Source organism: Leucopleurus acutus, assembly GCF_964270905.1.
Source record: "Leucopleurus acutus genome assembly, chromosome: 3".
NCBI lineage: Eukaryota > Metazoa > Chordata > Mammalia > Artiodactyla > Delphinidae > Leucopleurus > Leucopleurus acutus.
Genome location: NC_139145.1, coordinates 58,771,013 through 58,886,026, shown reverse-complemented (window position 1 = coordinate 58,886,026; position 115,014 = coordinate 58,771,013). Strand labels below are relative to the sequence as shown.

The window sequence follows — 115,014 nt, the reverse complement described above, 5'->3', positions numbered from 1 at the left end:
TGGAGCATTTAATCCATTTACATTTAAGGTAATTATCGATATGTATGTTTGTAGTACCATTTTCTTAATTGTTTTGGGTTTCTTTTTGTGGGTCTTTTCCTTCTCTGTGTTTCCTGCCTAGAGAAATTCCTTTAGGATTTGTTGTAAAGCTGGTTTAGTGGCGTTGAATTCTCTTAACTTTTGCTTATCTGTAAAGGTTTTAATTTTTCCATCGAATCTGAATGAGATCCTTGCTGGGTAGAGTAATCTTGGTTGTAGGTTTTTCCCTTTCATCACTTTTAATATGTCCTGCCACTGCCTTCTGGCTTGCAGAGTTTCTAATGAAAAATCAGCTGCTAACCTTATGGGGATTCCCCTCCATGTTATTTGTTGCTTTTCCCTTGCTGCTTTTAATATTTTTTCTTTGTATTTAATTTTTGATAGTTTGATTAATATGTGTCTCGGTGTTTTTCTCTTTGGGTTTATCCTGTATGGTACTCTGTGTGCTTCCTATACTTGATTTACTATTTCCTTTCCCATGTTAGGGAAGGTTTTGATTGTAATCTCTTCAAATATTTTCTCAGACACTTTCTTTTTCTCTTCTTCTAGGACCCCTATAATTCAAATGTTGGTGCATTTAATGTTGTCCCAGAGGTCTCTGAGACTGTCCTCAATGCTTTTCATTCTTTTTTCTTTATTCTGCTCAGTCTGAAAGCTGAGGCTTCAGTTTCCCTTCTCTGCCACATATTTCCAATGATGGTGTCTGCATTCAGGACCAAGTAGGTAGACAGAATGATTTGTAAAAAGCAACAGAGATTTGATCCATGTTCTTGGGATCACAGATCCTTTCATTGCAGAGAAGTTTTCCCCTTCCTCAGAGTTTTGACACCTGTGGGTGAAGCAAGAAAGAGGGGGAAAAGAAAAAAAAAGATTTCCCCTACTGTCTCTGAGGTGTGGTCCTCTTAATTCTGGTTCCAAGACTAGAAAGAGAAAGATTCTAATGGAACTCTTTGTCTACAGCTGGTGTGCACTTCTGAGTTTCAGGCTGCCTTTGAGTCCAGGCTGGGCAGTATCAGAGGAGGAAAATGACAAACACTATTGATTCAGTGGAACTTCAGAGTTTTGGTATTTTCACAAATCTGCCTGCTACTATTAACTTTTCAGAAATCTAAGATAGCTACTCCATGCATTTTATATAGCATTTATAGTTTCATTCGGTGGGAGAATGCATCTGTACGAGGTGGAATGTGATTACTTCACCTTCCCTGGACCCAGAATTTCCTTTTAGTTTTTATGCAATAGCTTCCATCATAATCTGTCTTTTTAAAAAATATGATTTCTAAAAACTAGACAAATCAAATTATGTTGACAAAAATTTTGTGCAATCAAGACCACACTGAAAGTATCATATTTGAAATCAGATTTAATTTTATTAGGTTTGACAATACTATCATCAAGAAACATGAGTTGGGGACTTCCCTGGTTGTCCACTGGTTAAGAATCCACCTTCCAATGCAGGGGACGTGGGTTAAATCCCTGGTTGGGGAACTAAGACCCCACATGCTGCGGGGCAACTAAGCCCGCACATCACAACTACTGAGCTCTCATGCCGCAACTACAGAGCCCACGTGCTCTGGAGCCCACATGCCACAACTAGGGAGAAGCCCATGTGCTGCAAGGAAGAGCCCGTGCACCCACAATGAAACATCCCGTGTGCAGCAACTAAGACTCAATGCAGCCAAAAATAAATAGATATTAAAAGAAAAAAAAAGAAACATGAGTTGTATTTCATATGTGGAATTAGTGCCTAAGAAGCTTATCTAAGAATCTGGTCTGAGGTCTATTCATTTGGGCCTATGGATCCTAACCTCACAAAGAATAAGGAATGTTACTTACTGGCAGGCTGGAATTTAGCAAATTTTGGAAATCTAGAGGAAAGGAGAATTTACTCACATTTACTGGTGCTAAAGACAGAACTTGATTGAGATAAACATCTTGGTTTTGGTTTTCTAGCATTGGAATAGATGAGCAAGCAAGAGTAATAACAGCATCTCTGAAAGACAGAGGCTATTGGAAATGCAATCTTAGATTCCTTACGTAATGTCCAAACAGCAGTTAATTCTGTGGACCTAGTAGTTGCTCAGCGCAGTATGGCTCTGAATTTATTGACCATACAAAAAGACTTAATGTGTGTTAGTAAATACCCTTTGCTTTATCTATGCATATGGTCAAGCCATCATCACAACAAAACCTGCAATTGAACCACCTTTTAATGATGAACAGTATTTTAGAATTATTCATAATCACATGGAGGAATTAAGAAAAATATCCAAAACATGGTAACAAAGCAAAAAGATAACCTTTAAAAATAATTTTTGAGCACTTTCTATAAGGTTCCCTATTTTTTTTTTGTTTTGTTTTATTTTTTAAATTTTTATTTATTTATTTTTTGCGGTACACGGGCCTCTCACTGCTGTGGCCTCTCCCGTTGCGGAGCACAGGCTCCGGACGCGCAGGCTCAGCGGCCATGGCTCATGGGCCCAGCCGCTCCACGGCATGTGGGATCCTCCCGGACTGGGGCACGAACCCGCGCCCCCTACATCAGCAGGCGGACTCTCAACCACTGCGCCACCAGGGAAGCCCTGTTTTATTTTTTAATTAATTAACTTATTTGTTTTGGCTGCTCTGGGTCTTAGTTGTGGCATGCGAGATCGTCGTTGTGGCGTGGGGGATCTTTTTTTTTTAGTTGCGTAATGTGGGATCTTCTAGTTGCGGTATGCAGACTTCTTAGTTGTGCCATGCGGACTTCTTTTTTTTTTTTTAATCTTTTGGCCACACCACATGGCATGTGGGATCTTAGTTACTTGACCAGGGATCGAACCTACATCCCCTGCATTGCAGGTGCGGAGCCTTAACCACTGGACCACCAAGGAAGTCCCGATGCAGACTTCTTAGTTGCAGACTGCGGACTCCTAGTTACGGCATGCATGCGGAATCTGGTTCCCCGACCAGGGATCGAACCCAGGCCCCCTGGCTTTGGGAACATGGAGTCTTACTCACTGGACCATCAGGGAAGTCTCTAAGGTTTCCTATTTTGTATAGGGATGTTTGCACAGTTGATTAGGGCTCAGAATTTTTTCAGTTCTGCAAAACCAATTATTATATGATGATTTATTATCTGTCAAGCAGAGCAATTAATCACCAAAGTTTTTTTGGTCTTCGTGGACATTAACCAGTTTGGAATTTTTTTAAAAAAATTTATTTTATTTATTTATTTATTTTTGGCTGTGTTGGGTCTTCGTTGCTGTGCGTGGGCTTTCTCTAGTTGCGGCGAGCGGGGGCTACTCTTCATTGCAGTGTGCGGGCTTCTCATTGTAGTGGCTTCTCTCATTGTGGAGCACGGGCTCTAGGCGCGCAGGCTTCAGTAGTTGCGGCACATTGGCTCAGTAGTTGTGGCTCACGAGCTCTAGAGCACAGGCTCAGTAGTTGTGGCACACGAGCTTAGTTGCTCTGCAGCATGTGGTATCTTCCCGGACCAGGGCTCGAACCCGTGTCCCCTGCATTGGCAGGTGAATTCTCAACCACTGCGCCACCAGGGAAGCCCAACCAGTTGGAATTTAACTAGAAATCTTATTTTAGCGTTCTTCCCATCCCCTGATTATAAAATTCACACTTATCATATTATCTTTGGTTGGGTTTGTCATGTTATGGGTTCCATTATCAATGAGTTAAATAAAACTGACCAGCTTACTATCAGTTTGTATAAGAATTATGTTTTTAACATTTTGAGAATCATTATTTGACAAAATGCAGAAATTAACATCCTTATACTTGTATCCCTGTATGTACCTGTATAAGAATTTCTTTTATATATAATGCTGGAATAAAGCTGATGGCTCATAGAATATTTTATTCAATTTGATTAAGTAACTCCAGCTGATCTTTTTTTTTTAAAATAAATTTATTTATTTATTTATTTTTGGCTGCGTTGGGTCCTCGTTGCTGCGCACGGGCTTTTCTCTAGTTGGGGCGAGCAGGGGCTACTCCTCGTTGTGGTGCGCGGGCTTCTCACTGCAGTGGCTTCTCTTGTTACAGAGCATGGGCTCCAGGCGCACAGGCTTCAGTAGTTGTGGCACGCGGGCTCAGCAGTTGTGGCTTGCGGCCTCTAGAGCACAGGCTCAGTAGTTGTGGCGCGTGGGCTTAGTTGCCCTACAGCATGTGGGATCTTCCCGGACTAGGGCTCGAACCCATGTCCCCTGCATTGGCAGAAGGTCTCCCAACCACTGCGCCACCAGGGAAGCCCTCCAGCTGATCTTTATCAGAATGGCTGCATCAGACTCTCAATAGCAATTCCTGATGTTTCCTTTATCTCCACATTCTTTCTCATGTTGGTAATTACTAGATTTCATCTTTATGCCATTCTGGTAGACGTAAAGTGTTCTATCATTTTATATAAATTTTCATATCTGTGATTATTAATATTAATAAAGAGGATTACATGGGAAGATTGTATTTTATTTTACATATTTTCTTTGGATTTTTTTTGTTTTGGTCAGTTGTCTGTATCACCACTGCCATTCCTGTCTCTTCGTTGTTGCTTTCTTTTATTTTTTCAGATATTAGTTGCTTGTTTTTTCAGACATTGCAACTATATTCTCCTTAACTGTTGTCTGTTAACTTTGCCATGGTTTCTTCACTGGACAAAATTCTTCATTATTGTGTGTTCTAGGACTCGGTCCTTAGTTTTATTTTCTACTTTATCTATACTTATTCCTTTGGCAATATCATTTAGACTCATGATTTTTTAAATTTTAATTTATTTTTTATTGGAGTTGATTTACAATGCTGTGTTAATTTCTGCTGTACAGCAAAGTGATTCAATTATATGTATATATACATTCTTTAAGAAATTTATTTATTTATTTTTGGCTGCGCTGGGTCTTCATTGCTGTGTGCAGGCTTTCTCTATTTGCGGCCAGCAGGGGGGCTACTCTTCATTGCAGTACGCGGGCTTCTCATTGCGGTGGCTTCTTTTGTTGTGGAGCACAGGCTGTAGGTGCATAGGCTTCAGTAGTTGTGGCATGTGGGCTCAGTAGTTGTGGCTCATGGGCTCTAGAGTGCAGCCTCAGTAGTTGTGGCACATGGGCTTAGTTACTCCCTGGCATGTGAAATCTTCCTGGATCAAGGATTGAACCCATGTCCCCTGCATTGGCAGGTGGATTCTTAAGCACTCTGCCACCAGGGAAGTCCCTACATTCCTTTTTTTTTTTTTAATAAATTTATTTATTTATTTATTATTTATTTTTTTGCTGTGTTGGGTCTTTGTTGCGGTGTGAGGGCTTCTCATTGTGGCGGTTTCTCTTATTGTGGAGCACACGCTCTAGGCACACGGGTTTCAGTAGTTGTGGCACGTGGGCTCAGTAGTTGTGGCTCATGGCCTCTAGATCACAGACTCAGTAGTTGTGACACATGGGCTTAGCTGCTCCGTGGCATGTGCGATCTTCCTGGGCCAGGGCTCAAACCCGTGTCCCCTGCACTGGCAGGTGGATTCTTAACCACTGCACCACTAGGGAAGTCCCCCTACATTCTTTTCTTATATATTTTTTCCACTACAGTGTATCACAGGATATTGAATATAGTTCCCTGTGCTATACAGTAGGACCTTGTTGTTTAATCTATTCTACATATAATAGTTTGTAACTGCTAACCCCAAGCTCTCAATCCATCCCTCCCCGACTCCCCCTCCTCCTTGGATACCACAAGTCTGTTCTCTATGTCTGTGAGTCTGTTTCTGTTTCAAAGATAGGTTCATTTGTGTTATATTTTAGATTCTACATATAAGTGACATCATATGGTATTTGTCTTTCTGACTTACTTCACTTAGTAGGATAATCTCTAGGGCCAACCATGTTGCTGCAAATGGCATTATTTCATTATTTATGGCTGAGTAGTATTCCATTGTATATATGTACCATATCTTCTTTATCTGTTCATCTGTCGATGGACATTTAGGTTGTTTCCGTGTCTTGACTATGGTGAGTAGTGCTGCTATGAACATAGAGGTGCGTGTATCTTTTTGAATTATAGCTTTGTCTGGATATGTGTGTAAGAGTGGGATTGGTGGATAATATGGTAACTCTATTTTGTTTTTTAAGGAACCTCCATACTGTTCTCCATAGTGGCTATACCAACTTACATTCCCACCAACAATATAGGAGGGTTCCCTTTTGTCCACACCCTCTCCAGCATTTGTTATTTGTAGACCTTTTTTGAAAAATATTTATTTGGCTGCATTGGGTCTTAGTTGTGGCACACAGGCTCTTTGTTGCAGTGCGCCGGCTCCAGAGTACGCGGGCTGAGTTGTTGCCTCACGCAGTCTCTCTAGTTGTGGTGTGTGGGCTCTAGAGCATGTGAGCTTAGTTGCCCTGTGGCATGTGGGATCTTAATTCCCTGACCAGTGATCGAACCCACGTCCCCCACATTGGAAAGCGGATTCTTAACCACTGGACCACCAGGGAAGTCCCTTGTAGATCTTTTAATGATCTACCATTCTGACAGGTGTGAAGTGGTATCTCATTGTAGTTTTTATTTGCATTTCCCTAATAATCAGTGATGTTGAGCATCTTTTCTTGTGCCTGTTGGCTATCTGTATATGTTCTTTGGAGAAGTGTCTATTTAGGTCTTCTGGCCATTTTTCTATTAGGTTGTTTATCTTTTGTTGTTGTTGAGCTGTATGAGCTGTTTGTATATTTTAGAAATTAAGCCCTTGTTGGTTGCATCATTTGCAAATATTTTCTCCCAGTCTGTATGTTGTCTTTTCACTTGTTTATGGTTTCCTTTGCTGTACAAAAGCTTGTAAGTTTGATTAGTTCCCATTTGTTTATTTTTGCTTTTATTTCTATTGCCTTGGGAGACTGATCTAAGAAAACACTGGTATGATTTATTTCAGAGAATGTTTTGCCTATGTTCTCTTCTAGGAGTTTTATGGTATCATGTTTTATATTTAATTATTTAAGCCATTTTGAGTTTATTTTTATGTATGGTGTGAGGGTGTGTTCTAACTTCATTGATTTACATGAGACTGTCCCACTTTCCCAACATCACTTGCTGAAGAGACAGACTGCCTTTTCTCCACTGTATATTCTTTCCTACTTTGTCAAAGATTAATTGTCCATAGATGTGTGAGTTTATTCTTGGGCTCTCTGTTCTGTTCCATTGATCCATATGTCTGTTTTTGTGCCAATACCATCCTGTTTTGATTACTGTAGCTTTGTAATATTGTCTGAAGTCTGGGAGGGTTGTTCTCCTCCTGCCTTGTTCTTTTTCTTCAGGATTGCTTAGGCAATTCCAGGTCTTTTATGGTTCCATATAATATTTAGGATTATTTGTTCTAGTACTGTGAAAAATGTCATGGATAACTTGATAGGGATCACATTAAATCTGTAGATTGTTTGGGAAGTATGGCCATTTTACCAATTTTAATTCTTCCAATCCAAGAGCATAGGATATCTTTCCATTTCTTTGACTCATCTTCAGTTTCCTTTATTAATGTTTTATAGTTCTCAGTATATAAGTCTTTCACCTCCTTGGTGAGGTCTGTTCCTAAGGGTTTTTTTGTTTGTTTGTTTGTTTTTTGGATGCAATTTTAAAAGAGATTTTTTTTTACATTTCCTTTTGATATTTCATTGTTTGTGTAAAGAAATGCAACCAATTTCTGTATGTTAATCTTGTATCCTGCTACTTTGCTGAATTCATGTATCAGTTCTAATAGTTTTTGTGTGGAGTCTTTATTTTATTTCTTATTTTTTATAAATTTATTTATTTATTTATTTTTGGCTGTGTTGTGTCTTCGTTGTGCATGGTCTTCTTATTGTGGTAGCTTCTCTTATTGCAGAGTACGGGCTCTAGGCACACGGGCTACAGTAGTTGTGGCACACAGGCTCAGTAGTTTTGGCTCACGGGCTCTAGAGCGCAGGCTCAGTAGTTGTGGTGCATGGGCTTCGTTGCTCCACAGCATGTGGGATCTTCCCAGACCAGGGCTTGAACCTGTGTCCCCTGCATTTGCAGGCAGATTCTTAACCACTATGCCACCAGGGAAGTCCCTGTGTGGAGTCTTTAGGGCTTTCTATATATAGTATTATGTCATCTGCATATAATGACAATTTTACCCCTTCCCTTCCAATTTGAATACCTTTTATTTCTTTTTCTTGTCTGATTGCTGTGGCTAGGACTTCCAATATTAAGTTGAATAGATGTGGTGAGAATGGGAATCCTTGTCTTGTTCTAGATTTTTGTGGAAGGGCTTTTGGCTTTTCATCATTGAGTATTATGTTGGCTATAGGTTTGTCTTAAATAGTTTTTGCTATGTTGAGATATGTTCCCTCTATACCCACTTTGGTAAGAGTTTTTATCATGAATGGATGTTGAATTTTATCAAATGCTTTTTTTGCATGTATTGAAATGATCATTTGTTTTTTCTTTTGTTGATGTAGTGTATCACATTGATTTGCATATGTTGTACTATCCTTGTGACCCTGGGATGAATCCAACTTGGTCATGGTGTATGATCTTTTTTATGTGTTGTTGGCTTTGGTTTGCTAATATTTTGTTGAGAATTTTAACATCTATATTCATCAAAGATATTGGCCTGTAATTTTCTTTCTTGGTAGTGTCTTTGTCTGGTTTTGGTATCCAGGTGATGTTGGCTTCACAGAACATCTTTGTGAGTGTTCTCTCCACTTCAGTCTTTTGGAAGAGTTTGAGAAGGATTGGTATAAGTTATTCTTTGTATGTTTGGTAGAATTAGTCTGTAAAGCCATATGGTCCTGGACTTTTGTTTGTAGGGAGTTTTTAAATTACAGATTCCATTTCACTTCTAATGATCAGTCTGTTCAAATTATCTATTCCTTCTTGATTCATTTTTGGTGGGCTGCATATTTCTAGGAACTTGTCCATTTCTTCTAGGTTGTTGAATTTGTTGGTATATAATTCTTCATAGTATTCTCTTATGATTTTTTTTGTATTTCTGTGATATTGGTTGTTATTTCTTTTTCATTTCTTATTTTGTTTATTTGGGTCCTCTCTCTTTTCTTCTTGGTGAGCCTGGCCAGAGGTTTGTCAACTTTGTTTACCCTTTCAAAGAACCACCTCTTGGTTTTACTGATTTTTTCTATTGTTTTTTACTTTCTATTTTATTTATTTCCTCTCTGATCATTACTATTTTTTTTCCTTATGCTGACTTTAGGTTTTGTTTGTTCTTCTTTTTCTAATTCTTTTAAGAAGTAAATTTTCCATTTAACACTTTTGGACCATGGTTGTCCACAGGTAACTTACTTCTTTTAAGAAGTAAGAAGTAAGTTTTGGAGATTTTTCTTGTTTTTTGAGGAAGGCCTGTATCGCTATGAACTTTCCTCTAAGAACTGCTTTTGCTGCATCCCATAGATTTTGTATGATTGTGTTTTTATTGTTATTTGTCTCAAGGTATTTTAAAAATTTATTCTTTGATTTCATCATCAACACTTTGGCTTATTAGTAGCATGTTGTTTAGTCTCCATGTAATCTTTTTTTCTCACTTCTTTTTCTGTGGTTGATTTCTAGTTTATGCATTGTGGTCAGAAAAGACACTTGAAATAACTTCTATGCTCTTAAATTTATTGAGGCTTGTTGTGTGCCCTAGTATGTGGTCAATTCTAGAGAATGTTCCATGTGCACTTGAAAAGAATGAGTATTCTGGTTTTGGGGGGATGTAATGTCCTGAAAATATTAATATCAATTAAGTCTAACTGTTCTATTTATCATTTAGGATCTCTGTTGCCTTATTGATTTTCTGGCTAGAAGATCTGTCCATTGATGTGAGTGGGGTATTAAAGTCTCCTACTATTATTTTATTCCCATCCATTTCTCCCTTTATGTCTGTTAGTATTTGGGTGCTCCTATATTGGGTGCATATATGTTGGTGAGCATAATATCCTCTTCTTGTATTGATCCTTTTACCATTATATAGTGTCCTTTATCTTTCTTGATGGTCTTTGTTTTGAAATCTATTTTGTCTGATATAAGTACTGTGACCCCCATTTTCTTGTCATTTTTGTTTGCATGAAATATCTTTTTCCATCCCCTCACTTTCCATCTATGTGTGTCCTTTGCCCTAAAGTGGGTCTCTTTTAGGCAGCAGATTGTAGGCTCTTGTTTTTAATCCAATCTGCCAGTCTATGTCTTTTGATTGGAGTATTTAGTCCATTGGCATTTAAGGTAATTATTGATAGATATGTATTTATTGCCATTTTAAACCTTGTTTTCCAGTTGATTCTATATTTCTTCTTTGTTCCTTTCTTTTTCTTTTTGTGGTTTGATGCGTTCCTTTTATATTATGCTAGTGTTTTCTTCTTTTTGATTTTTGTGAATCTATTGTATGTTTTTGATTTGTGGTTACCCTGTTTTTCAAGTATGTTAACACTTTCCTATATCTGCTTTCCTTCGACTGATATTCATATAGGCTCAAACACATTCTAAAAAACAACTCCCATTTTGGAAATTTCCTGGCAGTCCAGTGGTTAAGGCTCTGCACTTTCACTGCTGAGGACATGGGTTCAATCCCTGGTCAGGGAACTAACATCCCACAAGCCACAGAGTGTGGCCAAAAAAAAAAAAAAAAAAAAAGGCATGTAAAAAAACTACACTTTCTGTGCTTCCCTGGTTGCTCAGTGGTTAATAATCTACCTGCCAATGCAGGGGACATGGGCTCAAGCCCTGGTCCAGGAAGATCCCACATGTCCCAGAGCAACTAAGCCTGTGTGCCACAACTACTGAGCCTGCACTCTAGAGCCTGTGAGCCACAAATACTGAAGCCTGCACACCTAGAGCCCATGCTCTGCAACAAGAGAAGCCACTGCAATGAGAAGCCTGCACACCACAACAAAGAGTAGCCCCCACTCACTGCAACTAAAGAAAGCCCGCATGCAGCAGCGAAGACCCAATGCAGCCAAAAATAAATAGAGAAATTTATTTTAAAAGCCCTACACTTTCTTACTCTCCTCCTCCACATTTTATGATTTTGATGTCCTCTTTTACATCTTCATGTTTATCCTTTTGCTATTCATTTTGGTTATCATTGTTTTCACAAGAAATTTTTTTTAATTTTTAATCTGTATACTGGCTTATTGAAGTGATTTATTTTCTAATTGTGATTTCCTCTTTCCTATAGCTTCTTGCTTCTTTTTCATTTAGAAAAGACCTTTCAGTATTTCTTTTAGGATAGGTTTAGTATTGCTTTTTTTTTTTTTTTTTCTTTTGCAGTATGCGGGCCTCTCACTGTTGTGGCTTCTCCCATTGTGGAGCACAGGCTCCGGACGCGCAGGCTCAGTGGCCATGGCTCACGGGCCTAGCCGCTCCGTTGCATGTGGGATCTTCCTGGACCGGGGCACGAACCCGTATCCCCTGCATCGGCAGGCGGACTCTCAACCACTGCCCCACCAGGGAAGCCCTAGTATTGCTTTTTTCTTTTAGTTTTTGCCTGTCTGAGAAATTCTTTATCCTCCTTCTATTCTAAATGATAATCTTGCTGGGTAGAGTATCCTAGGTTGCAGATTTTTCCCTTTCAGGACTTTGAATATATCTTGCCACTCCCTTCTGGCCTGCAACATTTCTGTAGAGAAATCAGCTGTTTGTCTTATGGGGGTTTCCTTGTAGTTAACTCTTTGTTTTTCTCTTGCTACCTTTAGAATCCTCTCTTTATCTTTAACTTTTGCCATTTTAATGATAATATGTCTTGGTGTAGGTATATTTAGGTGCACCTTGTTTGGGACCCTCTGTGCTTCCTGTACCTGGGTATCTGTTTCCTTCTTTAGGTTTGGAAAGTTCTCAGCCATAATTTCTTCAAATACATTTTTGATCCCCTTTTCTTTCTTATCCTTCTGGAATTCTTATTATGCATAGATTGGCATGCTTTATATTATCCCATAGGTCTCTTATATTGCTTTCATTTTTTTTTCCATTTGGCCTTCTGTCTGCTCTTCTGATTTGGTGATTTTTATTAGTCTGTCTTCCAAATCACTTATCCATTCTTCTGCATTATTCAATCTGCTTGCTATTCATTGCATTTAGCTCAGCTTTTGTCTTGGCAAATGAGCTTTCTAATTTTTCTTGGCTCCTCTTTATAGTTTCTAGTTCCTTCTTACAGTAATTTGCATTTCTATTGATAGCCTTTCTTAATCCATTCAGTATTTTCCTTATCTCCTTTTTGAGCTTGATGTCTATCAGAGTGAAGAGGTCTGTTTCACTGTTTGTTCTTCTAGTGCAGTTCTCTTGATCTTTTAACTGGAAGTGGTTCCTCTGCTTCTTCATTTTACTTATGTTTCTCTTACTCTGTGTGTTTAGGAGAAACAATTATCTACTGCGGGCTTGGAGGGCCATTTTTATGTCAGTGGATCCTTGTATAGCCTGTGTGGGTTTAATATTTTTGGTGCAATATTTGTATAGCCTGTGTGGGTTTAATATTTTTGGTGCATCTTTTTAGTATGGATGCCTGCTGCCTCTTTCCTCAGTGTGTCCTGGCTGTTATCCCCTTGGTACAGGGTATGACTGGTGTAGTGGTGACCATAGCCTACACTGTTTAGCAGGACTTCCTCTTTGCTCTGTGGTTTTCACAGCTCTGTCGAGGGCAGGGTTTGCTCCCTATTTGTTGGAGTAGAAGCCCCCAGATCTATTTCTGAGCTGTCTCTGAGCTGTGGTGCAAGGTAGGGAGGATTGGAGCACTCTCGCTGGGAGAGGAGCAACTGATTATTCCTCTGCCAGAGCTGTCCACTGGTGAGTGCACTCTGTTGTGTCACCTGTCAACTGTTGTGTGGGCTCACAAAGTACACTGTTGATGTCACTGCCCTTGGGCATCCTCAACCATGGGAATGCTGGCAATCTACCCTGGTGTCCCTCAAGCATTGTTTTCACAAGAGCACCAGTGCAGATCCACTGAAGTCATGTCCTAGGACTGCAGTAGTCATGTACCTGGACCCACCGTGGGAGGTGTGGAGGCAGCCCAAGTATCATGATTTTAAATGGTATTTATATGTCAACAGTTCTCTTATTTACAACTCCAGTCTATACATTTCTCTCAAACAAATATATACAACTGCCTACTAGACATTTCCCTGGAAATGACTGATAGACATCCATAACTTAATATATTTGGATTACACACTTGATTTTTCTCCCACAAATCTGCTCTTCTCACATTTTTCCCCATTTGGTTTGAAGATAACTCTGTCATCTTCATTGCTGAAGCAGTAAGTCATTCTTGGCTCATTTTCTTTCAGATCTTAGGCTAAAACTAATATACAAATTTTATTATAATAATTTTTTCATCAGCAGGTATGTATTGAGCACATACTATGTACTAGACACTCTTCTAGGTAGTGGATATAGAGTAGTCCTCCCTACCATCTGTGGGGTGTATGTTCCAAGACTCCCAGTGGATATCTTGAACCTCAGATAGTACCAAACCCTATATGTACGTTTTTTCCTATAATAATAGGCAGATACTATATAGAGCATACACTGGACAAAGGGATGATTTACATCCTGGGTGGGACAGAGTGGGTTGGCACAAGATTTCCTCCTGCTACTCAGAACGGTGCACAATTTAAAACTTAATGAATTATTTATTTCTGGAATTTTCCATTTAACATTTTCAGACCATGGTTGTCCACAGGTAACTGAAACTGCAGAAAGTGAAACCATGTTATCATAAACAGGAGACTACTGTATATTACTGAACAAAATAGACAAATAGCCCAACTCCTGAGAAACTTATATTATGAGGAGAGGCAAAAAAAAAATAAGAAAATAAGAAGTGAACTATATTTAAAAAGGTGAAAATAATATATGCTTTGGCATAAAGAAATAGTAGAACAGATTAAGAGGATAAAGAATATGTGAGGAATGGGAGGCACACATTGCAATATTAAATAGCTAAATAGGATAAGCATGGTAAGTCTCATTAGGAAGTTAAATATAAAAAGACTTGAAGCATGTGAGGGAGTTAGCTTAGTGATTTTCAGGAGGAAAACATTTCATGAAGAGGGAGAATCTAGAGCAAAAACCCTAAGGAAGATAGGTGCTTAGTGTCCTCAATGAACATTACAGAGGTTGGTGTAATTGAGAAAGAATGGTCAGAAGAGCAGTAGGAAATGAGGTCAGGGTGGTAATGGGAGAACCAGATACTTTGGGTTTTGTTAAGGTAAGACTTTGCCTTGTACTCTGAGTGAAATGGGAAGCTAAATCTTCCCTTTTTTTTTTTTTTTTTTTTTTTGTTTTGAGGTACGCGGGCCTCTCACTGTCGTGGCCTCTCCCGTTACGGAGCACAGGCTCCGGACGCGCAGGCTCAGTGGCCATGGCTCACGGGCCCAGCCGCTCCCTGGCATGTGGGATCCTCCCGGACCGGGACACGAACCCGTGTCCCCTGCATCGGCAGGCGGACTCTCAACCACTGCGCCACCAGGGAAGCCCTAAATCTTCTCTTTTTAGGACAGGAGTGACATGGCTAAGGTCCGTCTGGATGCCATGTTGAAAATATAATATAGGGAGGGAAGGGTAAAAGCAGGAAGATATGATAAGAATCTGTTTCAGTAATCCCAATGAGAAATTATGATTACTTTAACCAGGGTGGTAGTGGTCAAGAAAATAAAATAGTCAGATACTCAATATTTTTTCAACTGTTGAAAAATTTCAAAACTACAGAAAACTTGGAAGAAAAGACCAATGAATATTCATATATTTTCAACTTAGGTTCACTCATTGTTAACACTTGCCACATTCTCTCTCTCCATATCTATCTATCTATCCACCTCTCTATTGCTATACAGATATAGCAGAGAGAGAGAGAGAAATATTAAATGATTTTTACAATGTTACACAAATTTTACAAATATTAAACTATTTTATAGTTAATTAAAGACATAATAACAATTTTCTGCAAAACCTCACATACCTGACTCCTAAGAACAAAGGCATACTGTGATGGTTAATTTCACGTGTCAACTTGACTGGGCCATGAGGTGCCCAGATACTTCATTAAACATTATCCTAGGTATGACCGTGAGGGTATTTCTGGATTAGGTTAGCATTTGAATTGGTAGACTGAGTAAAGCAGATTGCCTTCCCCAACATGGGTGGGTCTCTACCAATCTGTTGAAGTCCTCAGTAGAACAAAAGGCTGAGCAAGAGCGAAATTACACTCTGCCTGATGACCTTTGATGTAGGAACATTGGTCTTCTGCTTTTGTACTGAGACTGGAACTCAACACCATCAGCAGCTCTCCTGGTTCTCAGACTTTCAGAATGCAGATCTTGGGAGATTGCAGCCTCCATAATCACAGGAGCCAACTCCTTGTTATTTTTTCTTTATTCTTCTGTTTAAAATTTAGATTAAGATTATCTAGTTTTCTTAAAAATCCAACTAAAATGTTGATGTCAATGAATTTTTAAAGATTTTTTTTTGATGTGGACCATTTTTTAAAGTCTTTATTGAATTTGTTACAATATTGCTTTTTTTTAATGTTTTGGTTCCTTGGCCATGAGGCATGTGGGATCCTGGCTCCCCAATCAGGATCGAATCCACACCCCCTGCACTGGAAGGCAAAGTCTTAACCACTGGACCACCAGGGAAGTCCCTGATGTCAATGATTTTTAATTCATGGATTAATTTGGGGAATTTTTATTTTATATTAATGAATGTCATCTAAGCATAGAATGTTTCTCTATAATTTTCTCTGTACTTTAATGGTGTATTATATTTTCTTCATGACATCTTGTATATTCTTAGCTAATTCCTAGATGCTTTTTAGCTTTTAAAAAATATTGTGAAAGATATAGTAAAATGTTTTCGGCTTATTGATAAGGTAGTGAAATACTTGAAAAAAATATTAGAGTCACTCCATCTGACTGGACTTCATTAACCAAAAATCATGGAGAAAATAAAGCAAGATGAGTACCAAATAAATAGAAGGAATTTAAGAAGAAATGGACAATAGGTATAAATGAGAGAGTAAAATAAGCAGTTAATCAAAATAAACTTAAAGCATAATTCTTATACAAACTACTGGAAAAACTAGATTCTAAACCTCTGCACTAGTGAGCCACAGACCTTACAACTCTCACCCAGCTTGTGTGGGAATGAGTTTCTTCATTTATAAAAAAGGGACTAAACTACATTATCTTCCAGGTCTCATTCAGCTCTGAGATTCTAAATAGAATTGCCTTGAACTGGATAATACTAATAACTTAAGTCTTTATTTTTCTTTTTTTCTTTTTGACACACCATGCGGCTTGTGGGATCTTAGTTCCCCAATTAGGGGCTGAACACACGTCCCTCAGCAGTGAAAGCACAGAGTACTAACCACTGGACAGCCAGGGAATTCCCCAATAACTTAAGTCTTAAAATCAAATCCAAAGCTTTAAAAATTCCTGTTTCTTTAAATTTTGTTAAGCAATAGAAGTGTAATCTTTACAAATAGCAGTACTTCTACTCTTTCAAGCAAAAGTTTTGCAGAATTCAATTTGAAAGTAAATCCAGGTCATTTCTCCAAAGTCAAACTGATGGTGGCTGTTGACCAAGAAAAACATTATGGAAATCCATCTGCTACAGTTCATGCAGGGGTCTCAGACTCACACTATTCCCTGATAGGGTGTAGAGTATCCTAAGTAACTGTGACTGACTGGAGTACCTACCTTTCATTTGGATTTTCCAGGACAAGGATACTGCCAGATGCAGTGAAATACTATTAATATTTTAAAGTTAAAAAAAAAATATTTTAAAGTTGATCTTGGTTATAGAATACTTGCTGATATTTGCCTTTTGCTTATGTTGGTTTTTCTAGGTAGATTATTTCATCAGTAGTAAAAAATGATAGTTTTATCTCTTCCTTTTTCTATCTTTTTTTTTCTTTATAATAATGCTGTAAAATTTCTATGTTAAGTGTAATTTCTGCTGTAGTTTTGTTTTTGTTTGTTTGTTTTGGCCACACCACGTGGCTTGTGGACTCTTAGTTCCCTGACCAGGGATTGAACCCATGCCCCCTGCAGTGGAAGTGCAGAGTCCTAACTACTGGACAACCAGGGAATTCCCTCCCGTAGGTTTTTAATATGTAATTTTTCCAGGTAAAGAAGTTTTCCTGGGACTTCCCTGGTGGCACAGTGGTTAAGAATCCACCTGCCAATGCAGGGGACATGGGTTCAGTCCCTGGTCTGGGAAGATCCCACATGCCACAGAGCAACTAAGCCCGTGCACCACAACTACTGAAGCCTGTGCACCTAGAGCCCCTGCTCCTCAACAAGAGAAGCCACCACAATGAGAAGCCTGTGCACTGCAACAAAGAGTAACTCCTGCTCACCACAACTAGAGAAAGCCCGTGTGCAGCAACAAAGACCCAGTGCAGCCCAAAATAAATAAATTAATTAATTAAAAAATAATAAATAAAAATAAATTTTTTTAAAATAAAAATAAATTTAAAAAGGATAATATTGGTCTTTCCTACAAATGACCTCCAAAAAAAAAAAAAGAAAAAGAAAAGAAATTTTCCTGAGTTATTTTTAATCAGAATTTAAAAATTTGAATTTGCTGAATGTTGTAATGGGTTGAATGGTAGCTCCCAAAAAAGATGTGTCCATGTCTTAATACCTGGACCCTCTGAATATTACCTTATTTTGAAAAAATAGTCTTTTTAGATATAATTAAATTAAATTAATGATCTGAAGATGAGAACATCCTGGGTTACTGAGGTGGACCCTAAATACAACAGCTAATTTCCTTATAAGAGATGGAAGAAAACACAGAGAAGGGGAGAGATCCATGTGAAGATGAGAGAGAGAGATTATAGTGATACAACCACCAGGAATGCTGACAGCCACCAGAAGAGGTAAGGAATGGATTCTCACCTAGAGTCTTTGGAGGGAGTGAAGCATTGGTAACACCTTGATATTATAATCTGGCCTCTAGAACTGTGAGAGATATATTTCTGTTGTTTTAAGTCATCAAGTTTGTGGTAATTTGTTACAGCAGCCCTAGGATATTAATACAAATGCTTTTCTACATTATTTGGTTTTTATCTTTTATTTATGTAATCAATGTTCAAGGCCAGAATCAAACAACTGCAGGTACTTTATTTTGGGAGGATAGTCATAAGAAAAATTACATGCTTAAAAGATTATTGGTAGGGTTTAAGTAGTAAGCTGCACAAAACTAACTAGTAAAACAGTTTCCTCTGAGAATTCCATTATACACCAGTCTAGTTCTGGAGCTTCCTCTATCACCGAATAGCCTTTGTGCCCAGAATTTTGGAGAGAAGACACTAAATAAGTGCTCCAGGAATTAGGGAATCAGTTTAAGAAGTAATACACTTGACCTTAAGACCTTTATTTTTAGAAATGACTGAAAGTGTGAGAGCTTAAGAGGTGCTGGGTAACTCAAAAGAAGTAGTTTACCCAAATCATTATCTACAAAAATGACCACATTGCCTCATTTTCTAACATATAACTCAGAAAATCTGTTTAAGCAATAACATAAATCCAACCTTTATCAAAATTGAGAGAAAACATGCTCTAATTAGAAATGATGTTATCAGAAAGAATGTAGAATGACCTTCAGTAGCGGATATCAGTTTACTCAACATCAGAGAGGTCACACTGGTGAAAAAAAACACAGTGAATGTAAGAAATGTGAGGAGATGTTTAAATTTAAGTCAGTATTTACCACACTGAAGAGAATTCATAGTGGTCAGAAACTTACATGTTAACAATGTGAGAAAGTCGTTATTTGTGCAGATAATATAGTCAATACCAGAGAATTCATATTGATGTAAAATCCTGTGAATATAAGGAATGTAGGAAGTTGTTTAGAACTAACTGAGTTCTTTTTGCAAACCAGAGAATTCATACTGGTGATAAGCTTTATGACTATTAGTAATGTGGGGAAGCCTTTTTTGTGTGCACACAAGTTACTTAATATCAATAATTTATACTGATGAAAAACCAATGAATGTAAGAAATGTGGAAGATGTTTAGACTTAATTCAGTCCTTACTATGTGTTAGAGAATTCATACTGGTGAGATGCTTTATGAATATTAAAAATGCAATAAGACCTTAACTGTGTGTTGACAATTTATCCATATCAGAGTATTCATACCGGTGAGAAATCATAAGAATATAAAGAATGTGGGAAGGCCTTTAGACATGATTGCATTCTTTCTTCAAGGCAGAGAATTCATACTGGTAATAAATTTTATGAATGTAAGGAGTGAAGGAAAGCATTTATGTGTGGATGAGTTACTCAACATCAGAGAATTCATACAGGAGAGAAATCACAGGAATATAAATAAGGTCTTTAGACTGAATTGAGTTTTTTTCTTCAAGGCAGAGAATTCATACTGATGATAATCATTATGAATGTAAGAAATGTGAGAAAGCCATGACTGTATTTGTACAAGTTACTTAATATCAGAGAATTCATATTGGTGAGATAACTGATTAATATAAGAAATGTGGAAAGACAACCCACAGGAGAAAATATTTGCAAATTATGCAACTGACAAGGGATTAATCTCCAAAATTTACAAACAGCTCATGCAGCTCAATGTAAAAACAAAACAACAAAAAAAGAAAAACCCAATCAAAAAATGGGCAGAAGGGGCTTCCCTGGTAGCGCAGCGGTTGAGAGTCCACCTGCTGATGCAGGGGACATGGGTTCGTGCCCCGGTCTGGGAAGATCCCACATGCTGCGGAGCGGCTGGGCTCGTGAGCCATGGCTGCTGAGCCTGCGCGTCCGGCGCCTGTGCTCTGCAATGGGAGAGGCCACAACAGTGAGAAGCCCGCGTACCGCAAAAAAAAAAAGAAAGAAAATGGCAGAAGGCCTAAATAGACATTTCTCCAAAGAAGACACACAGATGGTCAAGAGGCGCATGAAAAGATGCTCAGCATCGGTAATTATTAGAGAAATGCAAATCAACACTACAATGAGATACCACCTCACATCAGTCAGAATGGCTGTTATAAAAGTCTACAAACAATAAATGCTGGAGAGGGTGTGGAGAAAAGGGATCTCTCCTTCACTGTTGGTGGGAATGTAAATTGGTATAGCCATTATGGAGAACAGTATGGAGGGTTCCTTAAAAAACTAAAATAGAGCTACCATATGATCCAGCAATCCCACTCCTGGGCATATATCTGGAGAAAACCATGGTTCAAAAGGATACATGCACCCCAATGTTCATTTTAGCACTGTTTAGCCAAGACGTGGAAGTAACCTAAGTAACCTAAATGTCCATCGACAGATGAATGGATAAAGAAGATATGATACATATATACAGTGGAATATCACTTAGCCATTAAAAATAATGAAATAATGCGATTTGCAGCAAAATGGGTGCACCTGGAGATCATCATACTAAGTGAAGTAAGTCAGACAGAAAGACAAATATCATATGATATTGCTTATATGTGGAATCTAAAAAAAAATGATACAAATAAACCTATTTGCAAAGCATAAACAGACTTGGAAAACAAACTTATGGTTACCAAAGGGGAAAGGTGTTGGGGGAGGGATAAATTGAGAGTTTGGGATTGACATATACACACTACTATATTTAAAATAGATAACCAACAAGGACCTACTGTATAGCACAGGGCACTCTACTCAATATTCTATAATAACCTAAATGAGAAAATAATTTGAAAAAGAATAGATATGTGTATATGTGTAACTGAATCACTTTGCTCTACACCTGAAACTAACACAACATTGTAAATCAACTATACTCCAGTATAAAATAAAAATCTTTTAAAATGTGGGAAGATATTTAGACTTAATTCAGTCCTTACTATATGTTAGAGACTGCTGTGAAGCTTTATGACTATAAAATATTCCAAAAAAGCCTTTACTGTGTGTGAACAACTTAATCAACATCAGATAATTAATATTGGTTTTTAAAAATCCTATAAATTTAGTCAAAGTGGGAAAACCATTAGTATGCATCAGTAGGTTCCTTGATAATATTCATATTGGTAAGAAGCTCTTTGAGTGTAAGGAATGTGTGAAGGCTTTTAGATATAATTCAAACCTTAATATATGTTGGTGAATTTATACTTGTGTGAATTATTATGAATATATGGAATGTGAGAAAATGTTTAACAAAGGAAGACACCCTAATATGCAAAAGAGAATTCATAATGATGAAAATCCTATAAATATAAAATATTTGGAGAGGCCTTAAATAGTGGCTATCAGATCACTCAACTTCAGAGAATTCATACAGGGAAGAAACTCTATGAATTCAAGGTATGTGGGAAGACCTTTATTCATGTGAGAGATCTTAGTTTTCATCAAGTAATTCATGGGGGTAAGAACAAATTTTAGGAATTTAGGAAGAATTTTAGGCAACATTTACATCTTTCTCAGCTTGGGAGAATTCGTAATATAATTTAATTAACTAAGAAAGCCTTCACATTTTATATTTCTGTTTTTAGATAATCAGAATATCTATCCTAGAAAAAAATTGGAGACTGTATAAACTCTATATGCTAATTTAAGTTCATATGTCTCTAACTGGTACAGTTTTACCAGGTACAATTATAGTGCTTACTTTGGAGAACTTTTGATATAGACTAGATTGTACATTTTGAAGTACCTTAGAACACAAAGGAAATATTTCTACTTCCCAATGGAGTGCTTTATTTAGTTGCTGTAAGGAGCCTTCCGCCTTGAAATTGGACTTTAAAATTGCCTCACTAAATAATTACTTGGATAAAGCAAATTAAAATTATGGAAAGTTAGAAATACCTTATTTATAGATCCACAAAACCTCATTATACTCCCCTCCATATCTCTCCTACTCTTCCCTTACCCATCTTCCACTTCCAGGACCTTGTTCCTTGTTCATTGATTCCTTACTTTTACTCCTCCTCCTTTCCCTTAACTCACAAAACTACCTTAATGCATCTTAAATTTGATATTCCCACTTGGGAAAGGCTTCAACATGTAGTCATGTTTGGATCTCTGTGCCATTGTTTGGACTTCCTGTATCCCAAAATAAAAAGAGAAAAATGTCTATAAAGATGATCATGTGGTTTTTGTCTTTTATTGATATGAAGTATTACATTAATTGATTTTCAGATGATAAAACAACCTTGCATTACTGGGTTAAATCACCATTAGTCATAATGCTTTATCTTTTCAAAATTTTGCTGGATTCAATGTGCTAGTATTTTGTTGATATAGTCAACAATATATGTGTATTCATAAGAGATATTTGTTTGTAGGTTTTTTTTTCTTGTGGTGTCTTGTCTGGTTTTAGTATCAGTGGCCTCATAGAAAGCTGAGAAATATTCCATCTTTTTCTGTTCTTTGGAAGGCTTGGTGAAGAACCTTTTTAAAATGACTATCTGGTTCTGGGATTTTCCTTGTGGGAAGTTTTTTTTTTTTTTTTTCTAATTCAATCTCTTCACTTGTTATAGGTCTATTCAGATTTTTATATTTTTTCTAAACTCAATTTTGTTAGTTTCTATCTTTCCAGGAATTTTTCCATTTCATCTATATTATCTAATTTGTTGGCCCACACTTGTTCATAGTATAAACTTAGCATTCGTCTTATTTCTATAAGGTCAGTAGTAGTGTTCCTTCTCTCATTTCCAATTTTAGTTATTTGATTCTTTTCTCTCTCTTTCTTTCTTTTTGTCGGTCTAGTGAAAGGTTTGTCAATTTTATTGATCTTTTTAAAGAACTGTCCTTTTTTATTGATATTTATTTCATTCTTTTTCTGTACTCTAGTTCATCAGTATCTGTTGTAAGCATTATTATTTACTTCCTTCTGATTGATTTAGGTTTAGTTTGCTCTTCTTTTTTTCCTTCAGTGTCTTAAGGTGGAAGTTTAGTTTATTAATTTAAGATCATTCTTCTCTTTGAACTTACAGTTGTAAATTTCCCTCTAAGCACTTGTCTCCCATTAAGTTTTGGTATGTTGTGCTATATTTTCATTTACCTCAAACTATTTTTTAATTTTTCTTGATGTTTCTTCTTTTGCCAAGTGGTTATTTAGTAATGTATTGTTAATTTTTACATATTTTTTGCATTTCCTAAACTTCTTTCTGTTATTAATTTCTGATTTCCATTAAAGGGGAACATCCTTTAGTGAGTTAAATCTTTTTTAAATTTATTGAGGTTTGCTTTATGTCTCAACATAAAGGTTTGCTTTATGTCTCAACCTGGAGAGTGTTCCATGTGTATTTGAGAAGAGTGTATATTTTGCTGCTGTTGATGGAGTTCTCTGTAAAAGTCTGTTAGGTCTAGTTTGTATAGACTGTTGTTCAAGTCTTCTGTTTCCTTGTTGATTTTATGCATGGTTGTTTCATACAGGATTGATAGTGGAATACTGAAGTTTCTGACTATTGTGGAATTGTTTATTTCTGCAATCATTTCTGTCAGTCTTTGCTTTATGTGTTTGGGGGCTCTGTTGTTAGGTGGGTATATGTTTATAAGTTTTATAATTTAAAGATGCATTGACCCTTTTATCAACATAAAGTCACTCTTTTTTCTCTAGTATCATTTTTAGTTTAAAGTCTGTTTTGTCTGATATAAGTATAGCTACTCTAGCTTTTGTATGGTTACTGTTTGCTGTGTGTGGGTGTGGGTGTGGGTGTGTACGCATAATTTCCAATCCTTTATTTTCAGTCTTGTATTGAATCTTGATTCAATTTTTGAATCTAAATTATGTCTCCTGTAGACAGCACAGAATACGATTATGTTTTTAATCCATTATGCCAATATCTGCCTTTTGAATGGAGAATTTAATCCATGTACCTTTAGAATAATAGTATACTCATAAAGAAGAATTTATTTCTGCCATTTTTCTGTTGGTTTTATGTACGCTTTATAGCTTTTTTTTGTCCCTCATTTACTCCATTACCACCTTCTTTTGTGTTTAGGTGATTTTTTGTAATCACATGTATTGATTCCCTTTTCATTTCCTTTTGTGCTTTTCTATAGATATTATTTTTGTGATTACCATGGGGATTACATATACATCCTAAAGTTATAACAATCTCATTTGAATTGATACCAACTTAACTTCAATCACATACAAGAACTTTATTCCTATGCAGCTTCATCTCCCCATCTTTATGTTTGACATCACACATTACATTTTTATACATTGTGTGTCCAATAGCAGATTTAAATTATTTTTATGCATTTGTCTTCTAAATTATGTAGAAAACAAAAAGCAGACTTACTAATCAAAATTACAATAATATTGGCTTTTATATATGCCCATGTATTTACATTGCTGGAGATCTTTATACTATCATTCAGATTTAAGTTACTGTCTAGCATCCTTTGATTTGAACCCAAAGGACTCTCTTTAGCATTTCCTTAGGGCAGGTCTAGTGGTAATGAACTCCCTTGCTTTTGTTTATTTTGGAATGTCACTTTTGAAGGACATTTTTGCCGGATATGAAACTCTTGATTGACAAATTTTTCTTTCAGAATTGTAAATATATCATTCTACTGCCTTATGGCTTCCAAGTTTTCAGATAAAAAGCCAGTTGATAATTTTATTGACATCACTTGTACATGCCAAGTAATTTCTTTTTTGCTGCTTTCAAGATTCTCCCTTTGTCTTTTGACAGCTTGGTTATAATGTGTCTTAGTGTCAGTTTCTTTAGATTTATTCTACTTGGAGTTCCTTGAGTTTCTTGGATGTGTAGATACACGTCTCTCATCAAATTTGGGAAGTTTTTGACTACTATTTTTTCAAATAATCTTTCTACCCATTTCTCCTTCTCCTCTCATTTTTGGACTCCAATAATGCATATATTCTTATTCTTGATGGTGTCTCATAAGTCCCTTAGGCTCCCTTTACTTTTCTTCAATCTTTTTTCTTTCTGTTACTCAAACATTTCCATTGTCCTATATCTTCAAGTGTGCTGATTCTTTATTCTGCCTACTCATATCTGCTGTTGAACCCCTCTGGTGAATTTTTCACTTCAGTTACTGTATTTTTCAGCTTTTTTCCCCCATTCTCTCATCGAAGAGTATCTTGTTTTGTTTTGTTTTCAGTGTTTTGAATATTATAATTTTGCTATCAATATTTGTCTAGAGGTTTTTGTGTGAACATAAGTTTTCACTTCTCTGTGATAAATGCCCAGGAGTGCAATTTTAAGTCTATTTTTTTCCAAAAGAATCGGCCAATCTGTTTTCCAGAATGGCTGTCATATTCTGTATTCTCATCAGCCACATATGAATGATCTAGTTTTTCTGCATTCTTGCTAACATTTGATGTCAGAATTTTTTATTTTAGCCATTCTGGTAGATGTGTAATGATATCTCATTATAGTTTTAATTTGCATTTCCCCAAATGCTACTGGTGTTAAAAATATTTTCATATGTTTCTTTGACATTTGTATTTCTTCTTTGGTCAAATGTTTTCTTTTTCAATTAGATTAAATTTATTTAAAATATAATCTAACAATAAAGTACAATAAACTGATTTTAGCCTCTAGTTTTCCTCTCTGCCCAAAGTCCTACAACAATGTCCATAGGGATGAACTTTCCAGTGCTCCAGATCCCTGGATCCTTACCCTTTCATCAACAATGTCGAATTCAGTCACCCCCTCCCCTGGTCACATCTTAGATAGTCATCACCAAAAACTGCACTGTCTCTAAAATCTTGAGTTTAAACACCCTACTCTCTGTCCTCCACCCTTGTTCTACCTACATCGTTAAATCACAAATACCTATAGCCCCAAATTCTTCAGCTCTTGGGAGGTTGCCAAATTACTGGCCCTGTAACTTTCTGACTGCTTATTTCTTCCTCACTTCCCTGTCTAACCTGAAGTCCATAACTTCTCATTGTAATCATTCCCTTGCAAGTACTGCCAGCTCCCTGGTTCTCTCCTATTCTCTCTCCAGGGAAAGATCTCCCTCCAAAGCTTTATTTGGCCAGTAGCTTATGATCCTCTAGGACTTTGCCTGAGTATAAGTTCTTCTGGTGGCCTTTCTTGACCACCCTATGCAGAGTGCAGTCTGCTATCTCTACCTCAATTCCTCTCCCTTGCTTCTTTTATAGCACTCATGGCAACTTATAAACATTTTATTTGATATGTAATTTTTTCTCCCTGTCTCTTGCACTAGAACATAAATTCTATCAGGACAGGGACCCTGACTATCTTGTTCTCCCTCCATTCCCAGTACCTACCGTAATTCCTTGCACATATTAGAAACTCAACAAGCAACAGTTGTACAAAGGAATGATTATCAAATTTTCTAAGCCTATTAACAATGTACATTATTTCCAAGTGTCTGTCTGTGGAATGATTACAAAATTTGATAACATATAAGGACATAAATATACCTTAATTAATTCATTAATAGTGTTAATTATACAACCCACATTCTTTCACCACAATGTAATAAAATCAAATATATAATAATTGACTCTAACCCACTGGAAATCTAAAAAACTCTATTTTCAGTAACTCTTGGGGGAAAAAAAGAGAAAATGAAAGATTACAATTAAATTACAAACATTTTAGAAATTAAAGAACATTATATACCAAAATCAACTGCATGGATCCAAAACTATCTTCAGAAAAATGTATAGTCTTAAATGCTTTTGTTATTAAGCAAGAAAAATAATAAATTAACTATGTATTCATGGGGGAAAAGCTGAGAAAAAAAGCATTGAAATGAACAAACATAAATGAGAGTTAAATTAATCAAGGTAACCATAATATATTAGAGATAAAAGGGGAAAAAAGAAAATTATTTGAACATATCAATAAAATAGATTAACTTTTGTCAAGTGCACTGAAGGTAAAGGAGATAAAGCATAAACAAGTAGACATAAAATTGGGCACAAATGCACAGGGAGAAAATTAATTTAAGAGTCTTCTTGTAGCTAAACCTTCTTTTTGTTGCTTTCTCTAGATTTTTGCCTAGGAGCCAAGCTCGGCTGGAGAGAGCTGCACAAGAGTCCACCCAACTGTTTTTCATAAAGGCAAAGGTTGAACTTTAAAAGGACCTCCCCAGTGCCCCCCAAAATGGGGTAAGTTTCTCTGTCCTGCCCTCAATGACAAGGTTTTTACACTTTCCCTTTGGGCCTCCCCAACTCCCTGCCAGCTTCCTTACAGCAATAGCCTGACCTTTACCTTCTCAGAAAAAATTGCAGCCACATTACCCTTTAACATGAAATAAAATGAAAAATTATAATAAGCAAAAAATAACCAAAATTGACTCTAACTCCACAAGATCTTTGTCTGTGTCATTCATTCACACATCTCAAGCACCTAAGACAGGGCTTGGCTCAAAGCTATTGCTTTGATCTGGAGGTAAATTCATTTGAGGAGCAAGGTAAATTCATTTGAGGAGCAAGTGGATACCAGGTATGCATGTCCGCACCCATTTGAACTCATTCTCTCTGCACCCTCTTCTAATTCAGTGAAAGCAGTGATCCCTCTTCACAACCAAGACCAAGCCTTACCCCCATGCTTGAACGCCTGCCCCTCCCAGCTTCTCAGGGGTCTTACATTATCAGTTATCCTGTTTCTCTTATTCATAGTCTAAACCACACTCTTTCCAACAGCTTTTAAACATGCTTGAGAGTCTGTTCCACTGAAAACATAACTCTCCTTCAACCAACATCTCCCCTCCAGCTTGCATCTCCCTCCCTCCTGTGTGCTTCCTAGAATGCTTTTTTTTTTAACATCTTTATTGGAGTATAACTGCTTTACAATTGTGTGTTAGTTTCTGCTTTATAACAAAGTGAATCAGCTATACATATACATATATCCCCATATCTCCTCCCTCTTGTGTCTCCCTCCCACCCTCCCTATCCCACCCCTCTAGGTGATCACAAAGCACCCAGCTGATCTCCCTGTGCTATGTGGTTGCTTCCCACTAGCTACCTATTTTACATTTGGTAGTGTATACATGTTCATGCCACTCTCTCACTTCGTCCCAGCTTACCCTTCTCCCTCCTCGTGTCCTCAAGTCCATTCTTTATGTCTGCATCTTTATTCCTGTCCTGCCCCTAGGTTGTTCAGAACTTTTTTTTTTTTTTTTTAGATTCCATATATACGTGTTAGCATATGGTATTTGTTTTTCCCTTTCTGACTTACTTCACTCTGTATGACAGACTCTAGGTCCATCTACCTCACTACAAATAACTCAATTTCATTTCCTTTTATGGCTGAGTAATATTCCATTGTATATATGTGCCACATTTTCTTTATCCATTCATCTGTCAATGGACATTTAGGTTGTTTCCATGTCCTGGCTATTGTAAACAGAGCCGCAATGAACATTGTGGTACTTGAATCTTTTTGAATTATGGTTTTCTCAGGGTATATGCCCAGTAGTAGGATTGCTGGGTTGTAAGGTAGTTCTATTTTTAGTTTTATTTTTTTTTTCTTTTTTTTTTTTTTTTTGCGGTACTTGGGCCTCTCACTGCTGTGGCCTCTCCCGTTGCGGAGCACAGGCTCCGGACGCGCAGGCCCAGCGGCCATGGCTCACGGGCCCAGCCACTCCGCGGCATATGGGATCCTCCCGGACCGGGGCACGAACCCGCGTCCCTCACATCGGCAGGCGGACTCTCAACCACTGCGCCACCAGGGAAGCCCTATTTTTAGTTTTTTAAGGAACCTCCATACTGTTCTCCATAGTGGCTGTATCAATTTACATTTCCACCAACAGTGCAAGAGGGTTCCCTTTTCTCCACACCCTCTCCAGCAGGTGAAATATTTCTTCATGTCTTTTGCCCAGGTTCTAATTGGGCTGTTTGATTTTTTACTGTTGAGTTTTGATTATCCATTATAGATTCTAGATACAAGCTCTTTGTCAGTTATATGCTTGCAGACAATTTCTCCAAAATTTTAGCTTTTATTCTCATACTCTAAATATGGTATTTCACAGAGTAAAAGTTCTTAAATTTTGATGACGTCCAATTTATCAATTTTTTTTCTTTTACAGACTGTGCTTTTGGTGTCAAGTCTAAGAACTCTTTGCTTACCCTTAGATCCTAAAGATTTTCTCCTATATTTTTTTCTAAAACTTTTAGAGTTTTATGTTTTACTTTTAGGTTCATGATCCATTGAATTGATTTTAGTATAAGATATGAGACTTAGGCAGGGTTTTTTTGTTTGTTTGTTTTTCCTAACAAAGTCCAATTACTCTAACACTATTTGCTGGAAAAGCTATCTTTCCTGTATTTAATTGCTTTTGCAACTTTGTCAAAATTCAGTTAGTTTAGCATATTAACATGGGTCTATTTTTGGATTATTTATTTTGTTCCCTTGATCTACCTATTTATCTACCAATAACACAGTCTTGATTTCTGTAGCTGTATAATAATAAGATACACTGATTCCTTCTACTTTTTTATTGTTTTTTAAAATTGCTTTAAGTATTATAGTTCCTTTGTTATTCCATGTAATCTTGTCTGTATCTATAGAAAATCTTGTTGAGATTTTGGTAGGAATTTTGTTAAATCTATATGTTAATTCAGGGAAAATTGACATCTCTCCATGAAGTGTCGAGTTATCCAATTCATGAACACAGTAGGTCTCTCCACTTTAGATATTCTTCAATTTCTTTCATTAGTGTTTTGTAGTTTTCAGAATACACTTACACCTAAGTATCTTTTTTGAGCTAATGTAAATGGTATTGTATTTTAAATTTAATTTTGGTATGTATATTTTCATTGTTAGTATATGGAAATACATTCTTTTTTTTTTTTTTTTTTTTTTTTTTTTGCGGTACACGGGCCTCTCACTGTTGCGGCCTCTCCCGTTGCAGAGCACGCGCTCCGGACACGCAGGCTCAGCGGCCATGGCTCACAGGCCCAGCCGCTCCGCGGCATGTGGGATCTTCTGGGACTGGGACACAAACCCGTGTCCCCTGCATCGGCAGGCGGACTCTCAACCACTGCGCCACCAGGGAAGCCCAACACATTCATTTTTGTATGTTTATCTTGTTTTCTGTGACATTGCTGAATTCACTTTTCTAGGAGGTTTTTTTCTAGGAGGTTTTTTACTGCCCCTGTAAATAGGGACAGTTTTCTTTCTTTCTCATCTATATGCCTCTTATTTCCTTGTCTTGGTTTATGGCACAGAGTAGAACTTCCTTCACTATGCTGAAACAAATAAGAGTAGTGAGACCAGATATCTTTGCCTTGTTCCCAATCTGAGGTTGAAGGCATTCAGTCCTTCACAATTAAGTATAATGTTATTTATATGTTTGTCATGGATTCTCATTATCAAGTTGAGAAAGTTCTTATGGGTTTTGAGGAGAAGTGAGATGTAATTTTTATCTTTGTTCCTCTATAGGTAAAGTGTATTTTCCCTCTGGCTTCTTTCAGGATTTTTTTTTCAATTAAACTTTTTATTTTGAGATAATTGTACATTCAAATTCAGTTGTAAGAAATAATACAGAGAGATCCTGTGTACCTTTCACCCAGTTTCCCCTGATGGTAACGTAAAGCTGTAGTAAAATAACAGGATTTTATTTAATCTTTGATTTTCTATAGTTTGAAACTGATATACCAGGTGCAGATTTTTTGGTGTTTATTCTGCTTGGTGTTATCTGAGCTTCCTGGATCTGTGATTTGATGTCTAAAATTAATTTGGAGGAAATTCTCGGTCATTATTATTTCAAGTATTTCTTCTTTTCCTTTCTTTCTTTCTTCTGGTATTCCCACTATGAGTATGTTATACACCCCCCCCTTTTTTTTAATGCTATACTTTTTTTAAAGTTGTCCCCCAGTCCTTGGATTTTCTGTTCTGTTTTTTCAATTTTTGTTCTCTTTGCTTTTTGGTTTTTGAGGAATCTATTGATATATCCTCTAGCTCAGAGATTCTTTCCTCATCCATGTCCAATCTACTACTGAGCCCATCAAAGTCATCTTTCATTTCTGTTACATTTTCTTTTAAATGGGTTTTTTTTTTCAAAAATGGGGTCTAATATTTCTCTTTGTTTTTTTTTTTTTTTTTTTTTTTTTTGCGGTATGCGGGCCTCTCACTGTTGTGGCCTCTCCCGTTGCGGAGCACAGGCTCCGGACGCGCAGGCTCAATGGCCATGGCTCACGGGCCCAGCCGCTCCACGGCATGTGGAATCTTCCCAAACCGGGGCACGAACCCGTGTTCCCTGCATCGGCAGGCGGACTCTCAACGACTGCACCACCAGAGAAGCCCTCTCTTTGTTTTTTTTAACATCTTTATTGGAGTATAATTGCTTTACAACGGTGTGTTAGTTTCTGCTTTATAACAAAGTGAATCAGTTATACATATACATATGTTCCCATATCTCTTCCCTCTTGCGTCTCCCTCTCTCCCACTCTTTTTGGTTCTTTCTTAGGATTTCCATCTCTGTTTACATTGACCATCTCTTCTTTTCTTACATGCTATCTACTTTATCCATTGGATCCATTAGCATATTAATCATAGCTGATTTAAATTACCAGTCTGATAATTCCAAAATCCCTGTCAAGTCTGGTTCTGATATTTGCTCTGCTCTTCAAATTGTGGAGTTCCCCCCACACCTTTTGCTATGCCTCATAATTTTTGTTGATAGCTGGACATGATATACCAGGCAGAAGGAACTGCTATAAAAAGCCTAGTAATAATGAGGTGTTGAGGTGTGGGAAGAGGGGAAGCATTCTATAGTCCTATGGTTAGGTCTCAGTCTTTTACTGATATTACACTTCTGAACTATGAACTTCACAAGTGTTTCTCATTCCCCTCCACCCCATGTCAGACAGAATGGCTAGAATGCCCTGGAATTTGGTATTTTTCTTCTCCCTCACAGAAATCTAGAGCCTGCTGGAATTGGCTCTGATAATAAACCAACAATTAGTCTTCCATTAATTAGTTTCCCTGAGGGAAGGCCTTGTTAAGAAGAACAGAATACATTTCAAAATGGTTCATTTCCACCTCCCACTGCCAAAAGCATGAGGGGGATTTTTCTCTGATATTTACTGTGGGAATCTGGTCAGGCTCCTGGAGGTAAATTTCAAAATATTTTGAGCCGCCCTCATGACTGCTTCCCCCCCATCTACATTGAGCCTACAGCAATTTGTCTATTGCAGTTCAGATATTCCTGCTCCAGCTCTGGTTTCCACAGTGGCTTCTGCTCTTGGGTCTCTGTGCCAGTAAGTAATCTGTGACTTTCTGTATTTCCCTGTCTCTTTAATTTTGGGGGTAGTGGTTTGCCCTGTGTCCTCCCCTCTCTTACACAGCCAAGAAGAGTTGTTGATTTTTTTCAGTCTGCTCAGCTTTTTATTTGTTGGAGTGGTGATTTCAAATCCCCTTACATTCAGAACTAGAAACTGGAAGTTCTTGACAGTGTCTTTTGATGGAAAAAATTTTTACCTTTTATGAAGTCTAATTTGTCTGTTTTAAAAATTTTGTTGCCTGTACCATATCCAAGGAATCATCACCAAACCCAATGTCATGAAGCTTTTGCCCTATCTTCTTCTAAGAATTTTACAGTTTTAGGTCTTACATTTAGGTCTTGGATCTATTTGAGTTAATGTTTGTATGTAGTGTTAAGTAAGGGTATAACTTCATTCTTTTGCAGTGTGGATTTCCTGTTTTCCCAGCACCATTTGTTGAAAAGACTGTCTTTCCTCCCATTGAATAGTCTTCGCGCTTCTGTTGAAAATTGTCTGACCATATATGTAAGGATTTATTTCTGGGCTCTCTGTTCTATTCCATTGGTCTATATGTCTGTCTTTATGACAATACCACACTGTTTTGATTACTGTAGCTTTGTAGCAAGTTTTGAAATCAGGAAGTGTGAGTCCTCCAACTTTGTTCTTCTCTTTCAGGATTCTTTTGGCATTTAGGGTCACTTAAGATTCCATATACTGATTAACAAAAACTAAAGAAGGAAGCCCCATTTTGTCACTGCTGGAGAGAAGACAAAAATGATAAGGAGATAAATTATTTCAAATATGAAGGGGGAAAAAAGGCAATATTTTAAAGTAAAGTGAGAACGGTCGGAAAGGAGTAGTGCTTTTGTGATGCTGTTTTCAAGGAGAGGTGGCCAGGGAGGCCGGTGCCTGCTGCTCTCGATTCTGCTCTTCACAGCCTGGGGGGCTGGCAGTGGCCAGATCAACTACTCGGTCCCTGAAGAGGCCAAACATGGCACCTTCGTGGGCCGCATCGCTCAGGACCTGGGGCTGGAGCTGGCCGAGTTGGTGCCATACCTGTTCTGGGTGGCGTCCAAAAGCCACGAGGACTTTCTGGAGGTAAATCTGCAGAACGGCATTTTGTTTGTGAATTCTTGGATTGACCTGGAGGAGCTATGAGAACAGAACACGAAATATAGTATTCACCTGGAGGTGCTCGTGGACAGGCCGCTGCAGGTGTTGCATGTGGAAGTGGAGGTGAAGGACGTTAATGATAATCCACAGGTCTTTAGTTAGAGTGAGAGAACAAAGGCTATTTATTCCTGAATCTAGGCTGCTGGATTCACGTTTCCCGATAGAGGGCGCTGCTGATGCAGACATTGGTACCAACGCTTTTCTAACATACACTCCCAGCTCCAGTGATTATTTCTCTTTGGATGTACAGGCAAGTGATGAACTGAGTAAGTCACTTTCGCCTGAATTGAAGTCTGTGGATAGAGAAGATACACCAAAACTTCGTTTATTATTGACAGCCACTGATGGGAGCAAACCAGAACTAGAAGGTATAGTTCAGCTGCCGATCATGGTGCTCAACGTTAATGATAACGCCCCATGGTTTGCCCAGGCCGTGTACAGAGTACACTTATTAGATACGACTAATGTTCCAGCAACTGGAACATTAATGACCACATTAAATGCCTCTGACGCTGACAAAAGTGTAAATGGCGAAATTGTCTTTCTTTTGGCAATGGTGTTTCTCTTAACATAAACAACAAAAACAAAAATTCAAAATTGATTCCAGCTCAGGGGAAATTAGGCTAATTGGTTGACTGGATTATGAAGAAACGAAATCCTACGAAATTCAGGTAAAAACAGTTGATAAAGGAGGTCCTCCAATGTCAAATCACTGCAAGGTTTTAGTGAAAGTGCTGGATGTAAATGATAATGCTCCGGAACTGGCGGTCACATCCATCTTTGCCTTAAGAGAGGAGTCTCCACTCAGCACCGTCATCGCATTCATCTCCTTGTCTGACCGTGACTCTGGTGTCAATGGCTAGGTGACCTGCACCCTGAGGCCTCATGTCCCCTTCAAGCTGGTGTCCACCTTCAAGAATTACAATTCGGGGCTTCGCTGGTGGCGCAGTGGTTGAGAGTCCGCCTGCCGTTGCAGGGGACACGGGTTCATGCCCCCATCCTGGAGGATCCAACATGCCGCGGAGTGGCTGGTCCCGTGAGTCATGGCCGCTGAGCCTGCGCGTCCGGAGCCTGTGCTCCGCAACGGGAGAGGTCACAACAGTGAGAGGCCCGCGTACCGCAAAAAAAAAAAAAAAAGAATTACTATTCGCTGGTGCTGGACAACGCCCTGGATCGCGAGAACCTGGCGAACTATGAGGTGGTGGTGACCGCGAGGGACGGGGCTTGCCTTCCCTGTCGGTCACAGCCAGCGTGTCCGTGGAAGTGGCCGACGTGAACGACAACGCGCCCGTGTTCGCGCAGCCTGAGTACACGGTGTTGGTGAAGGAGAACAACCCGCCCGGCTGCCACATCTTCACGGTGTCGGCGCGGGACGCGGACGCGCAGGAGAACGCGCTGGTGTCCTACTCGCTGGTGGAGCGGCGGGTGGGCGAGCGAGCGCTGTCGAGCTACGTGTCGGTGCACGCGGAGAGCGGCAAGGTGTACGCGCTGCAGCCGCTGGACCACGAGGAGCTGGAGCTGCTGCAGTTCCAGGTGAGCGCGCGCGACGCGGGCGTGCCGCCTCTGGGCAGCAACGTGACGCTGCAGGTGTTCGTGCTGGACGAGAACGACAACGCGCCCGCGGTGCTGCTGCCCGGGCCGGGAGGCGGGGCGGGCGCGCTGAGTCAGCTGGTGGCTCGGTCGGTGGGCGCGGGCCACGTGGTGGCGAAGGTGCGCGCGGTGGACGGGGACTCGGGCTACAACGCGTGGCTGTCGTACGAGCTGCAGCCGGCGGTGGGTGGCGCGCGCAGCCCGTTCCGCGTGGGGTTGTACACGGGCGAGATCATTACGACGCGCGCCCTGAACGAGGCGGACGTGTCGCGCCATCGCCTGCTGGTGCTGGTGAAGGGCCACGGCGATCCGGCGCTGACGGCCACGGCCACCGTGCTGCTGTCGCTGGAGGACAGCAGCCAGGGGCCCAAGGCCTCGTCGCGGGTGTCCACCGGCGCCGCTGGCGCGGAGGCCGCTCTACTGGATATGAACGTGTACCTGATCATCCCCATCTGTGCGGTGTCCAGCCTGTTGGTGCTCACGCTGCTGCTGTACGCGGCGCTGCGGTGCTCGGCGCCGCCCAGCGAGGGCGCGTGCGGGCTCGGGAAGCCCACGCTAGTGTAATCCAGCACGGTGGGGAGCTGGTCTTACTCGCAGCAGAGGCGCCAGAGGGTGTTTTCTGGAGAGGGGCTGCCCAAGACCAACCTCATGGCCTTCAGCCCCGGTCTTTGTCCAGGTCTGAGCACGTCGGGAAGAAATGAACATCCAGAAACAAATTCAGTAATATAAGTTCAAATTCCAAGCTTTGGCTTTAGATTTTTTTTTTAAATTTTTACTTATCTAACCATCTTTTCAGATGTCACTTTAAAAGATATATTCCAAGTGTTCACTAAAATCTCAACAAATCTTACCATTTATTGTAGATATTTATTCTATTTCTTATAGCTGCATCTTGAATAGAACTTGGAATCAAACAACAAAAAAACTAATGTAGGAACAAATTGCCATATTCCTTGGATCAAATAGTAGGATACTTTTGAAAGAATACTGAAATATTAAGCAGTCTTGATCATATTTAACACAGAATCTTAACGTAGTCAAATACATTGTCATTTTCAAGTTTATTTGTAGCTTGGAATGAAATGTCAAGCCCTGGACAAAAATTTATAGGCAGATTTACAGAAATTATCTGCCTTCCCTTAAGGTTTTACGTTTCAAAGTGGGCAATTAAAAAAAATCATTTTAAATAAAAGTAATTTAAAAGATATTTGTACGGTGACATTTTAATTTTTATGTTAAAATATACAACTATTTTTTCTTTGCTTTTATGATCAGTATCCTGATGCCAACGACTTTGAGTTCTCCTGGTTCTAGAAACCTTAGCATGGAATGAATATTTTAGTATAGGATCTGGTTAGGAAACACTTAGCACCTTCCATTTACTCACAAATGTTCTAAGACACTTTATTTATTTATTTTTAAATTTATTTATTTAATTTATTTATTTTTGGTTGCGTTGGGTCTTCGTTGCTGCATGCGGGCTTTCTCTAGTTGAGGCGAGCGGGGGTTACTCTTTGTTGTGGTGCACGGGCTTTTCATTGCGGTGGCTTCTCTTGTTGCAGAGCACGGGCTGTAGGCATGCGGGCTTCAGTAGTTGTGGCACGTGGGCTCAGTAGTTGTGGCTCACGGACTGTAGAGTGTGGGCTCAGTAGTTGCGGCGAATGGGTTTAGTTGCTCCGTGGCATGTGGTATCTTCCTGGACTAGGGCTCGAACCCATGTCCCCTGCGTTTGCAGGCGGATTCTTAACCACTGCACCACCAGGGAAGCCCTAAGACACTTTATTTTTACTTCTCTCAACCTTTCCAATAACTTTGTGAAGTGCATACTTTAGTCTCACTTTGTGGATGAAAGTGCTGAGGCTTAGAAAATCTAAGTTCAGTATTTTTACTAAGTTTTCTCCAGATTTCCCAAGGATATCCAGAACTTGCTTGTTCTAATGGACTTCATTGCCTTTTATAAAATATTTAAGGTAGCTTACAATGGAAGATATTTACAAGAGCAATTTAAAAAAGTCTGTTTAAAAGCCAAAGTAAAAGATCAAGAGAAGTGTGGGAACAATTTATCAATCATAGGCTGAGTGCAAATCCTAATACTCACCTTCCTGGAAGTAAGTACAGAAGTATAAAAAAGAAGAATAAAAGGAAATTCTCTGTACCAACTCTTCAAGAGAGAAAAAACTCCTCTCTTCCTGCTGTAAATTCAGAGTTGATTACTGGGCATTATGTAAGGGTTTAGCAATATCCTTAACAGTATGTTTGATAGCAGTTTTGCAAAACCAGCTGAAACATATTTGTTATAAATATTATTATATATGCTAGTCATTAAGTCAAGAGCATAATATTAAATTTTATTTCCTGTTTAATTCTGAAACTACACAAGTATTAAATGAACACATTTTTGTTTGCAAACATTTAAATAAACATGCAGAAAAAGTCCCTTGAAAGTCACCTTGTGAAAGCATTCTATAAGAAATTAGTATAATTTAGTAGTTAAGTTTCTAGATATTTGAATTGATATAGTGCTGTTGCTTAGACTGTTTCAAGAAACAGGCAATGAGTATGTTTTTGTAACTTTTCAAATATTAATTATCATACCCAGGCTTTTGGCAAAAATCAGCAAATAATAATTATAATAATTTTAGATTTCACATTGCCAAGAAAAGTTGCCAGCTCCTTTAAATATGAGATAAACTTTGCAAGATTATAAAACTGGGCAAGATAAATTAAGGAGTCACAAAAATAATTTCTGTTCCCTAATTCACATTACCTATATCCCTATGTCCAGGCTTAGAAGTTTCTCTAGGGACACTGAATATATTTACTGATGGATCAGTACACAAGCACACATGGAGAGCCTACTACAAACTAAGTCCTGCTGTAGAAACTAGGGACCTAGCAAGAGTGAAACAAGATAGGAGAGGTCCTTGGCTTCAAGGGGACCACATTGTAACCTGTTTAAAATAACAATTGTGTTATGAAAATACTTACATTGGTATAATATTGCCTTTTCAGTTTTCTTTGTCTAAACAAGGTATCTATAAAGGAGGATCTCATTCTATTCATGACTTTTAAAAAATAGACAGTATAATGCTGACTGTTATTAGCAAGTTTTCTGGAAAAAAGCAGATGTGGACTTTCCCTCTTTATGTGATTTGCGCTCAGAAAATTATATGTAATTCTCATTGCTTCAACTAATGAAAATATAATCATTTAGATGGAAAATTCTCTGGAAAGGGGAACTAAAATGATCAAGAAATTAGGAGGGATAGAGGAAACTACATTTTAAGGCCAAACTGAAAAATCATAAACAGTATGGAGAACGTAAACATATATTTCTTTTATCAAGCCAAAAAAACTTGAGTTAGAGGTTGACATTTGAAGCTAGAATGGCACAACTTGTTTCTTCAAGAATTTATATAGGTTGAAAAATCAATTATCTAACAGTACTTCACTGAGAGGTTAATAATAAGATTTCTAATGGAATCGGACATCACTTGATAAATACCAATAGCCCTTTAAATTTGGCCTGAAGAGATTCAGGCATGCCTTCACACAGCTACACTGGGATCACTGTCAAAAAAAATTTTTAGATGATGCATTATGGATCTAAGAACAGACAAACATTTCTTTCTGTATTATGATTATTGTTGTAAAGGTTAAAATTTTCTGGGTTATTTGAAGGTATTAACTTGGAGGTGAATCTCAAATTTTAGTTAATGACTACTAAACCAATAAAAGGGGGTTTAAGGTTACAAAGTTTGAAAAGTGATTTTTTAGGGCTTCCCTGGTGGCGCAGTGGTTGAGAGCCCTCCTGTACTTCTAGGATGGAGGAAAAGATGATTGTGGAGTGGTGTTGTTACTTAATATTTATTTTTATATAAATATGAATGGATTTCCCATTGGTAGTTAATATTCTTGTGCCATTCAGAATCTTTGTGCCAACTTTCAATAGTTTTGTCTTCCTTTACAAGATTTCTTCCAGGAAATGTATTTCTTCCTCTTTTCTTCTTTATAAAGACGACCCAGTTGCCATATTTTTCTACTTTTCCACCATTCTTTGCTATCATTAATATATATTCATTGAACAATTTAGTAGTAATAAAAAATTGGACTAATATAAATTTATGGAAAATTTATTTTTTGGTACTTATTTCATGGTATGTTTACAATTCAAACTAGTCATTCATTTAGGAAATTTATTGACTTTAAAATTGTCAAATCCTCAAAAGGTGAAGTTATATTTGCTGAGATCTTATTACCAGGTTATAATCATTGTTATGCAATTGGATTAGTTTTGGTTAATATTAATTATCCATTAAACTTGGCAGCTTCACACCTTTGCTGTCCATCTGAAAAACTAGGCAAAATCATCATGCTGTTAATACTGAAAATAACAATGTTATTTTCATTTTTCTATGAAGGCTCCGAAAAACATCCCAATGGAAACAAAAACTATGATTGCTTTCAGTAAAATATTAGTAAAACGTATATTATTATCTTTTGATTATTCAATTTCAGTAATGAATTTCAGTTGCATGACTATGATTTTAGAAATTGCAATTTTATTATCAAATTACCTTGGTATGATGATACTAATGTAATTTCATTTGTAGGGGAATATTACGTTTACATTGCCTAAAGTACAAGAAAGAACACCTGAGAAGACTATTTCTTGATATGTTCCTTCTTTTTCAGAAAACTTCCTTTCTAAGATTAGAACTGTAATTCAGTTTTCTAGTATAACAATAAGTGATTAGAGAAGTTAGGTATCACTTCAAGTACCTTTGAGACTTGTGGTCAGTCAGGCATACAAATAGATGAGAATGAGAAATAGTTGTTTATTTTGGTAGCCACTATTAATATTTCTGTTCTCCCCCTTCTGGGAACACTGGAGGATTTCACTTCCCTGCTACCTTGAGCTGTGATTTTCTTTGATCAATGAAATGTGCGTGATGTATATCACTTCCAAGCAGAAGTAGATAATTGCCAGTGCAAGACTGTCTTCTGCTATCTTTTCCCGTTGCAGCATTTATGGAAGTACAGGTTGATGTTGAGATGCCATAAGATCAAAGCATTCTGGGATGCTGAGCCAGCATGTGGAGAAAAGCTGTCCTAGGCAGTCTTCCAAATCCACAGAGGACTTTGCAGAAGTCAGAAATAAAATTGTGTTTACTTTAGAGGTAAAATGGAAATAGTCAATATACAGCAACATGGTCCTTGGGTTCCATTGCCATTAAGCTAATATGAATAGAATACATTTTAAGAGGAGAGCATTACAACAGGTAATACAACTGATAGGAGAACATTATTATTCACCCTTGCACTAAGGTATCTAACCATTAAGTAGATGAGGTAACTTGGATTCCATGGAAAAAATTAATGTGTAGTGATTTATTTTTATATAAAAAGCAGGAGAAGAAAAATAATAAATGGAATTTTAAATGTTTTTGGCACCTCCTCTTCTTTTTTTGTTTTTCTTACCTAGCATCCATTTCCCCTTCTTGTTTTTTTCCTTCTGGGGCTTTGTTGTAGTTTTGTGAAAGACCTGAATGAGGATTTTTCAAGAATAAATGCTCAGACACATAAATCTTAAGGAATTGACAGTTTGCTTTGATAAGGGCAAAGGATATAATTGTAGCAATGGATAGTATATTAGTTTTGTAGTGCTGCTGCAACAAGTTACCACAAACTTGGGGGCTTGAAACAACAGAAATTTATTCTCTCACAGTTCTAGAGGCCAAAAGTTCAACAAGGTGTTGGCAGGTGATGTTCCTTCTGAAGACTCTAGGGGAGACTTCTTCCTTGCCTCTTCCAGTTTCTGGTGGCTCCTGGCATTCCTTGACTTGTGGCAGCATACCTCCAATTTCTGCCTCAGTCTTCACATTTCCTTCTTTCATGTGTCTCTGTGCATCTTCTCTTTTCCTGTCTCTTATAAGGACACCTGTCATTGGATTTTTGGCCCACCCAAATCTAGGATAATGCTAGGGTTAGGGTTACCTTATTTATATCTGTAAAGATCTCTATTCCAAATAAAGACACATTTTTAAGGTTCTGGGTGGATATATCTTTTGGGGGCTACTATTCTAACCACTACAGATACAAGCTTGGTGGTATTTGTTGAGCATAGCTTCTCAGTCTCTTTCCCCATGAGGGGAAATGTGCTTGGATTTCTGGCAATGGTACTCTATCTCTCTGAGGGAAGGGAGAGAGACATTCTAGGTCCTCAGAAACCCTGAATAACAGCAGAATGTGCCTCATACCTTCAGACATGTCATTCTCAAAATCTAGCAAAATTACTTTATAGGATTGCAAAAATTCCCTTAAGCGAGCCGTGTTTCCTAGAGCTAATATCTGGATTCTAGGCATAATTCCTTAATATGTCAACAGTAGCCAGAGTGGCCACTGATTATATAAAAACTATGGGGTGTTACTAATATGCAGTTGCATTGCAACTATGTAATGATATAATGGCCAGTCTGCAGCTATGTGCAGTTTAAGCTCCAGGAGAAATTGGGTACATGAGTTCTTGCACTGGTCTTCATGAGAACCAACCTCCTCATTTTCAGTCTACATAATTTAGGCATGCCTGATTTCATCTTCTGACTTCAAGGATGCATAAGCAACCAATGTCTGGCCAATGTGAGAACCATTGCAACTATTGACTAAAGAAAAGATACATCATCTAAACTGGGTCAAAGGAAGTGATATTCTAGGATTTTTGCTGGGGATATTAGGAAAAGGGCATTTTTTTTGCTGAGAGTCACTAAATGTGGCCTGAAAATAGGTAGCCTATTACTTTGGCCATTTTTGCTCTTCCTGAAACTGGTAAATAATTGACTATTTCCATGCATAAGACAATAAATGATGCTCTGCTTTTTTGCTTAAGTCAGTTTACTTGGGTTTCATTGTTAGAGTATGATTAATATAAGTATATACTTTATAGATGGTGTGAATAAGTATCTTAAGATATTGGACTAAAGGGAGAAATTAGCATTGGTTTTCAGTACTAGGAAAAGCTAGTTTTTCTTTAGCAGGGATTTTTCTTTTCTTTTACGGACACTATAAATCTTGCAGTTAATTTTGTTTTCCTCTTTGCTGAAAACAAAGTTTGTGACCTCCTTAGAGTAACTGAAAATAACTTTTATGCATTTTGAACACTGACCCACCCTCAATTAATTTTATTTTATTCCTATGTTATCTTGATCATATTTTCATATTTTTTGTGTATGAACGGGGCAGCTAAGAATTATTAAAATAAGATATTCTCAAATAATTAACACTAAAAAGAGGTCAATTATACTGTTCTTGAATGAAAATCCAAATGTAGAAAAGGGAACTTTCTTAATTAAGAATACATTATCCAAATGAGGAACAAATGAATTGTTAATTTACAAACATCTGTGAACAGTTCAGAAAACAAACTAAAAATGGAATATATAAATATATTTTCAATTTATAAAGTATAAAATAAATACCCTTTGATTCCTGTGTGTTTTATGTGAAGAAACCAAGAAAAAATTCTGTTATATTCAAAAGAACTGAAAGCAGGGTCTCAGAGATATTTTCACACCCATGCTCATAATAGCACTATTCACAATAGCTAAGAGGTGGAAGCAACCCTGATATCCATGGAGAGATGGATGAATGGATAAACAAACTGTGGTATATACATGCATCAGAATATTATTCAGCCTTAAAAAGTAAGGAAATCCATCACATGCTACAACATGGATGAACCTTGAGGACATTATGCTAAGTGAAATAACCCAGTTACAGACAAATACTGTAAGATTCCACTTATGTGAGGTACCTAGAGTAGTCAAATTCATAGAACCAGAAAGTAGAATGGTGGTTAGAGGGGTGTGGTGTGGTGGGAAAGGGGAGTTGTTTTCTAATGGGTATAGATATAGGTTCGTGTTTGCAAGATGAAAGTTCTCAAGATCTGTTTCACAACAATGTGAATATACTTAACATACTAAATTGTATACTTAAAAGTGGATGAGATGGTAAATTTTGTTATATGTTTTTAACACAATTAAAGGGGGGAATGATATAATTCAGAGTTTAAAATAAATATTTTCCCTAAATGAAAGCTATCAATAAACTTAGACTAGACAATTGTTTAATTTTAAATCTACAGAATAAATAGTAGAGCCTACATTTTGGCCACATGATGTCGCTGTCTACTACAGTGTATTCTGTAGGAAGAAAAATACCCAGGGCCCTCTTGTCACTCCAGAGAGACAGAACAATAAGAGAAGCAGCAGGACTTGAGCAGAGACTAGAGGACAATATTTAAAATTTTGCAAAATATGATATTCTAATTTGATCAACTCGCTGAGTATTGGTGATGGTGTCTTCTAAGAGTAGGGGCGGAGAGGTCGGGTGTCTGCTGCTCTCGCTTCTGCTCCTCGCTGCAGGGGAGGCCAGGAGCAGCCAGGTCCACTACTCCGTCCCCGAGGAGGCCAAACACGGCACCTTCGTGGGCCGCATCGCCCAGGACCTGGGGCTGGAGCTGGCGGAGCTGGTGCCGCGCCTGTTCCGGGTGGCGTCCAAAGGCCGCGGGGACCTTCTGGAGGTAAATCTGCAGAATGGCATTTTGTTTGTGAATTCTCGGATCGACCGGGAGGAGCTGTGCGGGCGGAGCGTGGAGTGCAGCATCCACCTGGAGGTGATCGTGGACCGGCCGCTGCAGGTGTTCCATGTGGAGGTGGAAATAAAGGATATTAATGACAATCCGCCAGTATTTCCAGTGACAGTAAAGACTATCCGGTTTCACGAATCGAGGCTGCTTGACTCGCGGTTTCCTCTAGAGGGGGCGTTTGATGCAGATGTCGGAGTAAATGCTCTTCTCTCCTACAAGCTCAGCTCCAGTGAGTTTTTCTTTCTAGATATACAGACAAATGATGAACTAAGCCAGTCTTTGTCTCTTGTGCTGAGGAAATCTCTGGACAGAGAGGAAACTGCCGAGATTAATTTGTTACTGGTGGCTACTGATAGGGGCAAACCTGAGCTCACAGGCACCGTTCAATTGCTTATTAAGGTATTAGATGTGAATGACAACGAACCTACTTTTGACCAATCAGTTTACAAAGTACAATTGTTAGAGAACATCGCAAAGGGATCCTTGGTGATTAAATTAAATTCTTCTGATGCAGATGAAGGATCAAACAGCGAGATTGTGTATTCATTTAGTAGTGATGTGTCCCCCAATATAAAGACCAAGTTCAAAATAGATCCCAGCTCAGGGGAAATCAGAACTAAGGGACAATTAGATTATGAGGAAGTGAAATCTTATGAGATTCAAGTCATTGCGTATGACAACGGGACTCCACCAATGTCTGGGCACTGTAAAATTTCAGTAAAACTTGTGGACATCAATGATAACACACCAGAAGTCTCAATCACGTCTCTTTCACTTCCCATCCGAGAGGATGCTCCGCTAGGAACAGTCATCGCCCTCATCACGGTGTCTGACCGCGACTCCGGTGCCAACGGGCAGGTGACCTGCACCCTGACCCCCCATGACTTCTTCAAACTGGTGTCCACGTTCAAGAATTACTATTCGCTGGTGCTGGACAGCGCCTTGGATCGCGAGAACCTGGCGAACTATGACGTGGTGGTAAAAGCACGGGACGCGGGCTCGCCTTCCCTGTCGGCCACAGCCAGCGTGTCCGTGGAGGTGGCCGACGTGAACGACAACGCGCCCGCGTTCGCGCAGCCCGAGTACACGGTGTTGGTGAAGGAGAACAACCCGCCCGGCTGCCACATCTTCACGGTGTCGGCGCGGGACGCGGACGCGCAGGAGAACGCGCTGGTGTCCTACTCGCTGGTGGAGCGGCGGGTGGGCGAGCGAGCGCTGTCGAGCTACGTGTCGGTGCACGCGGAGAGCGGCAAGGTGTACGCGCTGCAGCCGCTGGACCACGAGGAGCTGGAGCTGCTGCAGTTCCAGGTGAGCGCGCGCGACGCGGGCGTGCCGCCTCTGGGCAGCAACGTGACGCTGCAGGTGTTCGTGCTGGACGAGAACGACAACGCGCCCGCGCTGCTGCTGCCCGGGCCGGGCGGCGGGGCGGGAGCGCTGAGTCAGCTGGTGGCTCGGTCGGTGGGCGCGGGCCACGTGGTGGCGAAGGTGCGCGCGGTGGACGCGGACTCGGGCTACAACGCGTGGCTGTCGTACGAGCTGCAGCCGGCGGTGGGTGGCGCGCACAGCCCGTTCCGCGTGGGGCTGTACACGGGCGAGATCAGCACGACGCGCGCCCTGGACGAGGCGGACGCGTCGCGCCATCGCCTGCTGGTGCTGGTGAAGGACCACGGCGAGCCGGCGCTGACGGCCACGGCCACCGTGCTGCTGTCGCTGGAGGACAGCAGCCAGGCGCCCAAGGCCTCTTCGCGGGCGTCGACGGGCGCCGCTGGCGCGGAGGCCGCTCTAGTGGATGTGAACGTGTACCTGATCATCGCCATCTGCGCGGTGTCCAGCCTGTTTGTGCTCACGCTGCTGCTGTACACGGCGCTGCGGTGCTCGGCGCCGTCCAGCGAGGGCGCGTGCGGGCCCGGGAAGCCCACGCTGGTGTGCTCCAGCGCGGTGGGGAGCTGGTCTTACTCGCAGCAGAGGCGGCAGAGGGTGTGCTCTGGGGAGGGGCCGCCGAAGGCAGATCTCATGGCCTTCAGCCCCAGCTTACCTCAAGGTCCAGACTCAGCAGAAGAAAGGCAACAACTCTCGGAATCAGAACAGTTCGGAAAGGTGAGTCTTTTAATTTTTTTTTCTGTCGGCTCTAAAATTGTTCTATTTTCTTTGTTCTCTATGATTCTATTAATTTTTAAAATTAATTATTATTGGAGTACGGTTGTTTTACAACGTTGTGTTAGCCTCCACTGCACAACAAAATGAATCAGCCTTACACATTCTATTATTTTGATTCATAGCTCTGCTTTCATTTTGTATCATTGTCTTGTACAATATATGGTGTGAATTAGAAATCAATTTCTTGCATTGAGAAGAATTTAAATGCTTTTCTTATTTTTACATTTTGGATTTTCCTTAATTAAATCTTGCCATGAAAAATAGGATTAAAGTATTGAGAAAACACTTCAGCAAAATTTGAAAACTTAACATTACGTGTAAATATTTTTTCTCAAATTAAAAAATCACAATTGGAAAAAATTTAAAGAGGATGATTATGGAATACATATTTTCAATTTACACCATCCATTCTGTCAGAATATGTTGGGAATTTCCTAAATTATTCTTTTGATCAAGAATTCATTTATCGGGCTTCCCTGGTGCCGCAGTAGTTGAGAGTCCGCCTGCCTATGCAGGGGACACGGGTTCGTGCCCCGGTCCGGGAAGATCCCACATGCCGCGGAGCGGCTGGGCCCGTGAGCCATGGCCGCTGAGCCTGCGCGTCCGGAGCTTGTGCTCCGCAACGGGAGAGGCCACAACAGTGAGAGACCCGCGTACCGCAAAAAAAAAAAAAAAAAAAAAGAATTCATTTATCTTTATCTGTTTATTCAACAGTTAATATGTTAGTTTTTCTTTTCATGTATTTTAAAGCAGCCTGAACAGATTTTTAACGCCTAGCATCCAAAGTATATATCATAACTCATTACAACACACGACATCACTTAGAAATCATTGCTAATCTTAGGTATGTCTTTCAGTAGTAAAAAGATTTCACATTTGCAAAATCCTTAGAGTTTTAAGGCACAGTAGAGAGTTTATTGAGAAAAAATATCTCCCTCAATTTTGTTTAATTAAAAAAAATTTTTTTTAAAGTCACATTGTGGGGTGGCCAGGTGGTGGGACTTTTTCTTCATACAAGTGAAGAGTACTTTAACCCAGTCTTTATGTTAGTGGGGGTGCTTAGTCACGCTTAAAGTATATCACTGGACTAATGTATGCAGACCTCCCACTGTGCAGAGATTGACCACCTTCCTTTGGTACCACACACTATGCCCGTGATAACATTTTCCAAGACTGAGCTCACTTAATTTCACCTGGCAGCAACTATATTCCTAATGATGTTGGGAGTTTTTCCAAAAGGCAAAGACTGGCATTGAATGACTACATTTTCATTGGTAACTACTATGTTGGGTAATTAAAACACTAAACTTGATGAGTAAATAAGTAAATGTTACACTTGGAAGGGAAATTAAAAACACTTTTTTTTTTTCAACAAAAGGAAGATGTCTTGGGGTGAAATTACTGTCTTCTACTACTCTTTTGTCCTTACTTATTTGCTGGTTTATTTCCTCCCAAATGATGAATTGATGAATCATGAAATAACTTCCACTAAGTGATCTTAGCTTTAGCCATTTCACAGATAGGCCAGAATATCAATTTCTATCTGGGATCTGCTATTAAAGGAATTGAGGAGTTTGGTGGGGAAATACTGAACTTCATTTAAGGATAATCTGTTCCTGTGGGAAATATATTAGCGCCTTAGAGTTGATAAGCCTCAAAATACAGTGAATATATATTTCCTGGGAATCAGAAAAGTTCATCTGAGGCTTTACAGAGAAAAACAAATGGCTGAAGCTCTTTCTTGGGATGAGTCATCCCACCTAGAGTACTATAGCTACTCACCACCTTCTTGAGACTAGTGTACAGAAAGTGTGAATGGTCAGATGGAATCTGTCCTACTGGAAGTCTGGCTACTACATTTCTACTCTAGGTAAATGGTAAGATTTAAAATTATATCCAGGTGTGTCCATATCTCCAGGAGTCACAATACATCACTGTATAAATTCTTATTGATTTCTTTTTCCTTATTTACATTTTCTTGATTCAGTTGCCAAAAGAGATGTCTAAGTGAGAGTAGATATTATTCACTGATACCTTAACCACACATTAGCACAACTTTAAACTCATATAATTCCTTTAGTATTAACTTCATCTCATAATAATCATTATGGAATCTACTCTGTTATAAATTCCCTGTGCCATTCCAATTTGCAGATAGTATACTCTTAAATGTCATGAAATGTGAAGTATTACAGTAAGTTGTGAAAGCCGTCTCAATATGAAGTCCATGATATTTAAAAATTTTTAATTTTGTCTCTCATTTTAAAACTAGCTACTACCTTTCAAGATCCATCAAAGCACTAACTGGCATATTGATATCTTAATTATTTCCTAGATATACTCTTTTCCAAAATAATTCTTAAATGTTTACTTTTTAAAAAAAGATTTCTTGATGTGGACCATTTTAAAGTCTTTATTGAGTTTGTTACAATATTGCTTCTGTTTTTTATGTTTTTGGCGCCGAGGCATGTGGGATCTTAGCTCCCCGACCAGGGATCAAACCCACACCCCCTGCATTGGAAGTCTTAACCATTGGTCCACCAGGGAAACCCATTAAATGTTTACTTCTTTTTCATGAACTAGTACAAGAGAATCAATTAGAAATTATCTGTTTGATATCAACAAATATCATTAATGTAACTTACCTCTTTACTTATATTCTTGAGAAAGTTAATTTAAAATATTCACTTATTTATACATTAAAATTTAATTGATAATTTATTCTATTCTAAATGTGAATGATAAAATATGAGTAAGTTGCAATGCAGTCTTGCATTCAATGAGTACATGGAAAACCTGGTATGAAAACTTTTCTCCTAATATTTAAATCAAATTTTTGTTTGTTTGTTTTTGGCTGCACCCTTGGCAGTGGAAGCACGGAGTCCTAACCACTGGAGCACCAGGGAATTCCCTTAAAGCACACGTTTGATTTCATTTAAAAAGAGTCCGACTATAAGCAAAAATCTGGGCATTCTCTTACCTATCTAAATTCAACCTCTTCCCATGAATTTTCTTTGCTCAGCTTCCAAATGCTCAGAGAATGCATGCCTTTTACTAACTTTACAGAGACATTTAGTATATTTCATTGCCTAGTCTTACATGTGTTGAGTGAGTCATATTCCAAAGTTACTTTTCTCTCTTTAATAATTGGTTAAACACCAATTATTACAACTAACAGCTTTTTAACAAATTGGAATCCAGAAATTCATCCAGAGTGGAGATTATTAAAAACAGAATCATTTCATATTGTGAACATATTAAGATATACAGGTAAATTGAAATGTACAAGTGATGTGTAAATTTAAAAAACTAATATACTTTTCCTTGGTATGATGTGACTATAACAAATATCCAAACACACAGTGTTTTCATGCAACAAAAACCAAATTTACAGAATAACTGCACTGTAAAAGACTGACTTGTGGCATCTTTATGTAAACAGTTGAGACAGCTAACAAAGATGCAGTTGTTGGATAAAGGACACAGGAGTGGTTCGTAGACATTCTACAAAGTAAGAAACATATTTTATAAATTAACGATTGCCATAGTAATGTAGAAGTAAAATTTTCAATGTCTGTTGTTTTGATGGTTACAAATATCAAAGACCCGATTTTTCTGTAAAATGTAGACTTTGTGGCCAAGTGGTTAAAGTCATGAGTCTTGAATCATATTGAGAGCCTACTCAATGTCACCAGTTAATATTACTTTTAAGTTACTTAACCTGTATGCATTTCCACTTCACTGTTTGTAAAAAGTGAATCATATTAATACCTACCTCAGAGGGTTGTTGTGAGAATTTAATGGGCTAACCCTATTAAAACAAATGAAATAGTACTTGTCACATCGGAAATATTTCCAAAAGATGTCCACTACTGTTATAATAGTAATCACTATTTTACTATATGCCATGGATTGGCCTAATTTAAAGTCATGAATTAGCATAAAAGTTCTAAGGATATATTTTGATAAAATATGAAGACTTTGAGGGTGCTCGAAGGAAATTACAGGGGAAAAAAATGGGGGAAAGTTCAATGGAAGGAAAAAAAGGTAAATACATTTATTTAATACTTACACATTTAGCCACATGATGTCGCTGTCTACCGCAAGGTATTTCACCACAAAAGATATACAGCATTTATTACGTACTAAGATGCTGGTTTTCCTCACCATCTCTGAAATACGTGCACGGAATGATTAAGAAATGAAAAATAAGGAACTAGAAATATTTAAAAATTTTTGATCGATGCAAAAGCGACCCAATATTTGGAAAAACGCTTGCAATGGTATTTTTCTGGAGAGAAGGTCAGGGAGTCTGGCGACTACTGCTTTCGGTTCTGCACCTCCTATTCTGGGAGGCAGGGAGCGGCCAGGTCCATTACTCTGTCTCCGAGGAGGCCAAACACGGCACCTTCGTGGGCCGCATCGCCCAGGACCTGGGGCTGGAGCTGGCGGAGCTGGTGCCGCGCCTGTTCCGGGTGGCGTCCAAAGGCCGCGGGGACCTTCTGGAGGTAAATCTGCAGAATGGCGTTTTGTTTGTGAATTCTCGGATCGACCGGGAGGAGCTGTGCGGGCGGAGCGTGGAGTGCAGCATCCACCTGGAGGTGATCGTGGACCGGCCGCTGCAGGTGTTCCATGTGGAGGTGGAGGTGAAGGACATTAACGACAACCAGCCGGTTTTTCCAATGGCAGTAAAAAATTTGTTTATTTATGAATCCCGGCCGCCTGGTTCTCGGATTCCGCTAGAGGGCGCATCAGATGCAGATATCGGAGCTAATTCGCTATTGACCTACACTCTTAACTCCAATGAATATTTTACCTTGGATGTTAAAAGAAATTATGTGGAAATTAAATCCCTTGGACTTGTGCTGAAAAAACTTTTAGATCGAGAGGTCACTCCTGAGCATCACTTACTTATAACAGCAGTTGATGGTGGGAAACCAGTACTCACTGGTACTATTCAACTGAAGATCACCGTTGTAGATGTAAACGACAATGCCCCAGAGTTTGAGAGCACGATCTACAAAGTCAGATTATTTGAAAATGCACCAAACGGTACCCTAGTAGTGACTGTTAACGCCTCTGATTTGGATGAAGGGATAAATAAGGACATTGTGTATTCTTTCAATACAGACATGTCAGCAGATACTTTGTCGAAATTCCACATAGACCCTGTTAATGGATACATCAGTGTAAAGGGTAACATAGATTTCGAGTTCACTAAATTATATGAAATCCAGGTAGAAGCAACAGATAAAGGAAATCCCCCAATGGCAGATCACTGCACGGTTGTAGTGGAAATTTTGGACACCAACGATAATGTACCTGAGTTGGTTGTCAAATCACTCTCTTTACCTGTATTAGAAGATGCTCCACTAGGAACGGTAATCGCTCTGATCAGCGTTTCCGACGGCGATTCCGGTGCCAACGGGCAGGTGACCTGCACCCTGACTCATCATGTACCCTTCAAGCTGGTGTCCACCTTCAAGAATTACTATTCGCTGGTGCTGGACAGCGCCTTGGATCGCGAGAGTATGGCCAACTATGAGGTGGTGGTGACCGCGAGGGACGGGGGCTCGCCTTCCCTGTCGACAACGGCCAGCGTGTCCGTGGAGGTGGCCGACGTGAACGACAACGCGCCCGCGTTCGCGCAGCCCGAGTACACGGTGTTCGTGAAGGAGAACAACCCGCCCGGCTGCCACATCTTCACGGTGTCGGCGCGGGACGCGGACGCGCAGGAGAACGCGCTGGTGTCCTACTCGCTGGTGGAGCGGCGGGTGGGCGAGCGAGCGCTGTCGAGCTACGTGTCGGTGCACGCGGAGAGCGGCAAGGTGTACGCGCTGCAGCCGCTGGACCACGAGGAGCTGGAGCTGCTGCAGTTCCAGGTGAGCGCGCGCGACGCGGGCGTGCCGCCTCTGGGCAGCAACGTGACGCTGCAGGTGTTCGTGCTGGACGAGAACGACAACGCGCCCGCGCTGCTGCTGCCCGGGCCGGGCGGCGGGGCGGGCGCGTTGAGCCAGCTGGTGGCTCGGTCGGTGGGCGCGGGCCACGTGGTGGCGAAGGTGCGCGCGGTGGACGCGGACTCAGGCTACAACGCGTGGCTGTCGTACGAGCTGCAGCCGGCGGCGGGTGGCGCGCACAGCCCGTTCCGCGTGGGGCTGTACACGGGCGAGATCAGCACGACGCGCGCCCTGGACGAGGCGGACGCGCCGCACCATCGCCTGCTGGTGCTGGTGAAGGACCACGGCGAGCCGGCGCTGACGGCCACGGCCACCGTGCTGCTGTCGCTGGAGGACAGCGGCCAGGCGCCCAAGGCCTCTTCGCGGGCGTCGACCGGCGCCGCTGGAGCGGAGACGGCGTTAGTGGATGTGAACGTGTACCTGATCATCGCCATCTGTGCGGTGTCCAGCCTGTTTGTGCTCACGCTGCTGCTGTACACGGCGCTGCGGTGCTCGGCGCCGCCCAGCGAGGGCGCGTGCGGGCCCGGGAAGCCCACGCTGGTGTGCTCCAGCGCGGTGGGGAGCTGGTCTTACTCGCAGCAGAGGCGGCAGAGGGTGTGCTCTGGGGAGGGGCCGCCCAAGGCAGACCTCATGGCCTTCAGCCCCTGTCTTCCACCGGGCCCCATTAGTGGGGATAGAGAAGAGCAGACGGATGTGAAGGTTGATCTTCCTGCTAAGGTGAGTAACTTTTAAAAATCCTTTCAAAACTGTCTTTGTTTTTAATTCTCAACGTTACTACTCCTTTGGAAACATTTTAATAGTTAATTAGTCTTGTTGCTGTCAATAGAGTTTTCAAGGTATTGGTTTTGTGGTTAAAGTGTTTGAATTTCTTGTGACTAATGGCTTTGAACCGAATCAGCAATAAATGGTAAGACCCATACTTGCAGGTTTTAAAAAGTCGCTGTAGAATTATTTTATTGCTACAAATCTGGATAGGAACTAAATATATTTTCCAGGGTAAATTGAATTGATTAGAATATTTGACTTAAACTGTGGTATGCTAATACCTACACAATGCTTCAGTAACTTATGACACTTTTTATTGGAAATTCCTACTGGATGTTAGTCCAAATGTCACTGACACTCTTCCTTTTTATTATGCTTTTACATATTCAGTTTCAAGCATTAGATTATTAAGCCTGTTGTCTCCTATAGAGCCTCTTTTACTCACTTATCCATTTATCTGTATTCTCAGTTCCTTCTTTCTACTTGAACATGATTGTTTTAATTTTTGTGCTCACATTTGGCAATACTGTGTATTGTTGCTAGTTTTCCAATTGGGTAAAAAAAAAGTTAGAATAATAAATTTATTGCTTTTAGTATTGTATCATTTTCTCTCTTCTGTTTCTCACTACTTTTTATTAGTAAGCATTAAGAAATCAATAGGAAGTGAAATTTTAATACTCTCTTTAGTATATCATAATTTAGAAAATATTGCATTTGAAAGAATATTATTAATCTTGTTAAGAAATATTATTTTCTATCTGAACAGTGTAGAGAAAAATACTGTATACCTCATTTTAAAACTATTCAATTAACAAAACTTATTTATTATTAACCTCTTTTACATGCAGTATTAATGATGCTAATGTCCAAAAAATTCAATAAGTCAATGTTATTACTGGTGACCCTCCTCTGAATACCAACCTATTAATGTGTGTCATGTAGCAAGTACAAAGTTCCAAATAACTGGAAGTGAAATTATTTTCCATTCATTCCCCTATTTGGTATTTGGTCAGTTACCCTAGTAAATAGTTGGTCTCCCATTGAAGTTTCTTTGCCACTGGAAACCAAAGCTTAGGTATGTTAGTGACTGGAGAATGGGCAAGTATTCTAAACCATTAGAGACAAAAATGAAGATATCAACCTTGCTCCGGTGTATTCCATTCTAATTGTGTGGAATACTTTTCCACACAAGTTATGTACTACAACTTCCTACTTCCTTGTTCAAGTTTCCTTGGTGAAACCTGATTAATACTCAATTACATTGTGGGATAGGCCAACATATAAAATACATAATCCTCCTTTTTTCCACTTCCATTTCCTCTTTCTGGCACTGTCCTTTGTGGCCTCCTGTCCATCAAGTATGAGCCACAGCATGTCCAACCTCAGTTCACTATTTATTTTATTAGGTATCATTTTCATCCTATTGTGAATAATAGGGCCATCCAGAGTTCTTGTCTTCCAGGATGTGGGACTTCAGTCTTCAAATCCAGCTCCCCTCTTCAATTTCTTTTTTTTTTTAGTACAAATGGGCATATAGTTTTATTTTTGAAATAAATTTATTTATTTTTGGCTGCGTTGGGTGTTTGTTGCTGCGCACGGGCTTTCTCTAGTTGCGGCGAGTGGGGGCTACTCTTTGTTCCGGTGTGCAGGCTTCTTATTATGGTGGCTTCTCTTGTTGCAGAGCACGCTGTGCTCTAGACATGCGGGCTTCAGTAGTTGTGGCACGTGGGCTTCGTAGTTGTGGCTCACAGGCTCTAGAGCACAGCCTCAGTAGTTGTGGTGCACAGGCTTAGTTGCTCCCCGGACCAGGGCCCGAACCCGTGTCCCTGAATTGGCAGGCGGATTCTTAACCACTGTGCAACCAGGGAAGTCCTCCTCTTCAACTTCTTGACTAAATGATTCTCAGCTAATAAGACATTTTAAAGACTTTTGAGTTTTTCCCTTTAGAGATGTGTTGTCTTTATACCCGTTAAATAGTGAATAGCTCCCAAATAAATATCCTTTCTATTCTTTTGCATACCTCATCTATGCATTTAATTACTTGCAAAATAAAGTAAATGGACAGGGAGTCCTTTTCACTTCCTTTCAGTGTGTTTGATACTAATCCTTTTGCACAAATCTGCAGTTTGGGTACTGGAACAGTGAAACTACTTTGATTTATGTTTTAGTTCAGAAAAATGGTGGGGCAGTGTGGCTTTTCATAGAATGGGAGCCTAGAGCTATTTTCACTAGATTGATTTTTTTTTGTCTTAGACAACTATGGAGTAAGAGGTTTATGAACATAAAAGTCAAAGAAAGTTTTAAAATAGCTACCATCATGTCCTTCTATATTGTTTTGTGTGTGTCGGGAAAATATATTATGCTCTGTTATTTGGGAATTCTTTATTGACCATTAGAACTATTAATGTCTCAAAGATCATGATTGCCAAGAACTGGAATGAAAACTAAGCTAAAATCCAGGTTTTCAATATGGAAATTGAAATATACCTTAAGTAGAGCAATGTCTAAGGAAAATATTTTTGTATCTCTGGAAAATTATAGAGGTTGCTGAGATATCATATTTCTTAACTAGCTGCATGACCACCTTAATTTAATGCATTTTATTAAGCAGTTGAAGAAAACCAAACCATTCTATAGGGTAAATGTTCAGCAAATATTCAGTAAGTATTCTGAGCTATTAAACAATTATAACACAAATATTCTCTTTAAAAGTTTATATTTCAAAAATGGAGGATTAGACACACATACCCAAATACCTACAAAAGAGAAATTAATGTAATAAATGTCCCAAGTGATTTTATCTAGCTGCTATAGTATAAAAGAAAATGAAGATGCCTGCCCAATTGGCTTAATCATGAAAGTCTTTGTTGGTCAGGGAAGTTTTAACTTGTTATATAATGGGGGAAACTGCTTTGAGAAGAGTTTGGAAATGATGGATATTACTTAGGCAGGGAATGAAATGAGTATATCTGTTTCATGAAAAATGTTATTGGAAGCAGGAAATTGTCCACCTTGACTAAAATATATGAGTGCTGTAGGAGAGGATACAAGTTGAGACATATTAGATCCTGGAGAACAAGCAAGCGTTTATAAACTGTAAGAGACAAAATGAGAATACCCATCTTGCTCATGGGAGGTGAATAGGTTCCATTGAATAAAATTATCTGGAATACTTCCCAACACAAATTATATACCAAAACATCCTGCTTCCTTGTTAAAGCTTCCTTGTCCACAGCAAGGAAGACTTTCAATTAAGTGCTGATGGTCTTTGCTTCCTTTTTCAAACATTTTTGATATTCTCTTTCAATGACTTATTTTGGAGATCAGAGTTTTCCTAGAGCTTAATTCTCTGAAATCTTCAACACCGGGAATGTAAAATCCAATGATGAAGAGTGTGTCATCATTAATAACTACCTTTCATCACTTTCAGGAACACACACACACACAAAACCTGTCATGAATTTCCTAACCAACACTTTACCAATTGTATATTTGCAAAGTGCTATGTTAACTACAGTTCGGTCTCTGTAAATACTTAAAACTTCTATGAAAAAAGTATTTCCACTGAAGTGAAAGCTGCTCCTGTGGTGAAACTAAGGATCACAATAAATCAGTGGTGCAAAATGTGTATCTCAGTGGTGCAAAATGTGTACCCCAGTAGTACAAAATGAGATTCTATTCTCCAAAGGCGGAATGGATGAAAGAGTAATTAAGACTTAGAGTATGCATTTCCAGAATCTGTTACTTACGGTTTGGAGCCACATGATGTCGCTCTGTACCATAAAATTGATCCGATAGAGCGAGAAAGAAAGGAAAAAAATCCCTCCTATTCTTACTGTAAAGAAGCTGCATCCACCATCCAGATGCTGAAAAATGGAGGATGCAGTGGGACTGGACTGAACGGTCAGGAGATATCTCTTCATTTTGAAACAAGACTCCCTTCATGAGAACAAAGCACTGCGGGCTTGAGATGGAGTTTTCCTGGGGAATCGGCCAGGAATACCGGCGTTTGCTGCTCTCACTTCTGTTCCTTGCAACCTGGAAGGTCGGGAGCGGCCAGGTCCGCTACTCCGTCCCGGAGGAGGCCAAACATGGCACCTTCGTGGGCCGCATCGCCCAGGACCTGGGGCTGGAGCTGGCGGAGCTGGTGCCGCGTCTGTTCCGGGTGGCGTCCAAAGGCCGCGGGGACCTTCTGGAGGTAAACCTGCAGAATGGCATTTTGTTTGTGAATTCTCGGATCGACCGGGAGGAGCTGTGCGGGCGGAGCGCAGAGTGCAGCATCCACCTGGAGGTGATCGTGGACCGGCCGCTGCAGGTGTTCCACGTGGAGGTGGAGGTGAAGGACATAAACGACAATCCTCCTGTGTTCCCGGGAACACAAAAGAATCTGTTTATGGCTGAATCCAGGCCGCTTGACTCTCGGTTTCCACTAGAGGGCGCCTCCGATGCAGACATTGGGGCCAACGCTCTGCTGACTTACACACTGAGCCCCAGTGAGTATTTCTCGCTGGAAAAACCATCCTATGAAGAGCGAGTAAAACGTCTTGGGTTAGTATTAAGGAAACCTTTAGACAGAGAAGAAGCCCCGGAGATTTTTTTAGTGCTTACCGCCTCTGATGGCGGCAAACCTGAGCTAACTGGCACCGTTCAGTTACTCGTCAAAGTGCTGGACGCCAACGACAACGCCCCAGCTTTCGATAGAACACTCTATGAAGTGAAATTACTGGAAAATGTTCCTAATGGAACGTTGGTAATTAAACTTAACGCCTCAGATTTAGACGAAGGCTTGAATGGGAATATTACATATTCATTCTCAACTGATATTTTACCATATGTGAAATCCAAGTTCTACATAGATCCAATTACTGGAGAAATTATGGTAAAGGGATATATCGATTTTGAAGAAAGCAAATCCTATGAAATTCTTGTAGAGGGCATTGATAAGGGGCAGCCCCCACTTTCTGGCCATTGTACAGTTATGGTGGAAGTTGGCGACACCAACGATAATGTCCCAGTAATGGAATTCAAGTCCTTGTCCCTCCCAATTAGGGAAGACGCTCCACTGGGCACCGTCATCGCCTTGATAAGTGTGTCCGACCTCGACTCCAGTGTCAATGGGCAAGTGACTTGCACCCTGTCACCCAATGTTCCCTTCAGGCTGGTGTCCACCTTCAAGAATTACTATTCGCTGGTGCTGGACAGCGCCTTGGATCGCGAGAGTGTGGCGAACTATGAGGTGGGGGTGACCGCGAGGGACGGGGGCTCGCCTTCCCTGTCGGCCACAGCCAGCGTGTCCGTGGAGGTGGCCGACGTGAACGACAACGCGCCCGCGTTCGCGCACCCCGAGTACACGGTGTTCGTGAGGGAGAACAACCCGCCCGGCTGCCACATCTTCACGGTGTCGGCGCAGGACGCGGACGCGCAGGAGAACGCGCTGGTGTCCTACTCGCTGGTGGAGCGGCGGGTGGGCGAGCGAGCGCTGTCGAGCTACGTGTCGGTGCACGCGGAGAGCGGCAAGGTGTACGCGCTGCAGCCGCTGGACCACGAGGAGCTGGAGCTGCTGCAGTTCCAGGTGAGCGCGCGCGACGCGGGCGTGCCGCCTCTGGGCAGCAACGTGACGCTGCAGGTGTTCGTGCTGGACGAGAACGACAACGCGCCCGCGCTGTTGCTACCTGGGCCGGGCGGCGGGGCGGGCGCGCTGAGCCAGCTGGTGGCTCGGTCGGTGGGTGCGGGCCACGTGGTGGCGAAGGTGCGCGCGGTGGACGGGGACTCGGGCTACAACGCGTGGCTGTCGTACGAGCTGCAGCCGGTGGCGGGTGGCGCGCGCAGCCCGTTCCGCGTGGGGCTGTACACAGGCGAGATCAGCACGACGCGCGCCCTGGACGAGGCGGACGCGTCGCGCCATCGCCTGCTGGTGCTGGTGAAGGACCACGGCGAGCCGGCGCTAACGGCCACGGCCACCGTGCTGCTGTCGCTGGAGGACAGTGGCCAGGCGCCCAAGGCCTCTTCGCGGGCGTCGACGGGCGCCGCTGGCGCGGAGGCCGCTCTGGTGGATGTGAACGTGTACCTGATCATCGCCATCTGCGCGGTGTCCAGCCTGTTGGTGCTCACGCTGCTGCTGTACACGGCGCTGCGGTGCTCGGCGCCGCCCAGCGAGGGCGCGTGCGGGCCCGGGAAGCCCACGCTGGTGTGCTCCAGCGCGGTGGGGAGCTGGTCTTACTCGCAGCAGAGGCGGCAGAGGGTGTGCTCTGGGGAGGGGCCGCCCAAAGCAGATCTCATGGCCTTCAGCCCCAGTGTACCTGACTCTGGGGACAGAGAGGATCAGCAGCCAGCAACTGAGGATTCTCTTTCAAAGGTTAGTGTATAAATATCCTTTATTTACTCTGAAGTCTCATATTCTTTAATTTTAAAAAATTTATTTATTTATTTTTGGTTGCATTTGGTCTTCGTTTCTGCACGCGGGTTTTCTCTAGTTGCGGCTATCGGGGTCTACTCTTCGTTGCGGTGTGCGAGCTTCTCATTGCGGTGCCTCTTGTTGCGGAGCCCGGGCTCTAGGCACGCGGGCTTCAGTAGTTGTGGCACACGGGCTCAGTAGTTGTGGCGACTGGGCTGTAGAGCGCCGGCTCAGTAGTTGTGGCAACCGGGCTTACCTGCTCCGTGGCATGTGGGATCTTCCCGGACCAAGGCTCCAACCCGTGTTTGCCGCACTGGCAGGCGGATTCTTAACCACTGAGCCACCAGGGAAGTCCCTCATATTCTTTAATTCTATCAATTTCTTCTTAATTAAAAAAATTCTCAGAACCAAATTTCTCTGAATTAAATGTTTACTTCTTACATACCTTTTTAAACTAAAATCTTTTAGAATTACAGGACACTAAGGCAATACATGTTGTTTTGTTTTTATTCTTAATTATTCAATGCATATTATAACTAGTGTTATAAATTTTGTGGTTACTATCTTCACCTACTTGTTTTCAGTTGTAATCAGCTTTTAGAGAGCATTTTCTTGTTATTTGCTCATAATACACTGAAAAGTGCACAGAATGAATATTATAGCTCTATCAGCTACTTAGTAGTGAAAACTTCTATTACCTCCACTCCAGAAGCCACTAAAATGCACCTCCCAAATATCTTTCCCCTCTTTCTCTCCCAAATGTAGCCACAGTTTTAACTTTATAAATGATTTTGACCTGTTTCCTAAATTTTATCTGAATGGAATTGCACAAAATGTGTTATGTGTGTGCATGTGTTTGTGTGTTCTTCATATTTATCATTCACCATTGTATGGAATAATCCATATTGCCATATGTACTTGGAGTTCATTTCATTTATTATGTTCTCTGGTACTTTGTTTTATGAATAGGGTGTGAGTTATTTGCTCCACTCTTGGGAATTTTACATTATTTCTCTTTATGTCTATTTCACATATTTCTGCCATCAATATATTTGTAACATTTTCAATGTCCATGTACACACTTTTCTCTATTATTTAGCTAGGATCAAGATTAGTGGAACATAACCTATGTACGTATCTTCTTCTTTAATTGATAATGTCAATCAGTTTCACCAAATGCTTTTACCTGTTCACACTCATGCTAGCACTGTATGAATTCCTATTCTTCTTCATCTCCACAACTTGGCATTGTTAGTTTATTTATATTGTTGCCATTTTGCTGGATGTGTTTATGTTTCTTGATTTGTAATTGAGGTTGAACACCTTTTGGTGTTATTATTATTGGCCATTTTTAGATCCTATTTTGTGCAGTAGCTGTTCAAGTCTCCTACCTATTTTTCCTATGCTGTTGTATTCGTCTACTGATTTTTGAAATTTTTCATATACTGTATATAACCCCTTTCTTGATTTTGCACTCTTCTACACTGTGCCTTCTCTTTTAGTTCTTTTGTCCTTTGGTGAATAGAAATTTTTTATTTTAGTTAAGTTCAGCTTATCATTCTTTTCTTCTTGATCCTGTTCCATGAAGATAATTTCTTGTGGTTTTTGTTTAATTGGTCACATTACATATACAATCCATTTTGAATTTTTTGTCTTTGTTGGGACATAGGGATCAAGATTAATTTTCCCCAAGGATATTCAACTGAAGCAAGACCACTTGAAAAAGATGAGTTCCACATGTTTTATAAAACACTTTTCTGTTATATAACCATGGTCTTTTTGTTGTTATTGTTGTAATCTATTTGACTTTTTTTTCATTAATGTCATGTTGCCTCTTTCATTTCCACTTAAATTTGTATGTAAATTCCATAAAAACAACTCGGTGAGGTTTTGATTTGGACTGCATCGTATCTACTGAGAAATGTGAAACTAGTTGACATCTTTACAATAATGTCATTCGGTTCATGAGCATGCTCTATATATCTAAATAACCTGTAATGGTTCTTAATATTTTATAATTTTCTGTGTAGAGGTCCTATATATACATCTTTCATTAGATTTACTCTTAGATAATTGTCATTTGTGATCATTATAAATATCAACTTTGAGCTAAAAATCTTTTCTCTGTTTACTAATGATACGTATGAAAATATTTTTTATTTTTCTATTGATGTGTTATTCAGCTAACTTGCTAAGATAATTTATTAATTCTAATAATTTGTCTATAGGTGCTTTGTAGTTTTTGATATAGACAATCATTCTATCAGAAAATATTGAGAGTTGTATTTTTTCCTTTCCAATCCTTATATCTTTTATATCTTTAGTATGCTTTATGGGATTGGTAGGACCACTAGTACTCTGTTAAACCGAACTGGCAATAGTGGACATTCTTGTCTATTTATGAACTCTAAATGAAAGGTTTCAATAATTTATTATTAATTATGTTTGCTGTAGGTTTTTAAAAATTATTAAAAATTCCCTTCTATTCCTCCTCTTTTTTGTCTTCATTTGGATTAGTATATTATAATTATTTCATTTTCTCCTGAATTATCTTTTTAGTTATACATTCTTTTACTAATTTCTTTATTGATTTCCTGGATACTATAACAAGCATCATTGACTTGTTTAGTATAGATTAAACTAATACTTTTGCCACTTACAGACAATGCTAGGACCTTGAATAATAACTCCATTTACTTGCTCTCACTTTTCTTTTAATATTATGCCTTTCAATTATACATATACTCTAGGAACAGATTACATTATTATTGTTGTTTTATACAGTTACTTTTTTAAAAAATTAATTAATTAATTAATTTTTGGCTGTGTTGGGTCATCGTTGCTGCAGGCAGGCTTTCTCTAGTTGCGGCCAGCAGGGGCTACACTTCGTTATGTTGCGCGGGCTTTTCATTGCGGTGGCTTCTCTTGTTGTGGAGTGCAGGCTCTATGTGCCAGGGCTTCAGTAGTTGTGACGCATGGGCTTAGTTGCTCCGCGGCATGTGGGATCTTCCCGGACCAGGTCTTGAACCCGTGTCCCCTGTATTGGCAGGTGGATTCTTAACAACTGTGCCATCAGGGAAGTCCCTAAAGTTACTTTTTCTTGTTTCTTTCTGGGATATCTTTCCTTATGAATAAATTCTTTAATATTTCTTTTAGTGGTGGTAAAGAAATATTTAATCTATGGAATATGAGAAATATGCTTATTTTGCCAACACTTTTGAAGAATAGTTTTGCTGAATATTAAGTTCTGTGTTGTAAGTTATTTTTCCCTCCAGTGCTTTCAGATGACATTCCATAGTATTTTGAGAAGATGGCTGTCAAGTTTATTGTTCAGGTAGTGTAATCTTTTTTTCCCCCTCTAGCTGCTTTGTAAAATTTTTCTTTGTTTTTGATTTTCAATGGCTTTATTATATGCTCAATTTTAGTTTTCTTTGGTTTTATCTTGTTTGCAGTTTTTTTTTTCTAAATTTATTTATTTAATTTTGGCTGTGTTGGGTCTTCGTTTCTGTGTGAGGGCTTTCTCCAGTTGCGGCAAGCGGGGGCCACTCCTCATCGCGGTGCGCGGGCCTCTCACTATCGTAGCCTCTCTTGTTGCGGAGCACAGGCTCCAGACGCGCAGGCTCAGTAGTTGTGGCTCATGGGCCCAGTTGCTCCGTGGCATGTGGGATCCTCCCAGACCAGGGCTTGAACCCGTGTCCCCTGCATTGGCAGGCAGACTCTCAACCACAGCACCACCAGGGAAGCCCTCGTTTGCAGTTTTTAAAGCTTCTTGAATATGTGGCTTGATGTCTTTCATCAGTATAGGAAAATTCCAGCAATCTGTCTTCAAATATTGCTTCTGCCTCATGCTTTTCTCTCTTTCTCTTCTGTAACTCAAGGAATATGTGTGTTAAATCCTTTCACCTTAAAGTAATTATACCACAATAAAGATGTTAAAAAATATTTTCACCATATCTCTTATATCTACTATGCCCTCTCTATTTTTTAAACATCACTTTTGGTCTCTATTATATGCTGTATATTTTATTCTGACCAATCTTATACTTCAGCAAAATTCTCTTCTTATTATTAAATCATCAAATGAATCTAAACCTCAATTATGACTTTTTTTAGCTTTAGGATTGTAATTTCCATTTAAAAATAGATTACAATTTTCTGGTGAAATTATTTATTATGTATTTATTTCAATACCTTAATCACAGTTTATTTGTGATCCGTCATATCATTGTAATAATTGGATCATCTGTGTGTCTTTTTATTTATTTTTTCTCATGATTCTCTTTCTTCGTAAGCCTGATAATTTTGTATTGAGTTCTGGGTATTGTACATAAGAAGCTGTAGTTGTTCTAGATGTAATTATATTCCTCTAGGAATGGATAAAGAATTTATAAATATCTGACAGATATGAGTTTAGAACATTTATGGAAAAGTTTGAATTGAGATAAATATTTTATCCCTTTTTCTTTTTTGTCTACTACAATGATGTCTGTCATTACAAATCTTCTGAACATTTTATTTTTCTCTTTCCTACTGACACCCGAGTTCTATTTTGTACTCTCATACAAAGTAAATTTAGTGGAATAAAGATTCTGTACTTTATTTTAAACCCCTTTTCCTTCCTCCACTCCCCTTTCCTTGGTACATAAGAACCAAGCTTATTGAATTTATTACTCTTTAGTTACCCTCCTTTCTTCTTTCTTACCCTAGATACTTGCTAATGGTATAAGAATCTTGCATCTCACCAAGTTTCCACTCACTTGACCTAGGATTTTTTTTTTGGTGGGGGGGATATTTTTTAATTCAAACAGAAAGTCACTAAAATTATAATCATCTTCATCAGTTCACTCAGTCCCATGTAATTAATTCTTTTTCATCTTGATCTTTTACTAGCACTTTTATGAATTCATCAGTTTTCCATTAGAGTTCTGAAAATGCTTATTCATTCAGTTCAGCAGTACAGTCAGTTACCAGAAACCTGTACTTGTCAGAGTCTTTTCCATGAATTCCTTGAAGGTGAAACCCTTTTATAGGAACATTTTTGCGAAAGCATCAGAGTACACCCAGAACTGTCTGTAAAACACAAAAAACTTAAAAATAACCATGGTTAAAGATTTGATGAAAGTTCATAATAATGCAATCAACAAGGAAATTTAGTTATTTCTGAGATATACATTTTAAAGTAATAACTAGAATTATGACTTATAACATTATACCAGAACATATAAGCTTTTTAGAAATTTCATGTAATGTCTGAAACATTTATATTAACATATTTCCATACAAATAACCCAAAGAAAGTTTAGTATTAGTTGTTTTTTTGTTTGTCTGTTTTTTATACTGCAGGTTCTTATTAGTCATCAGTTTTATACACATCAGTGTATACATGTCAATCCCAATTGGCTAATTCAGCACACCAACATCCCCACCCCACTGTGGCTTCCCCCCTCGGTGTCCATACGTTTGCTCTCTACATCTGTGTCTCAACTTCTGCCCTGCAAACCGGTTCATCTGTACCATTTTTCTAGGTTCTACATACATGTGTTAATTACATGCGTTATTAAATACATGTGTTAATAACTAACGATATTAGTTTTTCTTTTTCTGACTTACTTCACTCTGTATGACAGTCTCTAGATCCATCCACGTCTCAACAAATGACCCAATTTCGTTCCTTCTTTATGGCTGAGTAATATTCCATTGTATATATGTACCACAACTCCTTTATCCATTCGTCTGTTGATGGGCATTTAAGTTGCTTCCATGACCTGGCTATTGTAAATAGTGCTGCAATGGACATTGGGGTGCATGCGTCTTTTTGAATTATGGTTTTCTGTGAGTATATGCCCAGTAGCGGGATTGCTGGATCATATGGTAATTCTATTTTTAGTTTTTTGAGGAACCTCCATACTGTTCTCCATAGTGGCTGTATCAATTTACATTCCCACCAATAGTGCAAGAGGGTTCCCTTTTCTCCACACCCTCTCCAGCATTTGTTGTTTGTAGATTTTCTGATGATGCCCATTCTAACTGGTGTGAAGTGATACCTCATTGTAGTTTTGATTTGCATTTCTCTAATAATTAGTGATGTTGAGCAGCTTTTCATGTGCTTCTCAGCCATCTGTATGTCTTCTTTGGAGAAATGTCTACTTAGGTCTTCTGCCCATTTTTGTATTGGGTTGTTTGTTTCTTTAATATTGAGCTGCATGAGCTGTTTATATATTTTGGAGATTAATCTTTTGTCCATTGATTCGTTTGTGAATAATTTCTCCCATTCTGAGGGTTGTCTTTTCATCTTGTTTATGATTTGCTTTGCTGTGCAAAAGCTTTGACGTTTCATTAGGTCCCATTTGTTTATTTTTGGTTTTATTTCCATTACTCTAGGAGGTGAATCAAAAAAGATCTTGCTGTGATTTATGTCAAAGAGTGTTCTTCCTATGTTTTCCTCTAAGAGTTTTATAGTGTCCAGTCTTACATTTAGGTCTCAAATCCATTTTGAGTTTATTTTTTGTGTATTGTGTTAGAGAGTGTTCTAATTTCATTCTTTTACATGTAGCTGTTCAGTTTTCCCAGCACCATTTATTGAAGAAACTGTCTTTTCTCCATTGTATATCCTTGCCTCCTTTGCCATAGATTAGTTGACCACAGATGGGTGGGTTTATCTCTGGGCTTTCTATCTTGTTCCATTGATCTATGTTTCTGTTTTTGTGCCAGTACCATATTGTCTTGATTACCGTAGCTTTGTAGTATAGTCTGAAGTCAGGGAGCCTGATTCCTCCAGCTCCGTTTTTTTCCCTCCAGACTGCTTTGGCTATTCGGGGTCTTTTGTGTCCCCATACAAATTTTAAGATGATTTGTTCTAGTTCCGTAAAAAATGCCACTGGTAATTTGATAGGGATTGCATTGAATCTGTAGATTGCTTTGGGTAGTATAGTCATTTTCACAATATTGATTCTTCCAATCCAAGAACATGGTATATCTCTCCATCTGTTGGTATCATCTTTAATTTCTTTCATCAGTGTCTTATAGTTTTCTGCATACAGGTCTTTTGTTTCCATAGATAGGTTTATTCCTAGGTATTTTATTCCTTTTGTTGCAGGAGTAAATGGGGGTGTTTCCATAATTTCTCTTTCAGATTTTTCATCATTAGTGTATAGGAATGCAAGAGATTTCTGTGCATTAATTTTGTATCTTCACCTAGGATTTTAAAACTGGATATGACCTAAGAGATTGTCACTTCCTCTCAATTTAATGATGACTAAATTGTGGCCTGGAGACAAAAATTTGCTTGAGGCCACATAAATATTAATGTGAATGCATAGAATAGAACGAAAAGTACTTGAATTTAGCTCCATTGTCACTTTCCATTATTAAATGAGCTCATCTGGGAATAATGAAGACAATAGGATTGTGAGTAAAAGCTATGCTTAATTTAACTTACTTATTCCCTCAGAGGTACTTTAAAATTACTCTCCGATTTTCTCAGAATGACTATATAATATAAACATTTTAGCACAATATTTTGTAGGGAGTTTGAACGATTATAAAAGTAATGTAAAGATATGTACCATATGCATACAGTGTGTGGTTCTAGGATAAATTATTTTCCACATATAATTAATTTTTTGTCAAATTTGATGCAAGTGCATAAACTGTTTATAATCTTTAAAAGATTGCTTCAACTTCACCTGTTATATCTCAACAGTGTGGTAGACCTATATAATTTTCTACACATAGCAGAGAAATATATATTATTAAAATTTTATTCTGGAGTTTTTTAGGAAATGAAAGATATCTAGACTCCAATGCAAAATTAAAATTTCTCATGTACTATCTTCCTGAATGATTTCCAGTAAATTAAGCAGAGGTACCTCAAAATACTATCTGTTTTCCTTAATCGAAATTCATTGTCAGGAAAGGAGTCTTAGTTCTGCAGTGGGCCTTATATATAACTGAAAAACTTCTAGAAACTATACAGTAATAAAGTAATCTATAATATTCTATTGAAAGAGTGGTTTGGAAAAAGATTTAAACGATCTTCTCTACCTATGGAGTCCTCTATGGAATTACAACTAGAGAGTCTATACTTGTTGAAAAAGTAACCTCCAAAAAAAGAATTGAGCCATGAAAGACAAATGCAGGTGATAATTTTAAAACACTATATAATCTAACAGATTTGAGGAGAGCTCAAATGTCAAGAGTCTGGTTTTCTTCTGTACATATTTACATGATAAAAATTACAAACAAAATATCATATGATACTATTGATGGCATTTTCTTCATTGAGTATATTTTTTAAAGTTTTAAATATTTACTGAAAATATTCTGTAAATTACTATGCATGTATTGTTAATACTACACCATCAGTTGGATTTTAAGCACTTAATATTTACTTTTCTCAAAAGTAAATTTATTTATCGTGGTTTTGTAGGTTCACATCAATCATGGTTCCATAATAGAAGGTGAATCAACATTAACTGATGATATTTTCAACTCACATATTATCGTTTTCTTTTTTATCGTTGTATATTAAAATATTTTAAAATTATCATTATCAGTAACTGTTAGGTGAGTTGTCTTGAAAACTGATTACTGTTTAACTTCTTTAGTGTTCGGATGTTCTGAATGCCAAGGAGAAAGTCATGATAATAATGATAGTAAAAATCTTTCAAAAACTAAAGAGAATGATAAACATGCTATTAAAGATTATATCAGAAACAAATTTAGTAACATTATCTTATGTCTTTAAATTATTGTTTTGAATACTGAGAAGCAAATTAATTTCAATTGACTTTGTATTTTCTATTAATCATTTCTTTTCAATCTAAACTTCCCCCTCCATCCCACCCCCATGCTGCCCGGCTTGTGGGATCTTAGTTCTGCAACCAGGGATTGAACCCAGGGCCACAGCAGTGAAAGTGCCAAGTCCTAACCACTGGACTGTCAGGGAAGTCCCAAAGCTAGTTTATATAGTACCATTTTTCCATATTTGTTTTATACATTGACGTAAAAATAATACTTGCAGTCATACCTATGACTTATACCAAAATTAAAGAAATGTATTTGAGGTTTATGCTTTACATGTAAAGCATCAAGTAATAGAATTATTGATCTTCTGGCCCCTATTTTATTCACAGGCAAGGAAGATTTTGTAACATTTAAGGAATTCTAGGGAGTATGTACATAAGTAGAATATTAAATTTTTTAAAAAATTTAAAATTTTTGGCTGCGTTGGGTCTTCATTGCTGTACGCGGGCTTTCTCTAGTTGCGGCGAGCAGGGGCTACTCTTCGTTGCGGTGCGTGGGCTTCTCATTGCAGTGGCCTCTCTTGTTGAAGAGCATGGGCTCTAGGCGCGCGGGCTTCAGTATTTGTTGCACACGGGCTCAGTAGTTGTGACTCGCAGGCTCTAGAGCGCAGGCTCAGTAATTGTGGTGCACGGGCTTAGTTGCTCCGCAGCATGTGGGATCTTCCTGGACCAGGGCTCGAACCCGTGTCTCCTGCATTGGCAGGCGGATTCTTAACCACTGCGCCACCAGGGAAGCCCCTAAATATTTTTTAAGTGGAAAAATTGGTCCATTTTATATTGGCCATATTTTTTAAGTGTAGTCCAAGTCCATACAGCAAATAAACTGGATAATTAAAAAGAGATGAAATTAGCACAGAGTTAACCTGGAAATAATACGATTTCTTTCCATGTTTTAATTTCTACTGGAACTCAAAAATTTTATGGAGTAGTGTATCTCACAAACAACATTAGGATTTTGATTTCTTTCATGAAAAATATATGTGCATTCACAATTGATCTCAGTTATGATTTATCAGTAATAGCAACTTGAAGAAATGGCTGTCTAGATGCATCTAATTTGCAAATAGTGCCATTTCCACATTACAGTTTTTGAGTTAACATTAAAAGTAAGTAGGTAATATAGAGAAAAATGAAAGAAATGGATTTTCAGTAATTTGAAAATCAGCCTTCGAAATGGATCTCAGACAAGAATGCTATTCAAATAGTTTTAGTTACTTTGAAAATAATATCAACAAAAGCCAATATTAAATACTGCAAATAGGAATATAAACTTGTTTTATGAGTAACGTAAAGACTAGTATACAAACATCGCATCAAAAAAGTAGAGAAAAAGTCAATAATTTTAGTAAGTAATATTTAAATATGGAAAGAAATGAAAAATCTAAAACTCTTAAAGTCAGGGATTATTCAAACCCTAAATAGAATAGACCAATACAAATCATTCTAGTAAAGATTGGGTGTCACAATTTCAATAGTATTGATTTTGCAATATTTTAATTAAAGTTGATATATTTTATTAAAATTTTAGTGATATGTTTGATTAGAGTCGGGAAAATAATACATAAGAGTCATTGAAATTGGGAAATATTTAACGAATGTAAGGTAAATAAAGCAGAACAAAGTAAAATACTCCCCTTTCATCCACATGATGGCTCTGGACACCGCAAGTTTTTTTGGTTTGTTTGTTTTTAGCAACAAAGGAATACAGAGAGCTTATTTTCCTTGGAAAGGAAAAAAGCCACTCCATTTTTTTTCACACTGCTGCTGAAGTTCAAAAGGTGAGCAAATACAAAATTATATCAAATTGGGAGTTGAGTTTCCAAAAGATATATGGTAGTGCAATAGACATTTGAATATTGCAACGAATTTGCGATGGTATATTCCCAGAGAAGAGGTGCGGGATCCCGGCGCCTGCTGCTCTCGCTTCTGCTCCTCGCAGCCTGGGAGGCGGGCAGTGGTCAGGTGCACTAGTCGGTCCCTGAGGAGGCCAAACAAGGCACCTTCGTGGGCCACATCGCCCAGGACTTGGGGCTGGAGCTGGCGGAGCTGGTGCCGCGTCTGTTCCGGGTGGCATCCAAAGGCCGTAGGGACCTTCTGGAGGTAAATCTGCAGAATGGTATTTTGTTTGTGAATTCTCAGATGGATCGGGAAGAGCTGTGCGGGCGGAGCGCGGAGTGCAGCATCCACCTGGAGGTGATCGTGGACCGGCCGCTGCAGGTGTTCCATGTGGAGGTGGAGGTGAAGGACATTAATGACAACCCCCCAAGGTTCTTGCGACAAAAACAAACACTATTTTAGAATCAAGAATAGCGGATTCGGGCTTCCCTGGTGGCGCAGTGGTTGAGAGTCCGCCTGCCGATGCAGGGGACACGGGTTCGTGCCCTGGTCCAGGAAGATACCACATGCCGCGGAGCGGCTGGGCCCGTGAGCCATGGCCGCTGAGCCTGCGCGTCCGGAGCCTGTGCTCCGCAACGGGAGAGGCCACAACAGTGAGAGGCCTGCGTACCGGAAAAAAAAAAAAAAAAAAGAATAGCGGATTCTAGGTTTCCGCTAGAGGGCGCATCTGATATGGATATCGGAAGAAACGCAGAACTGAGATACAAGTTACAAGCTAATGAATATTTTGACTTGGATGTTAAAACAAATGAAGAGGAAACAAACTTTTTAGAGCTAGTTTTGAAGAAACCAGTAGGTAGGGAAGAAACGCAAAAACATCGTTTATTGCTGATTGCAATTGATGGAAGAAAACCTGAACTAACAGGTACAGTTCAGTCATTGATCAATGTATTGGATGCGAATGATGATGCCTCGGAATTTGATAAATCAATTTATAATGTCAGAATACTGGAAAATGCACCGAACGGGATATTAGTTATTAAACTGAATGCCTCAGATGCAGGTGAGGGCATTAATAAGGAAATAGTGTACCTCTTTAGTAATCTTGTTCTTGACAACGTAACATCTAAATTTGCGATCAATCTAATAGTGGGGAAATAACAGTTCAGGGAAAGAAAATTGGATTATGAAGACTGTAATTTATATGAAATTAATATTGATGCCGTTGATAAAAGTCCATTCCCATTAACTGACACTGCAAAGTAATAGTGAAAATCCTGGATGAGAATGATAATAGCCCAGAGATGGTCATAACCTCCTTATCTCTGCCTGTGCAAGAGGACGCCCCACTGGGCACTGTCATCGCCCTGATCAGTCTGTCAGACCACGACTCCGGTGCCGATGGGCAGGTGACTTGCACCCTGATGCCTCATGTCCCCTTCAAGCTGGTGTGCACCTTCAAGAATTACTATTCATTGGTTCTACATAGCGCCTTGGATCGCGAGAGTATGGCGAACTATGAGGCGGTGGTGACCGCGAGGGACGGGGCTCGCCTTCCCTGTCGGCCACAGCCAGCCTGTCCGTGGAGGTGGCCGACGTAAACGACAACGCGCCCGCGTTCGCGCACCCCGAGTACACGGTGTTGGTGAAGAACAACCGGCCCGGCTGCCACATCTTCACGGTGTCGGCGCGGGACGCGGACGCTCAGGAGAACGCGCTGGTGTCCTACTCGCTGGTGGAGCGGCGGGTGGGCGAGCGAGCGCTGTCGAGCTACGTGTCGGTGCACGCGGAGAGCGGCAAGGTGTACGCGCTGCAGCCGCTGGACCACGAGGAGCTGGAGCTGCTGCAGTTCCAGGTGAACGCGCGCGACGCGGGCGTGCCGCCTCTGGGCAGCAACGTGACGCTGCAGGTGTTCGTGCTGGACGAGAACGACAACGCGCCCGCGCTGCTGCTATCCGGGCTGGGCGGCGGGGCGGGCGCGCTGAGCCAGCTGGTGGCGCGGTCGGTGGGCGCAGGCCACGTGGTGGCGAAGGTGCGCGCGGTGGACGCGGACTCGGGTTACAAGGCGTGGCTGTCGTACGAGCTGCAGCCGGCGGTGGGTGGCGCGCGCAGCCCGTTCCGCGTGGGGCTGTACACAGGCGAGATCAGCACGACGCGCGCCCTGGACGAGGCGGACGCGTCGCGCCAGCGCCTGCTGGTGCTGGTGAAGGACCACGGCGAGCCGGTGCTGACGGCCACGGCCACCGTGCTGCTGTCGCTGGAGGACAGCGGCCAGGCGCCCAAGGCCTCTTCGCGGGCGTCGACGGGCGCCGCTGGCGCGGAGGCCGCTCTGGTGGATGTGAACGTGTACCTGATCATCGCCATCTGCGCGGTGTCCAGCCTGTTGGTGTTCACGCTGCTGCTGTACACGGCGCTGCGGTGCTCGGCGCCGCCCAGCGAGGGCGCGTGCGGGCCCGGGAAGCCCACGCTGGTGTGCCCCAGCGCGGTGGGGAGCTGGTCTTACTCGCAGCAGAGGCACAGAGGGTGTGCTCTGGGGAAGGGCCGCCCAAGGAAGAGCTCATGGCCTTCAGCCCCAGCCTGCCTCAGGGTCCCATTTCTACGGACACCGTGAGTCTCAAAACTCTTACAGAAATTTTTCGTCATGTCTTTAATATGAAATATTTAATATTATCCTCCATCTTATCTTTTTATTTTAAATTATGGCTTTATAAGTAATTATTGTATCCTTTTAGATATAAATTCTCTTGGTACTAATTCATTTACTTATAGTTACGCTTAAAATTTACTTTGTTTGAGAAAATTGTTTTGCACTACAGTGTTTATTTCAGTAACAATCCCCTTTTTGTAAGGTTTTAAACGTTTGAGTTAATGGACTAGTTTTCTGTGGACCATAGAAAGTATTTGCAGACTGAAATTTTTAGTTGAACGTTTCAATTTTCAAATATTAGTGTTATAGTAAGATACTTGTAAGATACATACTTGGCATTATTATTTATTGTCAAAGCCCCATGTTGTAACTACATAGAAATATTTAACATCATGGTGTCAATTTGCCTTTTTTGTTCTCCATATACTATCCATTATTTGAGTATTTTTATTACACATATTGAATTAAGTTTTTCAGTAATATTTGTGCATTGAATGACTCTTTCAAGTCTGTTTAAATGGTTGGCCTTGGCATACTAATGGTGAATTTGATATTTATAATTAAAACTTTTTAGCTCTAGTGGCTTCATTTTATTGATTTTTGAATACAAAATACTTTTACATGATTTAAAATGTTTTAAAATGTTTCCATTCTACCTCCAATATCAAACCACTTAATATACCTGCTGAATATTTCAAACTTTCCAATTTCTTGGCCATTCTTCTAGAGAATTTTTCATATACTAATAAACTCCCATTTCCCATTTTAAGACATAATATTTGTGTTGATTTTCCTTCCCCCTTCATTTAATATAATTTGTCTATCATGATATATTACTTAAGGAGTTTTTTCATTCTTTTTTCCAGCCCATGTTGTCCCATTTTGCAGATATGTCATAATTCCCCACCTCTAACATCAACATTTAGTGGAACAATGATTAGTTTTTCTCTATCTTACTTTTTCTTTTCCAATACACAAATTATTATATTGGTGAGAAATAATCATGAATTCTCACAGTTGGGAAAATCTTAACATTTTTGAGTTAGAAAATGTTTGTATTTATTGTTGCCTTTTGTTTTTAGATTTTAGAAAACTGTACTATGATATAACCACCCCCCTGAGTTTGTTGTTTACGAATACCATTTTTACAACAAAGCCATACATTTTATCTACTATAGGCAAGAGTGCTCTCCATCTCAAATACAGAGAACTGTTTTCCTACACTTCTTTAAAAAACAATATGGGTTTAGCCAGGAATAGATATTCCACATTTCATATGACAAAATGTCAATTCCCCTTTTTATTGCTTTCCTATTTCTTGCATTGTCACATGTATTTAATTTTATAAGTACACTTGTATCATACTATTTAAACATTTCTAATACCTCATTACTTTGGGGGAGTCCTATAAATGGAGAGGGCATTCTCACCACTGTGTAAATTTGTAGGTAACAGTTGTCAGCTTTTTAAAAATCAAGTTAAATATATCAAGTTAATTTAGTTTTGAAATATAAACTTTTTATTTATAACTGAGAATTTTCTTTGCTGGGCGAGGAAGATGTTCACGGATTGACTAAACTTTTTTCTCACACAGTCTTCTCCCTTGACTAGATGAACTGTTTGAGTAAATAAATAAACAAAAATATAAGATGTTTCTTATAAGGAGACCAGTATTTTCCTTTTCCAATGAAAAGGAAATTGCATATATGATTTCAGTAACATTGTATAATTTTCTACTTGGAGCCAATAAATAGAATTATTGCAACTGTTCCAGTTAATTGGACTATATTACCAACCTTCTGGAAATTGCTAGGAACTTCAATAGAAAGACAGATTTGATACTTTAATTAACGAATTTAAAAGTTGATATCCAAAGAGATTCTTCACTTAGGGCAGCAATTTATGAAATACCTTAACCACTGTAGAGAACCTTCAACTAACAAGACTGTAGGCCAATATATCTTTTTTTTTTTTTTTTTTTTTTCCCTGTACGCGGGCCTCTCACCGTTGTGGCCTCTCCCGCTGCAGAGCACAGGCTCCGGACGGGCAGGCCCAGCGGCCGTGGCTCACGGGCCCAGCCTTTCCGCCGCATGTGGGATATTCCCGGACCGGGGCACGAACCCGTGTCCCCTGCAGCGGCAGGTGGACTCTCAACCACTGCACCACCAGGGAAGCCCCCAATATATCTTTTGTCAAGGCCTTTCTTCCTGTAAGCAAAGGAACCTTTTATTTGGGGGCTTATTATTGGTTGTCAAATGAACTCTTTGTTTACTCAAAATAAGTGTAATAGAAAGCGATAAGGACTACTACTTATCAGGATAGATCTAGGTTAGTTATTTTAAGATGTTGTCATGTAAGTTATGTAAAATGTTCTCATGTTGGGGGGTAATTTGTATTACAGTTGTCTGTGAGGATTTTACAAGTATATCAGAATTGTGCAGAAGGGTGAGTGTTGGCAAGTGTCCGTTTGAAAATTCTTTTTAATAACTTTCATTGTCTCCTTTTGAGAAAGAGTTTAATTACCTACAGTTGATGACATTAAGGATGAATTCATGGTAAGATGATATTTTGGCATGACTTTGATATGAGTGGAGCATTTTTACAGGTAAAGATGGAGGTGATTTTTAAAAAATTGAACAAAGGTATTGTGGAAGAAGGAAAGCAAGTGATCTATGTTGTCTGCAAAATAGAATATTGGAGAGTAGTTGAAAATAACACTGGAAATGTTGGGTTGTGATCATATCTCAGGTCACATAGAAGTGATTCTAACATCTTGGGATTTATTTGTTTAGTGCAATCCAATAAAAGCTGTACCCATGAAGATAAATATGGTGGTATGTGAAAAGACAGATGGACAGATGGACTATAGGCCAACTTTGAATAGGGCAGGTAAGGGAGTTGGAGTAATAAAAAATTGATATAGGTGACATGTAGAATGTTCATGCCATTAAATAAAAGGTGAATTTAAGGGTTTGAATTTGGGGGGTATTAATGATTTATCTTCATAATCTTTAAATTGTAATCAAATTATTTTCTACGAGTCATCAGCATGTATGGCTAAAAATGACAATTATAACCATTGAAAAGGGGGAGGAAGATGTGAGTTTGGGAATACCTTCAATAGAAGTCTTGTCTGAAATGTTGGAAGGGGATGAGAACACAAATAAAAGCATATAAGAGGTTGAGGTAGAAAGAAAAGGATAAGGTCATTTAGGAGCAGCAGAAGGATCAGAGCAGCAAAGCACAATAGGTAGAAATTCCACAAGATGGAGAAGTATAGTAGAAATTCCACAAGAAGGAAAATATTTTGAGGGGGAGGACTAATATAAGCTGCAGAGAAATTAAGAAATATTGTAAAGAATATGTGCTAAAATTTTCAGCCTCCATTATTAAATTAAAAAACATTATTAGGAGTAGTTGATGTTCACTCAACAAAGAAAGAATGGACTTTGATAATCTATAAGGTTTTTAAAATTTGGGTAAAACTTGCTAATTTAAAATTACACTCTTTTCTCAAAATATAATAGTATATTCTGTGACAGAAATACATGCACATGTTTCTTCTCTATGCAAATATGTAGGATAGTTTGCACTTCTAATTCCCAAGCCTGGTTCATATCACACTTAAGCTTTCTAAAATGGCTGATACAGTTTTTCCTTTATTGGGAGGAAAGTTGTTTCACTATGAGTATTTTGAACCCTTACCCTACTCTAAACTAATAAAAGAAAACAGACGAGATAAACTGACCCTTCAAATTACAAACATGAGGAGATTTACTATTAAAATAAGGCAAAACATATATATGTAATATAAATATCTATATCTTTAATTTCAAGAACTATAGCGTAGCTTCGTTGTGAAGTCATTACTTACCCTTTCGAGCCGCATGATGTCGCTGTCTACCGTGAAGTTACACTAGCTGTTATTGAAGTCCATTGCTCCCGTTACTGCATCCTTCCACGAGTGTTGAATGATGGCAGGCGCAGAAGAACTGAATTAACAGACTCGGGATCATACAATATTTCATCTTAATGCCTAGACAAGATTTCCTGATGGAACTAAACCAGCAAGTATTTGAAATGCTTATTACACCTGAAGGCCGACTGAGATCCCGGTGTTTGCTTCTCTCGCTTCTGCTCCTTGCAGCCTGGGAGGAGGGGAGCGGCCAGGTCCGCTACTCCGTCCCAGAGGAGGCCAAACACGGCACCTTCGTGGGCCTCATCGCCCAGGACCTGGGGCTGGAGCTGACGGAGCTGGTGCCGCGCCTGTTCCGGGTGGCGTCCAAAGGCCGCGGGGACCTTCTGGAGGTAAACCTGCAGAATGGCATTTTGTTTGTGAATTCTCGGATCGACCGGGAGGAGCTGTGCGGGCGGAGCGTGGAGTGCAGCATCCACCTGGAGGTGATCGTGAACCGGCCGCTGCAGGTGTTCCATGTGGAGGTGGAGGTGAAGGACATTAACGACAACCCGCCTGTGTTCCCGGTAAAGGAACAAAGAGTGTTGATTTACGAATCTAGGCTGCCAGATTCGTTGTTTCCACTAGAGGGCGCGTCGGATGCAGATGTGGGCTCAAATTCTGTCTTAACCTACAAGCTCAGTTCCAACGAAAACTTCGCGTTAGATGTGAAAACGAACAGTGATGACAGTACACAAATTGGGCTCGTGTTAAGGAAATCGTTGGACAGAGAGGAAGCGCCCGAACATAACTTATTCCTCATGGCCACTGACCAAGGCAAACCTGAGCTCACTGCCACTGTTCAGCTGCTGGTCACCGTACTGGATGTGAATGACAATGCTCCCAGTTTTGGACAGTCAGAGTATGAAGCAAAAATATTTGAAAACTCAGATAACGGAACAATAGTTATGAGACTGAATGCTTCTGATAGGGATGAAGGAGCTAATGGGGAGTTTTCATACTCTTTTAGTAGTCTTGTTCCATCCATGGTTAGCAACCAGTTTAGAATAGATCCAAATACTGGAGAAATAGTAATTCAAGGGAATTTAGATTTTGAAAATATAAATTTATACAAAATCCGTATTGATGCGACAGACAAAGGCCACCCACCCATGACTGGTCATTGCACCATCTTGGTGAAAGTTTTGGATAAAAATGATAATGTCCCTCAGATTGCACTGACTTCCTTATCCTTGCCTGTCCGAGAGGACGCTCATTTCGGCACTGTCATTGCCCTAATTAGCGTGTCCGATCTCGACTCAGGTGCCAACGGGCAGGTGACCTGCTCTCTGACGCCCCATGTTCCCTTCAAACTGGTGTCCACCTTCAAGAATTACTATTCATTGGTTCTGGACAGCGCCTTGGATCGCGAGAGTGTGTCGAACTATGAGGTGGTGGTGACTGCGAGGGACGGGGGCTCGCCTTCTCTGTCGGCCACAGCCAGCGTGTCCGTGGAGGTGGCCGACGTGAACGACAACGCGCCCGCGTTCGCGCACCCCGAGTACACGGTGTTCGTGAGGGAGAACAACCCGCCCGGCTGCCACATCTTCACGGTGTCGGCGCAGGACGCGGACGCGCAGGAGAACGCGCTGGTGTCCTACTCGCTGGTGGAGCGGCGGGTGGGCGAGCGAGCGCTGTCGAGCTACGTGTCGGTGCACGCGGAGAGCGGCAAGGTGTACGCGCTGCAGCCGCTGGACCACGAGGAGCTGGAGCTGCTGCAGTTCCAGGTGAGCGCGCGCGACGCGGGCGTGCCGCCTCTGGGCAGCAACGTGACGCTGCAGGTGTTCGTGCTGGACGAGAACGACAACGCGCCCGCGGTGCTGCTGCCCAGGCCGGGCGGCGGGGCGGGAGCGCTGAGTCAGCTGGTGGCTCGGTCGGTGGGCGCGGGCCACGTGGTGGCGAAGGTGCGCGCGGTGGACGCGGACTCGGGCTACAACGCGTGGCTGTCGTACGAGCTGCAGCCGGTGGCGGGTGGCGCGCACAGCCCGTTCCGCGTGGGGCTGTACACGGGCGAGATCAGCACGACGCGCGCCCTGGACGAGGCGGACGCGCCGCGCCATCGCCTGCTGGTGCTGGTGAAGGACCACGGCGAGCCGGTGCTGACGGCCACGGCCACCGTGCTGCTGTCGCTGGAGGACAGTGGCCAGGCGCCCAAGGCCTCTTCGCGGGCGTCGACGGGCGCCGCTGGCGCGGAGGCCGCTCTGGTGGATGTGAACGTGTACCTGATCATCGCCATCTGCGCGGTGTCCAGCCTGTTGGTGCTCACGCTGCTGCTGTACACGGCGCTGCGGTGCTCGGCGCCGCCCAGCGAGGGCGCGTGCGGGCCCGGGAAGCCCACGCTGGTGTGCTCCAGCGCGGTGGGGAGCTGGTCTTACTCGCAGCAGAGGCGGCAGAGGGTGTGCTCTGGGGAGGGGCCGCCCAAAGCAGATCTCATGGCCTTCAGCCCCAGCCTTCCAGCTTGTCCAGTAGTGGTGGATATGGGCGAGCTTCAGAATTTAAATGGTGATCGGCTTTCCAAAGTAAGTCTGAATTTTCATAATTACCAGTTAATATTTATTTTGAAATGTTATAATTGTTTTCCTTCGGTTTATATTTACACTCTCTTTTTTTGAAAAATTTGAATAATTTTACATTATATACGTCTCTTCCTTTTTGTCAGTCATTATGATCTCTTTGGTTTATTAATGTTGACTTAAAGTGGAAACAGACGTTATTAATATCATTCTACACCTGAAGATTTTTGTCTTGAAACTCAAAATTTCATTGGATACATTCATTTGTGATGCATTTAGAAATTTGCATTGGTAATATTTTTTTCTTATTAATGTTGTAGAGCTTTCATTACTTTCCATTTGAACTTCAGGAGGGTTATTTCACAGTTACTCATTTTTTAATAATATATTGACATTTCAACGTCACTTTATTACACTTTTATCCTTTCAGCTTCCTTCTTCCTTCCTTTCTTTCCTTCTTCCTTTTTTTTTTTTAATGCTTCTGTTTCACCAACACTTTCAAGTTATCCACTTTGTTTAAGGACCCTGTTCATCATATCTTAATCTAGATTCCTTTTGGGGCCTGGTGATTCCAAGAGTCCAAGAGTCTGTAGTGCTTATTTACTGTTGGCCTTCTAAACCATTTAGAGACAAAGTACATAGTATTAGTTATCAGACTGAATACTTCTGATTGGGTTGAAGAAGTGAATGGGGAAATTTCACACTCTTACAACTACCATGTGACACCCATGGTTATTGCTCAGCTTATCAGGGATTCAAATATCAGACAAATAGTAATTCAACAGAATGTGAACTTTGACCAAGTACATTCATGTAAAATCTGCATTGAACTCTCAAACACTGCAAATCACTTATTTATGTTTGATTTTTATTTGGTGGGTTCCTTTCATAGAACTATTTCTTCTAATTTAATGCTTTCATTATTCACTCTGTATTATGATTTAAACTCTTCACTGTTTCTTTACATGCAGGAAGCAGAGAATAGTGTTTATTGTTTTGAGTTTTGAAGCCATCCTTCCTTGCCTAAATTCCCCCTACCAATTTTGTTCTGTGCAGCCTTGCTTAACCTCTCATTTTTCAGTTTTCCACCTGTAAAGCTGGGATGATAAATAGTAATACCTATCACAGGTAAATGCTGAAGTACTTAGTAAGTTGATACTTATAAAGTGCTTATGATAGTATTAGCTAAATAGTAAGAGCTTGATCAATTTGGCTATTAATATTCTGAAGAGGAATAGGAAAATCTAAAATGTCAGAAGGTCATCATTATGGCTTCTATATTATTTTTATTTTATGTAAAGGCTATTTATGGCCTCCCTATAAATAATTAATTTAAGATGTATTTTAATTAATCCAAGATGTCTCTAACATTTTGAATGCCATTGAAGAAAATTTTGATCCATTTTTTCTATGTTGAAAATTGAATTAAGATTTTGGCAGTGGAAAAGCATTTTGGATTTTAAAAATACATTTAAGCTGCTGAGCCTTTGGTGCTTTGCTGAAGGTGATTTTAACTTTTTGTGTTGTCCATGTTTTCCTAGGAAGTATTAGACTACCTTAAACTGGAATGGCATATTTTCCTACATTTACAAGTTGTCCAGGGTCCATCAGAGGACTGAACTGGGGTTTGTGCTCCCCAATATTTTCATTTTCTATTTTTGAAATGGTGGAAACCATTGGTAGCGTTTCTGATTTTTAAAAATAAGTAAGCACACAATAGTTTTGTTTTGGTTTTTTTTTGGTGGCGTTGGGTTTTCGTTGCTGCACGCGGGCTTTCTCTAATTGAGGCGAACGGGGGCTACTCTTCATTGCAGTGCGCGGGCTTCTCACTGCGCGTGGCTTCTCTTGTTGCGGAGCACAGGCTCCAGGCGCGCGGGCTTCAGTAGTTGTGCACAGGCTTAGTTGCTCCGCGGAATGTGGAATCTTCCCGGACCAGGGCTTGAACCCGTGTACCCTGCATTGGCAGGCGGATTCTTAACCACTGCGCCACCAGGGAAGCCCCACACAATAGTTTTTAAACACATACTTAAAAGTGACAAATAGACTATTGTTGTATAATCAATAAAAAGTGTCATTTGTATAAATAGTGATATCTAACAACCATAAAAATAGTATGCTTTCTTAGGAAATAGAGAAGAACCATAGGCATCACTCTTGAGTAAACATTTAAAAAATATTCTAGGATGGTCTCTAAGAACATGATGCTGTGTCAAGAATGATTGAATTAACAAGAACCAGCCCCTGGCTTCAAGAAGTTTATAGAAGAATAAAGATATCTGTCATACATAAATATAACCATCTTAGAGGCAGAATATTATAAGAGATACAAGAGATGTAAATCACTGTGATTGTATTGAACAGAAATATCCACCTATTTCCCTTGTTGAAGGAGTCCTTCAAGAGTTTTGACATTTTAGTGGTTTTTAAATGGAAAAGTTTCCTTTGGGAGAATATTGAGTATAACCGGTATTCTTGGCAACAGAGGAACTTAAGTAAAGTACACAGAAAACCCCAAATGTGCCTGGACACAGGGAAGTCTGTTTTGGTTAAAACATATAGTTCCCATAGGAAAGAGTATGAGATAAAGCAGGAAAAGTAATATGAGAAAAATCTCTTGGGTAATTTGAGTACTTGACTAAGAAATTTTGACTCACCTCTCACATCATTTGACAGCTATCAAAAAGAGTGAATCCATAGGAATAAAAGGTGTTTTTCAGGAAGATGACTGCCAGGATTAAGAGAAGGATAAATGGAGTTGTGACAAGATGATGCAATAAGAAGCTATTGCAATAATTCAGGATAGCAGCATTATTTAAAACTCATTTAGGCAGATATTAAACTTGGAAAGCCATAGCATACAGACGTTAATTATTTTATTTGCAGTTGGGAAAATGGATGTGAAACATTAAAAAAAACTTCCTCTGTTAAGTAGAACTAAAAAGGATAAAACACCCCAAGCTTGATTAAAGGACTGCTTTAATTAAAGGACAGTTGAGTACCAACATTTAGCTGATGAAATAATCTAAATCATGTTGGAGATTGTAAAAACAGGTGGATATTCATAAAACATGAGGCTTAGAAAGAATGAAAGGAAAAAAGATATAAGAACCATGAAATCCTGAAACAGAACATGTAAATTCTGATGAAAAGAGAAATTCAGAATACTTCGTCCTCGCAAAATGAACTTAATACAAATTCTTCCTTTTCAAAGATACCACAAACCTTCCCTTATTGTACTTTCTTAAGACAAGTATATGAATTAGTTGCTAATATTTCTTGCTTCCTAAAAACAACTTTTCTAAGTTTTTCTTCCACTAGATTCTTGAGATCCTGGGTCCCTAGAGAGACCAGGAGTTTCCTTAACAGAAATCTAAGAAAATGGAACTTCCTGGACTCTGAAGAGATGATTTTAAAACTTAGGGTTGCTAACATAATTTTATTTGTCACTTGGATTGTTATCTTTATTTTAAAACTTTGTGGAAAAACATATTTTCAAGGCTTGAGAACTACAATTATGGTCACACTAAACATCCAGAAGTGAAATCTCCTAAGAATGCCTTCAGCCAGCATGAGAAATGTTGTCCTACACTTTAACAAGTATTTGTAGAAATTCAGAGATTGAAATAAAACTTTGCACCTTATTAATATAAAGTTGATTTTTGTAATTCGTACTTACTTTTTGGGCCACATGATGTCGCTCTTTACCATGAAATTCTCTTAATTCAAGACAAAACTAAGTCATCCCTTTTCACATCGGAAAGAGTCTCCACTCTGTTTCAGTACCCGGAGGTTGAACAATGGCGAGCCTATCAGGATAATAAAGAAGGGATAAGAAGATTCCTCTATGTTTTGCGACAAGTTACGCAGTTTAGAATGAAATACCAATAATTTGAAATGTACTCAAATCTAGGCGACTCGGGGAACCGGCATCTACTGCTATTTTTTATAATTCTCATAGCCTGGGAGACCGGGAGCGGCCAGGTCCACTACTGGGTCCCGGAGGAGGCCAAACACGGCACCTTCGTGGGCCGCATCGCCCAGGACCTGGGGCTGGAGCTGGCGGAGCTGGTGCCGCGCCTGTTCCGGGTGGCGTCCAAAGGCCGTGGGGACCTTCTGGAGGTAAATCTGCAGAATGGCATTTTATTTGTGAATTCTCGGATCGACCGGGAGGAGCTGTGCGGGCGGAGCGCGGAGTGCAGCATCCACCTGGAGGTGATCGTGGACCGGCCGCTGCAGGTGTTCCACGTGGAGGTGGAGGTGAAGGATATTAACGACAATCCTCCTGTGTTCCCCGGAACACAAAGGAATCTGTTTATCGCGGAATCCAGGCCGCTTGACTCTTGGTTTCCACTAGAGGGCGCCTCCGATGCAGATATCGGGGAGAACGCTCTGTTGACTTACAGGCTGAGCTCCAATGAGTATTTCTCTCTGGACGTACCAACCACCGACCAACAGGTAAAGCCTCTGGGACTTGTATTACGAAAACCTTTAGACAGGGAAGAATCTCCGGAACTTCATTTAGTGCTCACGGCCACTGACAGAGGCAAACCTGAGCTGACTGGCACAGTTCAGTTACTCGTCAAAGTGCTGGACGCCAATGACAACGCCCCAGCTTTCGACAGAACACTCTATGCGGTGAAATTACCAGAAAACGTTCCCAATGCAACGTTCGTAATTAAACTTAACGCCTCAGATTTAGACGAAGGCTTGAATGGGGATATTATTTACTCATTCTCTAGTGACGTTTCTCCAGATATAAAATTTAAGTTCTACATAGACTCCCTAAGTGGGAAGATTATAGCAATAGGACATATAGATTTTGAAGAAAGTAAAGCCTACAAAATTCCAGTAGAGGCGATTGATAAAGGCCTCCCACCCCTGGCTGGTCACTGTACAGTTCTTGTGGAAGTTTTGGACGCTAATGACAATGCTCCAGAGTTGACTGTCACTTCCCTGTCGCTTCCTATCTCAGAAGATGCTCAGCCCGGCACAGTTATCATCTTGATTAATGTGTCTGACCAAGATTCTGGTGCCAATGGGCGGGTGACCTGCTCATTAACGCCCCAGGTCCCCTTCAAACTGGTGTCCACCTTCAAGAATTACTATTCGCTGGTTCTGGACAGCGCCTTGGATCGCGAGACTGTGGCCAACTATGAGGTGGTGGTGACCGCACGGGACGCGGGCTCGCCTTCCCTGTCGGTAACAGCCACCGTGTCCGTGGAGGTGGCCGACGTGAACGACAACGCGCCCGTGTTCGCGCACCCCGAGTACACGGTGTTCGTGAGGGAGAACAACCCGCCCGGCTGCCACATTTTCACGGTGTCGGCGCGGGACGCGGACGCGCAGGAGAACGCGCTGGTGTCCTACTCGCTGGTGGAGCGGCGGGTGGGCGAGCGAGCGCTGTCGAGCTACGTGTCGGTGCACGCGGAGAGCGGCAAGGTGTACGCGCTGCAGCCGCTGGACCACGAGGAGCTGGAGCTGCTGCAGTTCCAGGTGAGCGCGCGCGACGCGGGCGTGCCGCCTCTGGGCAGCAACGTGACGCTGCAGGTGTTCGTGCTGGACGAGAACGACAACGCGCCCGCGGTGCTGCTGCCTAGGCTGGGCAGCGGGGCGGGAGCGCTGAGTCAGCTGGTGGCTCGGTCGGTGGGCGCGGGCCACGTGGTGGCGAAGGTGCGCGCGGTGGACGCGGACTCGGGCTACAACGCGTGGCTGTCGTACGAGCTGCAGCCGGTGGCGGGTGGCGCGCACAGCCCGTTCCGCGTGGGGCTGTACACGGGCGAGATCAGCACGACGCGCGCCCTGGACGAGGCGGACGCGCCGCGCCATCGCCTGCTGGTGCTGGTGAAGGACCACGGCGAGCCGGCGCTGACGGCCACGGCCACCGTGCTGCTGTCGCTGGAGGACAGCGGCCAGGCGCCCAAGGCCTCTTCGCGGGCGTCGACGGGCGCCGCTGGCGCGGAGGCCGCTCTGGTGGATGTGAACGTGTACCTGATCATCGCCATCTGCGCGGTGTCCAGCCTGTTGGTGCTCACGCTGCTGCTGTACACGGCGCTGCGGTGCTCGGCGCCGCCCAGCGAGGGCGCGTGCGGGCCCGGGAAGCCCACGCTGGTGTGCTCCAGCGCGGTGGGGAGCTGGTCTTACTCGCAGCAGAGGCGGCAGCGGGTGTGCTCTGCGGATGGGCCGCCCAAGGCAGATCTCATGGCCTTCAGCCCCAGCCTCCCTCCATTCTTAGGTTCAGAAAACGCGGGCAAACTGCAAGATGTTGATCATTGCACGGAGGTAGGTCCATTTAAACTGATATTAAAATATTTAAGACGAAATTTTATAATTTATAGTATTTCACATTTATTTTCCTTTTTATAATATATAGCACGTTTTCACACTTCAGTATACAAACGTTACTGTGGTTTAAAAATATTTAAAATTAATCGTTTTTTCCCCCAGATTTATTGCGATATATTTGGTGAATAGCATTGAGTATGTTTAAGGTATAAAACGTGATGATTTGATACATGTGTATATGGCGAATTTAATCGCTGTTTCTCAGTGCCATCAGACATTAACCATTCTCCATGTGTTGGGTTTCTATTCAAATTCAAATTTTTCTTGGATAAATTTCTTCTTACTGAATACGATTTTATTCTTTGTAATACCTAACTTTCTGAACCCTAACAACAACCTGTTTATATACATTCCTCCAAATAGCATTTATTTTTCATTGTATGTAGTTTTAACCTTACTTCATATACTATGTTTCGATAATATTTACATATTTTCTGGGGATTACTTTTACTTTAAGATCAGAGTCCATCCATTTTATTTTCTTCTCTCTTAGGGTCTGTTACATAGGTATAGAGAAACATATATTACTATATATACTACATGTATATAGTGTTTATTGGTATTTTAAGCAGTTTAGTAATAAAGTACAGAATAATAATTTCTCTTCAAAATTTGCATGTTTTCATTTTCTTACCAAATTTATTATAGACCAGATAAAAATAAAACCAAAAGTGAACAAATATTTAATATTCCTTTCAACAGAATATCAAATAGAGCATTGTACTATTTCAAGATATGTGCTTTATTATCAGATACTTTTTTAGTCATGTCAATAACATTTTTGGAGGATCTATGTATAGTAACTAATTTCTTTTAATCTGATAAAAATCTTCTTACTTCTAATGATTAATATTGAGGAAAATACTATCAGCCCTTTGTAGATGAGTTGGAATATTATGGAAAAATATTTCACATTTAAACATATTTTATATATGACTTAGAAAAATAATTTGATTAGAAAAACTATTAATTCCATTCTTGCTGTTCAAATGATTAATTTATAAATCTTTATTACACAGAATATGCAGGATGATTAGGACTCATTAATTCAAGTTAACATTTTTAGTTTTGTACAGTAAAACTTTGAGAGTCCAAGAATGTTTATTATTTTTTTTTAATCTTTTCATTTTTTTGTTCTTGTTTTTTTTAAATCTTTGCTTCTTGTAACTGTTTGACCTGGCTTGATGTTAGTTGGTCATAGATTTTGAGCATATTCCTTTGGAGAGAATGGTGGAACTTAATGGAATGGAATGAATGGTTTCTGGAACGCTCAATTCTTAATTTGTTATTAATATATTTCTTAATTTCTTTAACATTTATGACCAGCAATGTATGACATTTTATTTCCTTTGCTTACCTGTAAGTAACTTGAAACTAGTATTATTTTGTGGCTTATTTTATATTTCTCACAATACCTTCAGTGCCTAAATTTTATTTGGCTATTAAAAGCACATTACATGAAAGAAATAATTTTAATCCTTAATTTTAGTGGCTGTGTTGTTTTTGTTTTTGTTTTTTTTGCGGTACGCGGGCCTCTCACTGTTGTGGCCTCTCCCGTTGCGGAGCACAGGCTCCGCACGCGCAGGCTCAGAGGCCATGGCTCACCGGCCCAGCCGCTCCTCGGCATGTGGGATATTCCCGGACTGGGGCACGAACCCCTGTCCCCTCCATCCCCCTGCATCCCCCTGCATCCCCCTGCATCCCCCTGCATCCCCCTGCGTCGGCAGGCGGACTCTCAACCACTGCGCCACCAGGGCAGCCCCAATGGCTGTATATTTTAAAAATATGTTTATCTTTACTGTACTGTTTGAATCAAATGTGGAGTTTCTCCCTTGTGAAAGTGATGGTACACTTAGATTTTCTATTCTGTCTATGCCTACCTGATTCTTGGATATAACTTTAATTACTCAATTCTCTTAAATGTTTAATTGGTTTTTAAAAATTCCTTAATTAGAAATAAGACACTTAAAAATAAAAGAAACAAGACACTTTCCATCACCTACCATTTATTTGACACCTCTCATCATTTCGATAATTTTAGTTCTGGGTTCCTACAACTCTCTAATTGATATTCAAATTTCATTTTAGGGGTGTGCTTATCACAAAGATGGAGTCAAAATCTAATCTGTATTTTAACACTTTGCACTCTTCTATGTTAATGGTTTTATTTGTTTATCTTTAACTTTTTATTTTATATGGGTGTATATAGTTGATTAACAATTTTGTATTAGTTTCAGGTGAATGGTAATGATTTTAGCTATTAAATATTTCCTAAATTGAAAGGTACCAGAGCTCAGTTATTAAATACTGTGGATTCTGGAGCTTCCTGGATTAAAACTCCACCTCTTCCAGTTTTTGTTCATATAGCCTTTGATAAAGCATTTGTTATTTCAATTCCTTGGTTTCACATTCTATGCATGATGAATATAAATTCTATTGCATAGAATTTTTGTATAGAATTTTTGTATCAAGTAAGTTAATATTTATAAAGTTGCTTATAAAACATCTGTCAAATACTATGTGCATAACAAAATTTAGTTATTATTCAAAAGAGTTCAAGGAGTTAATAACTGGAAAAAGAAAAACTAAAATGTTAGAAAGTCATTATGGCCTTCTATATTACTCTTATTTTATGTAAAAGTTATCTTTTGTGAAGTTATTTTCAGGTTAACCTACAATGTGTCAATATTTTGAATTCTTTGTGATAGAATTAAAAAACTCATCTAAAAGTCAGTTTCACCAGTTTTGGGAAGTCCAATTACCATTGTGGATGTGGAAAAGCTTTTGGAATCTAGAAATTTATTTAGATAAAGTCTCCTCAAGGAAAGTTTAGACTATCTTGTGTTGACAGTGATGTCTTTTTTTCATACTTATAAGTTGCTTCAGATCATTTAGAGGTCTGAGTAGGTGTTTGAAATCTTTGTTCTTTTCCATTAATGGTGTTTTCCCTTCCTCAAAAATAAGTACACAGTATGTTTTGATGATGATTTAAAAGTTAGTAGTAGTTACTGCCTGTTAACCATGGAAGTAGAACATTTATATAGAAAGTGTTATAGAATAACTTTTAAAATATAGTCATCAGTCTTCATTAATCATTAGTAGGACCCTTAGGGGATTCCAAGACCATGTTAGCATGCCAGGGACCACTGAATTATCAAAACCCAGCCCCTGACATCAAAATGTTTGAGATAAAATAAATATATGGGTCATACAATGAAAGACAAGATATTATAACAGGCCCAAAAGCAAAGCTGGGGTTGAAAGAAAATCACTCCCTATTTGTCTTTCTGAAGGAACACTTGAAGAGGCATGGTGTTTTCAATGGTTTTTAAAAGGGCAAGTTACCCTGAGAGAATATTGAGAATAATGAATAATTCTGTGAAGGAGAAAATTAAGCAAACTTGAAGACACACAAAAGCCTCTATATGACTGGAAACACGGAATAGTCCACTGTGGTTAAAACATATGGTTCACGTAGAATAAAGTCAGAAAAAGTAATATGAAAATATCTCTTGATTCTGAGTACTAGACTAAGTAACTTTGAGTAGTAGATTAAAGAATTTGGATTCTTCAGAAGTAAATTGGGAACTATCAAAAGATCTTGAGCAAAAAAATTCAACACCGTGTTTCAGAAGACTGGATGGAAAGACAATCTAGGAAGCTACTGCAATAATGAAGGATAGCAGCAATTAGTTAAAAACGTTTCTTAGGCAGGTAGCTGTAAGAATATGAAAGAAAAGATAGATATACAGGAGCATTAATGGTACCATAAACTGATAATTTTGCCTTTACTCTTGAAAAGCACTAAAATCTAGATGTAATTAATCTACTTGCAGTTTAGAATGAGAGTAGTTCACAAATGAACTTTCCTTGTTAAATAGATACTAAGAAGGAAAAATCCCAAGCATAACTTTAAAAACAGAAATTGTCCTAAGTATTAAGGATGAACAATAATGAAATTAAAATGTATGTATTATGAAAAGACATAATGTAAACTATATTGGGAATTGTAAAAAGATATTCATAAGTATTAAGGCTTGGAAAAATGCAACTATATAGATATAGGAATGCAACACATTTCTGAAAAGAAATCACATTAATTCTAATAAAAAGAAAAATATAGACTAGTTTCTCCCTACAAAATATATTAAAGCAAATTCTTACTTATATTAAAATATTTTACATATATTCAATTCATAAAATTACTTAAGAAAATACTTCAATTTGTTGCTCAGTTTTCTAGATTTATTTTTTTTCAGACACGAGCAAGTTTCTTTTTCATCAGTAGATTTCTGGTCTCCTAGAGACCCTAGGAACAGTGAGTCATCGAATTCTTCTAGGCAGAATCCTAAGTCTAGGTATGTGGGAGATCCTGAATTACAGAACAAAAGAATTTTCCAGTTTAAAATCCCTGGTTGTTTAACTGATCATTTTAATTCTCACTTCATTTCTGTGATTATTTTTAAATTGTGTGGAGAGTTTAGTTTCCTCAGGTAACAGAAAGCCACAGTTTTGGTTTATACTAAACATTTAGCTGCACTTATTTCACATGAATGCTTCCAACAAGAGAAATGTCCTTCTCTATTTCATCAACGATTAAGAAAAAATTCAGAGAATGAAACAAAACTTTGCAGGATAATGGCGAAATGTTTATTCATAGAATATGTACTTACTTTTGGGGCCACGTGATGTCACTCTCGGCTGAGAAATTCTCTGATTCAAAGCCATCTTTTAGGCTTTGGAAAGACAGTTCGGTCTTTTATAGTCTCCTAGGGCAGAACAGTGACGAGCACAGCAGGATGGGACTGAAGGAATCAGAAGATTTCCCCTAGTTTTGAAAAATTTTTCGCTAACTATAAAAAAGATCGAGTATTTGAAATGTTGTACTCAAGTCGAGGCGACCAAGGGGACCGGGATCTACTGCTACTGTTTATCATTCTCACAGCCTGGGAGACCGGGAGCAGCCAGGTCCACTACTCAGTCCTGGAGGAGGCCAAACACGGCACCTTCGTGGGCCACATCGCCCAGGACCTAAGGCTGGAGCTGGCGGAGCTTGTGCCCCGCTTGTTCCAGTTGGATTCCAAAGGCCGCGGGGACCTTCTGGAGGTAAATCTGCAGAATGGCGTTTTGTTTGTGAATTCTCGGATCGACCGGGAGGAGCTGTGCGGGCGGAGCGCGGAGTGCAGCATCCACCTGGAGGTGATCGTGGACCGGCCGCTGCAGGTGTTCCACGTGGAGGTGGAGGTGAAGGATATTAACGACAATCCTCCTGTGTTCCCCGGAACACAAAGGAATCTGTTTATCGCGGAATCCAGGCCGCTTGACTCTCGGTTTCCACTAGAGGGCGCCTCCGATGCAGATATCGGGGAGAACGCTCTGTTGACTTACAGGCTGAGCTCCAATGAGTATTTCTCTCTGGACGTACCAACCACCGACCAACAGGTAAAGCCTCTGGGACTTGTATTACGAAAACCTTTAGACAGGGAAGAATCTCCGGAACTTCATTTAGTGCTCACGGCCACTGACAGAGGCAAACCTGAGCTGACTGGCACAGTTCAGTTACTCGTCAAAGTGCTGGACGCCAATGACAACGCCCCAGCTTTCGACAGAACACTCTATGCGGTGAAATTACCAGAAAACGTTCCCAATGCAACGTTCGTAATTAAACTTAACGCCTCAGATTTAGACGAAGGCTTGAATGGGGATATTATTTACTCATTCTCTAGTGACGTTTCTCCAGATATAAAATTTAAGTTCTACATAGACCCCCTAAGTGGGAAGATTATAGTAACAGGACATATAGATTTTGAAGAAAGTAAAGCCTACAAAATTCCAGTAGAGGCGATCGATAAAGGCCTCCCACCCCTGGCTGGTCACTGTACAGTTCTTGTGGAAGTTGTGGACACTAACGACTTTGCTCCAGAGTTGATTATCAAAACGCTCTGGCTCCCTGTCAAAGAGGACGCACAGCTGGGGACAATCATTGCCCTGATCAGCGTTATTGACCGAGACGAAGGTGCAAATGGACAGGTGACCTGTTCCGTGATGCCTCATGTGCCCTTCAAACTGGTGTCCACCTTCAAGAATTACTACTCGCTGGTGCTGGACAGCGCCCTGGACCGCGAGAGGGTGGCAAACTATGAAGTGGTGGTGACCGCGAGGGACGGGGGCTCGCCTTCGCTGTCGGCCACAGCCAGCGTGTCCGTGGAGGTGGCCGACGTGAACGACAACGTGCCCGCGTTCGCGCACCCCGAGTACACGGTGCTGGTGAAGGAGAACAACCCGCCCGGCTGCCACATCTTCACGGTGTCCGCTCGGGACGCGGACGCGCAGGAGAACGCGCTGGTGTCCTACTCGCTGGTGGAGCGGCGGGTGGGCGAGCGAGCGCTGTCGAGCTACGTGTCGGTGCACGCGGAGAGCGGCAAGGTGTACGCGCTGCAGCCGCTGGACCACGAGGAGCTGGAGCTGCTGCAGTTCCAGGTGAGCGCGCGCGACGCGGGCGTGCCGCCTCTGGGCAGCAACGTGACGCTGCAGGTGTTCGTGCTGGACGAGAACGACAACGCGCCCGCGCTCTTGCTGCCCGGGCCGGGCGGCGGGGCGGGAGCGCTGAGCCAGCTGGTGGCTCGGTCGGTGGGTGCGGGCCACGTGGTGGCGAAAGTGCGCGCGGTGGACGCGGACTCAGGCTACAACGCGTGGCTGTCGTACGAGCTGCAGCCGGCGGGTGGCGCGCGCAGCCCGTTCCGTGTGGGGCTGTACACGGGCGAGATCAGCACGACGCGCGCCCTGGACGAGGCGGACGCGCCGCGCCATCGCCTGCTGGTGCTGGTGAAGGACCACGGCGAGCCGGCGCTGACGGCCACGGCCACCGTGCTGCTGTCGCTGGAGGACAGCGGCCAGGCGCCCAAGGCCTCTTCGCGGGCGTCGACGGGCGCCGCTGGCGCGGAGGCCGCTCTGGTGGATGTGAACGTGTACCTGATCATCGCCATCTGCGCGGTGTCCAGCCTGTTGGTGCTCACGCTGCTGCTGTACGCGGCGGTGCGGTGCTCGGCGCCGCCCAGCGAGGGCGCGTGCGGGCCCGGGAAGCCCACGCTGGTGTGCTCCAGCGCGGTGGGGAGCTGGTCTTACTCGCAGCAGAGGCGGCAGCGGGTGTGCTCTGCGGATGGGCCGCCCAAGGCAGATCTCATGGCCTTCAGCCCCAGCCTACCTCCGTGTCCTGGATCTGTAGATGGAACTGGAGACCCACAAGCTTCTTTGGACTCCTCTGGGAAGGTGGGTTGCTCTAATATTTTGTTTTTTTATGTATTTATTCATTTAGTCTTGCAAAATATTTTAATTATCCTATAAGATACTTTAAAATAATTTTTATCCAATTTTTTCTAGTTCTGCCAGGATCTTTAATTTTATTTCCGGAAAGTGAACCTTAACTTTGTAACTGACTTTTGCTTCGACTTCTAGTTGAGAATTATTATAAACCATACACTGAACAGACATTTATTAGAGCTGAATCCATTTTATTTAAAACCTGTTGTGGGAGTCATATTGAATTCCTGATTAATTGCTGCCACCGACCTGAAAACTATTAGGTGAAAACAAATTTAGTCATTACACATTAACTGCAACACCACTCTATCAGATGATAATTTATTTCTAAAGTAAGCATGGTAGTTTAGTCTAATTATATTGTTTTTAAACAACCCCATAGCAGATAATATGCAGTCACTCTTACCTTGTCAACTTATAGTTTCCTACCTTTCTGGAGACACGGCGGTCAGCACTAGTTAGTGTCTGTAACTTCGATAAGCAACTTCCAATATACCTAGAAAACAGTTGCTTTACTTTAGGAATTTAATGTTGACAATAATTGTTTCAAATATAACTCTTATTCTCATTTGTTCAAAATATGTTTCTTTACATTGTCTGACAGTGTAGATCATAAGAAAATGTTGATTGAGAATCTTTTCTACGCATAGAAATTTTTTTGAAATTTATGTTTTATCTGATATTGAAGAAAATACTTCCTGAAAGGTACTTTCTTTCCTGAAGAAGACTTTCTCCTTTTATTGAAATTTTCTGTTAGTAATATAATGCTGGGGCATTAAAGATATACCCATATTTCACACTTTGAATTCTCTTGAAATTGTTGTCTGGAACTTGACCAGTTTACATGAGGATTTACTTTTTCTCTCAGTATTCCAAAAGACAGAAATCTGGAGATGAGATTGTGCACCTTTAAAGTCACTACAAGCTAAACTTACATTTCCTGGATTATGGTTTGCAGGTTTCAAATTGGTGGTTCTCCACACTCTATCTTTAGTCCAAGCGTTCGTTTTGTTTTTCTAATTTATATCTTAAAAACTTCCTTTATTCTTACATTGCATTTTTGTAATGTGTTTTATATTTCTACTCAGGGGTTTTATTTTATTTTTTATCATGTCAGGTATTTTACAAGGCATTTCTTAATTGAAAATTCAACAGAGCAAGTCAGAGTGGACTTGAGAATAGAGCCACAATGTAACCGGGCACATGCAAGTAAAAATCACTTAAATATTTCAGTACTTTGTTTCTCTCCAAACGACACATGTTTGGTTTATGCTACAAAGCAATCTATTTTTTCCCATTTTATTTCTTGCAAAACTTGAATATTCTCTGAACTCTTGTCATAAAACCTATGCCTGTTGGCACAACTCACCTTAAATCCAGACTTATACCTTCAAATACCTCTGTCCTTGTACTTTTTCAGGTTCCATATGCCACTTGTACTTGGGCCCAGGTATTTGATTATGTTATATGGATTAAGGGATGCTAGAAGTGTCATTTGCTTCCCCCTCAAAAAACTGCCACCGTTCCTCTAGTATCTTAGAACTAGTATTATTCATTAAGTACTTACTACATATTTTATAATTAAACATTTTACTCTTTATTATTGATGGCTGCATTGATATAATTGGTAATATAGTCCCTTATACTAATCTTTATTCTCTCCCAGAATATGGGCTATCATTGTATGCAAATTTTCAGAAGATCAGTGAACATCTTAGTAATGAATTTATCTTTTGCGTCATCCGGAAGCATGAGCACACTGGGATTCAGGAAATTCAGGATTAAAAACAGCTGGGAAGTCCAAAATAGAGAGGTGAGAGCTTGGAAGACACTTCATTGCTCAATTCAAGCCAGAATCATGAGACCAATAATGAAGCTCCCCTATGCCAGTCTGTTAACTGTAGTTTCTAGATGGGGCTAACTAAGTTATGACTCGATCTCAGACACTTTTGAGAGTGAAAGGGGCACTATACAAATGTATACAAGACCACAGACAAACATAGAGCATATTTCAGGCAAACTGGTTTTTATGGTCAGCCTATCCTCAGGCCTGACAATGCTAACTGCTTTAGCAATATCTGGGGTCCTTATTGAACATTCTGCTTCCCAGACACCACCTCAAGTTTCTGAAATAAGAGGTATTGGCAAATTTGCATTTTAACAAGCATTCCAGGTGATTCTTATCCAACTGAAGTTTTAGCGGCTATAGCCCTATTGAGTTGCTTGGCAAAGCAAGTTCCTATTATTTGACAGGATATAATTTAACTACACTACTTTTCATTCATTATTGGAGATTTGTAATCGGGCATTTATGTTATTACCTGGTTAAAAATGCTCATTAACAGCAATGGAATTTAGTTTATATCATTGCCTTGTGTTGAGATGATTAATCAATGATAAACTTATTTTTAGACTCCAGATAGTAGCTTACACTGAACATTGTTATTGTGGGTGGATAGATTAACTCATTACATTTTAATTCATGCTGTATAGGAAAAGTAACCCTTCAAATCAGAATATGAATAGACTTTGACCCTAAAATCATTCTAAAGGAGTAGAGAAGTATAAAAACAGAAGTTAGAAGCACACATACATTGATGAACCAAGTGACCCTCATTCCTGTAAATTTTCTTATTTATTCTATAAATGTTCTATTTTTCAGAGTTCAAAATTATTGATTTCTTTAAAAAAATAATTAAAGTAAGAAATTAATCTTTGGATAAGACAAAACCTCCCATCAGTAAGTTTTCCTTTTTTTTTTTTTTTTTTTTTGCGGTACGCGGGCCTCTCACTGTTGTGGCCTCTCCCGTTGCGGAGCACAGGCTCTGGACGCACAGGCTCAGCGGCCATGGCTCATGGGCCCAGCCGCTCCGTGGCATGTGGGATCCTCCCGGACTGGGGCACGAACCTGTGTCCCCTGCATCGGCAGGCGGACTCTCGACCGCTGCGCCACCAGGGAAGCCCAGTTTTCCTTTCTTTTGAAAAAGAGAAACTTCAACTTTTATCAGTAGCATATAGTATATTGCCTGCACCGCGAGGCATACAGGATCTTAGTTCCCCGCCCAGGGATTGAACCCGAACCCCCTTCACTGTAAGCGTGGAGTCTTAACCACTGGACCACCCAGGAAGTCCACCATAGATATATTAATGGAGAATTTCAGTTACTGAATATTTGATTCCAAGAATTTTGAGAGAGAGAAAGTATTTTTTACTGCAGGTGATGAAAAACTTTGACACTTATAAAATTATTAGATAATGCCAAAACTGTATATTTGGGGTATTTGAAAAACATAAATATAACAAAGATGAAATTAGTTGTCTCTGAAATTGGAAATCATAAATTTTTAATTATTTTGAATCAAAATTAAGATTCTTTTTGCCCATGTGAGATGTGTATAAAAAAGTGAAACTTCCCCTGTATAACCAATTTCTCAATAAAAGCACTTTTCTGTCTTCTTAAAGACAGGAACACCACTCAGCCTGTGCAGCAGCAATATGTAAAGGCTTTATAGGGTGACGCCATTCTATAGGTAATCATTTTATCCAAAGAGCCAATTTTGGTCTTGAGCATTATGAAACTAACGTGGCTAAAGTGAGCCCTGAGAACAACTGCCATTTATGAAGCACTCACTCTCCTTGAGGTATTATACTAGGCACTTAATATATCATAGTTCATGCAACTACCATATTATTATTAATATGTTATGAATGTTATGAAAGTGAAAACTGAGACGGAGATAGGTTAAATTATTTTCCCCAAGTCACACACTAGTAAGTTGGAGACTAGGAATCAGAAGAGAGGAATTTCTGATGTTGAAGCCTGTGATCTGTCTACATTCTAGTGATGATTGGCATTTAGAAGTTGCAAATACCTCACGGAGAACTGATGCTTGAGATTAGTGTCTAAATAAGGTTTATTTAATATCAAAATAATGACAAGGAGAAGTGAATTAAGGTTTAGAAGTTGAAGAGACTTAAATTTGTTATCCAACAAAATGCTAGTACACTCAGTATTATACAAATATTAAGCGTGTTTTCAAATTCAGCTAAAGACAATCATGGTTAGGGAAGGAATTACTTCTCTGTGATTTTCCACTTAAGAAAAATGCGGCACTACGTATCGACAATGATTATTATTATATACAAAAGAAACGTAATGTGAGTCTTTGAAAGTCCATAGAGACCCAAATATATGAAAATAGAATGAAAAGATAGGAACAAGAGTTGTTAAACTCATGGAATTGTACTTACACATTAAGCCACCGGGTGTCGCTGTCTTCCACAAAATGGCTTTTCAGAACAAAGGCATGATCCTGTTTCTCAAGGACTAGGAAAGAGCTACATTCGGAGATCTCAGCCATTTCAATAAAATTGGATGCAAGAAATCGAATAGAAAAAATCGGAGCGGTGGGTGTGTTCTGGACGCCGAGTCACTGATTTGTAAAACAGGAGAAAGTTATGATGTTGGTCTACAGACCTATCAGGCAGAAAACCCAGCGCCTGCTTCTCTCGTTTCTGCTCATTGCAGCCTGGGAGACAGGGAGCAGCCAGGTCCATTACTCGCTCCCGGAGGAAGCCAAACACGGCACCTTCGTGGGCCGCATCGCCCAGGACCTGGGGCTGGAGCTGGCGGAGCTGGTGCCGCGCCTGTTCCGGGTGGCGTCCAAAGGCCGCGGGGACCTTCTGGAGGTAAATCTGCAGAATGGCATTTTGTTTGTGAATTCTCGGATCGACCGGGAGGAGCTGTGCGGGCGGAGCGCGGAGTGCAGCATCCACCTGGAGGTGATCGTGGACCGGCCGCTGCAGGTGTTCCATGTGGAGGTGGAGGTGAAGGACATTAATGACAACCCGCCGGTCTTCTCTGTCTCAGAACAAAAGCTCTCAATTTATGAATCTCGACCGCTTGACTCTCGATTTCCTCTAGAAGGTGCATCTGATGCGGATATCGGAGAGAACGCAATGCTTACTTACAGACTCAGTCCAAATGACTTTTTCACTCTTGATATTATAAACAAAAAGGACAAAGGCAAATTTCCAGTGCTTGTTCTACGAAAACTGCTGGATCGTGAAGAAAATCCTCAGCTTCAGTTGTTATTAACGGCAACTGATGGAGGCAAACCCGAACTGACGGGATTTGTTACTCTGATGATCCTGGTGTTAGACGCCAATGATAATGCACCTCTATTTGACCGATCCGTTTATGAAGTTAAGATGTATGAAAATTCAGCGAACCAAACATTAGTCATCTGGCTAAATGCTTCTGATGTGGATGAAGGGATAAATAAGGAAATAATATATTCATTTAGCTCTTTGGTCCCACCCAGCACAAGAAGGAAATTTCTAATGAATGAAAGCACAGGAGAAATAAGAGTAAACGATGCTATTGACTTTGAGGATAGTAATACTTACGAAATTCATGTAGATGTTACAGATAAAGGAAACCCACCTATGGTTGGTCACTGCACTGTCCTAGTGGAAATCCTGGATGAAAACGATAATTCACCTGAGGTGGTTGTCACTTCTTTGGCTCTTCCAGTGCGAGAGGACGCTCAGGTGGGCACCGTCATCGCCTTAATCAGCGTGTCCGACCGTGACTCTGGCGCCAACGGGCAGGTGACCTGCACATTAACACCTCATGTCCCCTTCAAACTGGTGTCCACCTTCAAGAATTACTATTCGATGGTGCTGGACAGCGCCCTGGACCGCGAGAGCTTGGAGAAATATGAGGTGGTGGTGACAGCGCGGGACGCGGGCTCGCCTTCCCTGTCGGCCACAGCCAGCGTGTCCGTCGAGGTGGCCGACGTGAACGACAACGCGCCCGCGTTCGCGCAGCCCGAGTACACGGTGTTCGTGAAGGAGAACAACCCGCCCGGCTGCCACATCTTCACGGTGTCGGCGCGGGACGCGGACGCGCAGGAGAACGCGCTGGTGTCTTACTCGCTGGTGGAGCGGCGGGTGGGCGAGCGAGCGCTGTCGAGCTACGTGTCGGTGCACGCGGAGAGCGGCAAGGTGTACGCGCTGCAGCCGCTGGACCACGAGGAGCTGGAGCTGCTGCAGTTCCAGGTGAGCGCGCGCGACGCGGGCGTGCCGCCTCTGGGCAGCAACGTGACGCTGCAGGTGTTCGTGCTGGACGAGAACGACAACGTGCCCGCGCTGCTGCTGCCCGGGCCGGGCGGCGGGGCGGGCGAGCTGAGCCAGCTGGTGGCTCGGTCGGTGGGCGCGGGCCACGTGGTGGCGAAGGTGCGCGCGGTGGACGCGGACTCGGGCTACAACGCGTGGCTGTCGTACGAGCTGCAGCCGGTGGCGGGTGGCGCGCGCAGCCCGTTCCGCGTGGGGCTGTACACAGGCGAGATCAGCACGACGCGCGCCCTGGACGAGGCGGACGCGCCACGCCAGCGCCTGCTGGTGCTGGTGAAGGACCACGGCGAGCCGGCGCTGACGGCCACGGCCACCGTGCTGCTGTCGCTGGAGGACAGCGGCCAGGCGCCCAAGGCCTCTTCGCGGGCGTCGACCGGCGCCGCTGGCGCGGAGGCCGCTCTGGTGGATGTGAACGTGTACCTAATCATCGCCATCTGCGCGGTGTCCAGCCTGTTGGTGCTCACGCTGCTGCTGTACACGGCGCTGCGGTGCTCGGCGTCGCCCAGCGAGGGCGCGTGCGGGCCCGGGAAGCCCACGCTGGTGTGCTCCAGCGCGGTGGGGAGCTGGTCTTACTCGCAGCAGAGGCGGCAGAGGGTGTGCTCTGGGGAGGGGCCGCCCAAGGCAGATCTCATGGCCTTCAGCCCCAGTCTTACGCCGTGTCCACTACCAGACGTAGAAGGGGAAGAACAGTCTACTGTAGGCAACCACTCTAGCAAGGTGGGTTATTGCTTTTCAATTTTTATAGTTTGCTTCGTGAATATTTTATTTCACCGCTTTCCCCCTCAAATATGTATCTTGGAATACCTTCATTCTTTGTCTAAATATCATGTATTTATATAATTCCTCAAATATTCCTTAGTAATTCCATTTGTAATATAGTTTATTCTAAAAGTTCACTTTATATTCTATATACAGTACCTTGTGCATCAACTTTTGCTGAATACTTCAATTTTTAATATATGCCATTTTTCTCAATTCATTTATATTTTCCAATATAAATATTTGATGTCGGTTGAAGGTTTTTTTTTCATAAACTATTTTTTATTTTACAAATATTTGTCAGATTAGTACTTTATAATTTTATTTAATTTTTAAATCTAAAAATTGAAATAACCTTGCTACAGTAACAAAAACCTGCTACGATCAATTTCCTTCACGATGAAAATGTGGTTTTTGCTCCCTAAGTACAGAATGTGTAGTGCAGCATAACATAATGCATACTAGAACTTCAGTGTTTACACTTTATTCTTTTTTTTTTTTTTTGGTGGTACGCGGGCCTCTCACTGTGTGGCCTCTGCTGTTGTGGAGCACAGGCTCCGGACGCGCAGGCTCAGCGGCCATGGCTCACGGGCCCAGCCGCTCCGCGGCATGTGGGATCCTCCCAGACCGGGGCATGAACCCATGTTCCCTGCATTGGCAGGCGGACTCTCAAACAATGCGCCACCAGGGAAGCCCTACACTTTATTCTTAATAGTAGATTATGTAGACTGGAAGATTACCATTTTTAAAAGTCCTAATCTATGGAATTAAATTAAGTGTTTTGAATTTTAATTTTTTTTTTAATTTTTATTTTAGTTTTTTACTTTTTTTTTTTTTTACTGAGTTTAGTCGGATAATGTCTGCCACTGGCTCTGTTATTAACATAAATATTTTAAAAAACCTTTGTAGACAGTTTAATTCAATTCAGAATGACTGAAATTTTAGGATGAAACCATATATTTTCCCAAATCAAGGATTGCTTTTAACATTCTTGACAAAAAAAGGAGTTAGCCCATTTCTTTTAAAACTTCTTATTTTTATAAACATATTTAACACGCGCTTTATTAGATGGCATTAAAATGAGACTAATCATGAATATTCCTTTGCTCTTGGCAGCATAGTATTTGCGATACCTTGTTTCAAGGTGAGAGGGACTTCCCTAGTGGTCCAGTGGTTAAAACTCTGCGCTTCCACTGTAGGGGGTGAGGAGTTCGATCCCAGATTGGGGAACTAAGATCCCATATGCTGCGTGGTGGGGGGGAAAAAAAAGAGTTATGAACCCATAGGTTTATTGGTATACTGTAGTAATTAGCTATATGATAGCCTTGGAACATAGGAGCTTTAAAAACTATCTCTCATATGTACTTAATTAGTGAAGGAATTCTTTTTTTTTTTTGCCCCGGACGCGCAGGCTCAGCGGCCATGGTTTGCGGGCCCAACCGCTCCGCAGCATGTGGGATCTTCCCGGACCGGGGCACGAACCCGAGTCCCCTGCTTTGGCAGGCAGACTCTCAACCACTGTGCCACCAGGGAAGCCCTGAAGGGATTCTTAAAAGCAAAAATAGAATGGACCTACAGCATGGAGTCATTCCTAAAGGGAATGAAGTATTTCAATCAGCAAACATGAGGAGATTTATTTCCTAGTCATGTCTTTTTCTCAAATTTAGCCACCCCCATGTGCTAAAATTTTTCCTTCTCTTCTTTAGGTAAATATGTTTGTCTTGAACTTAGTTAGAACTGTAAATCTTTGGCATAGATTTAATTATTGAATCACTATTTTAAAATGTGTTTAAAATAAAGACTGTAGCTATTACATAAAATCTAAGATTTCCTTGGGTAAACATTTATAATTTTTTTTAGTAGGGAAATTCAGGATTAAAGTATTTTTCTAAGACAACACTGATAAACTTTATTTCAATCAATAATTATGCAAATTTCAGCATCTAAAAAAATTTGAGTGAAACAAGAAAATAAAATTGAGTGATTAAATGAGATTTAGAATACTCTTGATACCCTAATCTCCTTAAACCCATTCTGGAATAGAATGGGTATAAACAAAGTGACAAATATAACTTGAATTCCTCATCAGTGGGTTTTTTTTTTTTTGGTGGGGGGTAGAAAGAGATTACTTTTACAAATAGCAATGAATATAATGCAAATTTACACTGTCCTTCGGGTTGGAAACTACAGCATTCACCCTGAGCACATACAGTAATTGAAAAAAAACCTTTTAAATGAGACAAAAGTAAATATGTTTTGTATTTCCAGGAGTCAGTACTTGGTAAATTCATTAACATCGAAGCAAATATGTTTTTTGGACAAACTGATAAGTAGCTTGCATATGAGCATGGGTTTGAAACACCCTCAAGTTGAGATGATAACTTAGAGAACTGGTATTTTGAGTTATCCTCTACACAATTGGACTAAATATTTAGAATAATTTACATAGTATAAATATTAAGCAATAGAACATTATAGAGTGTTAGCAATGGAGTAAACTTAATAAGGAGCCATTCAAAAATGATCTATTTCTAAAAGTCTAAAAAACTGTATTGCTAATAACCTACATATATGGATTTTTTTCTTGTTCATATACATAACATAGCGCTCTAATATGTTCTCTTAGATACCCATATCCAAGATAAAACTCTTCTTGGAATTCTAATTTGTAAAACCGAACCACCTTTAAAGAGCTAGTGGTCACACACAAAGAATATATAATGAAAGAATTAAAATTACACACACACACAATGGACCAATATGAAGGAATCACGAAAGAAGCAATATAAGTGAAAGAAAGTACAAACGATAAACACACTTCCACTTTAAGCCACAGGATGTCGTTGTTCTCCAAGGAGAGGATTGTTTTAACCGGAAAAAAAATAAATAAATAACGATTATTCTCGCACCAGAAAGGCTCGCCACTGTTCCGGTGCTTTATAGACTATAAACACACCCATATTGTTAAGATCAGCTGGGATATCAGGAACAAAGACTCAGAAGGAAGGTCTCAAAAGGACTACATACTTCTACTCATGAAGTGTTTATTTACTAACCAGAAGCGAGTCACGATGTTAACTTCAGGACCAGAGAGGCAGGGAGCCTGGCTCCTGCTTCACTCGCTTCTGCTCCTCGCAGCCTGGGAGACAGGGAGCAGCCCGGTCCATTATTCGGTCCCCGAGGAAGCCAAACACGGCAGCTTCGTGGGCCGCATCGCCCAGGACCTGGGGCTGGAGCTGGTGGAGCTGGTGCCGCGTCTGTTCCGGGTGGCGTCCAAAGGCCGCGGGGACCTTCTGGAGGTAAACCTGCAGAATGGCATTTTGTTTGTGAATTCTCGGATCGACCGGGAGGAGCTGTGCGGGCGGAGCGCGGAGTGCAGCATCCACCTGGAGGTGATCGTGGACCGGCCGCTGCAGGTGTTCCATGTGGAGGTGGAAATAAAGGATATTAACGACAATCCGCCTGTATTCCCAGCGACACACAAAAATCTCTTTATTTCCGAAACTAGGCCTCTTGACTCTCATTTTTCACTAGAGGGCGCCTCCGATGCAGATATCGGGGCCAACGCTCTGCTGACTTACAGACTGAGCCCCAATGAGTATTTCTCTCTGGAAGTACCGACCAACGACGAGCAGGTAACACCGCTCGAACTAGTACTAAAAAAACCTTTAGACAGGGAAGTCACTTCAGAGCTTCTCTTGGTGCTCAAAGCAACGGATGGGGGCAAACCGGAGCTGACAGGCACTGTACAGTTAAACATCACAGTGCTGGATGCAAATGACAACGCCCCAGTGTTTGACAAAGCAGTTTATCGTATAAAATTACTGGAAAATGCAAGAAACGGTACACTGGTTATTAGACTTAACGCCTCGGATTTGGACGAGGGTTCAAACGGCCACATTCTTTATTCCTTTGCAACTGATGTCTCCTCTAATATAGAAGCCTCTTTTCGCATAGATGCAAACAGTGGAGAAATAAAAGTGAATGGAAAAATAGATTTTGAAGAAATTAAATTATGGAAACTTCAAATAGAAGCAGTTGACAAAGGAAACCCCCCAATGTTTGGTCACTGCACAATCTTGATAGAAGTCTTGGACATCAACGATAATGCCCCAGAGTTGCTAGTGACGTCACTGTTGCTTTCTATTCCAGAGGATGCTCCACCGGGGACTGTCATCGCTCTAATCAGTGTAACCGACCATGACGCCGGTGGCAATGCGCGGGTGACCTGCTCACTAACACCCCAAGTCCCCTTCAAACTGGTGTCCACCTTCAAGAATTACTATTCGCTAGTGCTGGACAGCGCCCTGGACCGAGAGAAAGTGTCGGAATATGCTCTAGTACTGATCGCGAGGGACGGGGGCTCGCCTTCTCTGTCGACCATGGCCAGCGTGTCCGTGGAGGTGGCCGACGTGAACGACAACGCGCCCGCGTTCGCGCAGCCCGAGTACACGGTGTTCGTGAAGGAGAACAACCCGCCCGGCTGCCACATCTTCACGGTGTCGGCTCGGGACGCGGACGCGCAGGAAAACGCGCTGGTGTCCTACTCGCTGGTGGAGCGGCGGGTGGGCGAGCGAGCGCTGTCGAGCTACGTGTCGGTGCACGCGGAGAGCGGCAAGGTGTACGCGCTGCAGCCGCTGGACCACGAGGAGCTGGAGCTGCTGCAGTTCCAGGTGAGCGCGCGCGACGCGGGCGTGCCGCCTCTGGGCAGCAACGTGACGCTGCAGGTGTTCGTGCTGGACGAGAACGACAACGCGCCCGCACTGCTGCTGCCCGGGCCGGGCGGCGGGGCGGGCGCACTGAGCCAGCTGGTGGCTCGGTCGGTGGGCGCGGGCCACGTGGTGGCGAAGGTGCGCGCGGTGGACGCGGACTCGGGCTACAACGCGTGGCTGTCGTACGAGCTGCAGCCGGTGGCGGGTGGCGCGCGTAGCCCGTTCCGCGTGGGGCTGTACACGGGCGAGATCAGCACGACGCGCGCCCTGGACGAGGCGGACGCGCCACGCCAGCGCCTGCTGGTGCTGGTGAAGGACCACGGCGAGCCGGCGCTGACGGCCACGGCCACCGTGCTGCTGTCGCTGGAGGACAGCGGCCAGGCGCCCAAGGCCTCTACGCGGGCGTCGACGGGCGCCGCTGGCGCGGAGGCCGCTCTGGTGGATGTGAACGTGTACCTGATCATCGCCATCTGCGCGGTGTCCAGCCTGTTGGTGCTCACGCTGCTGCTGTACGCGGCGCTGCGGTGCTCGGCGCCGCCCAGCGAGGGCGCGTGCGGGCCCGGGAAGCCCACGCTGGTGTACTCCAGCGCGGTGGGGAGCTGGTCTTACTCGCAGCAGAGGCGGCAGCGGGTGTGCTCTGGGGAGGGGCCGCCCAAGGCAGACCTCATGGCCTTCAGCCCTAGTGTCCCTCCAGGTTCGAGTTCTGGAGATATTGGAGACCAACAGGAATTTTGCGAGAATGTAAGTACAGTAATTCTGAGATGTATCATGCCTCTTAATGTCAATCACATAGTATTTCACTAACAAATTACTGTTAAGTCCATTGCTTCAGTTATTTGTTGTCTTTTTCTTGCGATGGTTTTTTCTAAAGCACAATGGAAGTACAGCCATTTTTATTACTTTTCACCACAGTCTTCTTGAATATACAGGGAATATTATTTAGTTGGAGAAATAATAATAATAGTAAAAATGAAATAGACTGCTAAAGCTTCCTGTAAATGAGCAAGGCTAAGTCAGCCAGGAAGGAGACAAGGATCACTGATGGGAAATGGAGGATGTGGGTGAGGCTCAAATCTTTTACTCCTCAATTTTGCAGCAAGTTCATTCTTCCTATTCATTTTCTTATTCTATTTGGTGTCCTCTATGCATTATGTTTATGCATTCAAAATTACCCTAACAATTCATAATTTGGTTTTTTGGGGTTTATACATGTGTACATTCTTACCTTCCTATAATCTATAAGCTTGTGTATTACTGACGGGCATGGGCTGTTAAGGTGGCCTCATTTTATAAATGATTTTGTTTCTTTATAATCAATCACATGCTTCTTTGAGAAAGTAGGTAGAATTTTAGCCTTTCCTTTGGGGATGATTTTACTTTTTTTGTCTTTAATCCCCTCATAATTTAAACTTATTTTCTTCATAGTCTTCAGCTGCTTCAGGTAGACAACTTAAAATTTTTTCTAATGTAATGACAATTTTGCTAGTTGCCTGTTGAACGCATTGCTGCTCTCCTCCACATTAATTTCTGCCATCTTCTAATTTATTTGGAAAATTTATTTGAGCATTGACCATACTTATATTTCTTCCATTCATGGTACCTGTAATGAGGCTGTATGAAAATATTTTAGAGTGGGAAAATTCACACTTCTTTGTGCTTTGAGGTTCAAAAGGGTCTTCCCATATAGGGGAATTGTGATACTTCTGCCTGTATTCACCAAGATGCCTGGTCTTCAAAATAACATTGCTCTAAATAATTTAAGCATAACAATCATGGAATATATATAAAGGCACGTCCATTTGACAATGGTGCTGTTGATCACATTTCAGTATTTAACATTGTGTACTCAAAATGTTTTTAACATTGAGTACTTTAGATATATTGATACAAACTCTTTTTTTGTCTCAATGCTATGTTCATGTGAATTGTTTTCTTCAAAGATATCACAGAGAACTTGAAATTAAAGCTGTAAGGGTGTGAATCAAATAATGTGGAAGTTTATTTTGTTCTTTTTGGCTCAAATGTACAAATTAGAGATTCTTTAATTGTACTGAATGGAGAAATAAATTATATATGATATATTTACATATGGGAGGAGAACCACGTTATAGATAGGGTAAAGTTAATAGAAATTCTGAGAAGGCTATTTTCTACCTAGAATGTAGGATGATTTCCATGAAGATGAACATTAGGAAATCTTCAGAAAAGGAAAAGCCATATCCTAGTTTATGGTACTGGAATTTTCTTCATTGATAGCTACAGAATAGAACAAGAGTAAACATTGGTCACTAACTATAATCAACCACCACTATTTGAGATATTTCTATTTGTAAGATATGGCATGAAGGGCTTAAAATACATAATTTCATTTAAGTCTTATAACAACTTGTAAAGTACATTTGACTATCCAAGTTCTAAAGATTAGATAAGAGATGTTGAGATGTTTATCTATCTTGTCCACTGCTATCCAGCTAGTACATGATGGAGATGATATTCAAATGCATATCTCTTAGATTTGAGAGCCATTCTTTAATTTATTGTAGAACTTTGTAGAGTAAATCTTTTATCTGATGAGGCATAGTTCTGGCTAGGAGAATCAAGCACAAGCTGTATACAGAGTAATCCTCCTTTCTGTTTTGCTTAGAAAAACCCTTCATGATTATCATCATGGTTAACTTTGTACAATATCATGACTGAGATAGGAATTAAGATTTTTTTATGTTTATTTTTTTATGTTGCTAAGTGATCTTTTTCCTCAGAAGTTTCATGGACATCATTATCATTTGTCTTAGTGCCACATTGAGATAGCTTTTTACATTATTTGATCGGTAAATAATTAAGAGTTGTCTGATAAGGACTATTGATCAGTTGTTTGGAAGTGATATATATAAGCAGAATCAGTTAATATATGAGGAAAATCAGAAGACTGAGGTCTGCAAAGTTCTTGCAGAACACCAAAGCCAAATAATACATGTGGAAATGACCTTGTTCTTTTTACACTGTGAATAAGAATAATGTTTTGACAAATATAAGCAGTAATATGATTATTTCTTGGATCCTGAACATCAGTGAAGGATCAATAATTGTTTCCAAAATTGTATACTTCAATAACAGCTTTAAAGGTGTATATTTCTCATGAAAATCTTTGAAAGTGTGTGGGTCTTTCAAGATTCAGACTCCTTCAGTCTTGTTGTCTGAGAGATTTGTGCCAATTGAACAAATGATCTGTGATCAAATAACTGTGTATACTTCAATAAGCCATGATAGCACAGAGTGAACATCACTGCGTATATTCTACAGTTTTGTAGACAGTACTTCTAATCTGTTAATTTTGAAGAACCTACTGGGTTTCCAAGAATGGCTTCAAGATCTATTTCTCTGTTTAATGTTTTCAATAAATAGTAGTACTAGACCTATTATGAAATAATAGTGGATGATGAGGACTGGTAGAACATTAAACCATGCACTCCAATACTTGACTATCAAGACATACAGCTGGAATTTAAGACTAACCAGATTGATTTAGAAAAGGTCAGGCATGAAGTTCCTTAGCCTTTTCAATCAATCTTACAAAATCAACATTAACAACTATATCGATGTGACTTCTTGGCATTAGCCTATTGCCGGATCTCAGGCCCATCCCCAAAGATGAGTTCAAAGATATCATAATCTATTCTTTAGGAGCTAGTTGAGATAGTGATATCTGAAATAGCACAGCCAAAGTGCAAAAGTCGTGTCATTGGTTCATACAATATATCAAACTCTTTTACAAATTGGTGTTCATCCAATGTCACTTTATATACTTGCAAAATACCACATTTCTGGAAAGTAATTCCTAAATTAACAACTGGTTTTAATTCAGACATGTAATGTCATCATCTCCCTTGGGTAAACATTCTCATGTTTATTTCTCTGCCTTTAAAGACTCCACATTGCATATAACATCTCATTCCCCAGTTTCCATAATGAAGTGGTTGGAGGCCTGTTGCTTCTTTCTTCTACAAAATAAATCTGACAGGCCTTGAATATCATGTTAAACCTACTGTTATCTAGCCTAATGTTATATTTTGAAAAGAGGCTCATATGAGTGGTTGTTTTATAGATGCAAAGCAGAATTCAGTGTCATAAAAGGTGATGAGCCTGCTTTGTTTGTTTTTTAAGAAATAATTTTTAATTGTCTTTAAAAAGAATTCTAGCAGAATAATAATATTGGGAAAAGAGTAAATTTGAAAAAAATGAAACAAGGTTTGAAATTAGCAATAGAATATATGTATGTGTTCAAGATAAAGGAAAATATTAACATACAAATAAATATACTAGTAATTTTTTCATTGTAATATTTTTAGATTCGACATGAACCATTAAAACCATACAACAAAATACTCAAGCTAGAGTGATACTTATTCTGAACCACTTTCTACTCTAAACTTCCACTGTACCCTCTTTTTTCCTCCTTAAATCCCAAGGTAATATGAAAAGATGAAGGACATGTAACTAAATTACAACTTCAGGCAATGAAAACTCACATCAACAATTCTGATTTTCTAGTTGGTATTTTATGAAATCGAATTTCCATTAGTGCTAATGGAAGTAACATGGAAGGTCAGTTAGCATTTGGTTGAATTGTTTGATTATTTTCTATGATTTTTTAGCACAATATTAGGCACTTAGAGGCAATGTGATTAGAAGTCATTTCCCTTGTTTTGGATAAACTTACAATCTCAAACCCAAAATTCTTTTAAGACGAAATAGGTCAGCTATTTTCATGAATATGACTTGATAGATATACAAAAGCCAATGTTGGTGAGTGGAAATACCAATATGGCACAGAAATTTTCATGGTGATTTTTATTTCATTGAATGGTAAAAAGTTCATTCTATAGTTAAAAGACTACTTCTTTCATATATTGACACTATTACATAAAGTGTCATTTTGATATCTCTTATTATACTGTTAGCAATGCAACTTACATGAGAAAGCATATATGCCAAATATGTTTCATCTACATCAATAGACTTTTCTCTTATGAATTCTATGTTTTAAACTACCAAATTTGAAATATATTTTTTTCTTGTTGTTCTTCAATGCATATAAAGTTGTTTGTAACAGGAACACAATTAAATATAAATAATGATAAAGAATTAGAACTAATAAAAATATAAGTAGAAAGCAAGTGCACATAGATAAAAACACAATATGCAGACTTAAAGACTAAAGAAGTTATTAAAACTTCAAATTTGTCTTTGAGTTTCCTAGCAGCCAAAGTAACAAGGGTGACTAGAAGTAAAACAATTCAAATTTGATATTTTTATATGAGGAAATGTTTGAGTTTATTTTTTCATAATTTTTTCAATTGTAAAACTCTACATCAAACATAGGAACAAATATTTCAATTTGATGTTAATCAAGAATAAAATGCCATTTTCCATATACCATCAGTTTCAATATGACTTAAAATCTGATTTTTATTCCACAAATAAGCACTTTGGAAATATGATTTGGGGGGTAAAATAGCTTTAAACACGTGAACTTATTTTTTTCTCAAGTAAAATTCTGTGGTATTGGATGTAGTGTACAAGACTCACAATTTCAGGCACAAGGTGTCGCTCTTTACTTGGAGGAAATAGTTCATTCAAGGGTTGGTCTGAGCAGCCAGGAACTCCGCATTTAAAGACTCCATCATGCCGGATGCTACCGTTAAAGGATCCTTTGAAACTTCTCAAAAATTCAGTAAGATTTTTAACCCAAAACTGGAGTCTATGGTACTGTAAATGTAAAGAATCTTATTTGGGAAGTCAATGTATGCAATGTTCGCGTCTGAAAGAAGGGGATTGGACACTGGGCGACTGCTGCTGTCGCTTCTGCTTCTCGCAGCCTGGGAGGCGGGCAGCGGCCAGGTCTACTACTCCATTCCCGAGGAGGCCAAACACGGCACCTTCGTGGGCCGCATCGCCCAGGACCTGGGGCTGGAGCTGATGGAGCTGGTGCCGCGCCTGTTCCGGGTGGCGTCCAAAGGCCGCGGGGACCTTCTGGAGGTAAACCTGCAGAATGGCATTTTGTTTGTGAATTCTCGGATCGACCGGGAGGAGCTGTGCGGGCGGAGCGCGGAGTGCAGCATCCACCTGGAGGTGATCGTGGACCGGCCGCTGCAGGTGTTCCATGTGGAGGTGGAAGTAAAGGATATTAACGATAATCCACCGGTGTTCTCTCTCAGAGAACAAAAGCTGCTGATTTCTGAATCTAAGCAACCTGACTCTCATTTTCCTCTAGAGGGAGCTTCTGATGCGGATATTGGAGAGAATGCTCAATTGACCTACAGACTAAGTCAAAATGAGCACTTTTCTTTAGAATTACCAACAAATAGTAAGCAAACTAAAAGGCTGTCACTTACATTAAAGAAGTCTCTGGATAGAGAGAAAACTGCGGAACTTAATTTACTATTAACGGCTGCAGACGGCGGGAAACCGGAGCTCACTGGCACTGTTCATCTCTTCGTCCGTGTCTTGGATATTAACGACAATGATCCGGAATTTGAACAATCAGAATACAAGGTGAGATTGATGGAAAACGCAGCTAAAGAAACTCTTGTGATAAAGTTAAACGCCACAGATCAAGATGAAGGAGTCAATGGGGAGGTGACATACTCCTTGATGTCGATTAAGCCCAATGGAAAACGTTTATTTACACTACATGAAAACAGCGGAGAAGTAAGGGTCAATGGAACTTTAGACTATGAAGAAAACAAGGTTTATGAAATTGATGTACAGGCTACAGATAAGGGGAATCCCCCAATGGCAGGTCACTGTACAGTCTGGGTCGAAATCTTAGATGCCAATGATAACGCCCCTGAAGTCACTGTGACTTCCCTGTCTCTTCCAGTGCGGGAGGACACTCAGCCAAGCACGGTCATTGCGCTGATCAGTGTATCTGATCGCGACTCTGGTGCCAACGGACAGGTGATCTGTTCTCTAACGCCCAATGTCCCCTTCAAGATCATGTCCACGTTCAAGAACTATTACTCACTAGTGCTGGACAGCGCCCTGGACCGCGAGAACATGTCTGTCTATAAACTGGTGGTTACAGCGCGGGACGGGGGCTCGCCTTCCCTGTCGGCCACAGCCAGCGTGTCCGTGGAGGTGGCCGACGTGAACGACAATGCGCCCGCGTTCGCGCAGCCCGAGTACACGGTGCTCGTGAAGGAGAACAACCCGCCCGGCTGCCACATCTTCACGGTGTCGGCGCGGGACGCGGACGCGCAGGAGAACGCGCTGGTGTCCTACTCGCTGGTGGAGCGGCGGGTGGGCGAGCGAGCGTTGTCGAGCTACGTGTCGGTGCACGCGGAGAGCGGCAAGGTGTACGCGCTGCAGCCGCTGGACCACGAGGAGCTGGAGCTGCTGCAGTTCCAGGTGAGCGCGCACGACGCGGGCGTGCCGCCTCTGGGCAGCAACGTGACGTTGCAGGTGTTCGTGCTGGACGAGAACGACAACGCGCCCGCGCTGCTGCTGCCCAGGCCGGGCGGCGGGGCGGGCGCGTTGAGCCAGCTGGTGGCTCGGTCGGTGGGCGCGGGCCACGTGGTGGCGAAGGTGCGCGCGGTGGACGCGGACTCGGGCTACAACGCGTGGCTGTCGTACGAGCTGCAGCCGGCGGCGGGTGGCGCGCGCAGCCCGTTCCGCGTGGGGCTGTACACGGGCGAGATCAGCACGACGCGCGCCCTGGACGAGGCGGACGCGCCGCACCAGCGTCTGCTGGTGCTGGTGAAGGACCACGGCGAGCCGGCGCTGACGGCCACGGCCACCGTGCTGCTGTCGCTGGAGGACAGCGGCCAGGCGCCCAAGGCCTCTTCGCGGGCGTCGACCGGCGCCGCTGGCGCGGAGACGGCGTTAGTGGATGTGAACGTGTACCTGATCATCGCCATCTGCGCGGTGTCCAGCCTGTTTGTGCTCACGCTGCTGCTGTACACGGCGCTGCGGTGCTCGGCGCCGCCCAGCGAGGGCGCGTGCGGGCCCGGGAAGCCCACGCTGGTGTACTCCAGCGCGGTGGGGAGCTGGTCTTACTCGCAGCAGAGGCGGCAGCGGGTGTGCTCTGGGGAGGGCCCGCCCAAGACAGACCTCATGGCCTTCAGCCCCAGCCTTCCTCCCGGTCTGGATAGAGAAGTCGGAGAGGAAAGGCAGGAGGCAGGATCAAATCAACCTGGGCAGGTGAGTTCTATAGATTCCCCCCTTTTGAAGTCGCTGTTAAAATTTTTTAAATTCCAGTTTGTTTCAAAAAAAATTTTAATGATGCTCTATACTTTGAGTATCATTTTAAAGAACAACGTTTGTTCATGAAATGCCAATGATACACATATACAATTTTAATCATATGAGGTATTAGGTTGTTTAGCCAATAAATATCCTATTTCTCCTAATGTTTTGTTAGAACATGTTTAAGAAAATGTAGGAATGACGTTCCTGTTATTTGATCTGTGTCACTTCATTTCAACTCTGACCCTCAGTAGTGTAGATAATCACTGTGGATTATTTCAATTTTACTTATCCTCTTTGTTTTTTAACAGGCTTTTGTCTTGATATTTTCACATTATTAGATCACTGACTTTTCTCACTTCAGGCTTGTATCAAAATTTTGACACTCTGTTAATTTGTTTTGAAGGGGTTTTCCTTTCTTTTTCTATGGTTTTAAACATTTATTGTCCATTGAATAATCTTTAGTTTTTCCTCTACCAATAAGATAAAACCTGTTTCCATATTACTTGCAGTAAAAAAAATGCAGCCTTTTGTTCTAGTATGCTTATTTCATTGAAATAATATAACTAAAAGTTCTGTCCATTTTTAATTTTGTTCCATGAAGTGGGGAGAGATTTATGTACTATGTACTGAAACAGAACTTCCAGGTTTATGCTTCCAAAGTAACTAGGCAAATAAAATCATTCGTATTCCTCAATCAAGTTATTCAAATTTGCTAAAGGCATGCATATAGGATTATAATATCTGCAATATATGCTAGCTGGCATTATTTCTTATGTTTCTGGATTAATGTGGAGAGAAGAAGTTAACTCTGTCAAAGTGAAGCCTATTGACATTTATCAATTTCATTCATCTCACATTTTAAAATTGAACTATAGTTGATTTACAATGTTGTGTTAATTTCTGCTGTACAGCAAAGTGATTCAGACATATATATATATATATTTATATTCTTTTCCATTATGTATCATAGGATACTGAATATAGTTCTCTGTCGGTCCCATTTTTTTATGCATTCCGTATATAATAGCTTACATCTGCTAACCTCAACTCCCTCATCTAACATTTTAAATTCCCTATCTTTAAATGCTTTATCGCTGGTGTTTGTAAAATTTTCTTTCCATGTGGTTTAACCACATCTGAAGATTCTAGCAAAGATCATTTACCTCTAGGTCATCCTTCTAATTCAGTGGTTCTTAGCCACATGTAGGATGGTGGAATCACTGACCTCTTTGAGAATCTGATGAGAGTCATATATGGCCATTCTCCCCTTAAAATTACACAGCATACCACTTAGCATAATATTCAAGGATCCCATGCTGAAGCTCATTCTTGGACCTCTGTTTATGAAACTTTGTTTCTCAATATTAATTGTCTAAAAACATTCTTTATTCCAAATTAGGCAACAAGGTTAAAATATGAAATATTTCAGACTCAAAAGTGATTAAACCATCATATCACTTATGAAATTTTGTAAATATAAATAAATGTGGATGTTAGGTAGGACATACATTATAACCAATTTCCCAATGAAGTTCTTGGAATGACTGAACGTCATTTAAATTTAATAAAATGAAATTGGAATTTTTTTTACATCTTTATTGGAGTATAATTGCTTTACAATGGTGTGTTAGTTTCTGCTTTATAACAAAGTGAATCAATTATACATATACTTATGTTCCCATATCTCTTCCCTCTTGCGTCTCCCTCCCTCCCACCCTCCCTATCCCACCCCTCCAGGCCGTCACAAAGCACAGAGCTGATCTCCCTGTGCTATGCGGCTGCTTCCCACTAGCTATCTGCCTTACATTTGGTAGTGTATATATGTGAAATTGGAATGTTTTAAGTAGAGGTTAAAATTTTGCAAATCATTACTTTTACACAGTACATAAGTAATCAATGCACATTTTAGATAATTCCAAATTATGTGGATTAATTTCTATGGTACAAATTTAGTGTCTTTTATACTTATTTTTAATTTCAGGATTACATTCTATGATGTAAAATTGTAATTTCACCCTATTTTTTAATTTGGTTGTTTAAGTATTAAGCTAAATTTAGATGTTCCTATCTGTTTAATAATTTAATTATGTCTAACAGTGTGTGAGGACTACCTACACACTACAATAAGGTTGCTTACCAATTATGGTACATTGACTATTTTTGAAAATGGAAGATATAAAATGAAGAAGCTTGATGGTGATAGACAATTTAAATAGTCCAGTAGCATCAAAATTCAAATATATTTTTCATTAATTAAGAGCCAGTGTGGTAGTTGATTTAAGTTATTTTATACTTGTAGAACCATTCTTGGTTATTATTTTCTGGTTCTATAAAGATTTAATTTCTCAGTTTCCTTTATTATATGTAAAAGGAATGGTGATCACTTATTGGTTTAAAGATTTTGATTTGAATTTAAATGAGCTTATAAATAATATATTTACTTGTTCACAACTAGCTGTGGGATCTTATCTGTGTTTTGTTTTCCCTTAAAGCTGGTCTTGAATTAATGAATAAAATTATGAAGACTTTTTATTCTCCCTTGAATCATAGTCACCATTGTGATTTTCTGAAGAGAAGCATATTCTGTGTAACTACTAACTGGCCTGAAAGGAAAGATTTAGATGGAAACTAAATGGTCATTATGAAGTTCATATTTTTTTGACTTTTGTCAATGAGATTGGGCTCCAAAACATCTCACGTGATTTTTTTCATATTAGTGCTCTACTGCCACTTCAGAATACTATGAAATTTGGAGGCTTTGACTCAACATTTTACAGGAAAATCCTTTACTCCTGCTAGAGTAAAATATTCCAGAATCCATACCAAAGCTTCATTTTTTCAACATATTATGTGAATGAGGGCAGTTGTATGAAAAGTAATCACATTTGAGTATCAAGGAACT

General features: G+C 40.6%; 7 protein-coding genes and 1 pseudogene across 8 annotated transcripts; all 8 read left to right on the top strand.

The window, feature by feature from the left end:
* The first annotated feature begins 33,029 nt into the window (after positions 1-33,029).
* LOC309959135 (protocadherin alpha-1-like) lies at positions 33,030-35,800 on the top strand (annotated as a pseudogene). Its single transcript has 2 exons — positions 33,030-34,249; positions 34,471-35,800. The product of its transcript is annotated as a protocadherin alpha-1-like (transcript).
* A 7,472-nt stretch (positions 35,801-43,272) lies between these two features.
* LOC309958912 (protocadherin alpha-2-like) lies at positions 43,273-47,921 on the top strand (the record flags this gene model as incomplete). Its single annotated transcript, XM_082835039.1, has 2 exons — positions 43,273-45,760; positions 47,878-47,921. The coding sequence occupies 2 exons, from the start codon at positions 43,273-43,275 to the stop codon at positions 47,919-47,921; spliced, it is 2,532 nt and encodes an 843-aa protein (XP_082691165.1).
* Positions 47,922-50,003: 2,082 nt separating this feature from the next.
* Positions 50,004-52,412, top strand: LOC309960214 (protocadherin alpha-3-like; the record flags this gene model as incomplete). The annotated part of the gene is made up of 1 exon (XM_082836873.1): positions 50,004-52,412. The coding sequence occupies one exon, from the start codon at positions 50,004-50,006 to the stop codon at positions 52,410-52,412; it is 2,409 nt and encodes an 802-aa protein (XP_082692999.1).
* A 3,976-nt stretch (positions 52,413-56,388) lies between these two features.
* LOC309960212 (protocadherin alpha-4-like) lies at positions 56,389-58,812 on the top strand (the record flags this gene model as incomplete). The annotated part of the gene is made up of 1 exon (XM_082836871.1): positions 56,389-58,812. One exon carries the CDS (start codon positions 56,389-56,391, stop codon positions 58,810-58,812), a length of 2,424 nt encoding a protein of 807 aa, XP_082692997.1.
* Positions 58,813-69,515: 10,703 nt separating this feature from the next.
* On the top strand, positions 69,516-101,487 carry LOC309958911 (protocadherin alpha-10-like; the record flags this gene model as incomplete). The annotated part of the gene is made up of 3 exons (XM_082835038.1): positions 69,516-69,605; positions 96,808-99,111; positions 101,422-101,487. 3 exons carry the CDS (start codon positions 69,516-69,518, stop codon positions 101,485-101,487), a joined length of 2,460 nt encoding a protein of 819 aa, XP_082691164.1.
* LOC309960204 (protocadherin alpha-9-like) lies at positions 89,815-92,280 on the top strand (the record flags this gene model as incomplete). The annotated part of the gene is made up of 1 exon (XM_082836864.1): positions 89,815-92,280. The coding sequence occupies one exon, from the start codon at positions 89,815-89,817 to the stop codon at positions 92,278-92,280; it is 2,466 nt and encodes an 821-aa protein (XP_082692990.1).
* A 737-nt stretch (positions 101,488-102,224) lies between the features above and the next one.
* LOC309960209 (protocadherin alpha-10-like) lies at positions 102,225-104,669 on the top strand (the record flags this gene model as incomplete). Its single annotated transcript, XM_082836868.1, has 1 exon — positions 102,225-104,669. The coding sequence occupies one exon, from the start codon at positions 102,225-102,227 to the stop codon at positions 104,667-104,669; it is 2,445 nt and encodes an 814-aa protein (XP_082692994.1).
* Positions 104,670-109,673: 5,004 nt separating this feature from the next.
* Positions 109,674-112,450, top strand: LOC309958910 (protocadherin alpha-11-like; the record flags this gene model as incomplete). Its single annotated transcript, XM_082835037.1, has 2 exons — positions 109,674-112,064; positions 112,421-112,450. 2 exons carry the CDS (start codon positions 109,674-109,676, stop codon positions 112,448-112,450), a joined length of 2,421 nt encoding a protein of 806 aa, XP_082691163.1.
* Between the last annotated feature and the right edge of the window lie 2,564 nt (positions 112,451-115,014).